The sequence below is a fragment of the Budorcas taxicolor genome, chromosome 8 (assembly GCF_023091745.1).
Source record: "Budorcas taxicolor isolate Tak-1 chromosome 8, Takin1.1, whole genome shotgun sequence".
Classification (NCBI taxonomy): domain Eukaryota; kingdom Metazoa; phylum Chordata; class Mammalia; order Artiodactyla; family Bovidae; genus Budorcas; species Budorcas taxicolor.
The window spans coordinates 70,031,488-70,175,666 of NC_068917.1; the positions used below are offsets into that span (position 1 = coordinate 70,031,488).

At 47.4% G+C, this 144,179-nt stretch overlaps 2 protein-coding genes across 2 annotated transcripts in view; one reads left to right on the plus strand and one right to left on the minus strand.

The window, feature by feature from the left end:
- The window catches only part of ATP6V1B2 (ATPase H+ transporting V1 subunit B2), a 24,937-nt gene extending 24,351 nt beyond the window's left edge, over window positions 1-586 (plus strand). The window contains exon 14 of the mRNA XM_052644583.1: window positions 1-586. This exon is cut by the window's left edge and continues 831 nt beyond it. The gene's annotated coding sequence lies outside the window, so the exon portion shown is untranslated.
- Window positions 587-34,543: 33,957 nt separating this feature from the next.
- Window positions 34,544-100,811, minus strand: LZTS1 (leucine zipper tumor suppressor 1). Its single transcript, XM_052645107.1, has 4 exons — window positions 100,638-100,811; window positions 41,872-42,349; window positions 39,728-40,516; window positions 34,544-36,368 (listed from the first exon to the last, which is right to left on the minus strand). Exons 2-4 carry the CDS (start codon window positions 42,214-42,216, stop codon window positions 35,715-35,717), a joined length of 1,788 nt encoding a protein of 595 aa, XP_052501067.1. The 5' UTR covers window positions 42,217-42,349; window positions 100,638-100,811; the 3' UTR covers window positions 34,544-35,714.
- Between the last annotated feature and the right edge of the window lie 43,368 nt (window positions 100,812-144,179).

Here is a 144,179-nt window from a genome sequence, read left to right on the forward strand (position 1 = left end):
TCCTTACTGGGTTTCCATGCAGAAGAATCATCATTACAATAATTAATAGAACTGTTGCTTGGAAAGAGTTGGGGTACAATTTTTTAAAAGTAAAAAAAAAATCCTTTCTACATTTGGGCATGCCAACAGTGGTTTTAAGTTTGTAGAATGTTGACCAGATACTAAAAAGGCGAGTGGGGAAGAGAAAGCACTTCTGTTTATGGATTTTTGAATTTAATGTATGGATATTTTAAACTCTGTTAGATAGTAGCCTTTGGGAAATCCCCTGTTCGGTCCTGCTTTTCGACCTCTTTGCCTTTTCAGGGTAATCTTGCGGCACAAGTGACAGCAGTAAAAGCTTTAGCCTTTTCGTTCCTCCTCCCTCCTGCTGCGGGCCCTGAGCTGTCCCCTGTGCGCTGCCTTTTCATTCCTCCTCCCTCCTGCTGCGAGCCCTGAGCTGTCTCCTATGCACTTCTGACATGTCTACTGTTGGGTCTCTCTGTGTTCTCTGTTCCTTGGGTGCAATAGCAGCTTCTCCGTGCATTCCATCTTTCTTTCAAGTTGTGTAAAGTTCTTCACTTTTTTCTCTGAAGGTGTAGGGGGTGGGGGTGGGGGAGGTCAGCATGATTATATTTTAATGTAGAAAATGTGACCTGGATATAAAATGAAAATAAATATTAAATTAAATGAAAGTTACCTGCAGTGACTCTGTATCTTCTCATCAAAAAGGTAGTAGCAACGAGCAAGTATATAATAATAATGCACCTCTTTGATTCACAGTTTTGAGCATCATAACCAATGTAGTGAACCAGGTCCTCTTACAGGGGAACCGTGTTTTGTATACCCGTCTGCGTTGTAGGTTGCCCTTTCAAGCTCTTTTCTATAATACCTCTTCCGCTGTATTATAGTTTGATTCAGGGTCGGGAGTCCCTAAGGTTATTGTAGCATTGTTTGTTGCAAACATTCTCCAGATTTTGAGGGCCTGCCTGCCACGAATGAAAGAGGGTAATAAATAGAAAGTGAAAGACATACTGAAGCAAACTGAAACTTATTTCCAATAAAATCTGAAACAGATGTCCAGTATATAAAGAAAACATAGTGGTTAAAGCACAAGAATGTGGTATCATGGTAGCCTCCCACTTCTTTCCCCTCCTCAAGTCAAAGCAGCATTCAGATGTGGAGGAAAGGCTCCGTCATGGCAAGAATAGGGAGACCTGGGTTCCGAGTCTGGTGCTGCCTAAGCATGTGACCTTGCTAAGTCACTTAACAGATCTGTGTTCCTTTTAGGGTTATTATATGGACTTGAGGTTTTGTATGCGAAACACTAAAACAGTGCCAGGTCCATGTCAGGCACTCTTATAGTAGGCCACTTTTAATAACAAACTTTATTAAGGCAGACTTAACTACTCAAATAATACTTGGGATTAGTTGAGTAGCGCTCTTGTTAGTTTGTTATCTTTTAGTGAAAACATTTTCTTAGTGTACCTTTTTGTGCCAGTGATAAGACTTAATTAAAAGAGCAGCTAAAGTTATGCTTTAATGTGGACTCTCACTACAAGTGAACTTTTTAAAGAGAAAAAGTTTTCTCTGCAGTTGGCTTAGAGTATTTGGGATGTCTCTTCAGAGTTTGGGCTAAGTCATTAAGCATTTACTGCTTGCACTTGACTGTCACTTCAGTCTGTAAGGTTTCATGTAAGTGGGAATATGTTTTCTGGCTAATAAATGCCTCACTGACATGTTTTATTCTGAGCAGCTGTGGACAGTGTCCGATGTCTGGGGTGAACAAAGCATTGTCTGCTTTTGAAATTTTCTCTTATACCAGTAATGGAAAGTTAGCTTAGTCCAGTACTAGGGAACAACAGAAAATAGTTTCCTAGGCCTAACTAAAAATACAGTTTAAAGATGACAAGAAAAACTCAGCAAGGCAATTCTTGAAGGACAGAGAACTTAAGTACAAAGAAATGGGTTTTGGGGACTTCCCTACTGGCTAAGACTCCATCCTTCCAATGAGGGGGGGTCAGGGTTTGATCCCTGGTCAGGGAACTAGATCCCACATGCTGCAGCAGATCCAATACAGTCAAGTAAATAAAGATATATAATTTAAAAAAAAAATTTTTTTTTATGAAAATCATATTCCTTACTCAGTGACCAACTGTAGTTTTATTCCAAACTTTCTCCAGTCTGGAGTTGAATAGCACTAAAGCAAATGATGTGGAGTCCTAGCCTGCATTCGCCCTGCAGTAGCAACAGGGAACCGATGTTGAGAAACAGAAATCTCGCCAGTGACTCATCAGTCACAGAGCTTTGTATCTTCGGCAAGAATGGCAAAACCTGCCCAGAAAATGTGGTAAATACTTTTAGACAGCTGGGCGACTTGGGCATGATTGATCCCCCTCCTGATCAGTCTGCTGCTGCTCCCTGTTGAGGAAGGAACAGCCTCTGCCTGTGGCTGCCCTCTAGGCTAAAGACAGATGACCGTTGTTCAGTGGCTCAGTCGTGTCTGACCCTTTGCCACCCCATGGACTGCAGCATACCAGGCTTCCCTGCCTTTCACCATCTCCCCAAGTCTGTTCATACTCAAGTCCATTGAGTCAGTGATGCCATCCAACCATCTCATCCTCTGTCACCCCCTTCTCCTGCCCTCAATCTTTCCCAGCATCAGGGTCTTCCAGTGAGTCAGCTGTTCGCATCAGGTGGTCAGAGTTTTAGAGCTTCAGCTTCAGCATCCATCCTTCCAATGAATATTCAAGGTTAATTTCCTTTAGGATTGACTGGTTGTCTGGGCTTGGTCAGTCCCCTGGCAGACCTACCTTGAGTGAACACACGGCAGTTTGCTGTGATGAGTAGCAAGAAGTAGTACACATATGACAGACCACTTTCATCCAAACTCTAGAGCATTTTATACATTTAATAAATTTGTGACTCGTTCAGGGTCCTGCAAGAACAGCAGAACAGGAGCTAGAACCAGGATTTCTCCTCCTGCCCTCAATCTTTCCCAGCATTGGGGTCTTTTCAAATGAGTCAGTTCTTCACATCAGGTGGCCAAAGTATTGGAGTTTCAGCTTCAACATCAGTCCTTCCAATGACTGTTCAAGACTGATTTCCTTCAGGATGGACTGGTTGGATCTCCTTGCAGTCCATGGGACTCTCAAGAGTCTTCTCCAACACCACAGTTCAAGAGCATCAGTTCTTCGGTTCTCAGCCTTCTTTATAGTCCAACTTTCACATCCATACATGGCTACTGGAAAAATCGTAGCTTTGACTAGACAGACCTTTGTTGGCAATGTAATGTCTCTACTTTTTAATATGCTGTCTAGGTTGGTCCTAACTTTTCAAGCAGTTGTACTCTCCATTCCCTCTAGAGGGCAGCAGCTCCTGAACAGTCAGGTACATGCAGACACTCCTTGAAGCAGAAGGGCAATCAGGGTTCACTGAATCACGTGGTATTTTTTTGGAGCTGCATGTTAGCCTGGGTGCCATAATGGAACACATTCTAATAAAAATAAACCAAAACAAACCAAAACTTGTACAAAGAGGCTTACATTGTAGAATCAGATCTAGAAGTATCTAGGAGTATTTCTTCTCCAACCCTCCTGATAACTAAGTCCTTTTAAGCCTCTGCAGTGATAAGATCCAGCTTCTGGTGAGTCTGGAACTATCTCAGGAGGCAGTCCACTCATGGTTGAAATCTTCCTGCATCAGGTAAAACTTGTCTCTGTAAGCCTTCCCAGATGGCACTAGTGATAAAGAACCCACCTGCCAATGTAGGTAGATGTAAGAGACATAAGTATGATCCCTTGGTTGGGAGGATCCCCTGAGGAGAGCACAGCAACCCACTCCAGAATTCTTGCCTGGAGAATCCTATGGACAGAGGACCTGGCAGGCTGCAGTCCGTGGGGTTGCAAAGAGGCGGACACGACTGAAGCTACATAGCACACATGCATCAGGCCACATAGCGGTGTCCTTGACCTTCTTCCCAGGGCTCTTCCATGTGAAAACACACCACCGCTCTCAGCATAGTTGCCATTTCCATATCTTCAGTCTAAATATTTCTAGATCCCTCAACCGTCTTTCACTTCATGGGTGATAGGATTACAAACCTAGAAAACATTAAAAAGCAGAGACATCACTTTGCCTACATAGGTCTGTATAGTCAAAGCTGTGGTTTTTCCAGTAGTCATGTATGGAGGTGAGAGTTGGACCATAAAGAAGGCTGAGCAGGGAAGAACCAATGCTTTCAAACTGTGGTGTTGGAGAAGACTCATGAGAGTCCCTTGAATAGCAAGGAGATCAAACCAGTCAACCCTAAAGGAACTCAGCCCTGAATATTCATTGGAAGGACTGATGCTGAAGCTGAGACTCCAACATTTTGGCCACCTGATTCGAAGAGCTGACTCACTGGAAAAGACCCTGATGCTGGAAAAGATTGAAGGTGGGAGGGGAGGAGGGTGACCGAGGATGGAATGATTGGATGACATTATCGATTCAATGGACATGAGTTTGAGCAAGCTTCAGGAGATGGTGAAGGACAGGGAAGCCTGGTGCGCTGCAGTCCATGGGATCACAGAGACATAACTGAGCAACAACAATGAGGATTATTTATCCCTTCAGTAGCTGACCCAGATCTAATATAGAAAAGGAATCTTTGTACTTCAGTTTTAGCTTTATGTTGCAGCTTTATGTCTGTAGATGGTCTCCAAAATGTAGAGGCTTAACCCATGGAAATCAAGTTCTCTCCTAAGCGAGGAGTTGTAGTTGATCTTCAGGACCAATTCTCACTGAGGCTAAGGTTCCTGAAAACCTCAGTATGCTCAAAGCTAAAACATTTTAATCTCTGGTTCTATTATACTTTCCCCCATGATCTGCCACTCAGCAGCAATCCCAAACAAAGGATGTTTCTTTAAGTTTACCTAATAAATATATTACTCACTGTACAGAAAAGACTCAAGTACAGATAAGTACAAAGACATAAGAATCCTGTAAACCTATCAGAAAAACTATGAACATTTTGTGCTACAGAATCCTTAACAGTCATGCCTTTGGCAACTGTGGCCTATCCCCACCCATCTTTCTAAGCCAAGTGAAAGTGAAGTCACTCAGTCGTGTCCGGCTCTTTGCAACCCCATGGGCTGTAGCCTACCAGGCTCCTCTGTCCATGGGATTTTCCAGGCAATAGTCCTGGAGTGGATTGCCATTTCCTTCTCCAGGGGATCTCCCCAACCCAGGGATCGAACCCGGGTCTCCCGCATTGTAGACAGATGCTTTACCGCCTGAGCCACCAGGGAAGTCGACTTCTAAGCCAAAGCCCTTGGCAGTTATGGCTTCTTTCTCCCACTGACTGGGTATACTGACGGTGGGACTTGTGTCAAGAAGAGATGTGTTTAAGCTATAAATTCTCAGTGTGCTGTGCTCAGTCACTTCAGTCATGTCCAACTCTTTGTGACCCTAGGGACTGTAGCCCACCAGACTCCTCTGTCCTTGGGATTCTCCAGGCAAGAATCCTGGAGTGGGTTGCTGTGCCCTCCTCCAGGGGATCTTCCCAACCAAGGGACTGAACCCTCATCTCTTGCTTCTCCAGCATTGGCAGGCGGGTTCTTTTCCACTAGCACCACCTGGGAAGCCCCTTAAATTCTCAGTACATACATTCACAAAACAGTGAGCCGCATGGTTTAATCAGAGTGCCATCAGAGTTAAGGCAACACAGATCATGGATTTCTCCAACCTCCTTGAAGGGAATCATGGTCCCCTAGCACCACTACTCGGGCTTCCTAAGGGCTTCAACAACCTGTGAAAACATCAGGCAGTTATTTGCGTTTTTGCCAAGGATTCTGAGAGATACAAGAACACGAATGTGAAAGATGTTCTAAGCCAGTAAGGGCTGGCATGAAGGAATGTAATCACAGGAGTTCTCTGGTGGCCTAGTAGTTAGGATTCTGGGCTCACTGCCATGGCCTGGGTTCCACCCCTGGTTAGGGAACTGAGATTCTGCAAGCCAAGTGGTGAAGCAAAAAAAAAAAGATGTAATTACAGCTTCCTTCTGCATACGTGCTTTCCAGGAGAATCTGACAAATCATTACCTGAAGCAGGAACACTGAAGGTCTGGCAGAAGAGTGGTTATGACTGTGTGCATTTTTCTAAAAATAGCAACTTTATTGAGATATTATTCACATACCATACAATTCATCCATTTAAAGTATGCCTTTCATTTTTTTTTTTTTAGTATAGTTATAGAGTTGTGTAACTGGCCCTACAATCAATTTTAAAACATTTTGATATTCACACTCTCACCCCCAAAAAACAAATCCTATACCCATCAGAAGTTATTCCCTATTTCCCCCAACCCTGTTAGTCCTAGGCAACCACTAACTTCTCTGTCCCTGTGGTTGTGCCTATTCTGGCCGTTTCATATAGATGGAATCGTATATGCGGTCCTCTACTGACTGCTTCTTTCACTTAGCCTAATGTTTTCAAGCCTTATCCACAGGGCAGTGTACATACGTCAGTGCTACTCTCTAATTCATCCCACCCTCTCCTTCCCCTCTGCCAACCGCCCATGTTCTCAAGTCTGTTCTTTACATCTTCATCTCTGTTCTTGCCCTGGAAATAGGTTAATCTGTACTACTGGACTTCCCAGGTAGCTCTAGTGGTAAAGAACCCAGCTGCCAATGCAGGAAACATAAGACATGCGGGTTTGATCCCTGGGTCAGGAAGATCCCCTGGAGAAGGGCACAACAACCCATTCCAGTATTCTTGCCTGGAGAATCCCATGGACAGAGGATCCTTTCAGGCTACAGTCCATAGGATCGCACAGCGAAGGACACGACTGAAGTGACTTAGAACACACGCGCGTACCATTGTTAAATCAAGTTATCACAAAATTCCTAACCTTTTCCACCGTTTGTTTCTTTTGATAATCCAGGGCCTGTGCTTTGCAAAGGTAGCTTTATTTCCAGGTCCCCACCTGGTGGGAAAAGAGAGAACCACATGATATCTAATCCCAAGGGCTCAGACTTGACCTCAGCTGTGTGCTGTGCTTATATGCCCAGCATCCCTCTTAAGACTTCCTACCCGTCTTGCTTATGAAATGATGGGCGTTTGTTTGCCCTTCATACATTATCAGACAAAACTCTAGAGGATGCCCTTCTAGGATTTTATGACAGCAACAGAATTTTCACACAATGGATGAACCGTTTTACTCAAGGAAAGACCACTGTTAAACCCACAGTTCTGCTTCCAGATCAGTTTTTCTACTGGAAATGATCTTTTCTAGAACAAGAGCAAGTTCATTAGGAATCCACTGCTCTTTCCCGCACATACCTGGCAGAAGCCTAGAATGAAGGAGCTCTTGTTTTTCCGGGGCTGGGAACTACAGGACTTTTTTTTTTCAGCCTGCCTGGTCAGCTCTGTTCTCTGGTCTTCCCTTTACATCACAACCTGAAAACTTACACATGGGAAGAGATGGCATCACAGATTCAGGTGATGAGAGCTTTTGGGGAGCACGTGGTTCTCTGCTGCTGCCACTTGAAGAGAAGGGATGTGAAACAGGATTTTACTGAGTCTCTTGGAAGATTCCAACTATATTGCTATTTTCAGCCCCTGCCCCTCGACCTCGCCTCAACCCACCGTATTATATTGTTTACAACCATCCCAAGTTAGGCTGAGATAACATTGTTCACCTTCACTGGAGAATCATGGCAGCCAAGCAACAGACCCGGATTTGGTGGCAGAATTGGGATTGGAACTCGGGATCCTGAAGTCAAGTTGAGTGTCCTTCTGTCATTCTGTATCTCTGTTGTGGATAGAAGCCTTCAGATGGTGGCAGCCTAAGTGGAAAATCGTGCGCTTTGGAGCACAACAGACCCAAGCTGAAATCTAGGGTCTATACTAAACTATGAGAATGTAGGCAGGTCATTTACCAACTCTGAATTTTATCATACAATAGAGACAACACCTACTCTAAACTGTTAAGGATTAAGTGAAAACACTACAAAACACCTAGTCGAATACATGGGTTTGAAAAAAAAATCCTCCTTATTTTACTAATGGTAACTGATCACAGCTATGGAGAAATTAAATGCCTGCTTCTCAGTGATTAAGTCATTTAACCTTAACCTTACTTTCTTCAACTATAAAACAAAATGAGCAAGAACCATCCTTATACTGTAGGGTGGTGGTAGAAATCAAAAGTCATTAAGAGGACTTCCCTTGTGGGCCAGTGGTTAAGAATCGGCTGCCAATGCAGGGGACACAGGTTCAGTGCACAATCTGGAAAGATTCCACATGCCTCTGGGCAACTAAGCCCATTTGCCACAACTACTGAAGCCCACACACCCTAGAGGTGTGCTCAGCAACAAGAGAAGCCACCGCAGTGTGAAGACTGAGCACCGCAACTAGAAAGAGCCCACTGGCAGCAACAAAAACCCAGCACAGTCCAAAAAAAAAAAAAAAAAAAGTCATTAAGAACCATCTAAAAACTCATGATCTCAAAACAAGGAGGAATGTTAAGGCTCCATGTTTCTTGAAAGAATTTCTGATCTTAAGATGCTTTAAGGGACTTCCTTGGTGGTCCAGTGGTTCAGTTCAGTTCATTCGCTCAAGTCATGTCCGACTCTTTGCAACCCCATGGACTGCAGCATACCAGGCCTCCCTGTCCATCACCAACTCCTGGAGCTTACTCAAACTCATGTCCATTGAGTCAGTGATGCCATCCAGCCATCTCATCCTCTGTCGTCCCCTTCTCCTCCTGCCTTCAATCTTTCCCAGCATCAGAGTCTTTTCAAATGAGTCAGCTCCTCGTATCAGGTGGCCAAAGTATTGGAGTTTCAGCTTCAGCATCAGTCCTTCCAATGACAATTCAAGACTGATTTCCTTTAGGATGGACTGGTTGGATCTCCTTGCAGTCCAAGGGACTCTCAAAAGTCTTCTCCAATGCCACACTTCAAAAGCATCAATTCTTCAGTGCTCACCTTTTTTTATAGTCCAACTCTCACATGCATACATGACTACTGGAAAAGCCATAGCTTTGACTAGACCTTTGTTGGCAGAGTAATGTCTCTGCTTTTTAATATGCTGTCTAGATTGATCATAACTTTTCCTCCAAGGAGCAACCGTCTTTTAATTTCATGACAGCAGTCACCATCTGCAGTGATTTTGGAGCCCCCAAAATAAAGTCTGTCACTGTCTCCACTGTTTCTCCATCTATTTCCCATGAAGTGATGGGACAAGGTGCCGTGATCTTAATTTTCTGAATATTAAGTTTTAAGCCAACTTTTTCAACTCTCGTCTTTCACTTTCATCAAGAGCCTCTTTAGTTCTTCACTTTCTGCCATAAGTGTGGAGTCATCTGCTTATCTGTAGTGATTGATATTCCTCCCGGCAGTCTTGATTCCAGCTTGTGCTTCATTCAGTCCAGCGTTTCTCATGATGTACTCTGCACATAAGTTAAATAAGCAGGGTGACAATACACAGCCTTGATGTACTCCTTTCCCGATATGGAACCAATCTGTTGTTCCATGTCTAGTTCTAACTGTTGCTTCTTGACATGCATACAGATTTCTCAAGAGGTAGGTCAGGTGGTATGGTATTCCCATCTCTTTAAGGTCCAGTGGTTAAGACTGCAATCCCAATGCAGATCTGGATTCAATCCCTGGTCAGGGAACTAGATCACACATGCAGAAAGTAAAGAGCCTACAAGCCCTGATGAAGATCTAAGATCCTGTATGCTGCAACTAAAACCTGGGGCAAAGTTAAAAAAAACTATCAAAAACAAAAGTCTTAAAAAAAAAATACTTTGTGTATCCAGGGGAAGTTACACTGTACTGTGTCTATTATGTGTATGTTGAGATACTTTCCATTTTGTTACAGTCAATACTGAGGCAAGATACTAAGTAACTTGCCCAAGGTCACAGAGATGGTATGATTGACTTGGCTTTGACTCAAAGACTGTTTTTTTCAGGATATAAAGGTCATGTCCAGGCCCTTAAGTCCTGTTATAGAAAGGAGGCCTCTAGCCATAAAGATGGGTCACACAGAGACTTGGAAGAGCCCCATAGGGCTACTGGAAATATTTGTTGTTCAGTTGCTCAGTCATGTCCAATTCTTTGTGACCCCATGGACTGCAGCATGCCAGGCATCCCTGTCCTTCACTGTCTACCGGAGCTTACTCAAACTCACGTCTGTTGAGTCAGTGATGCCATCCAGCTATCTTACCCTCTGTCATCCCCTTCTCCTTCTGCCCTCAATCTTGCCCAGCATCAGGGTCTTTTTCAGTGAGTCAGCCCTTCGCTTCAGGTAGCTAGTACTGGAGCTTCAGCATCATTCCTTCCAATGAATATTCATGGTTGAGTTCCTTTAGGATGGACTGGTTTGGTCTCCTTGCAGTCCAAGGGAGTCTCGAGTCTTCTCCAACACCACAGTTCAAAAGCATCGATTCTTCAGTGCTCAGTCTTCTTCATGGTCTAACTCTCACATATCCATAAGCAAATCTGAGAGATGATGGGCTCAGGATTGACACCTTTTCCAGAAAGGCAAAACAAAATAACAAAGCCTACTGACCCTGTACTGCCTTCTCTCCTTATCCACCATCACTGCCCCCAAATGGATCAGGAGAGAAGCCTCCAGAGGCCTGGTGCGAGGCTGGTCGCCTGGCATCTGTGGGGCCCCATCCTTCTCGCCCGCCGGGAGTATGTCTCATTTCTGCTGTGTGGTATCCACCCAGGAGTGGATCTCAGAGGACAGGGTGGCCATGATGAGGGAACCCTTGAAGTCTCAGGACAAGACAGGTTCCCGTGCTTCCAAGAAGGCATAACCCTGCAGGCTGAGGAGTCTCAGTGGCACATCCCTGTCCTCTCCAAGAGAAGTTCCCTTGCCCAAGGTGAAGCTCAGGAAGACAGCCCTGGCATCACCCCTAGGCAGCAGCTGAGTGGAGAGAGGCGTCCTGAGACAGGCATATCTGAGAGCTGAAGCGCTCCTGAGCTCAGTGCCCCAAAAGAGGGGAGGGCTTGCCTCTCCTCATCCCAGCCTGACCAGTGTGTTGAGATGTGATTGACATACAGGGCTTCCCTGGTGGCTCAGTGGTAAGGAATCCACCTGCCAGTATAGGAGATGTAGGTTTCATCCCTGCATCAGGAGGATGCCCTGGAGAAGGGAATGGTAACCCACTCCAGTATTCTTGCCTGGAGAATCCCATGGACGATGGAGCCTGGCTAGCTACAGTTCCATGGGGTGGCAAAAGAGACAACTTTGCAGCTGAACAACAATTGACATATAGCATTGTGTAAGTTTAAGGTATAGCAAAGTAAGAATTTATGTATCTATTGTAAAACCATTGCCACAATAAAAGATCCTTCACCTCACAGGGTTATAACTTTTCTTCCTTGTGATGAGAGTTTTGAGGGTTACTCTTTTAGCAACTTTTTGTTTCTTAAGCAACTTTCAAATATGCTGCTGTTGACTACAGTCCTTATGGTGCACGTTGCATCCCCAGGACTTACCCCAAATGGGAGCTCAGACCCTCGGATTGCCTTCCCCCAATTCTCCCTCCCCACCCCTGCTTTTGGCAACAACCTTCTAGTCTCTTGTTTGTAAGAGTTCAGTTTTTTTTTTTTTTTTTATTCATATACAAGTGAGATCATGAAGGAGGAAACAGATAGAACAAGCTCCTTGAAAGCAGGACTCCATCTCCGGCCGGACTGCGGACTTTGAGCTATATGCCCAATATCTATGGAAATGACATACCAACTGGAAAACCAGGCCCCCCGGATGGAAGAGCCCCAGGGCTTGTACCTAGACTCTCTGTTGCCTAAAAGAATACCCTAATTATCTGTGTAACTGAATAGAATCATAAATTCTATTATGCTTATTGGGGTATGACCACAGTCCTATTGGTAATTGTCCACTGTTAACTACCTAGGCTTAAGGCATATGAATCATGGATTAACTTTGATTGTATCTTTCTTTTCCTTTGTTAAGACTAGTTTCAGGGACTTTGGGGAGGTGGGTTTGGACCCGTACACTTAGGGTATATAAGGTTTTCAGAAAAACTGGTCAGGGTCCTTGGCTAAAAGGAGACTCTGCCTTGGGCCCACCGGTGTAATAAGCTGCACTCCACTATCTGCATTGTCCTTCTGAGTGAGTTTGTTTCCCAGAACACGTGGCTACAACAATCACACAGTATTTGTCTTTCTTATTTCAATTAGCATAATGCCCTTCAAGTCCATCTGATGTTGTCAGACAGCTATCTCAGAATTAAATTCCAGCCCTTTTGGCAACAATGCCGATGGACATCATAGCATCCCCGTCCATGTGCATGCTAAGTTGCTTCAGTTGTGCCTGACTCATTGCGACCCCATGGATGGTAGCCTGCCAGGCCCTTCCATCCATGGAATTCTCCAGGCAAGAATATGGGAATGGGTTGTTATGCCCTCCTCCTGGGCATCTTCCTGACCCAGGGATCAAACTGGCATCTCTTACGTCTCCTGCACTGGCGGGCGAGTTCTTTACCACTGGTGCCACGTGGGAAGCCCATAGCACCCCAGGGAATACCAATTCCTTCACAGGTTTTCTAGAAAGGGTCAGATATATCCTTCTCAAGCTGGTCTCTTTTCTCCTGCTCTCTCCTCCCCTCCTGTCTCCTTCTCCCCAATCTACACACTCGTGTCCTCAAACAGTTGCAGTGAGATGTCAGTTCTGACTCCACATTGGAACTGCTTCTTTGACTTGCTTTCCATTGCTTTTGTAACTGCAATCATACATAATGGCCTGCCTCAGAGAATCCTGCCCCTCTGCCTGTTAACGTGCCTTTGTTCAGAACCCTGTCCACCTGTATGCACATGGCAGGAAGAAAGAAATTAACACATCTCCTGGCCTGAGGCTTGTCATTCTAGGAGATATTTGCAAGAATTAAATGGTCTTTTTACTTTGTTTCCTCACCTCCTCCCATCTCTGATCTATAAAACAACTTGGCATCCAGACCTTGACAAGATGGTTATTTTGAGACGTCTGCTCAAAAAGACTGCTCTCCAGTCTTCTCAGTCATCCTGCTTTCTGAATAAGGTCATATTCCTTGCAGCAACACCTGGTCTCAGATTCATTGGTCTGTTGTGTGAGGCGAGCAGACCAAGCTTGGACTCAGTAACAAAATTAACAGCTGTGACCCATACTGCAGGCTTGGGAGTGCCCATTCAGCCAGGGTTTCTTATGCTAGTTGGAGGGCATGAGGCAAGTAAGTTTCCTATCAGGCAGGTAACTGAAACTTCTACTTTAGAAAACTCCCCAGAAAGCACTGACTCTTTTTTTCAAATATATACAGTATTATTATTTCTTAATCTTAGTTTGGCCACGTTCCTTGGCATGTGGTATCTTAGTTCCCCAGCCAGGGACTGAACCTGCACGCTCTGCAGTGGAAGCAAGGAGTCTTAACCACTGGACTGCCACAGAAATCCCAGGAAGCACTGACTCTTTTTCTGAAGCCTGTTCTGGGGCTGGCCTGGCCTGGGATAGTGGGAAGAGGCTCCTCGGCTGCAAACCCATCAAGAACCAAGACTTAAATTCCTCTGCACTTTGAGGTCCATGTAGGTCACTCAGCGAGTTAATTGGGAAAACAGATTAGCCATATGCTATTAGAAGAGGTGTCTGTGAAGCGGTAAAGTTCCTCTAAATCCTGTTACAGAAAGAAAAGCAAACTGGGGGAAAAAAAAAAACCCCTGGTGATTCTTGATGCGTTTCCAGTATCCACCACAGGGTGGCAGTGGGCTACAGGAAAATAAGGGGCTCTTAAGGGCAGATGTGCTTCCCTTGTGGCTCAGCTGGTAAAGAATCCGCCTGCAATGCAGGAGACCTGGGTTTGATCACTGGGTTGGGAAGATCCCCTGGAGAAGGGAAAGGCTACCCTCTCCAGTACTCTGGGCTGGAGAATTCCATGGACTGTATAGTTCAGGGGGTCGCAAAGAGGCGGACATGACTAAGCGACTTTCACTTTCACTTTAGGGGCAGGTATGAAGGCAATGGCACCCCACTCCAGTACTCTTGCCTGGAAAATCCATGGACGGAGGAGCCTGGTAGGCTGCAGTCCATGGGGTCACTGAGAGTTGGACACGACTCAGTGACTTCACTTTTACTTTTCACTTTCATGCATTGGAGAAGGAAATGGCAACCCACTCCAGTGTTCTTGCCTGGAGAATCCCAGGGACGGGGGGGGGGGCCTGGTGGGCTGCCGTTTATGGGGTCGTACAGAGTTGGACACGACTGAAGCGACTTAGCAACATGCTCTGAGCCTATCAGTCTGGATGTTATTGAAGAGCCCTACTGGGCACTCATATCCTGCTCCCCTCCCCTCATGTGGGAGTCATCCTAGGCACCTCCTTTCCCGACCCTCATTCGACCCCTGGGTCTCACCATAGTCCCAACAATCCTACACCCCAAGCTCCCTTCTCTGTGTGTTTTTTTTCGGGTTGTTTTTTTTTTAGGGATTCATCTCCTCCCCTAGGACTGGGTAGCAATGGCTGGAATTTATATATTTACTCTGTGCCAGGCAGAGATCTAAACATTTACCCAATTCATTTAATGATCACAACAACAGTGTGATGCTGGCATGAGTCACCCTGTTAGATGAAGTGGGTGAATGGAGATCAAGAGTGGCTTTCTTGATCACATGGATTAAAAGCCCTGGGTGATTTCCCTGGTCGTCCAGTGGCTAAGACTCCATGCTCCCAATGCAGAGGGATCGATCCCTAGTCAGGGAACTAGATCCTACATGTTGCAATGAAAGATTCTGCATACTGCAGCTAAAATTGATGATCTTCATGCCACAACTAAACCCTGGAGCAGTCAAACAAATACATATTTTGTAAAAAGCCCCGAACCCAGGCTTTACCAGAAGCTGTTTCCCCAGAGGTGGAGCCCCAGCCACAGAGTAATCCACACCTTCTTTCACAAGCTCTTAAGTCTCTCACAGCAAAACTCCCAGGGGACGAACACAACATTGTAAGGCAACTGTATGCATGCATGCATGCTAAGTCGTTTCAGTCTTGTCCGGCTCTGTGCTACCCCATGGACCATAACCTACAAGACTCCTCTGACCATGGGATTCTCCAGCCAAAGATACTGGACTGGGTTGCCATGCCCCCCTCCAGGGGATCTCCCTGACCCAGGGACCAAACCCACATTTCTTATGTCTCCTGCATTGGCAGGCAGGTTCCTTACCTCACGTGCCACCTGGTAAGCTGCAAAACAACTATACTCCAATAAAAATGAATGAAACAAAACAAAACCCTCCCGGGAATTCAGTTACCATGTAAGAAACCCCAACACAGGCTGGCCTTCCATCCCTCCCCAGGTGGCAGATGGTGGACTTGAGGCAGTGAATCTTCTGGAGGCAGCTCCTTCCTACCTCCTAGGCCCTGGGGCCCCAAGTGTGCTTTGTTTCCCTGCCTTTTCCCAAGTAGGATCCTGCAGGCTCAGACCTTTATCTGGTCAAAATCCTTTTCTACCCTCAACTCCTATCTTGGGATGAACAATGGCCTCTCAAGAATTCATATATTAAAATCCTGACCTCCTGAGCCTCAGAGTGTGACCTTATTTGGGAAATAGGTTCATTGCAGATGTAATCAGTTAGATGAGGTCATAGTGGGATGGGATGGGGGTCAGGGAGGCTGGCCCTAATCTGATATGACTGGTTCTTACAAAAAGAAAGTGAAAGTGTTAGTCCCTCAGTCGTGTCCCACTCTCTGCAACCTAGTGGACTGTAGCCTGCCAGGCCCCGCTGTCCATGGGATTCTCCAGGCAAGACTACTGGAGTGGGCTGCCATGCCCTTCTCCAGGGGATCTTCCTGACCCAGGGATCTATCCCAGGTCTCCCGCATTGCAAGCAGATTTTTTTTTTTTTTTTTTTTTACCATTTGAGCTATCTGGGAAACCCCTCTTACAAAATGAAGGCCATGTGAAAGCAGTGATGTAAAGAGAATGTCTTGTAATGATTATGATGATGTAGCTACAAGCCAAGGGATAGTGAGATGGTCATCAAGCCCCCAGGATCTGGGAGAAATATACTAAACAGATGCTCCTTACAACCTTCAGAAAGAACCTATCCTGCAAATACCTTGATTTGAGGCGTGACTTTAACATGTTAAATTTCGGACCCTCAGAAATGTGAAGCTGTACATATCTGTTCAGATGCACAGCTTGTGGTTCTTTGTTATAGCAGCCTTAGGGAAAGAGTACAAGATTCCAACACTTCCTCTTCAGAGCCTGCAGGCCTGTCCCCTGCTGCGGATCGGGACTGTCCTCCTGGGGGGCCCGAAGGCAAGGGGCAGTTATCAGCTGTAGGAAGCCTTTAATCTGCAGGCTCCAGAGTCTCAATGGCCCAGTCCTGTGCCCTCCCAGAAAGGTGCCCTCCAAGAAGTGGCCTTGGCAGCCTTGGTATCACCCCCAGGTCGCAGCTGGGCATGCCCTTGAGGGGGAACCCCACATCCTGGCTCTGGCTGAGTTTTTAGACCACAGGCCAGCTGCCCCTGCTCATGGCTTGGTCACCAGTGATGTCAAGTGTCCGAGGGCCTACCTTCGGGCTGAGCACTGTGCAAGGACAGTGTCCTGTTAACCTCAGCCAAGATAGATCCAAATTGGGAACCTGAATGAAGCAGGGGACCCTGGGAAGTGCCTGGGGCTGAGAAGGGCAGATCAATGGGATAGGAGGAGGAAGGAAGGGATTCCATCTATATGCATGAATATATGATACTTGTTTTTCTCTCTGACTTACTTCTCTCTGTGTAATAAGTTCTAGGTTCATCCACCTCATTAGAACCAACTCAAATATGGTCCTTTTTATGGCTGAGTAATATTCCATTGTATATTTGTACCACAACTTCTTTATCCATTCATCCTTTGAGGGACATCTGGGTTGATTCATGTTGATAGGTCAGAAACCAACACAACCTTGTAAAAAATTATCTTCCAATTAAAAATAAATAAAAAAATTTTAAAGCGATAAAAATGAAAAAAAAAAAAAAAAGGAAGGGAATGATCAGATTTTACTTGGTCTCAGCACCAAGGATGGCCCTGAGGCTGCTGGGTCTGCAGTTCCAAGTTCCACACTGGCCTGCGTTCCCCAGGGACAGTGCTGTGACTTAACCTTTCTGAGGCCCCTTTAGTCTTAGTGGGGAAAGACCTTGTTTAAAAAAAACACTTAATATTTCTATAAAGAAAGCTGAGCGCCAAAAAATTGATGCTTTTGAACTGTGTTGGAGAAGACTCTTGAGAGTCTCTTGAACTGCAAGGAGATCCAACCAGTCCATCCTAAAGGAAATCGACCCTGAATATTCATTGGAAGGACTGATGCTGAAGCTGAAACTCCAATACTTTGGCCACCTGATGCGAAGAACTGACTTACTGGAAAAGACCTTGATGCTGGGAAAGATTGAAGACAGGAGCAGAATGGGATGACAGAGGATGAGATGGTTGGATGGCATCACTGACTCAATGGACATGAGTTTGAGTAAGCTCCAGGAGTTAGTGATGGACAGGGAAGCCTGGCATACTGCAGTCCATGGGGTCGCAAAGAGTCGGATATGACTGAGGGACTGAACTGAATATTTATTTATTTTAAAATTTTATTTATTTATTTTTGGCTACTCTGAGTCTTTGTTGCTGAGCATGGACTTTCTCTAGATGCAGAGAATGGGGGCTGCGCGTCATTGCAGTGCATGGGCTTCTCATTGCAGTGGCTTCTCTTGTTTCGGAGTATGGGCTCTAAGGCACACAGGTTCAATAGTTGCCGTGCTCAGGCTTAGTTGCCCCACAGCATGTGGACTCTTCCCAGACCAGGGATCAAAACCATGTCCCCTGCATTGCAAGGCAGATTCTTCACCATTGGACCACCAAGGAAACTCCCTGTTAAGTATTATTTATCTGAGATCTACATACACATTCTATGCCCGGCCCTAATGACTGATCCGGGGTGAGGGGTACTGTGACTCCCATTTTACAGATGAGAAAACTGAGACTTGCATTCCTTAACTTGACCACAGTCTCATGGGGGCTGGGTTGACACTATCACCCTGTCTGTTCTATGACTCCCAAGCCCTGGATTTTGGAGCAGAACCCACCCTCTCCGCGTGTTGGCTGCAGGCTGTGGCCTTGATTTGTCTTCTTTTTAGCTGCACTGAGTTTTCATTGCTGCAGCGGGCTTCCTCTAGTTGCAGTGCTCAGGCCTCTCATTGCGGTGGCTTCTCTTGATGTGGAGCACAGGCTCTAGGCACCCTAGGCCCTTGGGCTTCAGCAGTTGCAGCAAGCAGGTTCAGGAGTTGCTACTCCTGGGCTCTAGGGCACTCGGGCTTTAGTTGTGGAGGCGCTTGGACTCAGTAGCTGTGGTTCCCAGTCTCTAAAGCACAGGCTCAGTAGCTGTGGTGCACGGGCTTAGTCAATCCACAGCACGGGAGATCATCCGGGACTGGGGATCAAACTGGTGTCTCCTGCATTGGCAGGCAGATTCTTTACCACTGAGCCACCAGGGAAGCCCTGTGGCCCTGGGACTTGAGGTGGAGTCACACAGTGTCACTGGACAGCCAGGTGGGACCCCCTTCTGCCACCCCAGTGCTCTGAACCTCCTTATCCCCAAGCTTGCCCAGGGCCACCTGGAAGTCAGCTGCCTTGAAACAAAGGGCCGCCCCGTGCCTTTCCTCCCCTCCCCCGTCACACACACACAGCCCCGCAGAGACAGCAGGTATCAAAGCAAATGGATAACAGGACCGCAGCTGCTGCCGAGCCCAGGCAACACTCAGCTTTCTTAATTCCCTTTCCCGCTAAGTGGTGATTACGAGACAGCCTGGGGCCTGATCCTTCCAGCCACCTGACTTCAGCCAGAGGGGCTGTGGGAGCACTGGAGCAGCTGGCGGGGCGCATTTCCGGCGGCAGGGAGAGTGGCAGCGGCAGATGCCAGGCCCCTATTATCCCCGGAGGGGCCGCATTTGCACTTCAAAGGGGGTCAGGCCCCAGTGCCCCCCTTGTAGGGAGCCAGGTCTATTCTGGGGAAAATCCAGTTGCTTTGAGTAAGTTCCCCACCCGGGTCCACCCCCTTCTTAACAGGAGGGAGGGTTTAAACAACCCAGAGAGTACAGCCCACTCACTGGGCCCTCCCAGGGACCCTCTGTCTGTCAGCTCTCCTTCTAGTGGGGTCTGTTCCAGGCTGAAGGACTCTGGCGTTTAGCTCCCACTGTTTGAACAGCCTTTCATCTCAGTCCTCCCAACTTGCCTCCTTAGGGGATAAATCAGGAGCCCCCTACCCAACCCCCACCCCACCCCTGCAATGTTGACATCCTAACCCTCAGTACCTGGCAACATGAATTTATTTGGAAATAAGATCACAGCAGATATAATTAGTTAAGATGAGACAGACCTCTAATCCAAGATGTCTGGAGTCCTTACAAGAAGAGGAGCGAGACACAGATGGGAATGGCAGGCAAAGACAGAGAGGCGCAGGGAGAACACGGCCAGGGGGAGATGCAGGCAGAGATGGGGGTGATTCTGCCACCAGCCAGGGGACACCCGGGAGGCAGAAGCTGGGAGAGGTGGAGAGCAGGTCCCCTAGTGCCTTCAGAGGGAGTATGGTCTTGCCAACACCTCAGTCTCAGACTTCTAGCTTCCAGAGCCAGACAAGCATGAACTTGCCCAATTCTGTCCCCCACTGCTAAAAAGCCACTGTCTTGGTTAGCCTCTGGGCAATGGGGCTATAACAACCATGCCAAGCTCAGGTGTGAGGGTCTTTGCATGCTGTAAATGCTGTTGTAAGCAGATAAGGATGTGGGGAGGGGGTCCCTAGAGAAAGAAAATCAGACATGTCTCTCTTGACATAAGAAAGGCCATTTTGGGGCTGAGTAATTTTGTAATCCAAGCCTGGCCACAGTGAATGTTGAACCGTTTCAGTCGTGTCTGACTCTTTGTAATCCCGTGGACTGTAGCCCATCAGTCTCCTCTGTCCGTGGGATTTCCCAGGCAAGGAATCTGGAGTGGGTTGCCACTTCCTTCTCTGCGGGATCTTTCCAACCCAGGGATTGAACCCGCATCTCTTACATATCCTGGGTTCTTCACCACTAGTGCTGCCTCGGAAACCCTTGCTGCTGCTGCTGCTGCTAAGTCACTTCAGTCGTGTCCGACTCCGTGCGACCCCATAGACGGCAGCCCACCAGGCTCCCTCATCCCTGGGATTCTCTAGGCAAGAATACTGGAGTGGGTTGCCACTTCCTTCTCCAATGCATGAAAGTGAAGAGTGAAAGTGAAGTTGCTCAGTCGTGTCCGACTCTTAGCGACCCCATGGACTGCAGCCCACCAGGCTCCTCCGCCCATGGGATTTTCCAGGCAAGAGTACTGGAGTGGGGTGCCATTAGGTCTCAGTAATTAGTGATTTTAAGGGAAGTAAGGGAAGGGCAGAACAAAGGGAAAGTAGTCAAAAAGCAACAGTCCAGTGATAAAGCAGAGTCCTAGTTCCTCCTCAAAGAACATATGTATTTTTGAGTTCTGCAGGGACTAAGAGACCCATACCCAGGTAGAGGATGGAATGATGATGCTGACCCTCCCGACTTCCATCAGCTAAAGCCTGGACTCTGTTCATCTTTGCCCCAGGTCTATGCTGAATTCTCTTCTGCTTAAGCCCCTTAGTGAGAATGCATGGATCTTTAGCGTAAGTGTTAGTCACTCAGTTGTGTCTGGCTCTTTGTGATCCCATGGACTGTAGCCCACCAGGCTCCTCTGTGCATGGGATTCTCTAGGCCAGAATACTGGAGTGGGTAGCCATTCCCTTCTCTGGGGGATCTTCCTGACCCAGGGATCAAAACTGGGTCTCCTGTATTGCAGGAGATTTGATTCTTTACCTTTTGAGCCACCCAGAAGAGAAGCAAAATTTCCCCAATTTTGCTGTTCAGGGAGGCGCTGCTTTGAGAAACATGTCCGGTGTTCTCCTGACTTGCAGTTAGAAATGGGGCCTTCCTTTTCCTGCTCCTTGCCTTGGTTGACTTTGGGCTCCACACCCAACAAGAGGCAAACCCCATTTTCAGGTAACACTGTGTCCTGTGAGACCCCAACCTACGCCCAGGAGTGGGTAACCTAGCAGGTGGGGTTGTGTCCCTACCCACAACCCAGGCCCCGCCAGCCATGGCAGAACCGCCCTCCTCCTGGTCCTCCCCCTTCCTGGTCCCCCACTTCCAGAGATGATGGCCATCAGCTTTCCAGGGCAGGGCTAGTCCAGCACACAACCTGCAGAGGTTGCTAACATTTTATATATATATATATTTGTAATTATTTGGCTGCATCTCTTACAGCATGTAGGATCTTCATTGCAACACATGGGCTTCTCATTGTGGTTCCCAGGCTTGCCTGTGGCATGTGGGATCTTAGTTCTTGGACCAGGGATTGAACCCGTGTCTTCTGAATAGGAGGGTGGACTCTTAACCACTGGACTACCAGGAAAATCCCACTGTTAGCATCGTGGCAGGGTAGGGGGAGAGGCTCTAGAGCTAATATTTCTCAAAGTGTCTCTGCTGGCCTCAGAAGGTGCAGAAGGAGAGGTGAGGGGGACCGGTAGACAAGCGGGAACCAAAGGAAAGTGTTGTTCCAACAGTCACTCGCCGCCTGGGTGACTAGCCCTCGTCCAGGGCACCTATGAAGTGGGGACAGCATTCCTCACAGTGCAGGGTCACTGTGCATCCTGGGGGCTGTGGACCTGCAGCTGTACCACCAGCATACTTGCCCAGCAGAGTCTGCAGTCATCGGCCTCTCCCCACCAAGAGAAAGGAGGGCCAGTTGCTGTGCTTGCCTTCATGGGGACACAGAGCAGGAGGACCCTGCCCCAGCTTCTTTGCAGGATACTGCGGCAGCCTTAATGATCTCCGCCTCATCAGGCTGCTGAATGGACATTTGCTGCCCTCCCCAGGCTGGCCTCCCCATTGTCTGGCCATTTGTCCCCTGGCCTTTTCCCTTTCCTCTGTGAACAGTACAATAGCCTGGAAATGGCCACTTCCTCTGTCATTTACTGCCTGGGACAGCCTCACCAGGCAGTCTGAGGATGAGAGCTTCGCCAAGTACCCTCCAGATCACCATGGCCAAGGGGGTGGCGGACCCAGACCCTTGGAGGTTAAGGGGTTTGATCAGGGTCATTTTGAATTGTGGTGCTGGAGAAGACTTTTAAGAGTCCATTGGACAGCAAGGAGATCAAGCTAGTTGATCCTAAAGGAAATCAAACCTGAATATTTATTGGAAGGACTGATGCTGAAGCTGATGTGAAGAGCCAACTCACTGGAAAAGACCCTGATGCTGGGAAAAACTGAGGGAAGGAGGAGAAGGGGGCAACAGAGGATGAGATGGTTAGATATATCACCTACCCAACAGACATGAATCTGAGCAAATTCTGGGAGACAGTGAAGAAGAGGGGAAACAGGTGTGCTGTAGTCCACAGGGTTGAAAAGAATCAGACCAGCTTAGTGACTGAACAACAACAAGGTCATTTAGGGGAACAGGCAATTGAGACCTGTGGGAAGTCTGACCCCCATCCAGAGCCTCCCTCTGAGCCCTTGCTGTGGCCAGAAGTGCCCAGTCAGTTTCAGGGGCCCCTGCCCAGAAGCCACCTACAGCTGACCTGGTGGGCAACCCTCAAAACACATCACATAGCACACCCCAAGCCCCTCCCTTGCAAGCCCCAATTCCTCCCCGTTCCGAAAGTCCCAACCCTGGAGATTTGACTGGGGCATCCCAGGGGTCCTTAAAAGTGCCCATCATCAGGTACGTCAGACATATCCAACCAGTTTTCCTTTTCTTCTCTGTAACAGACCCAAATCTGTAAACGAGTATGGTTCTTGGCAGGCTTCCCAGGTGGTGCTAGTGGTAAAGAACCCATCTGCCAATGTAGGAGAGAAAAAGAGATTCAAGTTCTATCCCTGGGTTGGGAAGATCCCCTGCAAGAGGGTATCTCAACCCATTCCAGTGTTCTTGCCTAGAGAACCCCATGGACAGAGAAGCCTGGTGGGCTACACTCCATGGGGTTGCAAAGAGCCAGACACGACTGAAAAGACTTGGCACACACATGGTTCTCAGCAGTGAGTATTGCTGAGCATCTACAGAGTTGTATTTTGGGTGTGGAAAGAACAGAGTTGTGGGTGTAACCTGCACTTGAGCTTTGCCAGCTCAGGACTGTTGGCTTGATGTTGGTGGCATCCGTGAGGGCTTGGAGGCTGTGGTGGAATAAGCTGGAATGGAGGCCCCTATCCATGAAGCTTTAGTTGGTGGTAGTGGTGTTGGTCCTTCTAGGACCCAAAAGTGGCCTCTTGCCTGACACTTGGAAATGAATTGTCCAAGGAGACACACATGCTGAAAAAACAAGAGACTTTATTGGGAAGGGGCACCCAGGGGGCAAGCAGCAGGGTAAGAAAACCCAGGAAAACTGCTCTACCACGTGGCCCACAGTCTCAGGTCTTATGGTGATGGGATTAGTTTTGGGGTTGTCTCTGGCTAATCACTGTGACCCAGGGTCCTTCCTGGTGGTGCACACATTGCTCAGCCAAGGTGGATTCCAGTGAGGAGGATTCTGGGAGGTTAGTAGGAAAGGTGGCATCTCCTTTTGATCTTTCCTGAACTCTTCTGGTTGGTGGTGGCTTGTTAGTTCTGTGTTCCTTACCAGGACCTCCTGTAGTAAAGTAACACATCCATGGTTACTGTGGTGCCCGGCCAGGGAGGGCTGTTTCAGTCAGTGCTTTCTCTAACACAGGGTTCTGAGGTGAGGGCGGGCCGTGAAGATGCAGAAGGGGATGGGGGAGAGAGAGGAGGGGGATGTGGTGATCTGGTAGCCCAGACCCCTCGCCCCACCCCCCCGCCACAGGAGGAGACACCCCCGCCCTGTCCAGGCTGCTGTGGCTGCCACACTCAGCCAAGTCCTTCTTTGAGTCTTGCCTGTGTCCACAGCTGCAGTGCAGCCCAGGAGTGGGAACAGGAGAAAGGCCCAGCCCTCCTGCTCCACTACACACTAAGATTAGCGGAGGCTCACAGTGAAGTCTCCCTCCATGCCATCCTGCTGGCTTCCTTCGCTGCCATGCAGCCGGGAGATATTCCTCCTCCAGGAAGACCTCCAGGGGAAACTCTGTGTCAAAGGCACTTTTTGGAGGTTGATTTGTGCCCAGATGAGGAGTAAGGGTGAGAGGGGAGAGCTGCAGGGCCACTGGACCACCAGGGAAGTTCTGGGTCTTAACTCACCTTTTAAAAATATTTATTTGTTGATTGGCTGTAGTGGGTCTTTGTTGCTGCGCTCGGGGCTTTCTCTAGTCGTGGCGAGCGGGGGCTGCTCTTCACATGGTTTCTCACTGTGGTGTGTCGGCTTCTCATGCGTTGGCTTCTTTCATTGCCTCTAGGCACGCAGGCTTCAGTAGTCGCAGCTCTTGGGCTCTATAGCTTGGACTCTGTAGTTGTGGCACACGGGCCACACGTGGGATCTTCCTGCACCAGGGATCAAACCAGCGTCCGTTGCATTGCAGGGTGGATTCTTAACCCCTGGACCACCAGGGAAGCCTGTGGGGTCCCAATTTTCAACATCAACTTTAAAACCATCTAGAAACCAGAGAAAAGTAACACTATTTTTTTGCCGCTTTGACCTTCTGCGTGTGTGTATTTGTGTGTGTAAGAAACATAAATTAGCTTAGTAGGCATTTCCTTTTCTTTTTGGGGGGGGCAGTTATAATTAAATTTATTTATTTCTAATTGAAGGTAATTGCTCTACAATATTGTGTTGGTTTCTGCCATACATCAACATGTATCAGCCATAGGTATACCTATGGCTTTTTCTTTTCTCATAGAGGTATGCCCTTTGGGAATCTGTAGAATTCCCTATGAAACAAAGATATTTGAAAGAAGATGGCAGTGTGAAATTGAGCCTGAGAACGTCTGCTTTTCTCGGGTCCAGGAAGAAGGAGGAGAGAAGGGGTAACCAGATTGAGAAAGACAGGCTTTGGGCTGGGTTGGGGGTGGGGGTTGGTTTACTTCAGTTTTCCCGGAGCTGTGTCTCTTTGCAGTGCCAGCTCTCATTTGGAGCTGGCCAGTTGGCATCGCCGTGGCCCCTCCCGCTTTCTAAGTATAGTCTTTGAGGCCCAGCCAGCTGGGAGGCAGAGCCAGAATTTCCCTGGAAAGCATTTGCTTTCACAGGCATGGGTAGGGGAAGCTGGTACAGGAGGCTGGGGGTCTGGATGGTTGGCACAGGTGCTCAGACTCCTCCTGTTTCTTGTTTTCTTGGGTGGGCCTGGTTTCCTTGGGCCCCCTGTCTGTCCAAGAAAGGCTTGGAGGGATGGTCCTGGGGCTCCTTCCAGGCTGGACCTCTGGGTGGGCAGCCCTCTCCTCCCATCTGCATGCTTACTAAGTCACTTCAGTTGCATTCAACTCTTTGTGACCATATGACCACTGCTCTGTCCACGGGATTCTCCAGGCAAGAATACTGGAGTGGGTTGCCCTGCCCTCCTCCAAGGGGTCTTTCTGATCCAGGGACGGAACTCGTGTCTCTTATGTCTTCTGCATTGGCAGGGGGGTTCTTTACCACGAGTGCCACCTGGGAAGCCCCTTCTCCCATCTGATGGTGACCAAAGCAGAGGCCAGGAATGGTCGCACTCTGTGCTGCTCAGACAGGCATTTGCAGGGGCTGGGGCTCGGGTGGCCCCCAAGGGAACCTGAGCCACTCAGATGGGAGTGGGAGAGAAAGGCAAGGTAGCCTTGAGCAGCTGACCCTCTTGCTGAGCCCCTGTCCCATCCGCCCCCCATCCCGACTCTGAAGCCCAGCAGTCTCGCATGACCTCACTCATCTCCAGTTTGGAAAACACTTCAGAAACCAGTTCACTTCCTCTGGGTCCCTCTCCTGGGATATTGATACTTCTGAAAGCTCAGCTAACAGTGGAATTTCAGGAGTCTGTAAGGGACAAGCCTGATTGAGGGGAGGTGGGGAAGAGTAGCTCAGAACACAGCCTTTTATGGCGCTTCCAGATCTGCCTGCCGGTGGAACGAAGGGTGAAAGGAAGAGGCAGGCTCGTGCCAGAGCGAGAGACTGGGCAGTGGCCACAGTCAGGCCTCGTGCATTGGGGCAGAAGGTAGGGGGCTGGCTTCTCTGAAACGCAGCTTGTGTGTGTGTGCTCCGTCATACTCAACTCTTTGCAATCCCGTGGACTGTAGCCCGCCAGGCTCCTCTGTCCATGGGATTCTCCAGGCAAGAACACTGGAGCGGGTTGTCATTTCCTTCTCCAGGGGATCTTCCCGACCCAGGGGTTGGACCCGTGTCTCCTATGACTCCTGCGTTGGCAGGCAGATTCTTTACCACTGTGCCGCCTGGGAAGCCCAAACACAGCTTCTTCATGTATAAAAGGCAGCCTCCAGTGAGGGGCAAACCTCATGTGGATTTGGGAAGTCATCCAGCCCGGCCCAGGAACTGATAACTTCCCTTCTGGGAGTGGACTACACCCACTGGTCCCCACCCCACCGTATGCTTGCTCCATTGTTCTCATCATTCAGCCTGGAAAAACCAATTAAGCCAAGGGAACCCTGGGCCTTGAACCCTCCGTCTACATACTGCCTTGCACTTGGCCCCACAGCCCAGGAGGGTGCCACTGGGTGACGGATGCTGGCAGGCAAATTGTCCTGTTATTTTTGGTGCAAGGAATTTAATTTGCCTCACCTGTCACTGGTTACAAAAGCTGTCGTGAGCCTGCTTACCGCTCAATTAGCTATAATTAAGGCAGTGGAGTTGGGGGCATGGGGAGAGTGGAAGGGAGAATACGATGGGGACTGTGTGTGTGTGTGCATGGGGGCACATGTGCATCAGTGTGTGCAGGGTGGAAAGAGGGGAGGGGCTGTGAGAACAGAGGGGCTGCACTGGGGAAGGTGGTGAACTGCCTTCTAACTGCGTCCCTCCAGGCATGGGGTTTGGCCTTTGTCAGTCTGGCCGGGGCTCAGCCCTGCTCCATCATCACCCCCTCCCCCTTTATCACCACCCCCAACCCCCCGTGCCACCCCAGCAAATCCTTCTTTGTTCCTTTCTTCCCTCAGCTACGCCCTCTGTCCCAGGAGCTTCTCCCCACAAGTCAGCCTTCTGGAGTTTAGAGCTGGTGAGACAAAGCTGCGGGGTGGTAGGGAGACAAAGCTGCGGGGTGGTGGGGAGACAGCTGACCAGAGTAAAGTCAGCTGCTCTCCAAGGCAGGGAGCTTTGCTGGGGCTGCAGGAGCCTGGGCCACCACTGCAGTTTATCACAGCTTGAAGCAGTGACATTATATTAACAAATAATAATAATTATGGTGGGCTTCCCAGGTGGCACCAGTAGTAAAGAGCCTGCCTGCCAATCCAGGAGATGAGTTGGGTTGGGTTGGGTAGATCCCCTGGAGAAGGAAATGACAACCCACTCCAATATTCTTGCTTGGAGAATCCCATGGACAGAGGAGCCTGGTGGACTACAGTCCATAAGGTTGCACAGAGTCAGATATGACTGAAACGACTTTCATGCACACACAAGCATGCAATAATTATGGTAACAATAAAGTATGATAGAAGTATAAAAATAATAGCAATGGTCGAGCTAACTTTTATTGGACATCATCTCACTGCATTGTCAAAACCACCCTCCAAAGCCCAAGGAGGTTAAGTCACTTATCCAACATCACACAGCTCAGTAGCAGCAGAGCCTGGAGGCGAACTCAGCTGGCTCTGAGTCGGCCTTTGACCCTTGCCACGCTGCCTCCCATTGAGGCTCCTTGGCGGGGTCTCAGGGTAGGGCACAGGACTGGGCAGCAAAGTGCGCTTTACTTATGTACTTGTTTACGGCTGTGCTGGGCCTTTCGTTGCTGCACGGACCCTGTCTAGTTGCAGTGAGCAGGGCCTGCTGTCTAATTGTGGTGCACAGGCTTCAGGTTGCAGTGGTTTCTCTTGTTGTGGAACTCGGGCCCTAGGGCACGTGGGGTTCGGTAGTTGTGGCCCGTGGGCTTAGTTGCTCTGAGGCACATGGGATCTTAGTTCCCTGACCAGGCATCGAACCCATGTCCCCTGTGTTGGCAGGCAGATTTTCAACCACTGGACCACCAGGGAAGTCCGAATGGGTTTTTTACTTTTCATAAAGATTTCTTGTGTCTGACAAGAAATGTCTTCATGCTTGTTGAGCTTATGTTGATGGTAGTTGTGATGTTTTAAGGTTCTGCACTTTGACCTGTGGTTAGAGTCAGGTTTGCTGAGATAGATGTTGGAACCATAAAAGGCAGAGACTTAAAGCCAGCTAAGGGGAGCTCAACCTTATCCTGAGGTTTGAGGGGAGCCCCTGAAGGTTCTGAGCAAGTGGGGAACCTGGTGGGAGAAGCACTGGGGGTATAAACCTGAGTGTTGTGTGTCCCTGGATTTAATGGACCAGAGTTGGGAGGGAGAAACCAGTGGGGATGTGGGAGTCATCAAGGTGACTAAGTTCTGTCATTCACTAGCTGTGTGACCTTGAGAAAGCCCTCTTCCCTGTCTGGCTGGCCTCTTTTGCACATTTGTAAAAGTGAGGTGGTTGGAACTAGAAAACGTCTAAGATGTCTTGAGCATTCTGTGATTCTTTGGATGACCTCTGCTGGGTCAGTAGATGTTGGAAGAAAAGAGGACAGGAGGAGGGCTTTAAAGAGGGGGCTCTAGAGGATGTGGGACCTGACTGGATAGACAGGATGATGGAGAAGTGGTGGTGGGGGGATCAGTAATGGCTCCAACCTGCAAGGATGTATTGATGGAATAGGGACATTGTGGGAAAGCAGTTTGGATTATACAATAGGCTGATAAGCTTCTGCTTGCACACCCAGTAAGGCAGACCCCTCCCACCAAAACAAACAGGCCAAAAAATACATAAATACATAGAGAAAGAGATGGCTAAGTTAATTAAAATGGCTACGTTAGTTAAAATTGAACCTTTCTCTATCAAGTTACTTGGAAAGATGCTCTTTTAGCATTCATGTAAGGATTGTGCTATTTCACAAAATGTGGTTTTTAACTTTCACATGTGGAAGAACAGCATTTAATGCTTCAGACTTCTCAAGGGTCTTCATGGAATGTGCTGGGTGGAGTTGTTTTTGAGTGAAAAGACAGGATGACTTTTCCATCATCCTGTCTATCCAGTCAGATCCCACATCCTCCAGAGCCCCCTCTTTAAAGCCCTCCTCCTGTCCTCTTTTCCTCCAACATCTGACCCAGCAGAGGTCATCCAAAGAATCACAGAATGCCCAAGCCATCTTAGACATCTTCTAGTTCCAACCACCTCTCTTTTACAAATGTGCAAGACAGACCAGCCAGATAGGGGAGAGGGCTTTCTCAAGGTCACACAGCTAGTGAATGACAGAACTTAGTCACCTTGTTGACTCTCACATCCCCACTGGTTTCTCCCTCCCAACTCTGGTCCATTAAATCCAGGTTTCAAGGCTCCTCAGGACTGGGGATTTTGGGGGCCAGTAACAAGTGGATGCTAAGATTATGGGAGCGTGGTGAGCCACCTACCAGGAAAAGGTCTGCTGAGACCCTGTGAGAAGGTGAAGTTTCCAAGGGAGGGAAATTGGGGTGAAGAGGAGTCCACATTAGGAAAGGACAATGGTTGGCACAGTCTCCCCAAATGTTGAAATGAGGGGATGATTTGGTTTTCTGATCTTCTTTTCCTGAACCAATTCCCCCCACCCTTCCAGACACAGTACCACCTGGGTCCCACTGGTTCAATCATCCTGTTTACTTCCTTCATCTCATTTCTCAGAAAAATCACTTGATTTATTCATTTAGTTCCAGAGTGTGAACTCCATCAGGAGGAAGAACCTTGACTATGTTTGTTTGTGGCTGTATAATTCTTGGCCTTTAGAACAGGGCTGGGCATAGAGTTGGAGTTCGGTCAATATGTGTTAAATAGATACATGCATGCAGGCTTTCCAGGTGGCGCTAGTGGTAAAGAACCCACCTGTCAATGTAGGAGACATAAGGACGTGGGTTTGATCCCTGGGTCTGGAAGATCCCTTGGAGGAGGGCTAGATCCCTCTAGCATTCTTGCCTGGAGAATTCTGTGGACATAGGAACCTCGCGGGCTATGGTCCATGGGATCACAAAGAGCTGGACACAACTGAAGCAACTGAGCAGAGCACAGCAGATACAGGCACACACACGTGAATAAACGCAGTGGTGATATTTCAGGCCTCAAGAAGCCTGGGCTGGGAGAAATTTAGGGCAGCATGACCTTCCTCATATAACTCAGAAAGCACCTGCTGCGTGGGCTGCTGGGGACCTTCGCTGGTCTGCCTCCCTCCTGATGGGCACAGCACACACAGTCTATCTATAGCTCTGTGAGAAACTCTGAGAAGCTATATATATAGTTCCCCTTTTGTTCTATTTTTTCCTAAAATAATAAGGAGGTTTGAGGTGTGTGTGGGGGTGATCAAGGAAGGCTTACAGCCTTGACAGCACTCCAGAGCAAGTGGAGTGGGGAAAGCCTGTGCCCCCTAGCCCTCACTTGGCTGCCCCACCTGCAGCTGAAGCGGTTTCCCATGGCCCTGTCCCTTTCCAGACACTCGGCTTTTCTGTTAGCCTTTTGGGCTTCCCAGATGGCTCAGTGGTAAAGAATCCACCTGCATTATATATAGGAGATGCAGGAGATACAGGTTCAATCCCTGGGTTGGGAAGATCTCCTATAGGAGGGTATGGCAACTCACTCCAGTATTCCTGCCTGGAAAATCCCATGGACAAAGGAGTCTGGCAGGCTGCAGTCCAAAGGGTGAGAGTCAGATACGACTGAGCACGCACACAAGCCCTGTGGACGGAAAGAGGCTTGCTGGGGTGGTAAGTAAGGGGGTTGCCACAAGGTGTTTGGGTTACCCTTTTCTGTGAAGTGAAAGTGTAATTTTCTTAGTCGTGTCCGACTCTGTGACCCCGTGGACTATAGCCCACCAGGCTCCTCTGTCCATGGGATTTCCCAGGCAAGAACACTGGAGTGGGTAGCCATGCCCTCCTCCAGGGATCTTCCCAACCCAGGGATCTCCTGTACTGCAGGTGAATTCTTTACCATCTGAACCACTAGGGAAGCCCAGCCTTTTCTGCGCCACATGGTAAATCACCCCAGGTTTACTAAGAGGCTTAAAAACAGTGCCATTCCAGGTGCTCTGGTTAAGATTCTAGAAGGGCCGAATGGGAAGTGAACCTCTGCTTCATGAGGGTTAGCTGGGTCCTGATCACTTGCAGGACAACAGGACCTCTCTTGCTCCAGAGGGTCTCCCAGCAGACTTGAAGGGTTTCTCACATGGCAGCTCAGGGGCCCCAACAGTATATGTAAAAGTGATAGCTGCCAAGCTAAGCTGGAACTGGTGGAGCATCACTTCTGCTGACTTGGATTAATTTAAGTGAGTCCCAGCGTCTGCCTGGACTAGAGGGGAGAGGGCTACACAGGGTCATCAGTGGGGGCATATTCCCATGGGTGTCACCAATGCAGTAGCCTGCCAGCCTTGGGCCAGGTCTGGGAGAAGGGGAGGGGTCACCCAGGCCTGACATCTTTGCCCCAATACTGGGGTTCTGGATTTAGATGTGGGCTACTGTCCAGGCTTGGCCAGTTGCCTGACCTTCTTTGCACTTTGATAGCTCACCCCCTACAACCGCCGCCCCTCCCCCTCCGCCCACTGGTGGGAAGGGATATCACCTTTCTTACTTCAAGTGCAAGAGCTCCAGGGAGCTGCCATGACACAGCCAGGGGAAGGAGGGTGGCTTACTTGGGAGGGTGTGACCGCCTCTCCCCGCCTCTCCCCTGCACATCCCCATCTGCCTCGCTGGCCTGTCACCTGCGCAGACAGGCAGGGAGACCACAGCTATGGGAAGGCCACCCTGGGTTGCATTTCTTGTCTTCCCTCTCCTCTCCACTCCTCTAACGTTCCACTCATGCCACGAAAGCCCCCTCCTGCCCATCACCTTCCCGGAGACCCTGATCTTTCCCACCCAGAGGCACTGACATCTACCCAACACGTGCTCCACAGGCTGCCTCGTATTTTTAATTCCCTCTTTACAAGTCCCTTCTGTCTCCTGCCACCTGAGTAGAAAAGCCCTTTGAGTTTCAAATCTGGGCCCAGAGCGGTAGGGATTGCTTGTCAGTGAACAAGGCAGGCTGGCACGGAGAAGGCTGGACAGATGGCCATTGTGGTGACTGCACCTTCCTAGCTGGGAGGCCGGGGGTGGTGACAATAGCCACCCTGGTCTCCAGCCAATGAGGCCATATGTAGTAGGCCGAGGAGCTGGCTGGCAAGGGGAGCGGCTGGAGGGAAGAGGCAGGGAGGTCTGAAGTTGGGGCTGGGGGAAAGGGGGCTCTCTTTCGGAGAACCCTCTGCCTTTGCAGGGGACCACAGCCCTTGGTTTCCTTTCCACCTTCTCAGGTTCTCCCCAAGACCTAGTCATAGATAAGGTCACAGGGTTGGTGAGGGGCAGGGACCAGCTGAAGGTCTGTCTGATGCCACGGCCCCTGCTTTCCTACCAGCCAATACAGGCGATATCAAAGCTGTCCCTCTCCCCCCACCCCAACCCCCACCCCCTGCTGCAAACCAACCCCCCACCACTGGTGGGAAGGGACATCACCTTTCTTACTCCAAATGCAGGAGCTCCAGGGAGCTGCCATGCCACAGCCAGGGGAAGGAGGGTAGCTTGGGAGGGCATGAGAAATGGCATTCTTTATTCATAAATAAAAACATAAAATTACCAGAAATAGTTTACATGGCCAAAAGGGGGCATCAAAAATAAATCAAAGCTGTCAAAAGCAGAGCAAACCAAACAAGACACAACCAAGAGAAAAATAACTCTGTACATGGTCTTCCAAATGCTAGTCCATCCATAGCGAGCCTGGGCCGGAGTTCCCTCTTTGCCTTCAGAGGAAGCACAAGGGTGACCACAGATAAATGAGGAAGGCGGATCACGAAAGCACACAGGTGCATACAGAGATGCGTGCCCTCCTGGCAGGGACAGCTGCGGCTCTGACCGCCCAGCCTGCCTGACCCCTAGGATCTCTCCTAAGAAGTGGCCCAGGCCAGGCCGGGAGTCGAGCAGGAGCAGAGGCTCGGCAGGTGCTTCTCAGGGGAGAGGTACCCCCCAACGCAGTCCCCATGGAACTCGGTGTTCGTGGGGACTGACTGTGTCCAGCAGGGGTTAACCCGAATGCAGAGACCAGAGAATAAATCCAGGGTGGGCCCCACATGAGAGTCTGGTCACTCTAAAGCCCAGAGGCAGAGCCTGCCTCGGCATGGCTGCCTCCTTGCTCACAGCAGAGAGCTTCACCATCCTTTGGCTAGCAGAGCCACAGCTCTGATCCAGTGAGCATGCGTCCTAGCAGTTGCTCTCGGGGAAGGGGCGGTGATCTCCTACTGGCCCTGGGCCAGGCTGCCTGTTCCGAGGCCTGCGTGGCCGACTTCTCCAGTCCTGCTCAGCCTCTGCTGCTCAGAGGCTCCTTCCGGAGACAGGCTGGGTTTGGCAAGGTCCAGGAATAGCACAGAGGTTTTAGCACAGGGAAGGGAAGGGAAACCACACCGCGGCGAGGTCGCTATGTTATAGGACACTTTCATTCTGGTGCAACTGGGCCACCCTGGAGTCTCGGGCTGGTGGCAACCCAGGGAGGGCTCCATGGGTTGGCCTGGTGCAGAGATGCGGACAGGGGTGCAGGGCACTGTCACACTGAGGTGGAGCTGCTGTGCCCCTCAGCGCCCTCCCCTGGGGCTTAGCACCCACCTCTTTGCAGCGAGGTCTTGAGGGTAGAGCAATGGGTTTTTGGCTGCCCTTTGGGAGGGGGGGGGTCTCCAGCCTGAGGAGGGGGCAGCAGCCTCTTTTTCTATCCGTCAGGACAGCCTCTGGGAGGAAAGGACTCAGACAAGGCACAGGCTGGTAGAGACGGAGAAACCAAGAGACAAGGGAAGTCTTTGACTTGGGGAGCAGGGGTGATCTGCCTGTGTCCTGTGCATGGGACTGGCCTCCAGGCAGAGAGGGGGCTCTGGGCCTGTGGATTCCGGGTTTAAGTCTAGCCTATGACTAAGAGTAATGGCTTGAAATTCCAGAGAGGCTCCTCTGTCATGTGAGGGCAGGACAGGCACAGCCTAACTTGGGGAATGGAAGGCAGAGCCAGCATCCGGGAGGGCGGCCCTGCTCTCAGTCCAGGCTCAAGGAGGGACTGTGGGAACCCTGGTAGGATGGGAGGCTGGAGAAGAAGCAGCTCCCCACTACCACCTGGGCCTGAAGGGGTCCACAGTCGGGGACAGAACTGGGGAGCAGTGGCCTGGGGCTGCTGCATACTCAGACATTTGGTTAACCCCCCTCAGCATGCGGGCGTGAGCCCAGGAATCCAGCCGGGGCTGGCTGTCCCAGGAACAGCAGCTGCAGCTCGAGGCAAAAATAGAACATGGAACAGCCTGGCTGCCTGCGAGATCTGGCTTGTGTCTGAAAAGACAAGAAAGGAAAAAGAAGAAAATTCCCTGAACCAAGCAACTGAGAAACAATCTTTTCTCTGCACATCTTTGAAAGGGAAGGCCAGCCTTCTGCAGGCCAGGGGTCCTTGACTACGGGGCTCTGGTGGGGCTAATGCAAGCAGAGGGGGGGGGTGCAGCTGGGGGCCCCAGGGCCTTTCAGAGGCTGTGTTTGAGCCTCTTACTGTCTTTGGACACTGGCACTTTGGGGCTTAGCCCTGGAAGTGACAAGGGACATGCCCGGCAGCAGGATGGAGCTGAAGGGGAAGGGGGAAGGCCTAGCCCAGATGACCCTGTGCCATCTCATTGGACACAGGTTATTCTGAGTTCAAGCAAAGACTTGGTTCTTAGGAATTAAAACCAATGCAAGGTAACTGCTGAGCAACCTGAACAGGAGGGGAAATCCCTATCTCTGTTCTCATGATGAAAAGATCTGGGGGCTCCCCTGGGGACAGCATGGAGTTACACACTCCCTGCATCATCTTTCCTCCTCAGCACCCACACCAGGGCCTTGGGGCTATGGCTTTAAGAAGAGATCAAAGGCCACCAGTCACCCCGAGGCTGCTCACGTCCAGTCAGCAGAGCTAGACGGTCTGGCTGTCACCACCTAGCTTCTCCTTCAGACCCTCTCTGGTCTGGCTGAGTCTCGACACCCCCTGGGTGGCCCCAGCTCTTCCCTCCTTTCTGAGACCAACAGTGTTGGGAAGCTCTGATTTCTGTTCAGCCAGTTTCTCCACATCCCACTCCAAGCCCTGTCCCTCCATGGTCGGGGGAAATAGCTCAGGTATGACCAGGTCAGATTCCAAAGCTTCTGGTCATAAATGCTCGTGTTCTGTTCCCAAGGGGCATCCCAGTGTGTTGGGAGCGGGGATGGGGGGACAAGAAAAGTTGTAGGAAAAGAGGTGGAAGGGAGCTTCCGTCAGTCATCACCCTCTCTGGGAGAGCATTTAGGGAGAGCATTTAGCATTTGAACAAAGACCAAGTTTTAGGAAGCCCTTAACCAAATCTTGATGATCCCAGGACTCCTCTCTTGGCAAAGCTGGAGGTCTGGCTAGCTGCAGGGTTGCTAAGCGCTGGATCTTGGGAAAGGCCAGGAGAGGCCCTGTAGCAACAACTGTCCCCCACTCCCACCCCGCAACCAATCTCCTCGCCTTGAAGTCTGTGCTTCTTCTCTCTGAGGCCTGAGCAGGGTAGCAGGGCAAGGGAGCCCCCATCGACGGACTCAGCACCCCTGCCTCCCAATGCCAGGTCCCGGGCCCTCTCCCAGGAGGCCCCTCAGATCTCAGTGGCGATGATGTCCTCGTAGGGGATGTCAGCCCCTTCAAGGTCGATCTCAAAGGGCTCCCCCGCCCCGTCCCCGCGGGCCAGCTGCTGCAGTGCCTTCTCCAGGCGCTGGTTCCGCTGGTACATGGCCAGGTAGCTCTGCTGCAGCTGCTTCTGGTACTGGATCACTTTCTCCTTCTCCTCCTTCCACACCAGCCGCTCGTGCTGGAACCCGGAGGACATCTGGTCATGCCCCTGCCGCTCCTCCTTGAGCTCTGCGCGCAGCCTCTCCAGCTCGCGCTGAAGGGCGGGCACGTCGTCCGCGGAGGCGGGACCCAGGGCGGCCGCGTCCCTGCTCCGCTGCAGGGCGGCCTGGGCCCGCAGCTCCAGCAGCTCCTGCTCCAGCAGGTTCACCTTCTCCCGCAGGAGCTCCGCCTCGTTCTTCTTGCGCTGCAGCTCGTTTTCGCACACCTCCAGCTCCAGGCCCTTGGTGCGCAGCGCGCTCTCCAAGTCCTGCGTCTTCAGCTCCAAACTCTCCAGGCGGCCCCGCGTGTCCTTCAGCTGAGCCTTCAGGTTGAGGATCTCGCTGGCCTTGGCGTTGATCTCTGTTTGGGACTCCTTCAGCTGCTGCTTCAGGAGGGAGATCTCTCCGGACTTCTGGCACACCTGCCACGGGGCAGGGCAAGGACAAGAGAGAGCCAAGGGGTGAGAGTCCGCACGTACGGGGCATCTGACTGCTTAAAAGCACTTAATTCTACGCGATCCAGTGATTGGGACCCGTGGTTTTCACTGCGGAGGATGCGGGTTCAGTCCCTGATCGGGGAACTAAGCTCCTGAAAGCCACCCAGTGCGGCCAAAAATAAAAAGAACTAAGCTAGTCCTCACACGGTGCCTGGAAAGAGCCCCCAGCATGGTGGTCTGGGCGACCCACGAAGGCCAAGCCCCTCTGTGAGGCTCCTTTCATTCTGAATCTGGCTGGGTCTGTCCACAAGCCTGCCTCACCCCCAATTCAGAGTCTAAATCTCAGTCCATACCCAAACTCATGTCCCTGTTGTTTAGTTGCTAAGTCCTGGCTTTGAGACCTCATGGACTGTAGCCCACCAAGCTCCTCTGTCCATGGGATTCTCCAGGCAAGAATACTGGAGTGCCATTTCCTTTTCCAGGGGATCTTCCTGACCCAGGGATCAAATCTGTGTCTCTTATGTCGACTACTTTGGCAGGTAGTTTTTTTTTTTTTTTTTTTTAACCACTGGGGGAGTCCACCCAAACTTATAGCTATGTATAAATTAAGGGCCAGTGGTTTAATCTGCCCACAGCTGGTAGCTCCACTATCTACTTTAACATCAATGATGTCAATTTGGGGTCTGCCTAACTTCTATCATTTGTGTATATGCTCACACCCTCTGGCCTCACCCCTGCACATACTCTCTCCTTCCTCTTGGGATAAAGACAATATTCATACAATCATGGCTGCACCCCAGCAACCAATTGGGCTCAGAGACAGTGCCCAGCTGGCATCTGCCAAATGATGAGCCACTGTTCTCCCCAGCGCCCTCCACCATTTCTACTTCAGTCTCCATCAAAAGTTGGCTAAGAGCAGCAAACAAAACTAATGACACTAATGACACTGACACAGACCATGTGTCTATGGAGTCCTGGCCACTGGGGGTCACGACTCCAAGGTCAGTCTGGCTGGCTGTGTCACAAGAGCATTTTCTGCCAGCCTGCAGGAAAGATGGCCAGAATGAAGGCCAGGCCTGGGCCTCCACAGAATAGAGTCTTTGAGCAAGACTGGAAGTATTAATATTTCCTCTTTTCTTCTTCAGGTAGAACCACCCCTTTTTCTCATGCACCACCTCTGAAGTGTGCACAGCCCCACCACCATGCTTGGCTGGGACTGAAACAGCCTTCCGAGGGTGAACCTGGATTTGCGTCATGCAGGGGGCAGCAGAGCCGTGGCTGAGGATGGGGCCTCGCTTTGAATCCAGAGTGACCCGGCCAATTCTGCATCCATTAGCACAGTAGCATTATGAACATAAAACTCTGAACTCTGGGACCTGGGATCAGATCCTGGCTCTGGTATCTGTTATGTGGTGACTTTGGCAAGTCATCTAACAAGCTCTTTGCTATTATAATTGTTCTCCGTGCTTCAGTGTCCTTAACTCTAAATTGAGTTTCATAGGGCTGTTGTAAAGGTTAAATAAAAGGACCTGGAACCTGGCATTAATAAACACTCTATGAATTATTGTTATTATAAACATGTTTGTAATATATCTCTATATTTTTGTGAAAATTTACTTCATTTATTGTTTTACTAATAGTCTGACTGGACAACCTGGGAATGAGGTCACAGCCATATCCAGCTTAGTTCTGGATTAGACAAGCAAGAACGGATGCATAATGCTAGCGCTGGCTTATGTTCTGAGATGGGCCAAAGTGTTCTCAAGTCCTGGCTGAGAAACCATGGCTGGGAAAGGGTCTCCTGAACCAACACTGATGAGAAAAAGAAAGGCACTGGTCCCATGGCTGGGGTCCTTTCCTCTTTGGGAAACCTGGCAAACAGACAGTGACACTCCCTGCCCCCCTGTCTAGTGCCTCTATCCATCACTTCCTCAGAAAGGCTCTTTTTCCTTTACCCTTGAGAACACCTGTCATTCTAATTTCCAGAATAAGCACAGGAGATCAGTTCAGACAGATGGCTGCATGGCTGATGGTGTGCCGCCCCCACCTAGGGGTGACGCTGGTCTAACCAGACCCAGTGAGCCCTCAACCCCTTCCCAGGGGAGTCTCTGGGGTGAATGCCATGCGCACACCTCTTCTGGTCCCTGCACCACCTTTAGAGGCCCATCAGGTGAGAAAAGTGAGCAGGATATGGGGGTTAGGCTGTTCTCCAGTGAGACCAGGGGCAGCCACCTAATTTCCAAGTGTGCCTGAGGGTGTGCATGTGTATATGAGTCCTCTTTCTTCCTGCTCTATGCTTCCATCTCAGCCCACCTAACAGAAGCTCCACCTGCACTTCTATGAGGACTGGCCAACTCTGTCCCCGAGACCTGCACAGATGTGACCACTCCCACCAGTGGATGAGGTCCCTTTCCTCAAAAGTCACAGATGAGGGCCTTCCCTGGTGGTCTACTGGTTGAGACTCCATGCTCCCAGTGCAGGGAGCTTGGGTTCAATCCTTGGTCAGGGAACTAAGACCCCACATGCCGTGTTGTAGCCAAAAAGTTAAAAAAAAAATCCCGCAGCTTTGGAACTGTGATGTTTTCGGAGTGCAACAAAAACAACAACAAAAAGATAAAGAAAAAACATCACAAATAGTGCTACGGTCTTTTGTGGCTTTCATGAACCAGAGATGGTTTGTGGTCCTGTAGAGCCTCTGTGAGCAGATGCACTGAGGTGGCCCTCAGACAGCCTGGCTGGGACTTGGTTCCCTTGTTCTAGTTTCTCAGCCAACGACTCAATTAGTAAATTCAGTTCTGGCCATGAGGCATCTGGTTGGGGAGATGAAGAAGCCCAGACTAAGAAAATCTCCAACATGGTTTACTGGGGAGCCCTTTCTTTGGGTCAGGAAGCCAGCACTCCAGCCCAGTTTTCCGGGGCAATTGTGTTCCCACCCCTGTTGCTCCAGTAGTTCAGCTGGTGAAGAATCTGCCTGCAATGCACAAGACCCCAGTTCGATTCCTGGGTTGGGAAGATTCCGTGGAGAAAGGATAGGCTACCCACTCTAGTATTCTTGGGTTTCTCTGATGGCTTAGATGGTAAAGAATCTGCCTGCAATGCAGGAGACCTGGGTTTGATCCCTGGGTTGGAAGATCCCCTGGAGGAGAGCATGGCAGCCTGCTCCAGTATTCTTGCCTGGAGAAGCCTGGCAGGCTACAGTCAATGGGATTGCAAAGAGTCGGACATGACTGAGCGACTTCACACTTCTCCCTGTTGCCTAGAGCCTGGAGGAGACCTGGAGAAAGTGGTGGGGAATGCAGGCACTGAACCCCTGCCCACCCCCCCGCCCATGCCCTCATCCTTACCTCCCACTGCGTCTCCTCCAGTGCAGGGGCAAAGCTGGTCTTCTCCTTCTCGTAAGACCTGAGTTTGGTCTCCAGCAGGTCCTGCTCCTTCATGAGGCTCTCGAGTTCCTGCCGGAGCTGCCGTTTCTCCTGCTGGAGCTGGAGCACCTGGAGATGCAGGACCTGCTGGGCACGCTGGCTCTTCTGTGCGGCCACCTTCATCTTGCCTTTGGCTTCCAGCCCCTCCAGCTCATCCTTGCAGCGCCGCGGCCGCTCCTCATAAGGTTGGCTGGCGGCCAGCTCCTTCTCCTCGAAGCTGCGGTGCAGTCTCTGCAGCTCACCCTCCCTCTCCAGCAGCTGCTTCTCCAGCTCCTGGATGGTGCACTGGTCCGTGGAGATGGGGGAGCGCACAGAGCCCTTGTCCTTGCTTGCGTGGGCCAGCTTGCTGCCCCCGTCGGAGAAAGACAGGGCCTTCAGGCTCATCATGTTGCTGTCTTGGAGGACAATGCCCTGTGTGATGTTGTGGGCTGAGCCCCCAAACCGGCTGGCGGGCCCCACCGGAGTGACCAGCGGGTCCAGCTGGTAGCTGCTGCTGGTACTGTGGGTGGGCAGGCTGGACATGGAGTTCCGGCCAGAGTCGGACAATGCCCCGGAGCACAGGCTGGGCTTCAGCTCCTGCTCCTTGGGCTTGTCCAGAGGTGCGGGATGCAGCTGGTGGCCGGCGCTCTCAGGGGATGAGTGGAGGATGGCGCCTGACCGAGGCAGCACTGGCTTGAAGGCCGTGGGTCTCACAGCACCTTTCTCAGAACCCTGGGGAGGAAAACAGCCATACTGACCCTGTGTCTCCCTGCGATGAGCCCTGAGTCAGGTATGCATGCCAGCCACATGGCAGCTTACTGGTCGGGGGCTGCAGGTGACCTCACCTGTTACTCTGAAAGGTGGTGAACCTCCCTCAAGGAGGAGGAATTCCTCCATGCCTGTCCTTAAAGATCATCAGGCCCTTTGTTTTGGGAACTGCTAACCAGTTTGTCACCAGTTTCTCCAAGATGACAGCCTTTTAGGTTTACTGGCTGAGACCCCCATGCCAGGGTTCTGGGGCTCCGTGTGCTGCAGGTAAGGATGCTGGACACACTGTCCTCAGGGAAGTTCATCCCTGCTTCTTCCCCATTACTCCCAGTTGGCCAGCAGCTGGAACTCTGGCCGTGGCCTCCCCCAGTGGTTGGGAGAACTGCTTGAAATAAGTCTTTTCCCTAAAGCCATCATTTTCATTATTAGAGGACTTCAAAGTTTACAAGCTGTTTACTTTGAAAAGCTTAAAACTCTATCCAACACGTGGGCCATTTCCTAGCATATTAATGCATAGATTCATCCTCCCAGGTGAGGCCAGGGTACTGAATAGGAACAATGCTTCTAGCACCGACTGGCAGGACCCATGAGAACTTAAACTGGGACGAGGGATGGATTTCCGAGCACCTGGGATTCTCTGCCCTCATCCTTGCTAGATTGGTGATGATAACAAACCCGAGGGACTTTCCTGGTGGTCCAGTGTTTAAGACTCCGTGCATCCACTTCAGGGGGTGCGAGTTCTATTCCTGGTGAGGGAACTAAGATCCCGCAAGCCACGCAGCATGGTGAAAAACTAACTACCAAACTCACAGCTCTTATCCCACCAAAGATGCTTTGGGGCTGGTTTCAGTGAGAGCTGCTCTCCCACCAGATCAGCAAAGGAGGAGAAAGCCCACCTCTGTGAGTCCTCTAACAAGAGAGCCTGCCAGATCTCTTCAGGTGGGCTCTCCACCTGCTTTTCCAGATGGTAAGCGAGCCCCTCTCCCTTCCCACGCACTTGAAAACACTGCTATCGGTCCTGTCTTGGCAATCCTGAGTTACAGCCCAGCGAGTTCAGAAAGGCTTGCATTCTCCGATTGCTCTGTGCTAAAAAGCTCACCCAGGACTTTTGCATTATGAGACTGATCAATGTGTCTATTCCTTTGTCCAATCTTGCTCTCTGGTGTGGCTGAGCACTCCTGCCCTCTCTGCATCATTCAGTAATGTAAGCGTTCTCAGTGATGTAAGCATTTAAGACCTTCACCGCCGCCGCTCTCAGCCCCAGGCCTCTTTCCTGACTTTCCAATCCAGCCACCCACACCAGAGACCCCCCCACTTACCATCTCTAGCTGATTGGAGAAGGGCAAGAGCTTCGGGGGGGTGGACGGGTCGAAGTCCACCCCTGCCTGGCCCCCTAGGTCCCCACTGGACAGTGCCGTGTAATCAGGGCGGTGGGAGCCCCGGGCCTTCTGGCTGACCTTGATGTAGAAGAAGTCTTCGCTCTTGCCCATTTTGGAGCTGGACTTGCCATGCCCTGAGTCTTGGGAGAAGCCAAACCTCAGCAGCCCGTCTGAATAGCGGTTGAGCTTCTTGAGGTGGGAAGACTTGCGCAGCTTGTACTGAGAGGCCCGGCAGTGCTTGCTGTGGAAGCCGTGGCCGGAGATGAGGCTGCTGACGCTACCCATGGCGACACGGGGGCCGAGGACAGCTGGGGCAGAGCGGGGACCTGGCGTGGCAGGGGCGGCGAGGGGCAGTCCTGGCTCCGAGAAGAGACTGCAGTCATAGCAGAAGCCTCACAGAGCCTGGGAGAGCTGAGACCTGGAAGGAGACATAAGCAGAAGTCAGCCTGGATGGGCTGGCCATGGCACATCCCCACTGGTGACCAACCTCGAGATCTGGGCAGCAGCAAAATGCGTGTTTTCCCCTAACAGAGGCTCAGCCCTGTCTCTGTCTCAATGGGCTCCCCTCTCATTCTTCCTTTGTCCTCTAATTCAGCAAACATCTGCTAGAAGCCTCCAATGGGATGACTCTCTTCTTCTTTTTTTTTTTTTAATTTTTATTCTTTTTTTTAACACCAAAAACATTCTGTATTAGGGTATAGCTGATTAACAATGTTGTGACAGTTTCAGGTGAATAACAAAGGGACTCAGCCATACATATGCATGTATCCATTCTCCCCTCAAACCCGCCTCCCATCCAGGCTGGCACATAACATTGAATAGAGTTCCATGTGGTATACAAAGGTTTTTGTTGGTTATTCGCTTTAAATATAGCAGTGTGTACATGACCTTCCAAAAGTCCGTAACTATCCCTTCCCCCCCAGCAACTGTGAGTTTGTTTTCTAAGTCTGTTAGGTTTTTCCTGTTTCGTAAGTCAGCTCATTTGTATCATTTCTTTTTAGATCCCACATAAAAGGGATGTCATATATTTCTCCTCTGTCTGACTTACTTCACTCAGTATGATACTCTCTAGATTCATTCATGTTGCTGCAAATGGCCTTATTTCATTCTTTTTAATGAGTAATGTCCCATTGTATGTATGTACCACGTCTTCTTTGAGACGGCTTACTTCTCAGCACTGGGATGCCGGGGTGAACAGTTACAGTCCCTGCACTCAGGGGGCTTGTGTGTGGTGAAGGGTGGACAGGCCATAAACAGATCAATGTGTGTGACCTCAAGTGATCTGTGTGCTTCAGGGGAAATAAAGCCAAGTGAATGGGATGGAATTCTGTTGTTGTACTAGTCGCTCACTCAGACTTCTTGTGACCCCACGGACTATAGCCCGTAAGGCTTCTCTGTCCGTAGACTTTTCCAGGCAAGAATACTGGAATGGGTAGCCATTCCCTTCTCTAGGGGATCTTCCCGATCCAGGAATCGAACCCAGGTCTCCCACACCGCAGGCAGACTCTTTACCGTCTGAGCCACCAGGAAGGGGAAGTGGTTCTTTTATGCAGGGAAAACAGAGGAAACCTCTCTGTTTGGTGTCATTTGAAGAGACCCCAAGAAAATGAAGGAGAAAGCTATGTGGAGATCTGTGGGGAGAAAGAGGAAGCTCAGGGGTAGCCCCAAGTGCAAAGCCCTGAGTCCCTGAGTGGAATGTGTTGGGCATTTGTGAGACCAGCAAGGAGGCCAGTCTGGCTGGAAGGTAGTTAGCAGTGGGGGTTTGGAGGACACAGACGTCAGAGAGCTAGTAGGTGCCAGGCAGAAGGAGCCTGACTGGCCATAGAGGTTTTGGCTTTAGTCTGAGATAAGAAGCCCCCAGATGGCTTTAAGCAGCTGACAACTTGGTCTGACTTGGGTTGTGGAGGGTCACTCTGGCTGCTGTACAGAAAAGAGCCACTGAAGAGCTTGAGTTGGAGGTGCTGGGCCTGTTACCTCAGCTGAGTGACTAACATGGCTAGGCTAGGGTGGTAGCTGTGGGTTCGATTTCTCTTCAATTTTATTTTTATTTACTTAGTCTTGACTGTGCTGGCTCTTCGCGACTTTGCGGGCTTTTCTCTAGTTGTGGTGCACGGGCCTCTCACTGCAGTGGCTTCTCTCGTTGCAGGGCATGGGCTCTGGGTTGCACGGGCTTCAGTAGCTGTGGCAACTAGGCTCAGTAGTTGGGGCTCCTGGGCTCTAGGCCACAGGCTCAATATTTGTGCCAGACAGGCTTAGTTGCTCTACCGCATGTGGGATCTTCCCAGACCAGGAATTGAACCCATGTCTCCTGCACTGGCAAGTGGATTCTTTACCACTGAACGAGCAGGGCAGCCCTGGATTCAATTTCAGATGTAATTTTAAGGTTGAGCTGATGGTACTAGTTAAAAGATTGAATGCAGGGAGGGAAAGAGTGGAATCTAGGATGACTTCAATGTTTTTTATCCAAGTATCCAGAAGAAGTAAGTTGCCATTTATTGAGATGCAAAAGACCACAAAAGGAACCAGTTTAGGATGAAGAGGGGGTGGAAATAGTACTTTGGTTTAAGACATTAAGATTGCAAAGCCCATTAGAGATCCAAGCAGTGATGTGGAGTAGGATGGGTGTGGAGCAGGGCAAGCTGCAGATTTCCCTGTGTGAGCTGTTTGTGCACAGTCTCGGAGCTAGGTCTTAGACTAGATGAAAAAGCAAGGGCAAGAAGGCAAAAGAAATATGAGGACTGGTTCACAGAGGCCAGGAAGATGAGTGGGAATGAGGAAGAGACACTAACGGATCTTTGACAGACATGCAGGAGACCCGTGAAATGTAAGGATGAAGACGGTGTCAAGTGATGCTGAACTAAGATGGCGACTAAGAATTGGTCAATGGATTTGGCTGTGCGGAGGCACCAGTGACCTTGACAAGCGTGGTTTTGGTGGAATGGTGCGAACAAAGGCCTGACTGGAGAGGGCTCACAAGAAGAAGAGAGAAACAACTGTACCCTTGAACAATGAATAGTAACATGGGCGACTTGGTTTGGATTCCCAGTTATGCTCCCTGCCAGCTATGATGTGGAAGGCAAACTCTCTTACATCTTTACCTTCAGTGTCACAAACCAATTCTAAGATACACTTAGAGTTTTTTTTAAATAACAGGACTGCATCTTATCATCAACGCTGAAAACGATAACGGCCTTGCCGGTCACCAGACAGAGGAACGCACTAGAAGGCGGTGCAGACACCCTTGCGGATGTAGGCGAATCGCTCAAGCCTGGGTCACCTGATTTTCAGAGCTTGGAAATGCTGTGTGATTGCCATGCATTGAGAAGGAGTATCTCAGTCAGTCAAAAGACAGATGATTCAATTAAGAAGCGGGGGGAAGGGAGGGACACAGCGAGTTTAATAAAATAGGAAATGCAGAAGGAACCCCGCATTCTTTATTCTGCTCTAAATTACCCTGTCAACTGAAAGGGGCAGAAGACATCCCAGGTCGGTGAGAAGGGGGTATTATGGGCACAGCTGAGTGAGCCACAAGACTCTTCAGACTCTGAAGATGAAGGCTCAGATTCAAATATGCATTGTCATCTTGAAGACTAAAGTAGCTATGACATGAATAAATACATCCTATATTCCAATCATAAGAGCACCACACAACAAAACAGCGTTCCATAAGTGTAATGTATGCTTTTCTATGAAAAGCTTTTATTAAACTGATGCTCTCTTAGAATCAGGGAAACATGATGATACCTCATGGGGCCATTATAAGCAGTTTATTGGCTCTTACCAGAAGCTAATAGGTCTGATACATTTATTTAAAGCCTAGTGTATAGTAGGCACTCAATGAATAGGAGGTATTTTCACTGGTATCTATGATTTATATTATCATTATTGTTCTCTCCAGGCATTCATCAGCCCTGTGTTATCTTCAATGGCCACATCTCATTTTCCAGAACTAGTTCTCTCCTCTCCAAATGCAAGTTTGCTGCATCCCATTCCCTGACAGCACTACGTAGGCGCATGAAGTTCCTCTGCTACTTTAACCGTTGACAATGACAAAATGTGTTTCTCATGCTCCAGGTCATCCATCTCTTGCGTAGTTGAGGCCCCAGGGGGCTATGAAGCAATATTTTACTGCTGTCCATATACTGGGAAGCTATTTTTGGCCTAAAGACTCTTGTGCACTCTGCATGATCTACCAGTTGGACAACTGGTGACTTACTTTTTGCTCATCCAGTTACACATTTGTGAACATCTGCATGGACAGTGTTGTAGAGAAAAGACTGTAGGCTATGGCATCAGAGAGACTGGGATTTGAAAATTAACCTCTCTGGGGTTTCTTTGCCACAAAATGGAAATAATCAGGATTTCACAGGCTCAGTATGGGGATGAAGCAAACTCACAGAAGTCAAGTGCAATGCCTCACACATGGTAGGTGCTGTCCAGGGAGTCCATGATCAACTGAAAGACAGGATTAGGGTGCCTTCCAGAAATGTGTAATAGCTGGAACAGAACTATAATACCAGGAAGACATGTGAAATGAATCTGTTTGCAGCTCATATAATTCAATAACAAAAAATGAACAAACTTAATTGAAGAATGGGCAGAAGATCTAAATAGACATTTTTCCAAAGAAGACATACAGATGGCCAACAGGCACACAAAATGATGCTCATTGCTTATAATCAGAGAAACGCAAATAAAAATTATAATGAGGTACCACCTCACACTGCTCAAAAGGACCATCAGTAAAAAGCCTACAAATAACAAATGCTGTAGTGGGTATGGAGAAAAGGGAATCTTATACTGCTGATGGGAATGTAAACTGGTGCAGCCTCTATGGAAAACAGCATGGAGGTTCCTCAAAAAACGAAAAAGAGAGTTGCCATATGATCCAGCAATCCTGCTACAGGATATCTATCTAAAGAAAACCGTAATTCAAAAGGATACACGCACCCCGGTATTCACTGTGGCACTATTTACAATAGCCAGGGCATGGAAGCAACCTTGATGCCCATCAACAGATAGGGATGGTTAAAGAAGAGGTGGTACATATATATAATAGACTATTACTCAGCCATGAAAAGGAATGAAATAATGTCATTTGCAGTAACATGGATGAACCTAGAGATTATCATCTGAAATGAAGTAAGCCAGACAGAGAAAGACAAATGCCATATGAATACCACTTATGTGTGGAATCTAAAATATGACACAAATAAACGTATCTACAAACAGAAGCAGACTCGCAGACATACAGAACAGACTTGTGGTTGCCAAGAGAGGGTGAGGGAAGGATAGATTGGGAGTTTGGGATTAGCAGATTCAAACTAGTATGTGTAGGATGGATTAACAACAAGTTCCTACTGTATAGCATAGGGAACTATATTCAATATCCTGTGATAAACCACAATGGAAATCAAAAAGAAAATAAATACAGTTAACTGAATCATTTTGCTTTACAGCAGAAATTAAAATTGTGAATCAACTATACTTCAATAAAGTTAAAAAAAAAAAAAAAGAAGAATCTGTTTGCAGCTCTCCTGTTGCACCGCCATCTCCTTTCACTTGGACCCTGAGACAGCCTCCAAATTTATCTTTCCCCCATCTGCTCATCCTAAGCATCTGGAGTGTCAAAGTCCTCCCGCTCACAGGTGAAAACCTTTCAAGTCTTCTGATTGCTCGTAGAGTGAAGCAGGCTCCTCACGAGTTCAGCGGGTTTGGCTGATTGGCCCACCACTCCAGTCTCCTCACCTCAATGACGCCCACATTGGTTTTTTTCTGCTGGTGGAACACACCAAGCCTCTTCTCATCGAGGCGCTTTCGTGCCTGCTGTTGCCTCTGCTGACAACTCTCTTCCCTTAGCTCTTCCTCTTCACACAAATTTCCCTTTCTCATGCTTTAGTTTTCAATTCAAATGTCACCTCCACGGATTTCCTAGTTACTCATAGAAAAATCCATTTCTCCCATTCCTCTCTGTTAGAACCAATCTGTTTATTTCCTTCACAACACTTGATTTAATCATCAGTCAATTCTAAAGAAAAATCAACCTTGAGTATTCATTGGAAAGACCGATGCTGAAGCTGAAGTGGCAGTATTTTTGCCACCTGATGTAAAGAACTGAATTATTGGAAAAGACCCTGATGCTTGGAAAGATTGAGGGCAGGAGGGGAAGGAGGTGGCAGAGGATGAGATGGTTGGATGGCATCCCTGAATCAATGGACATGGATTTGAGTAAACTCTGGGAGATGGTGAAACACAGAGGAGCCTGGCATGCCGAAGTCTGTGGGGTGTCAAAGAACTGGACACTGAACAACAACAAAATCTTTTAAAACAAAACTTTTTATTATATATTGGAGTATAATTGATTAACAATGTGTTAGTTTCAAGTGTACAGCAAAGTGATTCAGTTATACATATATATGTATCTATTTTTTTCAAATTCTTTCCCCATTTAGGTTGTATATAATATTGAGTAGAGTTCCCTGTGTCATACAGTAAGTCACTGCTGCTAACCTATAATAATCTGCTGCTAATTTATAATAATAACCACCAGAATTTCAGCTTTATGAGAGCAGAGACTTTGTCTCTAGACTCCTAGGGTGAAAATGAAGCAAAACTCAGAGGGGTTAGATGACTCGGCCTTTGTCATTCAACTGGCCAGTGACCAAGGTGGGATTTGAACCCAGACCCAAATTCCATGATCTCCACATGAGAGCAGATTGCTGAGGACTATAGGTAGAGGCTCAGAGATAGGGTGCCTAGTCGCTCAGTCATGGCTGACTCTTTGTGACCCCATGGACTGTAAACTGCCTGGCTTCTCTGTCCATGGGATTTTGTAGGCAAGAATACTGGAGTGGGTTGCCATTTCCTATTCCAGAGATCTTCCCAACCAAGGGATCGAACCTGCATCTCCAGCAGCTCCTGCACTGCCCATGGATTCTTTACCACTGTGCCACCTGGGGAGCCCCCAAAGACATTAGGGATCCTATCCTGGAAGGTAGGTCAGTTTCAAGGGTTGACAGAAAGAAAGTCAGGAGGGGAAATTAAGCTCATGGCCTCCAGCCATGGCTTCATTTCCCAACTGGGAAGAAAACAAGGTTCTAGGTATAGGTGAGCTCCTTCACTGACCTGAAGGGCAGCCTAGAAGATGTGCAAAGGGCAAGCACTGTGCTGGGCCCCAGGGGACCGAGAGGGAGAAGATAAATGATGCCGGGGAGCAAAGGCATGGAGCGGGTGAAAGATGCTGGCTCTGATCCTGAAAGCATTTCTGTCCCTTAGCCCTGGAGCCTCTGCTCTCCATTCCCCAGGTCTTAACACACAGAAGAGCTTTGAAGTTTGAGATTCTCCCCCAGATATATTTGAAGCTAACCTAATTACCTTTAAATGTCTAGACTTGTTCGGTTTTCAACTTGGAGAGAGCATCACAGAAAACCTGGCCATGATCCACCCTAGTTCCCAAATCTTGGGTCTTCCCACCCACCCTCTACCAGACTCATTGTCTCTGCCCTCAGGCAGGCAAGGGGAAGGGCACATTTTTCTTCCTGGGAAAGAAATCCTCACTGGCCGACAGTGTGGGATATGGGATGAAAGTGAGCAACCACACAGATCTTGGAGACTGCAGAAGGGGAAAGGAAGAGGCAAGAAGGACTGGAAAGGGAAAGGGAAAGGAGCCACGGCTCCTCAGGCTGGGCTCAATGACGTGAGCTCTGTGACCTGCATGGACGTTACAAAAGAGATCCAGCAAGCATTAGACTTTACGTGCAAAGAGAAGGACAGCCAAGAATAGGTGGCGGTAAAGGAGCCCCTAGGATACATGTCTCAGAATCTGGCCCCAGGGAACTGACGGGACTTGCCTCTAGAAGTGCCAGCACCACTCCCACCCCCCACCCTGCCACGTGACCTTCCCCACCGAGAATGGCTGCTACACCAGGAGCGGCAAGGACCTGGAAGCCCTGGACTCTGAGCTGCTGCTGCTCCCATGGCAGCTGCTCCCTCCCCGTCCATCTTGTACTCTTTTAACCAGGGCTCACGCCAGGGTGACACATTCCTCCCTTTCTGGAATATGGAGCTAGAGACACAAACATGAAAAGGAGTCTGTCAGGACTCAGGAAGGTGAGAAATATTACTGCATCCCCCCCTCATCTCACACCAAGGGGAGAAGCAGCTATGGCCTTTTGTTGTTGTTCAGTTACTATGTTGTGTGGACTCTGTGATCCCACGGACTACAGCTTGCCAGACTTCCCTGTCCTTCACTGTGTCCCAGAGCCTGCTCAAACTCATGTCCACTGAGTCAGTGATGCCATCCAACCTTCTCATTCCCTGTCACCCCTTCTCCTCCTGCCTTCAATCTTTCTCTGCATCAGGGTCTTTTCCAAAGAGTCTATTCTTCACATCAGGTAGCCAAAGTATTGGAGCTTCAGTCCTTCCAATAAATATTCAGGATTGATTTTCTTTAGGATTGACTGCTTTCATCTCCTTGCTATCCAAGGAACTCTCAAGTCTTCTCCAGGACCATAGTTCAAAAGCATCGATTCTTTGGCTATCAACCTTCTTTATGCTCCAACACCCACATCCATAAATGACTCAGGAAAAACCATAGCCTTGACTATATGGATCTTTGTCCACACGAAACCCAGACTTCCTGCCTGGGGAAAGTGAGGATACACAGCTGCCCTCTTGTCTGCCCTCTTTGTCTGCCTCCATCTGGGGCATCCACTGGGCAGTGCTGCTGCTGATGGAGCAGGCGGAGCCCTCACTGAACCCTGAGGAATTCTCCTCCAGCACCTATGGAGAAGGGGAGGGCACCCACACCAGAACACACTCCATGGGGTGTGTCCTCAGTGAGCACCAAGTAATCTCACCTGTGGGCTGAGCTGATGGGGTTCCTGTGTAGGGTTCACTGGGTCACTAATTCAACAAATATTTCTTCCTCATCTGACAAAGGCCAAGTACTATGCAAAGTGCAGGTGGAACAGGGTGAGGAAGGAAGGAGAGGAGAAAATGCATAGAAGGAAACAAAAAAGCGCCAGAGATAAAAGTCAGTTGTGTGTGTGTGAGTGTGTACGTGTGTGTGTGCATGTGTGTGTTCATGTGCGTGTGTGTGTGTTCTCTACTTTAGTTGCAGCATCCAGGGAAGATCTTGGAGAAGATGGTATTCAGGAAGAGCCAGGCTGATGAAGGTTTCGGTAGAATGGTCCCTAGGCTCTGATGCAGGAATGGGCTTAGGGGTTTAGAGCAGAGGGGTCTCCAGGGTGGTGACCTGGCAAGATCTGAAGACAAGACTTCTTTGACTGTCATGACCAGGGGTGCCATGGGCATCTGGTGGCCAGAGCACAGAACTCTTGGAACAAAGAATTATCTGACCTGAACCCTCAATAGTACCAAGGTTGAGAAACCTGGATTTAGAGGAACAGAAAGAAAACATGAGATTTAGAGCCTCAAGTCTGCCACTTTTGTGGTGTGACTTCGAGTTAAGTGGTTTAAGCTCTGTGCCTCCGTTTTCTCACTTGTAAAATGGAAGTAACCACATTTGCCCTGTCACAGAGCTTTATCATGAAAGGAAGTGAGAGCTTAGAATACACCAGAAAAATCACCAACGCTGGTTATTGCTGATTTCTCACAGCAATCCAGGACAGTTCTCTAAGATATTCTATTATACAATAGGGTTTATTTGAGAAGCACCATGGAGCTGCATCCCCAGTACAGACCCTGGCCTGGACACAGAAGTCTCAGCGTGATGGCTTGTCTCGCACAGCACCCATGAAATGGGGTGTAGACAGAGACTGGGCTGCAAGATGTAACAATCCTCCCCTCAGATGGTGCAAAGCTGGGCTCAGTTTCCAACCAGAACACGAGGGGCTGGATTCAGTTCAGCTCTTCTCTGAGATCTGAGAATTTAATCTCCTAAGATCTCCTGAGAGCTATCCACACCCTCCTCACAAAAATGTCACCTCCTACCCCCACTCCCCCACACTCCAACATTTTGACTATCATGTCTTAGAATTCCTTGACCCCAAACACCCCTCGATGGACCTAGTTTAAAAACATGAATACATTCTGTTCTGGGGGATCAAACACAAGCTTTGGAGTTCCAGGTAAAGGGGTAGTTGCTAAGTCATGGCCAACTCTTTGTGACCCTGTGGACTATAGCTCTCCAGGCTCCTCTGTCCATGGAATTCTCCAGGCAAAAATACTGGAGGGGGTTGCCATGCCCTTCTCCAGGGGATCTTCCTGACCCAGGGACTGAACTCAGGTCTCCAGCATTGCAGGCAGATTCTTTATCATCTGAGCCACCAGGGAAGCCAGAATGAATACTTTGCCTTGGATCACTGACTTAACTAATGACTCCCTGCTTCTCTGTGGAAGCAGGGGAGGAAGTGAAATAAAAGGACTGTGTGCCACCTCAGTGCAGCCCCCCACCTCCTACACTCAGGAACCCATGACTTGGACTTATCTCAGACCTACTTCAAAGGAGGTCATAAGGTAAAAGGCTATTTGTAGTGGGCAGCAACCTACCTACCTACCAGGGGATGAATAATGCTCCCTCAGGCAAGATTTTCACCAAAGCTTACTCTAGTTCCTGATGGGCCATTATTAAAGCTTTTTTCTATTCAATTCTAATTGATTTTTAAAATACTGAAATCCTATAAAAATCACCTAAGTAACTCATGCAGAACTGACAACCGTTAAAATGTTGTCCTATCTGTTTCGGAAATAAAACAGCTGCAAGTGGAAATCCCCTTTCCCTGCTCCTTTTTCCTGCACCATCTCTCCCTCCCCAGGGGGAATCCTTATCGTGACTTTTGTGGGTACATTTGTTTATCATCAAATGCATTCTTCACATATGAGAATATGTCTATGTACTGCTTTGACTTTTACTTTATAGAAATATTATCCTGGGACTTAGCTGGTGGTCCAGTGGTTAAGAATCTGCCTTCCAATGCAGGGAGTGAAAGTTCAATCCCTGGTGGTGGAACAAAGATCCCACATGTCACGGAGCAATTAAACCGGTGCACCATGACTACTGAAGCCCAAGTGCCTAGCGAAGCTAAAAGAAATCATATCCTGTTGTGTGTAGCAAGCACTATGTAACCTTGGTTGCTTTATTCAATGCTTTACACTCGGGATCCATTTGTATCTTTCCTTTGGGTTTCTAGGTGGCTCAGATGGTAAAGAATCTGCCTGCAATGCAGGAGACCCGGGTTCGATCTCTGGGTCAGGAAGATCCCCTGGAGAAGGACATGGCAACCTGCTCTCACCTTGCCTGTGGGGGCGGTGATCCTCACATGTCCTTCACCAGTGCTCAGATATTCGCATTTCATTACAAGAACCCTCTGTTAGGTGATTACTTCTCCATATGTGTGGGAATTTTTCTAAGGTTCATTTTTCTCTGAGTCTTGGAAGCTATTTAGTTTTTAAAGCCACTCCCCACCCCCTTAAGTTGAAATCCTGGAGGAGAGGAAGCATCTGAGACCCTTATGGGCCAAAACATCAGAGGAGGGCGCCAGGAGTGGGAGGAGCTGGGAGGAGCGCCTCCAAATCACACTTGGAGTGTTATCCTGGGGTGGGGGAGGGGCACACCCCCTGTTATTAACAAGAGAGTGTCACCAACACAGCAGAGGAGGGAGAGAGGGACCTGGAGGAGACTTGGCCAAATAGACAGGTCCTCCGCTGCTCTTCCTCGCTCAGAAGCAGCCTGGATGCCAAGGGTAGCATCTTCCCTGATCAAATCCCAGACTCTGGAGCCACATGGGACATTTACCCCAATTCCTTCACCGCCCAAAGGTGACATGGAAGTCCCAGAGCAGGGAAGGGACTCGCCCAGGTCACGTCACAACTTCCGGACCTGAAACTAATATCCTTTCCATTCTATCCAGAGCACAGGACCAGTTGGAATCCATTTTCCAGATGAAGGGTGGGCAGTTCCTGCTTTATGTGGGCCACGTGTGTAAGGAGGAGGTATGGAGTGTGTGTGTGTGTGTGTGTGTGTGCGTGCGTGCGCGTATGTAAGACTGCCTGATACAAATGAGATTCTGTCCTGTGGGAGGGTGGCATGCTTCATTCAGAGATGCCCAGCCCGTGGGTTCAGTGCTGGAGAAGGCAGAGGAAGCTGCTGCAGGCTCTGTGTGGGCCCCAGCCGTGGGTGGCAGGGCTGGCTGGCCTCCAGGAATAGCTGGAATAGCTGGTGGCTGCTGGGCTGGGACTGGAGCTCTGCCTGCATCACCAGCCCAGGACAATTGCTAATCTTGGGAACCACACCTTTGCGTTCTTATGTTCAGTTCCATCTGTGGGACTTAGCAAACTTCACACTCACTATTATTCATCCACATGGTCCTCAGGGTACACCACGTGCAAGCATTGGGTGCTGAAAAGGAGGGGACAAGTCCTCTCACAAAGAACTTGAATGTGGTTGTGAAACCTCAGCTTCCTTTTCTTTTTCCTTTAATTTTTTTTTAAGGCTGCAACATGCAGCATGCAGGATCTTAGTTCCCTACCCAAGGATCAAACCCATGCACTCTGCATTAGGAGCATGGAGTCTTCAGCCCTGAACCACCAGGGAAGTCCCAACCTCAGCTTCCTTTGAAAGGAAGACTTGGTTTCCAGACCTGGCTCTTTTCTCTCTACTGTGAGAGGCCCCACTGACCACAGGAAGCCCCCAACTCTGGGCCCAGAGCTGCTACTCAGCTCACTTGGCACTCAGCCTACACAGCCTGCAGACAGCTCTTGCATTACTGAGTTTTTCAGAAGCGAAGGGTCTTTAAACTTCTTTAAAGGCTGGGATGGCACCCCAAAGCTTCCTTGTATCTCACATGGTATGGTGAACAGTGCTGAGAACACAATACATATTTTCAACGAAATCTCACAGAGGGCTCACAGAGAGCTCAGGCTTTACTGGCCAAGCTCAGTGGGGAGGATAGGTGACTTCAGCTGGGGTCCCACATATGCAGACTGGAAGCCAAGTCTATAAAACTAGAATCCAAGTCTGGTTTCAACCCAAACTTCCATATTTTGGACTTCACTGGAGTCAACTGGTCACCTTGGGAAGAAGGAAATTTACTCTCTCTTTGACCTCCCAGTCCTGTTCAAACCTAGGGCCAAAACAAAGAAATACTGGGTTGCCCAAAAAGTTCATCCAGGTTCTTCTGCAATATGAACTTTTTGACCAACCCAAGAAAAAGCAGAGTATCTGTTTTCAATGGTTGAGTTGAAAGAAAGACAGAGACACTTAAAGAGAATTTAAAAGGTAGCACTAGTTTAACTAAAGATGCAAGACAAACCAGCAGGAGTTTGCTGGATTAAAGCCAGCCCTCTGACTCCAGCATATGATAAATTTTAAATTTTTTCTCTTATATAGGAGTGAGATAATTGTCTGCTGTGAATGCTTGCGTGCATGTATGCTAAGTTGCTTCAGTCATGTCCAATTCTTTGTGATCCCATAGACTGCAGCCCACCAGGCTCCTCTATCCATGGGATTGTCCAGGCAAGAATACAGGAGTGGGTTGCCATTTCCTTCTCCAGGGGATCTTCCTGACCCAAGGATCAAACATGGGTCTCTTGCATCTCTTGCATTGGCGGGTGGGTTCTTTACCACTAAAGCCACCTGGGAAGCTCTTATGAATGTCTGAATCCCACTAAAATTCATGTTGAAGCCAAAAGTGATGGTGTTGGGAGGTAATTAGTTTTAGATGAACATGTGGGTGGGGTCTTTATGATGGGATTAGTGCCCTTATAAGAAAAGATGAGAGAGTACCTGTTTTTTGTCTCTTTCCCATCCCCTTGTCCTCCACCACACCCAACGTGAGGACACAGTAAAAAGTCAGCCATCTAAAGAAAAAAAAAAGCCATCTATAAGCTAAGCAGAGAGGTCTCACCAGAGACAGGATCTGCCAATGCCTTCATCTGGGACATTCCAGCCTCCAGAACTATGAGAAGTAAATGTCCATTGTTTAACTCCCCCAGGCTGTGGCTACTTTGTTCTAGCAGTCTGAGCTAAGATGGGCTTCCCGGGTGGCACTAGTGGTAAAGAACCCACTTTCCAATGCGGGAGACATAAGAGATGTGGATTCAATCCCTTTGTGGCAAAGATCCCCTGGAAGAGGACAAGGCAGTCCACTCCGGTAGTTTTGCCTGGAGAATCCCATAGACAGAAGAGCCTGGAGGACTATAGTCACAAAGAGTCAGACAGAACTGAAGTGACTTAGCATCCATGCACAAGCTGAGCTACTGTCCCCCTCCCTACCCTCCAGATACCCTGGCAGAAGATGCTGTCTGAGCTGTCAGGTCACCCCGTTTCTGGCATTGTCCTTTCCTTATATTCTTCCCCCCTGCTTCGCATGGTGCTGGCAGCCTCACAGCCTGCAGACATGCCACGCTCTGTGGGGAGCTCCATAATGGACAGACACTTGCTGAGAAGTCAGGTACTCGGAGCGCTAATCCTGGTTCTGCACTCCACACCCCTCCACCCCATCCCCAGCTCTCAGACACCGGCAACCAGGTCACAGTCTGGCCCCATCTGCTATGACTTGCCTGCCCCTTCGGGTTGTGGGTCCACAGGAGAGAACCTCATATATGATAAATACACATTTATCAGATCCCATCCGTGGAGCCTGTTCTACTTGCATTATTGTGTTAGGCCCTCAACAGAGAATCACAGAGTGATGGGTCTGTTTTGTCTTCTGGCAGAACAGTGAACCTTTCAGCATCTCTATTTCCCTGTTAGATAAGCACAGCTGATTCCCACACCTCACAGAGCAACCGTCAGGATTAAATGAAACCACATTTATGAAAATGCTTGACCACAGTAAAAACAGTACACACAGGATGAATCTAAACCAAGTGCTTGTGGAATTATAAAGCAGTATGGAAAGATGCTAGAACTACATCCTCCTGAATCTTTAAGTTAAAAGGGCAAATCTGTAGGGAAGGGCTACAGCACCCCCCCCTCCTTCCACCTCCCACCCCCACCCCCATCTCCTGCTATCTCCCTGTGGCGACGGGCTGCTGTCCTGGGGAACTGGCAGCCGCCAGACCTGCCTCTCAGCCTCCAGAAGGGCAGCTGGGGCTTGCAAGGATGTGAGAGCAGTCTCGTGGCATCTGCCAGCTGGGGCTGGGAGGTGGCGGGGGCGGGGGGGGGGGGGAGCGGTAGGGGAGGGGGGCGGCAGTTGCTGGCTGCACCAGGCTGGTGGGAGGGCTCCCAGCCAGCTCCCCAGCAGAGGTCTCTAGGGGCTAAATGGGGCACGTGCCCAGGATTAATTGACTCCCCTTTTAAGATGCCTCTCCCCCTGGCCCCTCTGCCCCTCCCCACAGCATGTTGCCTGATTCAGCTTTCCTTATCTGGAATTCCAGTGCTAGTATTCCTGTCCTTGACCTCTCCTCCCATTTGTCACTCCTAAAGGAAGGTCGGGCAGGGGCTGGGGCCAGGGCTGGGGCAGGGGTGAGCCAGGGAGCTGGTTAATCATCTCAGCCCAATCTGCAAACCTCCCAGCACTCACTTGGTTTATTCTTGCCTGGAGGGCTCCATGTGCAAAGCACACTACATTTTTTTTTTTTTTTGAGTGAATGGATGAATGAAAGAGAGGCGAGGATGAAGGAGGGAGGGGGTGGTGAGCGTGGGCAGCGAGACGAGAGGTTGAGGGGGAGCAGGGGCCCACGCAGCTCTCAATTAAGTGTACTCGGGTTCTGTGGAAAGGCAGAGTGAAAGAAAAATCGCTGGCAGGCTGAGTCACACCATCGGGGTGAACAATCGGAAGCAATTCTCCTTCCCACTGCCGGGGAGGAATCAAAAGCCATTCTGCCCCACTGCCTTTTGTATGCAGGCTGGGGCGCTGCAGCTGAGCCTTCCTCCATCCCCGGTGGGCAGCTTGTGTCTTAGCAGTGCTGATTGACGGTTCTCCCCAGGAACCAGATTACCCACCAATCCCAACCTGCCCTTCTCCCTTCCAAAAATAAAGCCACAGTTACATGCAAAGCTCATGCAAATTTAACCCCACAGCTGCTCGCGCCTTGGCTGCTCCCGCATGAGGGAGCAGAAGGCGAGCCTCAGGCACATCCATGACCCGGGTCCCACCGAGCCCCAGGGCCCCATGAGCTGGGCAGTGTGGTTGAGGGGAGCCGCTTTTCCTCTTGGTCAAGGGGGCGGCATGTAAAGAACCAGATCTTAAGTAGAGGAGACATGAGACATCCAGGAGGGCTGGGAATCTGGCTAGACTCCTTCCCGTCCTCTCTGGTCAGAGATTAAAAACCCAGGACCAGTTGGGCTTTGGAGGCCTGAACGCAAGGGACAGATGGGTCCCCCTGTCTGCCAAACCCTTGCCAGCCTAGAGTACAGACCAAGTGGGTACCTCCTAGAAGGGTAAATTTCAAGGTACTAGGTCTGTGTCAGAACCAACAGGGTCTTGGACAGGCATTCAAACTTAGGTTTGACCTATTTATCATCTCCAAAATGTTAGTTGTGTCTGACTCTTTGGGACCCCATGGATTGTAGCCTGCCAGGGTCCTCTGACCATGGGATTCTCCAGGAATGAATATTGGAGTGACATGCCCTCCTCCAGGGGATGTTCCCGACTCGGGGATCGAACCTGAGTCTCTTACGTCTCCTGCATTGCAGGCAGATTCTTTACCGTCTGAGCCACCAGGGAAGCCCTATCTCCCATCTTGGTGGCTGTCTAAAGGATACTGAGGTCAGATTCAGGTTCAGTATGGACAAATCTGTGTTAAATTAGCCACTTGGATCATGGGCTTGGGAAAGGGCAGTGGGGACACACTGTTAGCTACGTGACACCCCTGGTCCATGTGCCAAAGTTGGTACCTGGTTGCTGTTCTTTACTTGCTAAGTTCTGTTCAGTGCTTTTGCAACCCCATGGATTGTAGCTTGCCAGGCTCCTGTTTCCATGGGACTTGCCAGGCAAGAATACTGGAGTAGGTTGCCATTTCCTTCTGGGTATCTTCCCGACTCAGGGATCAAAACTGAGTCTTTTTCATTGCACGTAGTCTCCTGCATTACAGGTGGATTCTTTACCACTGAGCCACCTGGGAAGCCCTGGAACCTGGTTAGTCTTTGGCAAATCAGATGACCCAGCATCTTAAGTTGAGTGGGAGATGTCTCGAGTTCCCTCAGGATCTCTGACACTGTGGAATGCCTTTGTGGCTCCACCTCTCCGGAATCATGACTCTTCCTTCCCCTGGCCCAGCTCCACACTGTGGTCCTCCTTCACTCTCCAGACCAGGTTCCTGGGTTCTGAGGAAATCAGCAAGGGAGTGACCTCACATTCCATTTCATCCCAGGAGCCAGGGAGAGGGAAATGCAGGGAGCCTCTCACTAGAGGCGCCATTTGAGCAGGAAAAGGGCTGGAGGCCCCTTCCGGGGCATCACAGATATACCTACCTAATCACTCCACCTGTGCGTGAGGTCTATCCTAAGGCAGTGGGAGCCCCAGGGAAATTGGTAGGACAAGAAACAAGTTGGTACCAGATCACAGAATGAAGAAAAGCTTTTAGAGACTGGAGGTGTTGCTTCAATGCTTCCCAATAAGAGGCCAGAGTGGTGGGGTGACTTGTCCAAGGAAACACAGCAAGGCAAGTGCAGAGCTGGGGCTAAAAGCCTGGCTTCCTAACTCCCCAGATGGCTTACTTCTCACTTCCAGCTTTCTCTATCAAGAGAAGGAAGGGCAGGAGTGAAAATATCATTCTGTACTGAGAGGTACTGATTTAAAAATATTCAGATTAGGGATTTCCCTGGTAGTCCTGTGGTTAAGAAGCCACCTTCCAGTGCAAGGGATGCAGGTTCAATCCCTGGTCGGGGAACTAGAATCCCACATGTTGCAGGGCAACTAAGCCCACCTCCCGCAACTAGAGAAAGCCTGTGGTGTCACAATGAAGACCCAGCACAAAACAAAAAACAAAAAACTCAGATCAAAGGATCCAAACTAAAGATGAGATGAAGTTCCCCACCCCACATCCCAGCAACCCGCGATGTGTCACCATCAGCCATAAATAGGGGCTGAGGGCAGGTAATAAGTGGTATCTCTCCAAGAAAAAATCAATGGCAAACTGGAACTTGTAAATTTGGCTGGTGCAGCGCTGTGACAAGGACTTCTCCGGGGGCTCAGTGGTAAAGAATCTGCCCTGCCAATGCAGGAGATGTGGGTTCAATTCCTGGGTTGGGAAGATTCCCTGGAGGAGGAAAAGACAATCCACTCCAGTATCCCGCTGGGAAAATCCATAGACAGAGGAGCCTGGTGGGCTACAGTCCATGGAACTGCAAAAGAGTCAGACACAGTCGATCATGCACACACAGAGCAGAAAGCTCTTGACCACTCACAACACCCTCGGAGAGCTCTGCCTCAGGAATAAAAGAGGGAGATCTTACAACAGAAGACGCTGTCTTCCAGAAGGTTGGTAGCTGTGAGAGGAGGATGGAGGGTCGAAGCAGGAGGGGAGCGTTTGTTCTAAAGAAGCTACCCTTCCCTCCTCACCTCTCCCCTCATCCCCACCACTGACTGGCTTTTATACCCACTGAGTGTATTCAGTACACGGGCTTCCCCAGGTGCCGCTAGAGGTAAAGAACCCACTTGCCAATGCAGGAGATGTAAGACACACAGGTTTGATCCCTGGGTTGGGAAGATCCCCTAGAGGAGGCATGGCCACCCACTCTAGCATTCTTGCCTGGAGAATCCCATGGACAGAGGAGCCTGGTGGGTTACAGTCCATGGGGTTGCAAACAGTTGGACATGACTGAAGTGACTTAGCACACACAGCACCGAGTGTATTCAGTATGTGTGAGTTTATGCATGGAGTGGGAGTAGGGGTGGGCATCTGGTAAGTTTCAGAACTCAGAAAGGAATTGGAATTGAGGAAACCTTTGTTCTGGATGCTGGAAATGACCTAGAGGAGCTTGAAGAGTTTAACCTGGTCCTTTAGGGAATGTACCCCTCAGTATTTGGAGTTGTCTGTGGGCATCTGAGTGTTCTTTGTGGGCTCAAAGGAATGGCCTGTCTGTTGAGATCTCTGTGCATAGCAGGGGAACCTCCCCAGACCCTGATCATTTCTGACATTTCTGACGAGTCTCTACAGGTCCTGAGTTAATCCTTTCTTCAGAGCATCTGCTGTCTCTGGCTGGGGAGTTTTGACTTCTGCATGAGCTCTGTCCTGATCTCTCAACCTTCTGCTTCTTCCTCCTCCAGGGCACGTTCCTGGCAGTGAACTAGGAGCCAGAATAGCAGCCTTTGGTGAGCATCAAGCACCCCCCTATCTTCTTGGAGCCCCTGGCCCACACTGGCCCTGACAGTGAGATAGTTAACCTCTCTTCAAAGCCCAGGAATCCCACAAGGCTGGCCCTTGGCCACCCCCTAAGTGGGGGGCAAAGCACCTGGTAAGTGGTCCATTTAGCTGGGACTCTGCTTCCTACCTGCTTCAAGAGGCTCAAGAGGGAGGGGCTATATCTATACTTATAACTGTTTCATTGTTGTACAGTGGAAACCAACACAACATTCTAAAGCAATCATCCTCCAATTAAAAATTTTAAAAATAATCAAATAAAACAGATAACAACAACAAAAATAGTTAACGGGATCACTAGTATTAAATAGACTATGACAACCGACATAAACTAGGATGTGTTTACGTATCAACCATTATTTATTCTCATGAGGGCCAGACCAGGGGTAAGGATGTCAAGCAGGAAGTCTGACATCTCTTGACCTCCTGTCCCCTTCTCTTAGTCACTTGAAGTTTTGTTGACTACATAAGGGACAAGGAAAGGGAAGCAGCTAGGAAGCAGAGTCCCAGGTAAATGGACCACTTACCAGGTGCTTTGCATACAGTGGTCTGTAGGGAGCTATGGCCCCTGATACTTCAAGCTCCTTTGAATTGGGTCCTGATCTCATCTGTCCTTACAACAATCTTGGTGGCTCAGATGGCAAAGAATCTGGCCGCAACGTGGGAGGCCTGGGTTCGATCCCTGGGTTGGGAAGATCTCCTGGAGAAGGGAATGGGAACCCACTCCAGTGTTCTTGCCTGGAGAATCCCATGGACAGGGAAGCCTGGTGGGCGACAGTCCATGGGGGCCAGAGAGTCGGACATAACTGCGTGACTAATACACTCCTTGGTCTCAGCTAGAAGAACTGATTCTAGAAGCCAGGACTGCTGGTCATGGGCCAGAGCTCATCGGCTGCCTCGGACAGCCTTGTCATGGAGCAGGCAAGGTGAAGGCAGGATGGATCCACCCGGTAGGTGCACGACACTTCCCGGCGCTTGTGTCAGCAGATGCTGCGACAGGGGTGAACTGCTGGGAGCACCCGCATCTTTGTTCCACATTCCCAAGTGTTTGGCGAGCACTTATGTGCAGTCATCATCAGGACCCTGTAGATACAGCGATGAGCAGACAGAGTCTGCCTTTACTGACATGGAGAATTGTGTCAGGAAGTGACAAATGTAGTTTGCCTTCAAGGCCCTGTACAATCTCCCTTTTCTCTTCACCTCCCGTTATAGCGCTTCCCAACTGATCAGGGCACAGGGTCATTGACACTCAGGGGTGCATCTGACATTGAGAGTGACCTCCTCGCCAGCATCCCCGATGCCCTCAAAATTTTCCAGCCTCCATGCCTTTGCTCATGGGGCTTCTTCCTATCTGAAGTTCAGATACACACACACACTCTCTCTCTCTCTCTCGGGTCCAGTCCTCCCTGGTTTCTCCTGCTCAGTAGATTTTGTATTTTTGGGCAGTACTTTTGTCAACCAGATAGTAAATGCCTTTTGAGCCCAGATTCTCAGGGACACACCAAAGAATCAAGATCTCCTAGCAAGCCTGGACTGTGACTACTGCCTTTAGAGCCTCTCAAGTTACATCTATTAAAGCTTCTCTACTCTAAGCCCTGTACCCACTTCTGCATTTTACTCCCTGCAGGCAGGTTCATCTCTACAAGCACTGGGAGGAAACTCCATCAGGTTCTTCAACTCCTAAACTTACATGCAATTGACGTGATTCTTGCCTGTCTGTGCCTGTCAGTGAACTTACATCAGGCTAATCCTTCCAGCCCTGCTATGATTTCACCAACTCCAACCATCTCAGAGGTCCGCCTCTAAGAACCATGTCCTTTTCTTCTATTTCTTCACATTCTTGCTTTCTGTTATTCTTAACAAAGAGCACTTGAACATGCAGAAGTCTGCCAACTCCAAAGCAACATCTGAACTCCATTTTCCCTCCCCAAATCATCATCTTTCCTCCTGTGCACAGCCAGCTGCTGCTGCTTCTTTTGTGAAAACATTTATTTCTGTGGTTGCACCAGGTCTTTGTAGCACACAGCATCTTCCATCTTCTATGCAACATGCTAGATCTTTTAGCTGTGGCATGTGGATTCTTTAGCTGCAGCACAAGGGATCTAGTTCCCTGACCAGGGATTGAACCCAGGCCCCTTGCACTGGGAGTGTTGAGTCTTAGCCACTGGACCACAAAGGAGGTCCCCAGCCAAGCTTTTTGAGAAAGAAGGTTATCCTCACTTTTTCCACTTGCTCCTTCCCACTCGGGTTTAGTCCACAAAAGCCTGGCTTCTGTCCCTCCCAATCCACTAGAATTTCTCTCCAGGGATGTTGCTCATCCAGCTGATACTTTTCAATAGTTATCAAACTTGACCTCCCAGTCACTCCATATTGTTTTTTTAACTCCATCCTTTTGGGAGCACGACTTCCTTTACTTGCTGTGCTCAGTCACTCAGATGATATTATATCTCTTGACTTTTCTATCACCTTCAGCTACTCCCTCTGTCTGTCACTTTTATTCCTTTCATCCTGAAAAGCTGATGGCTCTTCAGGGGTCTGCAGTGGACCCTATTCTCTGCTCCTGGTTGGCCTGTCTTTTACATGGTTTCAGCTGCACCCACACCATGATTTCTGGATTCAGGTCTGCAGCCCAAACATCTCTCCCAAGCTCCTGACTTGGAACATCCAACTGCTCACCTTCACTGGGATGGGCCAATGCATCTGAAACTAACGTGTCCAAAATGGAACTTGCCACTCTCTCCTCCCTGCCGTTACCCACCTCCCCACAATAGGTCCCTCCTTCTGAGTTGCTAGGCTTGAAGAATGGTACAACCCAGCCAGACCTCTAATTCTGAGAAATCTGACCAAGACAGGAACCCTTGATCCCTTCTTCTCCTTTCATCTTGTATCTGAGCAGTCACCATGTCTTACCTTATTTTTTTAAAACTTAAAAACATCCAGGTGGGATCTTTAGCTGCGGCATGCAAACATTTAGTTGTGGCATGTTGGATCTAGCTCCCTGACCAGGGACTGAACCCGGGCTCCCTGCATTGGGAGCTCAGGGTCTTAGCCACTGGACCACCAGGGACATCCCAATCCTATCTTTATTATTGATTTTCCTCAAAACCATCATTTCCCTCCAAATCCACAGCATTGTCTTAGTCTGTTTCCATTATATTTCCCTTGGGATATTGGTAGGCCTATATTTTGCACTTTTCCAAGCTTTCCCAAGGATTCCCTATTGCCCAAAGTTAAAATAAAGTCCAAAGTAGTAGAGAAGACCTTTGTGATCAGAACTGTTTATCTTGTATCTTCATATTATATAGCACCAGGCCCTTCCTTCCCTCCCCTCCATCCATTTTCTATGGATTTGAGTTTTGGAAACGGATAGTATTGTCCAATGACCTGCATCCAAGTTTTCCCACACTGCTCCCTATACCCAAGTACCCAGGACTTTGCTGAGATAGGACTTCCGGTCTGAGGCCTTCCTGCACGTCCTCAATGTGTCCATATTCCTATCTCGGCTTCAATCACCCCACAATGCAGGTCCTTTTCATTCATGTCTCTTTCTTAACAGACTTTAAGACTATGTTTCATTCAATGCTATATTCTTAACTCCTAGCATTGTGCCTGATCCAGAGCTTTATAAACATTTTCTGAATGGTTCTCCATTCTAGGGACTTCCCTGGTGGTCCAGTGGTAAGACACTGTGCTCCCAAAGCAGGGGCCAGGGTACGATCCCTGATCATGGAACTAGATCCTGCATGCCTCAGCTAGGAGCCTTCATGCCACAACTGAGACGTGGTGCAGACAAATACATAAATAAAATAAAAACCATATTCTATTTCAGTGCATGGATTCTGTGAGCTGCAACACCACAAAACATTTCACAGTGGTGTTTATAAACATTTTCATCCTAAGCCCGACCCTGAGGGGCTCCCTGGAACACACTAGGGCAGTCTGGAACACAGCTGGGACCATCCTCGCTTGGCCACACTCCAGAGAAGGCTCCTTTGGGTGGCACTAGCATCTCAGTGGCACCACGTCTTGAGTGTCTGGTGGGTACATTGGAGTGTCTTGACCTGCTAGGCCTAAGTGTGTGCGTTACATTCAATGCTCCTGTTGCCATCAGGTTTCTCTAAGTCACCTGCACTCTGAACTCCATTTGTGAAGACTGTGGGACTCACAGAGTGACCACCCAACCTGTTGTGCTTGGAACTTCCCTGGGAGGTCAGACTGCGGCACTAAAACCCGGAAAGTGAAGTCGCTCAGTCGTGTCCGACTCTTTGCGACCCGTGGACTGTAGCCTGCCAGGCTCCTCCATCCATGGGATTCTCCAGGCAAGAATACTGGAGTGGGTTGCCATTTCCTTCTCCAGGGGATCTTCCTGACCCAGGAATCGAACCCAGGTCTCCCACATTGCAGGCAGATGCTTCAACCTCTGAGCCACCAGGGAAGCCGGAAAGTCCCAGTAAAACTGAGATGAGTTGGTGTTCTCATCTAGTCTGGTGGGATTAGTACAAGAGAAGACTGAATTAGTCCCGGCCACACCCTGACCTGCCACTTGGCCTCCCACTGGGTGGCTGCCGTCTGGGGTGATGTGACAGGAAACCAAGGAAGGATAGCTGCCTCAGTGCCTCTCAGGGCTGGGATCTTGGGCTCCTGGAGGGAAGCTTCTATAGGGAGGGCTGAGTCATGAACTGGGGTGGGGACTGGCAAAAAAAAAAAATGTATGTGGACGGGATGGGTGAATTGTTACATTTGAGGGAGAAAGAAAGGGGAGAATTGAGCATGCGGGTTCGCCCTCATGCCCAACATTCCAACAGACCTCAGAGAGACAGGGAAGCAGCAAGTGGAAGAGGGACCTGAGGGAGGAAGAAAGGGCGATGAGGAGGAGGTCCGGAGGATCTGAGAGGGGGAGGGTCCAAAAGGCTGAGGGGAACTCTCAGCAGGGGGAAGAGCGTGGAAAGGAGACGATGGAGAGGGCCGGAGTAAGACGGGGAGTGCCAGCTGGTCCAGGGTGCAGCAGCAGAGGGAGGACCAGACAAAGATGCTGGGTGAAGGTGGGGCCTCATTGTGATGTAAATGCAGTGATGGGGAGGGGGAGGGAGCTGAGGAAGGAGGGTCCACTGCAGAAACAGCAGTGGAGATGAATGCAGAGATTGTATCAGAGCTGCTGCTTATGGAGATCTGATTTCTTTGGTGCAGCTGTCACAGGCCGGGTGAGCTGTTATTAACTAAAAGAAGTCAGGGCTTAGCAGAAAGGAGGCGTGTGGTTGAGAGTATCTTAGCATGGCAGGAGAAACCATGTAGCCTGCAGAAATGAAGCTTTCAGGGACAGGGGCACACTTTAATAGCGAGAGACATCTGAAAAGCTAGCAGCTACGACTCTCTGCCCCACTGCCAAAACCCAAAACATTTAAGAGTAAAAAATAAAGAATAAAGTCAAATGAATCTTTAAAACCCCCCAAATGGAAACAATTTTTAAATTAAAAGATAAAATAAATTATAGAATCCTTGAAGATACTTGTTTTATTTGTTTTAAAACACGAAATGACTTGGACTTCCCCGGAAGTCCAGTGGTTAAGACGTCATGCTTCCAGTGCAGGGGGTGCAGGTTTGATCCTTGGTTGGGAAAGCAAGATCCCACATGCCCCAAGTGGTGTGACCAAAAAGAAAAAAAAAATACAATGACCTGAAGAGTGGATAACTATTAAAGGTACTTCCAATACTGGCCATCAGAAGTGAAGCTAAGTATACCAAAGTGGTGTTTTAACAGGACAAAACCAAGAAAAGAATGGTTTAAGAACAAGGCTTTTACCTGGGGGTTTTATTCTTGAAAGTCATTGGGTCAAAGGGAAGAGGGAAGAGCAATAAAAAAACCCCAGGAGCCTTGGAATGGCAAACTTCTAAAAGCATCATTTTCCTCTTGGGCTTTCCTGGTGGCTCAGAGGGTAAAGCGTCTGCCTACAATGCGGGAGACCTGGGTTCGATCCTTGGGCTGGGAAGATCCCCTGGAGAAGGAAATGGCAGCCCACTCCAGTACTCTTGCCTGGAAAATCACATGGACAGAGGAGCCTGGTAGGCTACAGCCCATAGGATCACAAAGAGTTGGACACGACTGAGCGACTTCAATTCACTTCACTTCACTTCTCCCCACTGAAGAGCCAAGAATCTCACGCAAGGTCCCAAGCAACAGGATGTGTCAGGGCCATCTGTGTCTACTGCTAATCCTGGTTTCGCACAGAGTTTGGAGATTCTGGAGCTGGAGGGAAGAGAGCAGTAAGAGAGCCCCTCCATCAACCAGGAGGGTTCTGCTGCCTTAGCAAAGACGGGTAGAAACAGCCCCACTGACTGTGAGTCTCTTGGAATGTGTCACCACTGTATCATTGAGCACAGTGCCTGGCACACAGGTGGAGCTCAATAAATGTTCAGTGAATACATACATAAAACAGATAACCAACAAATACCTACTGTAGAGCACAGGGAACTATACTCAGTATTTGGTGATAACCTATAAGGGAAAATAGTCTGAAAAAAGAATATATATACATATGACATGATTGAATTACTTTATTGTATACCTGAAACTGACACAAACTTATAAATCAAATATACTTCAATACATTAAAAAAATTTTTTTAATAACATGTTTTCAAAAAGTTCAATGAATGAATGAGCTTCCTACCTTAGAACTCTCTTAGTGCAAATGGATCTTTCCCATTCTAGCAGCTTAAGTTTCATTTCTAAAACACAGACCTGATTGCTTCAGGTTGAAATTCTTTACAGCCTCTCCCCCTTGGCAACAACTGTCCTAATTTCCTTCCTCAGAGACTTGCACTGCCAGGACACTCGTGATTCTACACGACCTATTCCCAGCCCCTGCCTTTCCAGCTCCGTTCCGCCCTTCACCCTCCACTGACTGCTCACCATTTCCTCCAGACACCTCTCAGGACATCCTACACCCAGGGCTTTGCTCAGGCTGTTGGCTCAGCCTAGAAACTCCTTCACCACTTGCCCCTGTGACCCCAGCCTTCAGCCTGTGCTAACCCCCTCTTCAAGGTCCCACTCATATATCACCTCCTCCGGGAAGTGCTCCTGTGTCTCCCTTGCTCCTTTGTGTGTCATTTCACAACGGGGGGCCTGGAGGAAGATGAAGCTCTGCAGGGGTTTCCTTCTTTCTCTTTAAGTCCTTTATTCTTTATTTAAATTGTGCCCTAATCTTTGGGCTTCTTGAAGACTAACACTGTTGTCTTTGTCTCCATAGACTCAGCTATATGACTCTTAAAGAAAAGAGGGAAAGTGAAAGTGTCAGTTGCTCAGTCATGTCTGACTATTTGTTACTCCATAGACTGTAGCCCACCAGGCTCCTCTGTCCATGGAATTCTCCCAGCAAGAATACTGGAGTTGAGTTGCCATTCCCTTCTCCAAGGGATCTTCCAGACCCAGGGATCACACCTGGGGCTCCTGCATTGTAGGCAGATTCTTTACCATCTGAGCCAACAGGGAAGGAGGGAGGGAGCCAAAGAGGCTCAAAGAGGTTGGAAGAAGAAATGTTAATGGGTTGGTGTATAAAATGGCAGATTTCCCAGACTTCTCTAGCGGTCCAGAGAACGATAAGACTCTGCATTCCCAATGCAGGGCCCCGGGTTTGATACTTGGTCAGGGAACTAGATCCCACATGCTGCAACTAAAGATTCCACGTGCCGTAACAAAGATCAAAGATGCCACATGACACCAAGACCTGGTGCAGCCAAATAAGGAAATAAATATTTTGTTTTAGGGACTTCCCAGGTGGTCCAGTAGCTAAGACTCTGCCTTTCCAATGCAAGGGGCTGGGTTTGATCCCTGGTTAGGGAACTAGACACCACAGGCAGCAACTAAGAGTTGACATGCCTCACCTAAAGATCCTGCATGCTGCAAAAAAAGAAAAATAAAATAAAAAATAAACCCCAGGTACTTATTCACCTCTAAAATATATAAATATTTTTTAAAATGGCTAATTCCCTAGCTTTTTGCCTCAGCAATTGCTGTCATAGGCCCTGAACTTCCTTCTCCTGACACAGGTTCCTTCCCAAGATGTACAGTTACTACTGAGGGGAGCTGGAGGAGGCATGGACCACCCTCCTATCAAGGCAACAGTGAAGATGCTCTCATTCCTTTAGGCATCCCACCTCCATTCTGAGTTTCATCAGAGAAAAGATGAGGGTGGATTTCCCTCCTGTTCTCAGTTCTTACTTTGGAAGAATTGGTTGTGATCTTAGAGCATCCTACAGCCGGCCTGTGCCTTTCTTCTTGCTTTAATCTACCCAGTAATAGCGCTAATTGCCAGGACTTGGGCTCTTTCTCCAGTCCTGTTTTGTCAGGCATAAAAGTCCTCTCTGATTTTCTGGTTGTGGACACTGTTCCCGCTGGCACTCTTCCTTGGGAGTTCCATTGTCACTTGGGCCTCATGAAAGGCCCCTTCCAGCTCGCTCATTTACTGAACCTCATTGTCCACATCCATTCATTGACATTCTTTGGGATAATTCCTCCTCCCTGCTGCCACAGGCAGGGAGGCACGTGCACATGTGTTCAGATCCCTGGTCCTATTAGCAGCGGGGACACTTGACGCAAAGGACAGCGCTGCCTGAATGGGGAACAGCCCTCCCCCTCTAATAGCTGAGGAGTCCACTGTGCTCATGTGATTTCAAGAAGTATCAGGAGGATTGGTATCCTCTGCAGAGCAGGCTGGGAGGAAGGGGGAGGCGGGCTCCTAATCTCAAACACTGTCAGCTGCATCACTCTAGACAGACAGCTTTGCACCCTCCCATTCCTCCCAGAACCAGCTAGTTCTGTTAGGAGAAACATTGAAACCGTCCACCTGGGCCAGGCATCATGTAACTTCTCGCCTGAGTTATCTTACAACAGGAGGTTCAGGTAAGGAACATGGAACTAAAAGCTACCACAAACTAGAAGAATTCAGCCAAAAAAGGAGAGAGGAGATGCCAGTCCCTATGTTCTACCAACCTCCCAGAATCCTCCTAGCTGGGATCCATCTTGCCTGAGAGATGCACGCACCACCAGGAAGGACCCTGAGTCAGAGTGATTGACCAGAGATGACCTGGAAACTAACCCCATCACTATAAAATCTGAGACTGTGAGCCATGCGGCAGAGCAGTTCTGGGTTCACTTACTCTGCTGCTCTCTGCCCGGGAGCCCTTTCCCAATAAAATCTCTTGCTTTGTCAGCACATGTGTCTCCCTGGATAATTCATTTCTTAGTGTTAGACAAGAGCCCACTCTTGGGCCTTGGAAGGAGTCCCCCTTCCTGCAACAGTTCCAGAGACTCAATCTTCACCTCCCTCTTGGCTGTCAGCCTGGCATTCAAGGCTCCAGAAGACAGCTCTCAAGTGCCTTCCAGGCTTTTCCTCTGTTTCCTCCCTACACTGAATTCCATTCCAACCAGTCAAGTCTGCTTCTAGGATGTGTGGCTCATACTTGGCTTATGCATTCTCTCCAACCACTGCTTAGGGACCGGGTGGTTGTGATGGCAGAATGGCTGTTCTCAGTAACTCAGCAAAAACAGTCTTTCAACAGTTTTTAAGGTAATGGTTAACAAGATGGTTGTTAGGACTGTGGAGAAAGTCATTAGAGGAAGCAGAGCAAAAGTAAGTCTCTTATATAGGAGATATAAGAGAAAATAATCAGTGGACTGGAAGGGCTTTCATTATGATCTAACTCTATCACCTGCCCATCAAACTACAGGCCCAGCCCCTCCTGACCTGAACCCAGAATCAAGCTTGTTTCTCCCTAATTAGGACAGCAATACTCCCCTGAGTACTGAAATCCCATCACCAGGCCTTCTGGGACCTACTCTAGGCCTGCCCTTCCATGAAAGAGACACACTCTGTTCCCACCAGGGCCTGCAGTCCTTCTGGTGACTGTGGGCTTCATGGCAGTGCCCTCACGCAGCACTCAGAAGGGTCCTGCTTGAGCTGAGTAGGACCCTATGGGGCCTGCCCCAGACAGACCTTCCCCCTTATCCTAGGCTTTAGCTCCTCTGGGTAATACCTAGATAATAGTATTTGATGCACATTTCCTGAGTTGTTTTGCAGATGTGACCTGCTGCCCTCCCCCCCAAACGGAAGAACTGCTTGATAACCATGAGCACATAGCCCCAGGCCTCCTGGAGCCTAAGGACAGAAAATGCTAAGCCCCGTGACATCACCCTCGCAATCAGCCAATCAGAGAACTGTGCACAAGCTGATTGAGCACCCTGTGACTCCCCACCCCACCTCCACCTGGCTTTTAAAAATGATTTGCTGAAACCTTCTGGAAGCTCGAGGCTTTTTAGGGCATGAGCCATCCGTCTCCTTGCATGCATGCATGCGAGCATATACAAATGCTTCAGTCATATCCAACTCTTTGCCACCCCATGGACTGTAGCCCACCAAGCACAGAGGTCCATGGGTTTCTCCAGGCAAGATTACTGGAGTAGGTTGCCATTTCCTTCTCCAGGGGATCTTCCCGACCCAGGGATCGAACCCAGGAGGTCCAGAGATGGATGTGGGTTCAACAGTTTCCTCTAGAAGACTTTTCCAAGAAGACAGCCTGTTTCAGCTTCAATTTCTCCTCCCTACCTGGTTGTTCTGGGGAGACACACGGTCAATTCTAGACAAAGGACCACAGCTCACAAAGAGCTGAATCTGGCAAGAATACTGGAGTGGGCTGTCATTCCCTTCCCTAGGGCATCTTCCTGGTTCTGAATCAAACCCTTTATCTCCTGTATTGCACTCAGATTCTTTAATGCTGAGCCACCAGGGAAGCCTGTCTCCCTGTATAGCCTTGCAATAAACCTTTCTCTGCTCCAGACTCCAACGTCTCAGGTTGTTTGGCTTCTCTGTGCGTCAGGTACACGAACTTGTGTTAACACATGTGCATACATAGCTATTCAGATGACAGCCCTGAAGTCTGGAGGGAAGAGGCAAGGGTTCATAGCTCTGTGATTCCCTAGAGCACCCTGTGGGAAAAGTCTGCACCACAGCAGCTGCTCCCCGGCTCCCCAGCTGGCGGCGCAGATCCGTGTTTGCTTGCCTAGAGAAATGATGACGTTTGTTCTGCCAGGAGATAGGACCTGGTGGGTCACTGCTTTTGAATAGGGGCATTTTGTAGTCAAAAGATCACAGGCTTTCAGATCACACTGATTGTGGACTGTACTGTCCCTGGCCATGGACTACTAGCTGTAAGGCCTTAGGGAAGCTACTTAACTGCTTTGAACCCCGTCTTTTTGTTTTTGAAAATTGCAGTTGAATTTCTCGGGCTAGAGATTCTTTATTATAAGCTGCAGTCCCATGTATTGCAGGAAGTTTAGCAACATCCCTGGCCTCTATTTACCAGATGCCAGTTGTACTTGCTCTCTGCCCCACCTCCCCTGCCCTGGCATGACAATGAAAAATGTCTTAAGGACTTTCCTGATGATCCAGTGGTTGAGAATCCACCTTCCAATACAGGGGAGTAGGGTTCGACCCCTGGCTGGGGAACTAAGATCCCACATGCTTCGGGGTAATTAAACCTGCCTGCTGCAACTAGAGAAGACTGTGTGCCACAACAGAGACCTAGTACAGGAAAAAATTTTAAAAAGGCTTAGAGACTGCTAAATATTTCCCATGGGAGGAAAATGGATCCCAGGAGAAAAGCACTGCTATATACAGCCTAGGGTTGTTCTTAAGTTTGTGCTTAATTGCTCAGTCGTGCCCAGCTCTTTTCCACCCTATGGACTGTAGCCCACCAGGCTGCTCTGTCAATGGATTCTCCAGGCAAGAATACTGGAGTGGGCTGTCATTCCCTTCCCTAGGGCATCTTCCTGGTTCTGAAGATCAGATGATGTGATAGTGGATGTAAAATAAAGTGTCTGCATAGAATAGGTGCTCAATAAACTTTAGTTCCATTTGCCATTGTAAGTAGAATTTGGCATTTCCCTTCCAACCTTTGGGGCTTCAGAAGTGGGTGGAGTGGGGATGGCTCAGCTTGGTGGAGGATGTTTGAGCCCAGGGACCTCCCCCAGAAGCTTCCTAGGTCTCAGATGAGACCTTTTGTGCATGCTCAGGTGTATCTGGAAGTATCTGATGGGAAAGGGGCGGTGGACCCAGAGGTCCAGAGATGGATGTGGTTCAACAGTTTCCTCTAGAAGACTTTTCCAAGGAGACAGCCTGTTTCAGCTTCAATTTCTCCTCCCTACCTGGTTGTTCTGGGGAGACACACGGTCAATTCTAGACAAAGGACCACAGCTCACAAAGAAGCAGTTCATAGCAGGAAGGACTGTGGAAGTACTGCTGAGATGCTACATTGGGTGGGGCACAGGAAGGAAGGACTCAGAGCCTCCTGGCTGTACTGCAGACACCCAGAGGACAGAGTGCCAGCCCGCCTTGGCCTCAGTGCATCTGGCCAGTGCAGCTACCAAGTCCTGCCTGCCCGGCTCCAGGCCTTTCCGTGGAGGCAGGAAGACAGAGGAAGGAGAGAACTCTCTAGAGGCTTCACTTCCTTCTGGGCCAGAATCCATGGAAATCTTTCAAGTTCACAGTTGGGTTCCCGTGGCAGGCAACACTGACCCAATATAGGAAATCTCAGAGTTGCTGGTTATACACACCCCTACTACCCGCTTCCCCTCAACTCCTGTGAGAGTTTTTTGGATCTTTTGTTGATGTTGTTGTTTAATGGTGGAGTAGTAAATATTCATCAGAGGGACTGAAGCTGAAGCTCCAATACTTTGGCCATCTGATGCAAAGAGTGACTCACTGAAAAAGTCCCTGATGCTAGGAAAGATTGAGGGCAGGAGGAGCAGGGGGTGACAAAGGATGAGATGGTTGGATGGCATCATTGACTCAATGGAGATGAGTTTGAGCAAATTCCTGGAGATGGTGAAGTTAGGGAAGCCTGGCATGCTGCAGTCCATGGGGTTGCAAAGAGTCAGACATGACTTAGCAACTGGACAACAACAACAGCAAGTAATGACAATGGCCTAGAGGCTTAAACTTGCTCCCCTGGGCTGTTGATAGTGCAGTCTTGTGTGGTTCTGAGTGAGTAATTCTCTCCGAGTCTCCTCTCCATCCTCTGCTCTTAGGCATCAAGGTCAATAGTCTCTCTGATACAGATACTTTAAGAGAATCTGATGACATCAGAAACCAAAGAGGCTTTGAGTGGAAAGACAGGATTGTTGGTGTATACCCACTGCCAAGTTCAGCTGCATGCTGAGAGAGCACAGCCTGCAGCAGAGCCATTTAAAGAGAGTCCTGGGATGAAAGAACCAAGTTAAAAGAGTGAGCACAGACCACAGCTGGCCGTCTCTGAGAGGCCAGAGCAGACTGTCCTAGGAAGATTAATGAGGTCAGTGTGTTCAGAGGTGGGAGCCCACAGCCTTCTGCTGGGAAAGGGGTCCAGCAGAGCAGTGGGCAAGGTGGGGAGAATTTATTGTGTTTGGTTTGGCTTTTATCATGAGAAGGGCTTTCCAGGTGGTACAATGGTAAAGAATCTGCCTGCCAGTGCAGGAGATACATGAGATGTGGGTTTGATCCCTGGGTTAGGAAGATCCCTTGGAGGGAAAAATGAGAACCCACTCCAGTATTCTTGCCTGGAGAATCCCATGGACAGAGGAGCCTGGTGGGCTACAGTCCATGGGGCCGCAAAGAGTCAGACGCGACTGAGCACAAAACACAGCAACAACAAGAGAAAGGGTAAAAGAAACGGACATTTCACAGGTTTTTCAAAATGGGACATTGAGCTTCAGAAGCCCCAAAGGTATTTTCTTCACGTGGATGGAGTTGTGGACCTGCCTGGGTGGGTAACTGACCCATCCTCTCTCTGTACCCACTCCGCCCTCCCTGAGCACCTGCATCGTCTCTCCCTGGCACGTGGCGTGACCTTTAAGAGGGCCTGCTCAGGGACTTCCCTGGAGGTCCAGCGGTTAAGATCTCATGCTTCCAGGCAAGGGGAAGATCTTAACTGGAAGTCAAGGGCTTCCAGTCAGGTTAGATCTCTGATTGGGGAACTAAGATTCCACATGCCACATGGAAAGGCCAAAATAATAATAATAATAATAATAACTGTTAAAAGGACTTCCCTGGTGGCTCAGTAGTTATGACTCCACACTTCCACTGCAGAGGGTGTCGGTTCAATCCCTAGTTGGTCATGTTCTGTATGCCGTGTGGTGTGGTCGGGGCGGTGGGGGGCGGGTGGGAAGAGAACCTATGTTTCTTTCCTTTAACCCTTCTGAACAAAGGTCTTCAAAACACAGGTTTCAACACTCACATCTTATCTTCCTGATAACCTTTTCCTGCTCCAAGGGCTTATCTCATCAAGACCCACAGCACCATCTGATAGTATCAGCAAACTTCTGCCTTAAGAGGGGAAATCAAGATTTGCACTTGATGCCTGTCTTCCCACTGACTTCCTCATGGACCCAGCTTGGCCAAGAGTCTTAACTCTCTGAGCCCCTTTCTTATCTTTGAGAAGGACAGAAAGATCTTAGTCAGTCCAGTTCAGTCCCTCGGTCCCGTCTGACGCTTTGCGACCCTATGAATCGCAGCACGCCAGGCATCCCTGTCCATCACCAACTCCCGGAGTTCATTCAAACTCATGTCCATCGAGTCAGTGATGCCATCCAGCCATCTCATCCTCTGTCATCCACTTCTCCTCCTGCCCCCAATCCCTCCCAGCATCAGGATCTTTTCCAATGGGTCAACTCTGCATGAGGTGGCCTAAGGATTGGAGTTTAAGCTTCAGCATCAGTCCTGCCAGTGAACACCCAGGACTGATATCCTTTAGGATAGACTGGTTGGATCTCCTTGCAGTCCAAGGGACTCTCAAGAGTCTTCTCCAACACCACAGTTCAAAAGCATAAATTCTTCAGTGCTCAGCTTTCTTCACAGTCTAACTCTCACATCCATACATGACCACTAGAAAAACCATAGCCTTGACTAGATGGACCTTTGTTGGCAAAATAATGCCTCTGCTTTTTAATATGCTATCTAGGTTGGTCATAACTTTCCTTCCAAGGAGTAAGCGGCTTTTAATTTCATGGTTGCAATCACCATCTGCAGTGATTTTGGAGGCCCCAAAAATAAAGTCTGACACTGTTTCCACTGTTTCCCCATCTATTTGCCATTAAGTGATGGGACCAGATGCCATGATCTTCGTTTTCTGAATGTTGAGCTTTAAGCCAACTTTTTCACTCTTCTCTTTCACTTTCCTCAAGAGGCTTTTTAGTTCCTCTTCACTTTCTGCCATAAGGGTGGTGTCATCTGCATATCTGAGGTTATTGATATTTCTCCCGGCAATCTTGATTCCAGCTTGTGTTTCTTCCAGTCCAGCATTTCTCATGATGTACTCTGCATAGAAGTTAAATGAGCAGGGTGACAATATACAGCCTTGACATACTCCTTTTCCTATTTGGAACCAGTCTGTTGTTCCATGTCCAGTTCTAACTGTTGCTTCCTGACCTGCATATAGGTTTCTCAAGAGTCAGATTAGGTGGTCTGGTATTCCCATCTCTTTCAGAATTTTCCCAGTTTATTGTGATCCACACAGTCAAAGGCTTTGGCATAGCCAATAAAGCAGAAATAGCTGTTTTTCTGAACTCTTTTGCTTTTTTGATGATCCAGCATATGTTGGCAATTTGATTTCTGGTTCCTCTGCCTTTTCTAAAACCAGCTTGAACATCAGGAAGTTCACGGTTCACGTATTGCTAAAGCCTGGCTTGGAGAACTTTGAGCATTTACTAGCATGTGAGATGAATGCAATTGTGCGGTAGTTTGAGCATTCTTTGGCATTGCCTTTCTTTGCGATTGGAATGAAAATTGACCTTTTCCAAGTCCTGTGGCCACTGCTGAGTCTTCCAAATTTGCTGACATATTGAGTGCAGCACTTTCACAGCATCATCTTTCAGGATTTGAAATATCAACTCAACTGGAATTTCATCACCTCCACTAGCTTTGTTCGTAGTGATGCTTTCTAAGGCCCACTTGACTTCACATTCCAGGATGTCTGGCTCTAGGTGAGTGATCACACCATCATGATTATCTTGGTCGTGAAGATCTTTTTCGTATAGTTCTTCTGCATATGCTTGCCACCTCTTCTTAATATCTTCTGCTTCTGTTAGGTCCATACCATTTCTGTCCTTTATTGAGCCCGTCTTTGCATGAAATGTTCACTTGGTAGCTCCAATTTTCTTGAAGAGATCTCTAGTCTTTCCCCTTCCATTGTTTTCCTCTATTTCTTTGCATTGGTCAGTGAGGAAGGCTTTCTTATCTCTCCTTGCTATTCTTTGGAACTCTGCATTCACATGCTTATATCTTTCCTTTTCTCCTTTGCTTTTCGCTTCTCTTCTTTTCAAAGCTATTTGTAAAGCCTCCCCAGGCAGCCATTTTGGTTTTTTGCATTTCTTTTCCATGGGGATGGTCTTGATCCCTGTCTCCTGTACAATGTCATGAACCTCCATCCATAGTTCATCAGGCACTCTGTCAGATCTTACATCCGTGAAATTAAAAAGATCTTACATCCATGAAATTAAAAGACACTTGCTCCTTGGAAGAAAAGGTTTGACAAACCTTGACAGCATATTAAAAAGCAGAGTCAACACTTTGCCAACAGAGGTCCACATACTCAAATCTCTAGTTTTTCTAGTAGTCGTGTATGGATATGAGAGTTGGGCCATAAAGAGGTTTGAGCATTGTAGAACTGATGCTTTTGAACTGTAGTGTTGAAGAAGACTCTTGAGAGTCCCTTGGCCTGCAAGTAGATCAAACCAGTCAATCCTAAAGGAAATCAATTTTGAATATTAATTGGAAGCGCTGGAGCTGAAGCTCAAGCTCCAATACTTTGGCTACCTGATCAGAAGAGCTGTCTCACTGGAAAAGACCCTGATACTGAGAAAGAGTGAAGGCAGGAGGAGAAGGGGGCAACAAAGGATGAAATGGTTGGATGGCATCACTGACTCAATGGACATGAGTTTGAGCAAACTCCAGGAGATTGTGAAGAACCGGGAAGTCCAGCATGCTGCAGTCTGTGGGGTCACAAAGAGTTGGACACAACTTAGCAACTGAACAACAACAGAGCTATGCAGTGAGGATCAGTTACACAGTGGATAAAAACTGTAAAGTGCAGTACCAACATTACATCCTACTCAGGTCTCTGGGACCTCTCTCAAGGTCGATTCAAGGTGGTGTTCGGGGCTCTTCTCATGTCTCAGTGGCAACGAATCCACCTAGCAATGCAGGGGACTCAGTTTTGATCCCTGATCCGGGAAGATCCCACAAGCTGCAGAGCAACTAAGCCCATGCACCACAACTACCTCTAGAGACTGGGAGCCTCAGCTGCTGAACCCACATGCCACAACTACTGAAGCCTGAACGTGTTAAAACCTGCACTCTGCAACGAGAGGAGCCATCCCAGTGCAAGGCCTGAGCACCGCTCCTGAGAATAGCCTCAGTTCACCATAACTAGAGAAAAGCTTGCGTGCAGTAACAAAGACCCAGAATAGCCAATAAATAATCAAGAAAAATCACAAGGTAGTTTTCTTATGGTTCTTGCGTTGTTTCTCTCCATATGGATTCACCTTCCTTCAATTGGCCCAGCAAATACTGCCCTCGAGAGCTCACTGCCTTTCCCAACCTGATGGCCTCATCCCCTTACTAAACGTACCCTTAGTAGCGAGTCCCTTACCTGCCTCATCTTTGGCACACAGATAGGAGCTGGCAAGCTCTGACAATGTGCTGGTGGTTTACCCATTATCTCATTCAACCCTTGCAATAAATTTAGAAGTCTCTGGATACAAGGCCAATATATAAAAAACAACTGACTTCTGTCTACTAACAAGAAAGAAAGAAAGAAAAAATTTAAACATTTTAAAAAATGTGTATGCCTGGAAACAACAGAAGGTATACATGACCTCCACAACATAAACTGTAAAGTATTATTGTGATAAATTAAAGAAAATCTGAATGAGTGCATATATATGTCAAATTCATGGATTAGAAGAGTCAATATCCCAAAGATCTGAATTCTTTCCAAACTGACTGATATGATCCCAGTCTAAACCCAGCAGTTATATATCAGAATGCAAAAGACCAAAAATGACCAACACTATCCTGAAAAAGAACAAAGCTGGAGGGTGCATGCAGCCAGATTCAAGATTTATGAAATAACAGTAATTAAGACAATGTAATTGACATAAAGGCAGGTAAATCAATAAATAGAAGAGAGTGGAAACATTCCTGCACATGTACGATTGCTCGATTTATGACAAAGAGGACAACGCAGAGCAACTGAAAAATAAAGCTCATTTTTAAACTTGCTGCTGGATCTGCTTGTATCCATCTATTTAAAAGTGAATCTTGATTCCTACCTCATACTGCACACAAATAATTTCAGATGAACGGTAGATATAAATGCAAAACACCACACACTAAAGCATCTAGAAGGAAGCAGAAGAATAATTTCTTGGCTTTGGATAGGCAAACATTTCTTTACCAGGACAGAAAAAACAGTAACCGTAAAGGAAAATTACTGAAAAATGAAGAATCCATCTTCATCAAAGGTCTCCCTTGACAGTGAAATGGCCAACCAGAGAGTGGAAGAAGGTATTTATAATACACTAAACTGACAAAGAACTCCTATCAAAACACAGCAAAGAACTCTTACATAAATCTCTAATAAAAAAACAGAAGCCAGGGGCTTGCCTGGTGGTCCAGTGGTTAAGACTGTGCCTTCCAATGTAGGGGACACAGTTTCAATCCCTGGTCAGGGAGCTAAGAACCCACCTGGTGTGGAGCAACAAAGCCCACGCACTGCAACTCCTGAGCCCACACACTATAGAGCCTGCACCCCGCAACTGGAGAGAAGCCTGGCACTGCAGACCAGGAGCCCACACTGCAAAAAAGACTCAGCCCCACCAAAAAATAAAAAACAGAAACCAAATTAAAAATTAACACCAAATTTGAATTAGGCACTTGATAAAATAAGATATGGAAATGGCCAAAATGTATACACAGGTGCCCACCATGACTGGTTCAGGAAAATGCAAATTAAAACCATAATTGTGTGTGTTTAGTCACTCAGTTGTGTCTGACTCTTTGTGACCCTTAAAACTGTAGCCCACAAGGCTTTTCTGCCCATGGAAATCTCCAGGCAAGAATACTGGAATGGGTTGCCATTTTCTCCTCCAGGGGAACTTCCGAATCCAGGGACTGACACCTCTCCTGGTGTCTTCTGCTCTGCACATGGATTCTTTACCCATGCATTATAAGTGAAGTGAAGTCGCTCAGTCATGTCCTACTCTTTGCGACCCATGGACTATAGCTCACCAAGCTCCTCCATCCATGGAATTTTCCAGGCAAGAGTACTGGAGTGGGTTTCCATTTCCTTCTCCAGGGGATCTCCCTGACCCAGGGATCGAACCTGGATCTCCTGCATTGCAGGCAGACTCTTTACCATCTGAGCCACCAGGGAAGCCTATAAAGACAAGTGAAAAAGTCCTCCCGACAACATCAAGCATTAGTGATGATGTAAGTGAACTGAAGTGAAGTGAAGTCGCTCAGTTGTGTCCAACTCTTTGCGACCCCATGGACTGTAGCCTACCAGGCTCCTCTGTCCATGGGATTTTCCAGGCAGTAGTCCTGGAGTGGATTGCCATTTCCTCCTCCAGGGTATCTTCCCAAGCAAGGGATCGAACCTGGGTCTCCCGCATTGTAGACAGACACTTTACCGTCTGAGCCACCAGGGAAGCAAGTGACATCTCCTATACCGCTGGAAAAGTGCAGATATGTTTAGCCACACTTGAAAAATACTTGGCAAGGTCTATTCAAGTTGGACATATGCACACCTAATGACCCAGAAATCTCACTTCTAGTTGCACACCCAGTAGACGTGCTCACACGTGTTTCCTAAAAAGTCCTAGCAGCATTGTAAGAGTCCCAAACTGGAAATATCTGGAAACCTACATTCTATCCAAAGTAGAATAAATGAGCCACGACCTATTCTTACAGTAGAATGTTATGGAGCAGTGAGAATGATGGAATTACTGCTATATGGACCTGTCTCTCAGAAATGAATGCACAGGATTTGATTCTATTCATAAGAAGTTTAAAAAGAGGTACCAATTATGGTGCCATGATGAGTGACTGGTAAGGGGACCAGAGGAGTTTCTAGAATACTTCTAATGCTCTTTTAACTTGGTTTATATTTGTATGAAGTTGTTGAAGTTCACCTGGTTGTTCATCCATGGTTTGTGTACACTTCTGTATATAAATTATACTTCAATAAAATTTTCACTTAAAATTATTCTCAAAATAACTTCTCCAAGGTGGTTCTTTCTTTCTAACTCACCAATGAGGAAACGAGACTCGGAGAAAACAAAGAACTGGTCCAATGTCACATGGGGATGAGAGGCAGACGAGGATTCACATCCACCCTGTGTGCATCCCTAAACACTGTGTCCTGACTTTACAGGCAGTGCTGTTCTCTCCCAAGTGTTCCTCCCTGGGGCTTTGTGCCCTCAGAGCCAGGAACCCTCATTTCTACTGGTCTTGTGCTCCAAAGGCTGGACACTACAGCCCAACATACGCCCAGTGCTATGGACTGTTTCTGTCCCCAAAATTCATGCGTTGAAGCCATAACCTCACATGCAGTGGTACTTGGAGGTGGGCCTTTGGAGGTGATCAGATTTAGATGAGCTCATGATGGTGGGGCCCCCATGATGGGATTAGTGCTCTAATAAAGAATAGAAAGATATTAGAGCTTCTTCTCCCTCTACCACTCAAGGACACAGCAAGAAGGTAACCATCTGCAAACCAGGAAGTGAGCCCTCACCAGACACCAGATCTATAGGCTACTTGATATTTGACTTCCTGGCCGCCAGAACTATGAGAAATGAAAGGTCATTTTTTAAGCCATCTACACTATAGTATTTTGTTATAGCAGCCCCAGCTGACTGAGGCACTCAGTGAGAAAGAGAGAAGGCCAGAAGCTAAATCTATAAACCTGGACACCTACTCCTTTTCTCTCCCTCCCTTGTACTCTCCTTTCCTTCCTGGTTCCCCAAAGTGCTCCCGAGCCTTGCCTGGTTCTTGACTTGGCCTCCCTACTTGGCAGAGCGATGTCACCTTTAGGACATGGGAGGCAGGGTGACCTCAGCAGAGCTCCAGAGTTGGAGTGGTGGGGGAGAAGGGGGAGGAGGAATGCTGTCCTGGCTGCCGGCCTCTCCCTCAGGCCACCTGCACCTGAGCCACCACCAGGCAGGGTAGGGTCTTTTCCACTCAGCAGCTCCTGGTGAGGTCCTCAGGGCGAGGGGAGGGGGCTGGACTGGCCTGCTCAGCTCCCCTCTCTGGGCCTCAAGGGCATGGCTCTGCCTCCTCCACCTCCAAGTCAGCTTTCCTCTTCTGCCCAGAGAGAAGAGGGAGTGAAGCTGCTGTCTGTGATGGCAGATCACCAGAGCAAGGATTCCTTCCCTCCAGCTCCCTCCCTCCCCTACACAGTTGGGGGATGTCTGAGTCTCTGCCTCGCTGAACAATCAGGACCTGGATACAGTCAGAAGCCTCCTCTGAACAGGCTGATCACCTGCCTCCCACAGGTTAGGAAGGGGGTCGCTGCCAGGAAAGGCTGGGGGTGGGGGATAGCCGCCTTCTCCTTCCATTTCTTCTGGCCAGAGGAGAACGCTCAGCTGACCTGCAGAGTCTGAGGATGTCAAGCAGGAGGACTGGTTTCCTCTCAAGCTCCCACTGCTGTCTCCTCAGGTCTTGGGCTAAGCACTGTACATACAGGACGGGAGGCAAGCTGCACTCCAAGGTGCCCTGGGAGGGGACTATTATTATCCCCATCTGACAGAGGCAGAAAATGAGGCCTTGGGTTTTATACCTAGCTAGTGGCCATGCCTGACTTTGAACCTGGCTGAGGCCAACAGCGCACTAGTTCTTTATCTCCAATGGCGTCAGGGTCGGGCATGCAGGGCCTGGCTCAGGGCAGACCTCACCGCCAGTCAGGGCAGCCAGCTCCCACCCAGGCCTGCAGGCTCCTCTAGACCTCACCTTAACTATGTTTGCTCTTTCACCAACCCCTGTACCCCGGGTTGGTCTGTAATCCCCTTTAACCCCTTTCATCCCTAGTCTTGGGACCTAGCTCTAAGCTTCTGTTCCTTGCTTGTAAACTGGGGCTGACCTTAGTACCTACTCCATAAGGTTTCTGTATGTACTGAGTGACTTTTTTTTTTTTTTTTTAAAGATCAAATGAGAGTTTGTTACAATGCAGTTGACAAGAAAATTGTTACTTCTGTGTCATACAACATTATAGGATAATAAGAATTACAGTAACATTATACCAGGGCATATCATATTTTCTTAAATTTCATGTAATTTCTAAAATACTTATATTAATAACATTCACCCACACAATATAACCTAAGACTTTTTCCAGGTAATATAAAGTACCAGATAAGCCTAATTAACGTAATATGTCTCTTTCTTTCTTTTGTGATGTTTATTTGCAAATTAGTCAGGATATAATTAAAAGCTTAGTAAATGGCAGCTAGTTTTTGTTTTTGTTTATTCAACATACAAGATTTGGTAAATCAAGATACTATTGGGGTCTAACCCTAGGCTCAAACTCTTGATATGTTTTTCTCCAACTTTCCCTGGGCTCTATTTCTTTTCCTTCATTGTCTAAGGAACTGGGGACACTTCCATTCTGGACCTTTAGAGACTGTGTGTGCTGTGTTCAGTTCCGTCTGACTCTTTGCAACCCCATAGACTGTGGCCCACCAGGCTCCTTTGTCCATGGGATTCTTTAGGTAAGAATACTGGAGTGAGTTGCCATTTCCTCCTCCAGGGGATGTTCCTGACCTAGCAATCCAACCCACATATCCTGTGTCTTCTGCACTGCAGGCAGATACTTTACCTCCGAGCCATTAGATTTCTTTTTTTTAAGGTGAGTAATCAGTATCCATTGTTAGTCAATATTGTTCTTAAAGTGCTTAGAAATCACGAATCTGACCAATAGCTAGTAAACTCCCCAAGGACACTGATATCCCTGGGGACTGCCTTAGAGTCTGCCAGGCAGGAAGAACTCAGCATATTCAAGGAGAGGAGGAGAGAGCCAAAACATGGTTCAGTATGTCCAGCTTCTTGTTAGGGTGATACAGAAGGTCAGAGGTTAGGGTGTAGCTGGAGCCACCTCCTTGTGCCCCCTGTAAGCCCCCCGAGTCCCAGCCAGCTAACACCTGCTCAGGCCCAGCTACGGATGAGATGAGACTTGTCTGTCTCCCCTGGAGGCATTTCTGTGTGTCTCTGGCTTTTATGTTCCTTTGGGCCACCCGTTATCTTTTGCCTCCATGTTCAGCTCAGGTTGTTTTCATCACCACCTCCTTGTTGTTGTTTAGCACTAAGTTGTGTCTGACTCTTTGTGACCCCATGGACTGCAACACACCAGGCTTCCCTGTCCTTTACCACCTTCTGGAGCTTGCTCAAACTCATGTCCATTGAGTTGGTAATGCCATCCAACTATCTCATCCTTTATCACCCCTTCCAATTCCAAAGAAAGGCAATGCCAAAGAATGCTCAAACTACCGCACAATTGCACTCATCTCACACACTACTAGTAAAGTAATGCTCAAAATTCTCCAAGCCAGGCTTCAGCAATACGTGAACCGTGAACTTTCAGATGTTTAAGCTGGTTTTAGAAAAGGCAGAGGAACCAGAGATCAAATTGCCAACATCCGCTGGATCATGGAAAAAGCAAGACAGTTCCAGAAAAACATCTATTTCTGCTTTATTGACTATGCCAAAGCCTTTGACTGTGTGGATCACAATAAACTGTGGAAAATTCTGAGAGAGATGGGAATACCAGACCACCTGACCTGCCTCTTGAGAAATCTGTATGCAGGTCAGGAAGCAACAGTTAGAACTGAACATGGAACAACAGACTGGTTCCAAATAGGAAAAGGAGTATGTCAAGGCTGTATATTGTTACCCTGCTTATTTAACTTTTATGCAGAGTACATCATGAGAAACGCTGGACTGGAAGAAACACAAGCTGGAATCAAGATTGCTGGGAGAAATATCAATAACCTCAGATATGCAGATGACACCACCCTTATGGCAGAAAGTGAAGAGGAGCTAAAAAGCCTCTTGATGAAAGTGAAAGAGGAGAGTGAAAAAGTTGGCCTAAAGCTCAACATTCAGAAAACAAAGATCATGGCATTCGGTTCTATCACTTCATGGGAAATAGATGGGGAAACAGTGGAAACAGTATCAGACTTTATTTTTTTGGGCTCCAGAATCACTGCAGATGGTGACTGCAGCCATGAAATTAAAAGACGCTTACTCCTTGGAAGAAAAGTTATGACCAACCTAGACAGCATATTCAAAAGCAGAGACATTACTTTGCTGACTAAGGTCCGTCTAGTCAAGGCTATGGTTTTTCCTGTGGTCAGGTATGGATGTGAAAGTTGGACTGTGAAGAAGGCTGAGCGCCGAAGAATTGATGCTTTTGAACTGTGGTGTTGGAGAAGACTCTTGCGAGTCCCTTGGACTGCAAGGAGATCCAACCAGTCCATTCTGAAGGAGATCAACCCTGAGATTTCCTTGGAAGGAATGATGCTGAAGCTGATACTCCCGTACTTTGGCCACCTCATGCAAAGAGTTGACTCATTGGAAAAGACTCTGATGCTGGGAGGGATTGTGGGCAGGAGGAGAAGGGGACGACCGAGGATGAGATGGCTGGATGGCATCACGGACTCGATGGACGTGAGTCTGAGTGAACTCCGGGAGATGGTGATGAACAGGGAGGCCTGGCGTGCTGCGATTCATGGGGTCGCAAAGAGTCGAACACGACTGAGCGACTGAACTGAACTGAACTGAGCTGATCTCCCCTTCTCCTTTTGCCCTCAATCTTTCCCAGCATCAGGGTCTTTTCCAATGAGTCAGCTCTTCCCATCAGGTGGCCAAAGTATTGGAGCTTCAGTTTCAGCATCAGTCCTTCCAATAAATATTCAGGGTTGATTTCCTTTAGGATTGACTGGTTTGATCTACTTGCTAACAAGAACCCTTGTGGGTTTCCTTTTCACCTGAGTCCAGGGAGGGGAGAGAGGAGGACAGAGTTAGGAATCCAGGGTACCATCTCCATTTAGTGGCTGAGGGCAGGGCGAGTGATATGGAGCAGTGCCAAGGCTGGTATGCACCCAGCAGCAATACTCAGTTTCCCAAGGGATCTGGTACATGCTGAACACTCTGAGATGAGATTTTCTGGCCAAAGAAACCTTTACAGTTACCACTCTTAGAAACCAGACTCTCCCTCATGGTGGCAACACATTTGTCTGCAAAGATTGAGATCCGAAAAGGCCTTTCTGGTCCTCAGAAGTGGCTGATCACCGGGGTCCCTTTGCTCCTGTGGCCTCAAAAACTCTGAGCAGCGGCCTGTGCAAGGCAGGGAGACAGTGCTGTTGCTTCCAGAAACCCCCATGGCCTCCTTGTCCCTGTCATTTGGCCTTTCCTGGGCCAGGCAATAGAGCACGGTCCTTGTTGCTGGTGGAAAGGATGGCAGGGAAGGGAGTGAGGGGAGAAGGGTTCTGGGCTAGTGTTGTCATCTCTTCATCTTAACTTCCTGTCTTAGGACACATCTCCCTGCAGCCCTGCTGGGTGGAGAATCTTAACATACACCACTATATCCGACTCTTGGCAGACTTCCTTAAAATCACATCATGCCAATGAGACAAGACCTAATTTTGGGTTGCCTCATGTGGCTTTCACAAGCTCTACATCTCAGCTTCTGAATCCAAGAAGCAAGGTCAAGTGGGAGTTTAATAGCTGCCAGCCCGGGATGGTGCATAGGGCAGTCCTTTGAACTGTGTCTCCAAGGTTCAAGGGAGATTCCCACCATCCCTTAATTTAAAGGAGGAGGCAGAGACAGCCTGGAGGCAAGTCCCATGGCTTCCTTTGTTCTGGGAGGCTCACTGAGGTCTCTTCACGTTCTCCAAATCTTAGCCCTTGCTGGCCCCTCAGCTGAGTTAGAATCCCCTCTCCCAAAAGTTCCTAAAAGCCAGGTGCTCTGTCCTCAACAGATCCCAACATGCTAGAATGGAGAAATTGCTGGACTCTGAAGATAAGACCTAATGTCAGATCAGGTAGAGGAAGTTACCTCAATTTTCTGGGTCATGCCATTACCACGGGAAAGTTTTCTTTACTAAACACACACACAGGGACTTTCCTGGTGGTCCAGTGGTTAAGAATCTGCCTTTCAATGCAGGGGACCAGGGTTTGATCCCTGGTCGGGGAACTACAATCCTACAAGCCTCAGAGCAACTAAGCGTGCACCACAACTAGAGAGCCCGGGCACTACAAGGAAAGATCCACAGGACACAGAAAAATCTTCATGACAAAGCTAAGACCCAATGCAGCTAAAAAAATGAATATTTACACACAAACACATACACACAACCACAGAGGAGGAGGAGAAAGAAGGCAATATTGAGCTCTCCTGGAAGGAGCATGAAACACCAGTGTGCTTGTTTCCCTAGAGAGGACTCAGGTATGGGATCCTGGAACTGACTCTGTCTCAAAAAGGAGCCATTTCTCCTGGGTCCCCCCAGGCTGCCTGATCCCACCTTAAGTGCCATTTGAGTGCGTGCATATTCGGTCACTTCAGTCATGTTGGACTCTGCAACTGCATGGACTGTAGCCCACTAGGCTTCTCTATCCATGAATTCTCCAGGTAAGAATATTGAGGTGGGTTGCCATGCCCTTCTCCAGGGGATCTTCCCGACCCGGGGATTGGAACTGCGTTTCCTGCATTGGCAGGCAGTTTCTTTACCTCTGAGCCACCTGGGAAGCCCTAAGTGCCACTGAAGGAGAAAAAATATCCCTCAGAAATGGCAACCCACTTCAATATTCTTGCCTGGAGAATCCCAAGGACGGAGGAGCCTGGTGGGCTGCTGTCCATGGGTCGCACAGAGTCGGACATGACTGAAGCGACTTAGCAGCAGCAGCAGCAGCAGATTCTCCAATGTGGAATTCAACCCCCTCAGCCTTTTGCATCCTCTTACGGGAGTCTCTGCCAGACCTGGGCCGTCTTGCAGCTGTGCATCTCCCACGGACAGAGTGCAGAGACAGAGTTTCATTTTATTTGTTTTTCTTTCTTCCCCCTTTTCTAACCATACAGTGCTACCTAATCCAGAAAACATCCAGATCGTAAAGACATTGCCTTTGAAGCCAGAGGCAGGAGAAAGAAAGGGATGCAGCCTAAACCGCTTCTCTCCAGCCATTCACCCTGGGGAGAAATCTTCCTCTCCTAAACTCTGCCCCTCACACGTGCACAAGATGGCTTTGTGGGGTCTTCCTGAGACAGGAGAAAACCATAAGGTCTCTGAGTACCCCCCTCTCCGTTCATCCTCCTCTGCACACACATTTGGCACAAGCCAACGTGAAGCACCAGGGCTTACCTGGTGGCTCACAAGGAAAAGAATCTGCTTGCAATGCAGAAGAACTGGGTTTGATCCCTGGGTGGGGAAGATCCCCTGGAGAAGGGCATGGCAACTCACTCCAGTATTGTTGCCTGGGAAATCCCATGGACAGAGGTGCCTGAGGGCTATAGTCCATGGGGTCTCAAAGAGCCAGATGCTATTAAAGCGATTTAGCACAATGTGAGCAAGAGATTCAGTTTCAGTGCTGAGCCTTGATGTCGGAGCAGTCAAAGATGTCCTGCTCATCTGTTCTACACAATTTTATAAGTCAATTTTAATTTAGTCAATTTGACAACAGCGATGGAGATCCAGAGTGACAGAGGTGGTAGGGATTCCCTCCCATCTGTTTTCAGTTACAATTACCCTTCTTTGCCAGAGTGAGCAGACAAGAGGGAAGCTATCATAGGTATCATTGCCTGACCCCTTGGCCATGTACCTGGACCAAGGGCTCATGACCCTTCTGCATAGACAACTCAGCCTCCTGCTGGGTTTTCTGCCCTTGGAACTGATGGAAAGGGGATGAGACTGACATAAATTGAGCTCCTACTATGTTTCACATGCTTTGACTTATACTCGCTCTTGCAATTTTCATAAAAATTCTATGTGGGACACAAAACATTTTACAGATGAGACAACTGAGGCTCAGAGAGGCTAAGTGACTTGCCCAATATCACACACAACTCTTACGTAGCAGAGCTGAGATGTGAACACTGGTCTGATTCCCAAAGATACATTCTTTCTGCTGTCCCCTCCCAGACTCATCCATAGTACTGGCAAGCATGAAAAAAATCTATGCTTTACCTCTATTAGGATTTACCTACTCTCTCTACCAGAGCTGAAGGTTGCCATCCAGGTGAGAGAACTGCTCTGTGAGCCTAAGAGCATGTGGCATGGGCTGGAGTGTTTGGGGAGAAAGAATCTGTCTCCAGGTGACAGCTCACTGGAGACTTCACAGGACACTGCCACAGCCTTGCCCCTCCCTAGGCTAGCCAGGTTTTAGCAGGTAAGAGGTAGCTCTTGGGTAGGTATCTTGCTTGAGGAACCTTCCAGAGGAAGATGGGGAATGGTGTTCCAAGAGCTTCAGAGATAAGGGCAGGGGACCCCTGGCACCCTGTCCTTCTGAAACTGAAGGAGGTCCCTGATTGATGAGACCGGCCTCTCCAGGCCCTGGAACGCACACCTACCTCCTGTCCAGGAATCTCTCCTGATGTGGCATCAAACATGCTGGGTGGCTACAGTGACTGGTGGCACCTGCAATCTTCCCATTTAAACGTCCCAAGCTGAAACTGAGCTCCAATCCTTTGGACACCTAATTCGAAGAGCTGACTCATTAGAAAAGACCCTGATGCTGGGAAAGACTGAAGGCAAAAGGAGAAGGAGGCAACAGAGAATGAGATGGTTGGATGGCATCACCAACTCAATGCACATGAGTCTGAGGAAACTCTGGGAGATAGTAAAGGACATAGGAGCCTGGCGCGCTGCAGTCCATGGGGTTGCAGAGTCAGACACGACTTAGCAACTGAATAGCAACAACAAATCTTCTCATTTAAACTGAGCACATGTGAGACAGGCAGAGACCTCATTTCTCATTTTTGAAAGACGGAAACTGGTAACTACGGCCAATGGCCTCGTAAACCTCACTCTCATGTTAGCCAGGAGCCCCTCAGAACTTTTAGGACATAGGAACCATCAGACAAAGAGAAGGAAATAAAGCATCTGAAGCATTCAGAGAAAAAGACAAAAGAGAAAAATGGAGACTGTGGGTATCAGCTGTCTCTGGCATACAAGGAGAAAGCCTCAAAGACTGAGAGCATCCCACTACTGACAAGCTCTCAGACGTGCCCTTGGGCAAACCTTCCTGACACCCCAGGTTGGAGGACCTGATGCATCCTACTGGGCCCCAGTCCTTGTCTACAATTAGCAGTGGGTGAATGAAAGGAGTCTGAAGTGGGAGCACCAGTCCTGGTTCTACACAAACTAGCTGTGGGACCCTGACCAAGTAAGTCCCTCTCCTGCCTAAGCCTCTGTCTCCATCCATTAAAAAACAACACAACAAAAAGCCCTGAGCTTCCCTGTGGTTAAGAATTCATCTTGCAATGCAAGGGACACTGGTTCGATTCCTGGTCTGGGAAGATACCACGTACTGCGGAGCAACCAAGCCTAAGGGTTGCAACTACTGAAGCCTATGCACAGAGCCTGTGCACTGGAAGAGAAGCCACTGAAATGAGAAGTTCGCACACTACAATGAAGAGCAGTCACTGCTCGTCCAACTAGAGAAAGCCCTCATGTAGCAATGAAGACCCATCACAGCCAAAAAATCCCTCCCTCCCCCTCCTCGATTTCTTCCAGGTCCAAAGCTATGAGGTGTTCCCTATGTCTTCTGTCATAAATAACGCCTAGACCCTGCACACTGACCTCTGACCTTTGAGCCTGGACTAGGAACTCCTCTCTCCTTGAAGCCTCAGCCACACTGTTTCCAGACTGTGTGGGATCTCTGGGAACATGTGCCATCAACTGGGACATGAGAGGAGCCTAGAAAGGCATTCTAATAAATAATGTTATTTCTAGAAAGAAGCCGCTCTGCCTCAAATCCATCCTACACTCCGCTGCTAGATGAACTTCTCAAAACCAAGGTCTGTTCAACGCCACTCTTCTCCCTGGGACTTCAGTGGCTCCATGCTACCTGCCAAACTCTGAGCCAGATACACAAGACCATCCTTGATCTAACTCAACCTGCCTTTGTCTCCCTGCCACTTTGGGTCCCTATCTGTGCCACCCACTCCCCCATCTCTTTGAATCACATCCAACCCACAGGGTCCTTCTCAAATCTGTATCTTCCAAGAAGACATTTTTAGACCAGCTGGGCTTTGTGCTGTGATTTTGTAAAATGTGTCTGTCTCCTGTCCCAATACAGGATGCTCCAGGAGTCAGCAGAGTATTTGACACAAACCTAGCACTCTGTGACTTTAAAAGAATGAAACTAATAGAGAATGAATTGTGTTTCTGGAGTCTGAAACAGCAGACTCCTGTTCTACTCCTGTAGAAAAAAGACTGGAGGAAGGTTTTGATGCAGATAGATTGGGATTTAAGGAGATTCCCTAGTGGTCTATTGGTTAGAACTCTGTGCTTTCACTGCCAAGGGCACAGGTTTGATCCCTGGTCAGGGAACTAAGATCCCTGTAAGCCCTGTGGTGTGGTCAAAAGAAAAAAAAAAATATGTCAGGGTCCTTTCCACCCAGAGACTTTGTGTTTTATGCAAAGTAGGTTGCACTGCTTCCAAGAAGTCTCTCTAGTTTCCTAATAAATCTTGGAACGCTGGCCTTGATGGTCCTGTGACAGCTCTAGCATAGAAGTGAGTCTATCATCTAGAGAAGGTTCTAAGTCAGCAGATGGCTGAGGCACTGCTGGGAGGCCTGGGGACACTGACAGCCCTGCACTCCTGGTTATCCTTGTAGATGAGACATTCGCTCGGGAAAAGCCAAGCATCCTGTCCTTGCCCGACCGCAGCCGGCCCAGAGCCTTTGAGCAGGGCAGCTGCAGGCCCTCTGAGAGGAGGGGCACCAGCAGCTGGGGTGCCTTCCTGGGTCCCTGGGCTGGGGCCCTCCCTTCTCTGTGCAGGTGGAGGGCTGGGGGCTCTGCCCACTGGGTCTTGTTTTCCCCACCTGCCTGCAGTGCGGTTTGCCTGCCGGCGCCAACGAGGCGTAGGGGCTGGGGGAATTTGATCAGCAAGGAGGGGGAGGTTGTCTCCCTGAGATATGAGCACAGTCTAATCCCTCCCTCCCTCCTTCAGGGCAGGCAGGCTTACCGCTAAGATGCTGGGCAGGCGGGGGAGCAGACAAGAGCTGAGGCTGAAGTAGCTGAAGGTTGCCATGGGTCAAGAGGTGCCCTGGGTGCCTAATTGTCCTTCTGAACCTCTGCTGACCTGACCTCTTGACCGCTAAGGTGCTGAGGCAGATGTGGCCCAGGCATCCTCCAGGCGCTGTCTCTGAGCAATTGGTGGAAGGTCAAGGGCAGGTTCAGGGCTCCTTCACCCAGACTCATGCCCTTTGATATTCTCAGCATGGTTCCCTGGTGTCCCTACCTCCCTAGCTGTGCAGAGGCTTCTGTTCACAGGGTTTTCCCATTATCTTCCTTGAGAAAAGGGTGGGAGGGAGAGGAGGCCGGGTCACGGGCCCACCAGGTTTCAAGCCAGCTGGGGTTGGCACTGAGTTCTTCCAACCTCTCCTGAGAGACCAAACAAATGTTATCAGCGACTCAGAGAGCCTCCTGTCAAGGTCACTCTGCTCTGCCTGATGCTGTCTCTGCTGTTTGACATGAGAACTGACTCTGCTGTCCACTGCCCACCAGCTCCAGTGCACTGCCTAGGCACTAGGTGACCTCTCTCCATGACAGTCTTGACCCCTGGCTGGAGATCACGGGGCCTTCCATGCCAGGATGGAGGGCCTCCAGGTTTCTGCTTCCTTAGCTGATCTGTTCTTTTGTGGTATTAACCCTTTCCCTCCCTGAAGCTTCTTCACCCAGATAAGAGACCAAGCCCTGAAAGCTCCCTTGGGATTCCTCCTCTTCTCGTGTGCCTGGGATCCCAGACGCTATGGTCCTAGGGCAGCAGGTCGGGAAGCGTTAGTCTCTCAGTAGCCCCCCATACTCCTCTGTCCATGGAATTCTTCAGGTAAGAATACAGGAATGGGTAGTCATTCCCTTCTCCAGGGGATCTTCCCCACCCAGGGATCAAATCTGGATCTCCAGAATTGCAGGTGGATTCTTTACTGTCTGAGCCACCAGGGAGGGAGACCTGAAATGGCTGGGTAGGAAGGACCACCGTAGCCCTCACTACCCTCGATCTTGACTGTGTGGGGCTCAGCCCTGAGTGTGTCCAGGGCCTGGTGCTAGGCACAGGGGGCATGACATATTTTCCTTTTCAAGTTTATCACTGAGAATTCCTAGGAAGTTCAGTGGTTAGGACTCCAAGCTCTCACTGCTTGAGGGTCTGGGTTCAATCCCTGGATGGGAAACTAAGATCCCACCTTTGCAATATTGCTAAAAATAAAATTTTAAAAGTTTATCAACTAGGCAGGGAGGAAGGATATAAGTTACATTTTAATTCACGGGAACAGATGTTCAAGGGAGAAATAAAGGACCAGACTGGGCAGGGCAGCCCCAGTAGTGAGTGTACCGCTCTCACCCTAGAAGGCCTGGGTCTCCTAATAGTCCAGCACTCACTCACTCACCTATGGCCCATTGCCCCACCACCCAGGGTGGCTGGGGTCACAGGGACAGGTGCCGGCAAGCCTGAGCTTTGTTCTCCTGCCTCCTTTGCTTTCTCTTACCTCCTTCCCTCTCCCCTTTCCTTGCATGCCTATGCTCAAATCTCTCTCTCTTCAGCAGGAATATAATGTTCGGCTGCTTTCCACCCACTCTCTGAATGCTGCCAGCGAATAATGACTAAGGTGGTGGGTGGAAGTACAGCAAGTTGAGACCAATTTAGCAGTCCGGGGTGCCAGGAGGAGGGTGATTTAGCAGCAAATAGCTTTGCAAACAGCAAGGAGAGTGAAGATGCCCCCAAAGCCAACAGACCAGTGAGCCAAGTGCACAGCCCTGCCCAGGTGCCTAGGGCAGGGACTGCCTCAGCTGCCTGGCAGCCTGTGCAGGGAGGTTAGGTCATGTGAGGGGCAGGACTTGCCCTGAAATGCCAACTCATTTTCAGAGTCATGCCTACCCCCGATCTCAGTTCTATTTTGGACAACTTTGAGGGGCCCATGTTCCTGTACATCCCTGGGGCTGGCAATTTCACTAGTTAGGTCCTTCTTCTAATGGATGCTGGGGCCTCAGAGGATCTACAGCCCTGAGGGGCTGATGGGAACTGGACAGACTGCTCTGGGCATGGCAGAAACAGAGGTCCTGTAGTTTTGGGGGAGGGGGCTGCCCCCAGCATGCTGTGGACCAGGCCCCGGAGAGATGCCAACCCAGGTGGATACTGGTGTGGGGCTTGCAGGGTGGGCCAACCAGGAGTGTTGAGGACTGGTATTATGGCATGTGACTGTGAGTGTGGTAGGTATCAGAGGAGAGCTTACCTGAGATGAAGAGATGATGAGAATGCATGGGATGTGTGTGTGTGTGTATGTGTGTGTGTGCACATGTCTGCCCACTGTCGTCTTAAAGGCAGTTCTCTTCTTCCACAGTGATTAGCTGACATGGAAGCAAATCTGTGGGTGATCTGGGGAGGGTGGCTCTTTCCTGCCTTTGTTCCAGACGCTGGACAAAACCCACATCACATCTGTTCAGACACCAATTTGGCCTGTCACTTACGAAGAAAAATCACCTCTCTGCTGGACTGATTAGGACAATTAGTTTTGGCTGTTAGGGCACGTATGCACCCACACATAAACACACACACACTCACTCACTCTCTCCTCTGTCTCTTTCACCCTCTCCCCATTCCACCAACTCCCCTGCCTCCCCTACTTGGAGCCCCACTGCACTCTCTTGCCACCAACCCTCCATCCAGTTCTGTCATCTGGGAGGCAGCCTCCGTATGTGACCACCCCTGAAGTCTGGTTTCCACACGCTGCTCACATTACCAAAGAAGAGACCGCTAATCCCATTTTAGTTTAGGACTTTGTTGCATATGGATAAGGTGGGAACACTGAATTAGATTATAGATGAAAACTTGGTATTCCAATGAAACATCGTTAATTCAGACTCTGTGAAGACAAATTCTGCATAATTTCAACGCAGCATGGACTAAACCTTATGAGTTGACTAGCTATAAAGAGAAAGAACCAACATAAAATACATTTCATTCCTTAAAGTGCATCTCAAGTAGAGATGCCATTATGCCAGATACTTCTTATTTCTCGTTTATTGAGCTTAAGCTATATGCATAACAAGTGCTTGGGGATAAGAAGAGGGTGAACAGAAAAAGGGGAGAAAAGTCTAAGACTTTTATCAAGCTTCAATTATAATAAATATGGAAGTAAACGAGTTCTTATAATTTTAAAAATCTTTCCTCTTTCTGTATGTTAAACACTTGACACCAATTCACTGAACCTAAATCTATTTACTTAATTTGGCTGTGTGGTTACTGCTTGGATTGGGAGTCAAGTTGGCCCAGTTCAACCCACAGCATTCCACTTAAAGTCTTGGGTAAAACTCCTTTATTTCTCGTTTAATTTTCTCCTCTGTCAAATTGCAGAAGAAATCTCAGAGTTGTAAATAATAATAATAATCCTTTTGAAGTTAAAAAGTGCTATTAAAATCACTACAATAGGAAAGCCAGGGATGGTCAGGCTGTCTGGTGGGAGCCTGTCATCTGGCAGGAAGTAAGAAAGAGACGTAGGATGGAGATTGCAGATACAGAGGCAACTATGCCAAACAGCAGCAGCTAGAAGCCCAACTCACCCCACCTGACTCTGGCTGACAGAGTCAGCAGGCCGACTTTTCCAGACCCCTGGAAGAGCCCATCCGTCGCTATACACTCGCTCTGCTGGAGGCAGTTGTAAAGAGCAGAGTTACCTCCCACCCGGCATTGCCCAGTTTTGTCTGGTCTGCATGGCTGGTCAAGCCAGTTAAAAGGAGGTAACAGGCTCCCTCCAGGGGCTCCCCTTGGAGAGACAGACACATCTCCTGGACTCTGAACTTGCATCTGGGAGCTATGACCTTGTTGCTGCTATGCTTCCTCTCTATAGGGAAGGTATAAATTCCTTCCTTAGGTTCAACTTCAAAGTCTCGTTCACAGCCACCTCCACCCTAGAGTCTTCTAGCTTACCTCCCTCCTGGGGAACAGCTGCCATGTTCAAAGTTGTCCCGATCTAGTTTTCAACGTACTTGTCACTGACTCATGGGGGCTGGCTCCTCTTCAATCCTCATCACAAGTTTTATTTAGCCAGACCATTATTTAGTCATTTTGTTTATCCCCCATCACCCTGGCACCTTGCATGGATAAGACCTTTAATAATGAAGCAACTTAGGATGCATGCACATACATATAAGGTGCCAGGGAGATGAGGGATAAACTGGGCTTCCCTGGTGGCACAGTGGTAAACAATCTACCTGGTAACACAGGAGATGCGAGTTTGATCCTTGAGTTGGGAAGATTCTCTGGAAAAGAAAATGGCAACCCATTACAGTATTCTTTTTTTTTTTTTTTAAATTTTATTTTTTTTAAATTTTAAAATCTTTACCATTACAGTATTCTTGCCTGGAAAATTCCATGGACAGAGGAGGCTGGTGGGTTACAATCCATGGGGTCACAAAACAGGCAGACACGACTGAGCACATGCATGAAAGAACGCAACACATGAGATTCTCAAACTTGGGTGATGATCTTTGAGGACCCGTGAGAAAGCATGTGAAATCCTGACACGAGGAATAATGGGGTGGTACAAAGGGCATGGGAAAGGAGTCACCAGACTCTGAACCATGTGACCTTGGGCAAATCACAGCCTGATGACCTCCCCAAACATGGGAGAAACTCACACTCCCAGCAGAACCGTGAGAGTGTCCACTCCAGAACAGTGTTTTTTAAACTGCAGCAGCACAAAAATCTATTCAAAAGCCAGCTCAGTGACCCACCATGTAAATCGTCTAAAGATTTCCCAGGCAGTTGGAAAGATTTCCCAGGTTTGTTGGCCAGACCCCAGAAACACCTCATCACTACCCTGGAACCACTGCCCCCTGGGGGTTTCAACTGTAGGATTTTGAAACCTCAAATCTAGATCACACCTATCACCTCCTACTTGTATAATTATACTTCTCGGTTGAAGGACCTGGAGATATAGTGCGTAGGCTGGCAGGGTGGGTGGAGGCTGGGTTTTCTTTAGGCTTCCAAACTACTGGAGGCAGGAATCAGGATATAGGAGCCCCAGTTAGGCAGAAGCCCTGAAACAGCTGGCCCAATAATACAGACAGGAAAATCAGAGGTCATGCCAGTCAAGTGTCCTTCAGCAGAAACCTGCTGCTGGAAAAGTGCTCCCACCAAGTCTCTGATACCTCTTTTCTGTCCAGTTATTTTATTAAACACGCATTTCCTAAGGACTTCCCCCTAAAAGCCAAATACTACTCTGACCTGGGAATTGATGACACAATCTCTGCCTCTAGGAACTTTGGAGGCTCTTTAGGAGCCTGTGGGTAAATGCCAGGAGAGCAAGGAATGACAGGAAGGCAGGTGACCCAGCCTTAAAGAGAGAAGGGACAAGTTGTTGGAGGAGTTGATCCTGTATGGTTAAAACCTGAAGCGCAGATGGGGGCTAGTTGGGTGGAGGTAGAGGAAGAGGGCAAGAATCTTTTGCACAGAAGAAACATGTTCAAAAGTAGCAGAAGAATGTGCAAAGAGCCAGGCTCAGCACTAAGCTGAGCTGAGACCCTTGCTCCTCCACTTCCTATCCTGGCAATGGGATTGAAGTCTCCTCCTCTAATAATCATACATACCCTGTGGGGCTGTGCTGAGAATTAAAGGAGATAATGAGCCAAAAGTACTGGGCACACAGGGTACTTAGTGAAGGGTATTAAATGTTGCTAAATATTTCCCACTACACTAGCCTGTAAGCTGCATAACCACTGGCTTGCCATCATCGGTTTATTCCTCCTTGTAGACTCACTTTCAGGCCCAGAGCCTTGCCTTTTGTAGGCACCGAATGAATATTTTTAAAATGAATGTTGAAAAAGTGCATAGGCGTATACCTATGTTTTCGGGATCAGAAAGCCATTTTTCCATAGCTAGAGCCCATCTATCTCTGTGGCCATATAGGCAGATGCATGGTTTCTCGAAATAGCTCAGCAAATTTTTCCCTCTCATGGTCCCAATGCACTGGCTCTCCCCAAGCCATACTACCCCAGCCGTACCCCTTCAATGGCAACTATCCTGACACATATCCACCGGGACACATGGGCAGACAAGGGGCTCTTCCTATAGACAGACAGGAGCAGAAGCTGAAGTATTAAAACAGGTTCTACCTTGTGAAGCACGGAGGCTGCCATCAACATTCAAAAACCCCACCATCTCAAATGTCCCATCCTCCCTCTTGCTCACATGCTGGAACCTTCAAAGAGACACCCTTCTTTTCCAACCTGAGTTTCTTCTCATCACCAACAGATGAGTGTCCCTGGCTCACATCCACCCAGCCCTGATCCCTTTTGCGTGGACTCCCACTCGTTATGCCTGACTTTGCTCCCATGAACTGTGGACCTCAGTTAAGTCCTGCCGCTCTGTGGCCTCACTTTTTTCACTGTCAGAACCCAGAGAGTCAGCGATGCTCCATGCTCAACTGGTAGTTATGTCTCAAGGGTAAAGGAGATAACAAATGAGATAACGTCTATGATGCACAGAAAACACCTCAAGAAGAAAGGCTCTGGATAAACACAAGGTGTTAAAACCACACCTGATTAGCATGTATGCCTCTGTCCACAGACTTCAACCATAGATTCCACTCTCCTCCACCCCTAAACATAAACACCCTTCCTGCCTGTAATCATTGTCTCTGCTACACATCTTCACATGCGTACATGTACCCACAGACTTTCAGCACCTGTATTTCCCCCAACATGCCCAGGGAAAATTGTTTTTCAACTCAGAGGAAGCTCAGGTTACAAATGCTCCCTTGCCCCTACACACAGGCTCTTTTTCAGGACGCAGAAAGAAGAGCCAAGCAGCCTATCTCTCAAGCAGGGCATTTCAGCTCCCACCATGAGGCTGCAGGAGATCCTTACCTGCCACAGCTCCTGCAAGGGCTTTCCAGGATGAGGTGACTCTTTGCTAGTTTGCCAGCACCCAAGACCAGAACGGAGGGGCCGATGGCAGCGAGAGGATGTGGCTGGAAGGCCAGAGCAAGGACCCAGACACTTCAGATGCTCAGCACCCTAAGTACTCCTCATTCCTGGGAAGTTAGGGCCCCGAAGTCAATGAATCAGGAGCACTTTCCTAGGCATGACACAATCATCGTGGGCAGGCAGACTGCTCAGGTCCTCCCCAGTTTAGTCCTTTCCACTTGGAGCAGCAACCAGAAAGCCTGTAGTGGTTGGTGCCTGTTGCTGCTGAGTTCTATGCTCTAAAGGCTGGAGTTAAGCATGTGGAAGGGTGTTCGTGTGTGTGCGAGTGTGAGAGTGTGTGTGTGTAGGGGAGTGGGGAGAGAGTGAGGGGCTGGCTGCCTGTGGTGGGTGAGAGAAAGAAATGAATGTGATATGTGTGTAGGTGTGAGACTGTGTGTGTGTTGCTTTGGCTGAATGAGTACAGGCAGTGCTAATTTGCTTCACTCGTGTCCAACTCTGTGAGACCCTATGACTGCAGCCCTCCAGGCTCCTCTGTCCATAGGATTCTCCAGGCAAGGATACTCGAGTGGGTTGCCATGCCCTCCTCCAGGGGATCTTCCTAAACTAAGGATCGAACCAGTGTCTCTTACCTCGAACCTGCATTGGCAGGCAGATTCTTTACCACCAGCGCTACCTGGGAATCCCCCAGCAGGCAGGGGGCCACTTAAATATCCAGGCTCATCACCCACCTTCCCTGTGGCCTATCCCTTCGGTGGAACAATCTATACCTCCAACTGCACCCGTGTCCCCGCCACCAGTGCGGACACACACAGCCCATCTCCAAAGTTCCAGACAGCAAAGTTCAGTGGCCCGGCCGCGGCTGTCAGACCCTGCCTGTACATCTCCCGCTTCCTCATTTCTGGACTTCGGTGTCACCCAACACCTCTGCCCCCGCAGATCAGACTCGGGACGGGGAGTAGATAAACCCGGTCTGTAGGAGACAAAGCCGGAAGGACGGGCGCACCCTCCTTTCTTCCAGGCGGGGACCAGACTCGCCGCACGCGCCCGGGCAGAGGGGAGACCCTGACAGTTACATGCGGAGACAAAGACACCTGGACAGACGCCGGCACAGACAGACAAAGACCGACTGACGCGCAGGCACGCCGCGGGGAGCCCAGTTTCCCGGGAGCCCGGCTCCCTCCTTGCGGACTGAGCGAGACCCCTGTCCACCTCACCTTATCTGTCCCTGCGCCTGGGGCTGACTTCAGGGTTTTTTTCTTTTCTTTTCCAGTGTGTTTGGCGATGTGCTCCCGTCTCTCCTCTCGCGCTGGCCGGGCGGGTCCCGAGATTGCTCTCAGCTCCGGCTTGCTAGATGAGGCGAGCAGAGAAACTTTCTACCTCGCCTCCCGCCCGGCGCCGCCCGTCGCCCGCCCGCTCGCTGGCTCCCTGAGCGCCGGCCCCAGCGCGGGTCCGGGAGCCTCGGGCGGGCGGGAGGGCAGGGCGGGGCGGGCGGACCGGGGCGGGGTTGGCGCCGCTCATTGGCCAGGGCGGGGCGGGGCGGGGCGGGGCGGGGCCGGCGCCGACGCCGCTCATTGGTTAGGGCTGCCGGCGGCTCTTCCCAGCGGCTCGGCGGCCTTTGTTCCCAGCTGACAGCTGGGTTTGCCCTCGACCTCCCGCTCGCCTGCATCCGCCTCCCGCGCGGGGTCCCGACTCCCCCAACTCTCCGATCTCACTTTCAGCAGATCCTCCGGATAACCCCGTCTGCTCGATCTTTTTCTCCCCCCTCCTTCTCTTCCCCCCTTCCTTCTTTTTTGTCTTTTTCTTATTTCCCCTTCTTTTCACCCCCTTCTTCTTACATGTTCCATTTTCCCCAGCACCATCTCTCCACTTCAGTCCCCTGGATTTCTAGGTTCAAAGAAGGCACCAGCAGTCTGGTAAGAGGCATTGGCTCGCCAGGATTGCAGGTTGGAGCCTAGACCACTGGCACTCCCACTCCGAAATGTTTCAGGTGAAAGTTGAGGACTGTTTATAGCTAGTAATCTTACCCAGTACCTTTCTAACACTATCATTTTCTCTACCACCCACTTTCAACTTCTAGCATTTGAGGTAGGAGAGGACCCAAGTTTACAAGATTTGGTTGGACAAAGGGTCAGTTTATTGGGTTTCCGGGGGTTGCATGAGGCTGGGGTCCTGAGGATGCATGCCCAGGGAGTATTGAGGTGGGGTGTGGGGAGATTGAAGTGCCTGGCTTCTGATTATAAGTAGAATGATGAAGGAAGATGGCCTGAAAGGGACCACACCATATTGTTTCTGCTGTTTCTCCACCTGAAACCCTGTAGAGGATCCTCACTATCCCCAGTTCTTGACCCTAAAGACTCCATCTTTCAATTCTTGGCTTCCTGGGAGGCAGCAAGGCATGAGGTTTAAGGGGTCAGTCAGACAAGCTCTGCTACTTATCAACTCTATGACCCTGAGTCACTGCTTTAAATTCTTTATATCCCAGTTCCTTCCTTTATAAAATTGGGATAACAATTCCCAGAATGTAAACTCCCTGAGAGCAGGGACTTTCTTTTTTTATTCATGATTGAACAACTTGATTCCTTTTGTTCACATATATCCCCAACACTCAGAACTTGATACATAGTAGGCACTCAATAAATAATTGTTGAATGAATGAATTTCTTATTTATGGATTTGCTGTGAGGATTAAATAAGAATCCCAGTATATGGTAAGTATGGGCTTCCCAGGTGGTACTAGTGGTAAAGAACACACCTGCCAATGCAGGAGACATAAACAGACGTGGGTTTGATCTCTGGGTTGGGAAGATCCCCTCGAGGAGGAAATGGCAACCCACCCCAGTATTCTTTTCATACTGTTCATGAGGTTCTCAAGGCAAGAATACTGAAGTGGTTTGCCATTGCCTTCTCCAGTGGACCACATTTTGTCAGAACTCTCCATTATGACCCATCCGTCTTGGGTGGCCCTACACGGCATGGCTCATAGTTTCACTGGGTTAGACAAGGCTGTGGTCCATGTGCTCAGTTTGATTAGTTTTCTGTGATTGTGGTTTTCATTCTGTCTGGCAATAGTGACCCACTTCAGTACTCTTGCCTGGAAAATGCCATGGGCAGAGGAGCCTGGTAGGCTGCAGTCCATGGAGTCACTAAGAGTCAGACACGACTGAGTGACTCACTTTCACTCTTCACTTTCATGCATTGGAGAAGGAAATGGCAACCCACTCCATTGTTCTTGCCTGGAGAATCCCAGGGACGGAGGAGCCTGGTGGGCTGCCATCTATGGGGTCGCACAGAGTCAGACATGACTGAAGCGACTTAGCAGTAGCAGCAGCCCTCTGATAAGGATAAAAGGGTTATGGAAGCTTCCTGATGAGAGAGACTGACCTTGGGGGAAACTGGGTCTTGTTCAAGTATTCTTGCCTGGAGAATTTCACGGACAGAGGAGCCTGGTGGGCTATAGTCTATAGGGTCAGTTAGCACGCATGCAAGCATGTGGAAAGTACATATGTGTGCATGCTAAGTTGCTTCAGTTGTGTCAGACTCTTTGCGACCCTATGGACTGTAGCCTACCAGACTCCTCTGTCCGTGGAATTCTCCAGGCAAGGATACTTGAACAGGTTGCCATTCTCTTCTCCAGGGGATCTTCCTGACCCAGGGATGGAACCCACATCTCTTATGTCTCTTGCATTGGCAAGGGGTTCTTTACCACTAGCGCCATCTGGGAAGCCCTGAAAGTGCATATACATGGCAGCAATTATAAATCTTGGGGTTGACACAAAGAAATTGTAGCACTGTTTATAATAGCTGCCATGAAAGTACATATACATAACAGCTATTATAAGTAATACTACAATTTCTTTGTGTCAACCCCAAGGCTGGTTACTCAGCTTTCTCAGACAATGCTTCCGACCCACCTTTGTATGTACTCATCCCTCATTGGAAAAGTCATTCTCTATTTGTCAAAATTTGAGACCTAAAATGCATTCCAGGGTTTGAGGTACAGCTCACTTAGAAGGACTGAGTTAGGCAAAGGGTCTGGGCAGAGCAGTGATGTGTGTGAGAGGTGAAATCCAGAAACAGTATGGAAGAATAGAAAAACCCTGTGCAGGGAAGCTTCAGAGATAAAGTGGGGTGTATGGAGAATGAGGGCAGAGTAAGGATGAAGAATGAGAGAGGAGAGCCATGATGCTACAGTGTGTATGCATGTGTGTGGTCATAAAAGCCTCAGGAATGTGGCCTCCTGAAGTACGAGGCCATAATTAGCTTCCTGATTCAGCTGTTGGGTATGGAAATGCAATGCCTGGGTGTGTCTGCCTCTGAAACCTCCGGTGGGATTCTCACTGTGGCTCCTCTCTCATTGTCTAGTGATGGTGTGTTATCTTTCTAGGTCCTGGCTATCCCATTTGGCCCTCTGCCTCTCTCAGGCTCTCCCTTGCTTGAGGTGAGTCTAGAAAACTGGGTCACGAATTACGCTCTTATAAAATATTCCCTGCCATCCTCATCAACTCGTTATCTGAGGTTCAAATGTCTTACTGTTCTAGCTTAGTATTCTGCTACTCAGCTCTAGGACCTCAGATTGGCCACAGAGGACCAAGCCCATGGCCCAGTAACCTGACAGCTGGTCTGAGCTAGAAGCACCTCTGCTTTTTTCAAAGTACTTTCTCCTATCACAATTTAAATAACCGTCTGATTTCTTGTTTGTCTTCAACTCTCCTGTGAGTTTCTTATTCAAAGCCCAACATCTTTCTTATTCGACATTGAATCCCCAGCACATTTTTTGTATGTAACAAGCACTCAAAAAGTACTTAAATAAATTCTGTGGTGGAAGGCAGGTTGATGTTGCAGAGAGTGGAATGAACTCATATACAAAAGATTCACGTCTATTCCTGCTTTTTCAAACTTGTAACCTTGTCGTCACCATATTGAGACTCAGTTTGCTCATCAGTAAAATGGGCCTAGTAATATTTGCCCTGTCTGTGGCACTGATGCAAATATGAAAAGGATTACTGAAATCAAAGTGGTAAGAAAAGTAAAAAATGTTAAATACCAGTTTAATGTTATTTTGAGTCTAAAAATTCAGGGCTTTGTGTTGGGAGGCAAGAAAGGATGACTGTATTTAACTGAGGCTGGGTAATCTCTGAAAGCAGGGGAGAAAATATTATTATACTAGAGCATGTGGTGCTAGTGGTAAAGAACTCATCTGTCAGTGCAGGAGACATAAGAGACATGGGTTCAATCTCAGGATTGGGAAGATCCCCTAGAGAAAGGCATGGCAACCCACTCTAGTATTCTTGCCCGGAGAAGGCCATGGACAGAGGAGCCTGGCAGGCTACAGTCCATGAGGTTGCAAAGAGTTGGACACGACTGAAGTGAGTGAGCATGCAGCAGAGATTGAGAAAAAGATTTAACAGATCAACAGGCTTCCACTACTCCATCTATCTTCCAGCTAGCCTGGGGAAGTAGCGGTAGGTTGATTTTCCTTCAGGCAAAGCCAGTGCCTCCTGATCTTAGAAGATGCCCAACCAATGTCCTGTCTCCCTCTAGGATGTGAAGCTCTTAGAACCAGAATTTACATTTCTTACTTGTACATCTCTGGGCACTTTACATCTCTTATCTCTGGATATCACTAAACTCCTGTGTTTTGAGAGGGCCATCTCTTCCTTGACTTCTCTACCTATTAAGAAAACAAGTTAGATAAAATGCAAATAGTGTTTCTCCTTTCCTAGAAAGTATTACACAACTTCCAGAAATTGTTTAGCATTATTGTTATCACCATCATTATCACTGTGACATTATTATATTATTATTCTGTATTCTTAACCTATATTCCCATTCAGGAGACCAGGGAAGTTGTGGAGGGAACAAACACTCCTCCAGGCCCTGAGGAGAACGTGCTGACCTCAGAATTCCTATCCTGGGATGACTCATCTCCATTAAGATGTTCAAGTCAACTTAGGAAATATGTCCACCCCATCCTTTCATCTAAAGGAAAACTGAGTCAAAGAACAAGATAAGAAATTGGCCCAGCTTCACTGGGACGCCAGGGTCTTAAGGCATGGCTCCTGTGCCTACCTCAGCAACCGTGTGACTGATCCAGTGCCTGATGTGCTTTGGTTTGGGCAGTGGAGACCACAGGCAGGCAGCCTTCCCCTGAGCAGAGACTAGTAAAGCAGTCACCTTAGCTAAAGCAAAGGGTTCAAATGGCGTTCATGCATTTTAAGTTGCTTCAGTCGTGTCCAACTTTTTGTGACCCTATGACTGTAGCCTGCAAGTCTCCTCTGTCCACAGGATTTTTCAAGAAAGAATACTGGAGTGGGTTGCCATGCCCTCCTACAGGGGATCTTACTGACCCAGGGTTCAAACCCACAGCTCTAGCATTGCAGGAGGAGTCTCTACTGCTGAGCCACCGGGGAAGCCCGTTCAAATGACACTAACTAGCTTCAGTGTGAAGAGGTTTTGTCCAGCCACCAGCCAGCAAAACTCACAAGATAACTGTTTAGCAAATGCTTCAGTGTAAATGCAAGACTAAACTAGATTATGGAAAAACTGAGAAGAAAATATTCTGACTTGATTCCTCCTATCCCAGCACCATTTTCAATAGGAGGTGGTTGGTTATTTCTCATTCAGCATCCTCGCTTTGAAAGGTTCTGGGCTATAGCACCTGTTAGGGAATCTGTCTCTTCCAGGGTTTGGACTAGTTTGTCTGAAAGTCTGAAGCAGGCAGATGTTTCCACTTTGTCTCTACTTACAGTATTAGGAAAGCTTGACTTAAACTGGGTTAAACAAAAGGAAAAAGAAAAAACCTGTCATGAATGAATAAGTGAAGAGATCAGCTCCCAGGTTAGTGCATACCATGGATTCACAATATCATCAGAGATCAGGTCTCCATTTCCTGATTTGGTATTTTCAGAGTAAGTGCTTTGTCCCAGAATGATTGTTTAGGAATACAGGCTGGATCTTTCAGTCCCATTGGTACACCCAAAGTCCAACAATAGTCTGAGGATTAAAGTACCTTTGTTTCTGCATCTCTTTCCTAGGATCAAGAAAACCTTTCCTGAAAGGTGAAAAAATCTTTCCTGCTGACACTGAACAAGCTTAGCCACATCAGCAAGCAGGCATTGACAAATCCAATGAGATTATTTTGATTGGCTTTTACCAAGGGATTGGAAGTGGAATAGACATTGGGACATACCTGTATCTGTTGTTTTCAAAGGAGAAGGGGGAAACTGTGGCGAGAACTGACAATCATTGCTTGTCTATTTCATCCCTGTACTTTGCTGGGCATTTTATCTACATTATCTTACTTAGTTATAGAAATCATTATTATTTCTATTTTCCAAGTGAAGAAACTGAAGCTTACAGTGGCTAAGTAATTTGCCCCAAAGTATAAGTAAGTGAAAGTGAAGGTGTTAGTCACTCAGTAGTGTCCAACTCTTTGCGACCTCATGGACTGTAGCCCACCAGGCTCCTCTGTCCATGGGATTTTCCAGGCAAGAATCCTGGAGTGGGTAGCCATTTCCTTCTCCAGGGGATCTTCCCAACCCAGGGATTGAATCTGGGTCTCTTGCATTGCAGGTGGATTATTTACCACCGAGCCACCAAGGAAGCCCTCCACCACCAGGTTTAAACTTCTTTCTTAGCATCTCTACAGTATGCCTCTTTCTTACCTGTGCATTCCTTTTCCTCCCTCCTCCCAAGAGATATGTCTTTTTACTTCCACACAACTTCCCCACCTCCATCAAGGCCACTACCATGCTCTTGCCTTCCTTCAGGGCAGAATGGAAGTGTCTTTCAAGGTCCTCCCCAAGCCCTGACCCTGCCCTCCTGCATGCCCTACTCCCACTCCATGATTGGAAGTCCTATCAAATGTGTCATGTCTGTGTCCTCTTCTTTCCTTCTTGCACACTTTGTGACTTGCGCTTTCTTGTTTTAGGTGAATGCGCCTTATTTTCCCACTAGATTTTTCAGTGGCCAGCTCCATGCTTAGTCCATGAGAGGGCCTTCCACAAATATTTAATGACTAAGCGAGGGCAGCGACCACCTCTTACTTCTCTAGCTCTCTTGTAAACCTCAGTCTGCTGCTGCCTGTGGGTGGTGACTAATGGACTAATTGGCTTTGGGCTGATTCCTCCCCAGGGCTGAGGAACGACAGGCAGACAAAGAAGCTGGCATGACCTTTGTCAGTACTGAGAGAGGCCTTGGGTAAATGGGCCCCATCAAGCCCACATTTGCTTGTAGCCCTCAACTCATTTAAGCAAATAGAGCATATGAGACCGTGACTTCTGGGAAATCATTTAGTTCCCCTATGGAGCATGTTGGCAGGCTCATTTCCTGTGCCTAGGGGGGAGGAAAAAAAAAATAGCAGAGAGGCTTTTGAGACCCTTTGTGCTGAAATAGAATTTACACACTTACTCACCTCTTTCTGAAGAAGCAGTTCAGGGAGCCAGCCCTAGACTGAAAGGCTGGTGCTGTCCCCTAAGAGTTGGTGACATCAAGACCGGTCGTCTGGGACCTGCCCTGGACTTGAGCTTCTGCTGCCTTGCTTGGCTTTCTTTTTTCTTTTCAGGGCGGGGGGATGTGCGTGCTGGATCTTCATTTATTGCTGTCTGTGGGTTTTTCCTTGGGGCATGTGGGGTCTCTAGTTGTGGCACTTAGCTTCAGTGTGGCACGTGGGATCTTAGTTCCTCAACCAGGGATCAAACTCAGGCCCCTGCACTGGAAGATGGAGTTTTAGCCACTGGACTACCAGGGAAGTCCCCTGCCTGGTTTTCTAACTGAATCCTCTAGGTCACTCCACTCCTCAAGTAGCATTGCCATTCTTCCCTCCCATCTTCTGGAACTAACTTCACTGCCTTTACTTTGTGTATTGAATTCTCTAGGTGTTCACCCTGTATTTTGCCTTTATTCTCCGACTCACTGTATTTGCTCCATGCTGACCATTTCTTTTGCTTTCATTCCCAGAATGATTGAGAAGGCCTCCATCTCACCAGCTCCAAAAATAGAGGCCAGAAAGGGGGCAGAGAAGGGAAGGCGGTGGGTGGCTGTACCAGGTGATCTCTGAGGTCGCTTCTGGCATTTTCTGACTCTTTTTACCTAAGGTGGCTGCTGCTGCTAAGTCGCTTCAGTCGTTGGGAGCAGCAAAAAAGGACAGCTGCAGGTGCCACTTGAGCACTTTGGCAAGAGGCTCTTGGTGATCTTGAACTAATTTTTCCTGTGAAAAAGCCTCAGTTTGCTTGAAGTTCCCTATTACACCTGCCTTGCAGAGTCGCCTTGAGTGTTTAATGCATCAACACTTGTGACAAGCTGAGCCCAGCATCCAACCTATAGGAAAACCCTTCAGCTACTCTTCTTCTCTGTGCAACCTCTCCTCCCCCCATCAGAAACCCAGGGCCTTTTCTGCCCTATTTCTTCCAATTAAAAACATTCTCATGATTTGGCCCCAAACCCATTCAGCATGGTGAAGTGGAAAAGCGAACAACATTTTAAAATTTTCATTATTTATTTATTGTTTTTGGCTGTGCTGGATCTTTGTTGCTGCACGCTGGCTTTCTCTAATTGCGGGGACCCAGGGCTACTCCTCATGGTGGGCATGGGCTTCTCATTGCAGTGGCTTCTCTTGTTGCAGAGCAGAGGCTCCAAGGTAAGTGGGCTTCAGTAATTCTGGTGCACAGGCTTAGCTGCTCTGAGGCATTTGGGATCTTCCTGGTTCAGGGATTGAACCTGTGTCCCCTGCATTGCCCGGTGGATTCTTATCCACGGCACCATCAGGGAAGTTCTGAGAACAGCATTTTGAGTCTATTGATTGCAGCTGAAGCCTTGAGTTTGAATCCAACTCTGCCCTCAGTCCCTATGTGATCTCGGCCAAATTTCTTGCTCCCATATCCTCTGCTTCCGGCACTTTTGAGTGATTTTAACACTATAATCTCACAGAGAGGAATGCAAGAAAAAATTACAGATGATTAAAATACTATCTATAGAACTTCCCTGGTGGGCCAATGATTAATATCTGCTTTGGGGTGGGGCGGGTTCGATCCTTGGTCAGGGAAGTGCCATACACCTCAAGGTGCAGCCAAAACAAACAGCTACAATTTTGCGGGTACTGTGATTGTTATTTTTTTTTTTAATTATTTTTTTGATCTTAGTTGAAGCACACAAGGGGCTTCCCAGCTTGGCACTAGTGGTAAAGAACCCACCTGCCAATGCAGAAAATGTAAGAGAGGAGGGTTTGGTCCCTGGGTCAGGAAAATCCTCTGGAGGAGGGCATAGCAACCCACTCCAGTATTCTTGCCTGGAGAATCCCATGGACAGAGGAGCCTGCCGGGCTACAGTCCATGTGGGTCACAAAGACTAGGACAAGACGGAAGTGACTGAGCACACAGCAAGGACACAAGATCTTCTCCATGTCATGTAGGATCTTTCCTTGTGGCACATGGCCTTTCTAGTTGCCAAATCTGGGCTCCAGAGCCTGCAGGCTCAGTTCTGCTTCATGTGGGATCTTAGCTCCCCAACCAGGGATGAAACCCATATCCCCTGCATTGCAAGGTGGATTCTCAACCACTGGACCACTAGGGAAGTCCCCCATGAAATGAAAGAGCCCTTCACACCAGAGTGAATATGACTCGTCCTCCACAGCTTAGGGCTGCTCCCTTTCTGCTCCACTTCGTGCCCACCCTCTGCCCTAAGGTCTGAATTTTATCACAGAAGATAATCAGTCTCAGTGAATGCAGCAGAGGGCACTTCCTGACACAAGCAGTGGGTGGACGACACTCATCTGTCCTTGAGCTCCGTGTAGCGAGGTTCTGAGCAGAGAACTGTAATGCCCAGTGGGAAAGAAGTAGCTGGAAGTTAGGAGGGCAGCCCGGGGAATGAGTCCAAAATGGCAGCTTGGGAGGAAATAGCCGGCTGCCGGTTCTGGAACCTCGCAGAGCAGTGTTTAGAATGTTCTCTCTCATTAATCCTATTTAAAGCCTGGCTGCTGAGAAGGGAGGGGGAATCCTGTTTCAACTAGCAGTGCTGAGGTTCCCCGCCACCCCCTCACCACCACCCCACCCCTCCACCGCCCCCCAGTGGGAGGGGAAAGGGGTTCAATGGGGCCACCCTGCTGGCTCTCACAGCCTCTCAGAAGAGCGTCTCCAGCTTCCCCTCCCCCGAGACCTGCATTTTATTGGTCTGCCCCAGGACCTGATCTGTGTGGAGGGAGCAGCTGCTTGCTAAGAAGGCGGGAGGTGTGGACTGGCAGGCTGCCGTGCTGGTGAGGGTGCTGGAGAAGGTGAGGTGCAGAGGGAGGGACAAAAAATGGGGATTCTTATACAAGAGGGATTTCTGGGAAAGTCCTGCTCCCTCTGACATGGGGAATTCTCTCACTGGTTTAAAAGCTAAGAACAAACATTCCCAGCTTGTCTCTTCGAGATTCTCATGGAAAAGCCAGGTCTAGGGAAAGGGGGCCTCCCTGGCCTTGAAAGGAAAAGTGTGAGTGAACCTACCGTTTATAATGCAGGGTCAGTGGCAGCCTGGATGGGAAGGGAGTTTGGGGCAGAATAGATACACGTTTGCTGTGCTGTGCTCAGTCACTCAGTCATGTCTGACTCTTTAAGACCCCATGGACTACAGTCCACCAGGCTCCTCTGTCCACGGAATTCTCCAGGCAAGGATACTGGAGTGAGTGCCGTTCCCTTCTTCAGGGGATCTTCCCAACCCAGGGATCGAACCCAGATCTATATTGCAAGTACATTCTTTACTGTCTGAGCCACCAGGGAAGCCCCAGATACATGTATATGTATGACTAAGTCCCTTTGCTCCTGCCCAGTCACAATATTGTTAATCAGCTATCCTCCAATATAAAACAAAAAATTAAAAATAAAAAAGTGCAGAGTCAGCCTTTTGCAAAAAGGGAGAATAATGGACAGTGTTTACCTCTGTGGTATTATTCCTGGGAGACCAAAAAGAGCCTTTCCAAATAAATCCTTGTAAATGTGAGTCAATCCTTGAGATTTATTTATGAACTAAACAGCATCTTCTAGTGTTGTTTTCCAAAGGCCAGAGTTCGTGAGTAGCTCTATCTAGCTGCATGACCATGAATATCATTTAACCTCAGCTGATTAGCTGTAAAGTGGAGAGATTCCCCCTCCTCGAACCAACCCCACCCCTCACCCCCATCTGACACACATCTCACTGAGTTATTACCAAGACCAAATCAGGTGACAGCGCGAAAGTGCTTTTGAGTTGAAAGTCACTGTCTACACTTGAAGGGCGTATTTTTTTAACTCAGAGTTTCCTCCAGTCTCAGGCAGACTTTAACCTTGCTGGTGCTTGTTGCCCAGTATTCCGCTCAGCTGTAAGAACCAACACTGAAATTTCACAACAGAGACAAGCCTGCTCTCCTGGTTACTTCCTCTTGTTCTGAGACACTTTCTTTGCTTGGGCCTCTCTTGGGTTGTCTGAGAAGGTGCCATGAAAAAGGTCAGAGCCTTTGCTAGCAAGACTGGTCAGGACTGAAAAGTCTGCATGCCATGATCCCAAGAGTGGATCGGGAGTACAGTCAACCAATGGGAAAGGCAGAGTCATCGAAGCGTGTCTGAAGATGTAAGAGTACTGGGCCAATAGGAAGCCAGATTTGTAGGTCTAGGTCCAGCCTTGCTAGGATCAAGGTAGTGTATTGTTGTTGTTTAGTCTCTAAGTCAGGTCCAACTCTTTTGCAACGCCATGGGCTGTAGCCCACCAGGCTCCTCTGTCCATGGGATTCTCCAGGCAAAAAGACTGGAGTGGGTTGCCATTTCCTTCTCCAGGGGATCTTCTTGGCCCAGGGACCAAACCCAGGTCTCCTGCATTACAGGTGGATTCTTTACCACTGACCCACCAGGGAAGCCCAAGGCACTTTACAAAAGCATTTAATTGTTTTGTACCTTAGTTTTCCCTCTCAATTTAATAGGGATAATAAAACCTATCTTGTGTTCCCATTTAGCTTGCATGAAGGTTACAGGGAATTGTGAATGAAAGGCTGCAAATGTATGGTTATTTGGGATTGTCAGGCTGCCCTTGATAAATGCCCATTTGGCGGTGCTGTTGCTGTCTTGAAGAACAGTCAACTTCACAACGATTTGTTAAACTCCCACCGTGGCAGGCACCATTCTCATTGCCTTGAAAGCAGTAAAGTGGTGGGGTAGAATATGCTATTTTTAGCACTTAAAACTGAAAACCAAAAAAAAAAAAAAAAATCAATGTGCGCATAGAGGGATAATGTAACAGGATTGTGCTCATGAGGGAAGGGAAGACATTATATATTAACTTCTACCCAAGTGGAACTTGACATTTATGTAGCAAGTGAAATCACCACAACTAAAAAAACAAATTAACAGCCCTGTTATCACCAGGCAGGGAGACAGAGAGAAGTGCAAACTATCTCTGAGATGTCTAGGGGGATTTGAGGAAAAACACCCTTGTTTTAGATTGACAGAATCTTGGCCCAGGCATCAGATGTGGGACTTTAAGATTTCCTTTTTCTCAACAGAGCAGAGACTTAATCTATTTGTAGAGCACTTCATACTTTTGAACTTCAAACATTCTCTTGTTTGATCTTTGCCAACCTTGTAACATAGGAAGGATAAGTATTATTTTAAAAAAATATTGAAGTAGAGCTGACTTATAGTCTCATGTTAATTTCTGCTGCTGCGGTTGTGGCTCAGTCACCCAGTTGTGTCCGACTCTTTTCGACCCTATGGACTGCAGCACGCCAGGCTTCCCTTTTCCTTCACCATCTCCCAAAGTTTGCCCAAGTTCATGTCTATTGTATTGGGGATGCTATCCAACCATCTCATCCTCTTGATGCCCCTTTCTCCTTCTGCCCTCAATCAGGGACTTTTCCCAGCAGCAGGGACTTTCCCCAATGAGTCAGTTGTTCGCATCAGGTGACCAAAATACTGGGGTTTCAACTTCAGTGTCACTCCTTCTGCTATACAGCCTAGTAATTCATTTGTACATATATATACATATTCTTTTCATATTCTCTTCCATTCATATTCTTTTCCGTTATGGTTTGTCACAGGATATCAAATATAGTTTCCTGTGCTATATAGTAAAACTCTGTTGTTTATCCATCTTATACATATGAGTTTGCACCTGCTAATCTCAACTCTCAATTCATCCCTCTCCCACCTCCACCCTCCTTGGCAACCATAAGTCTGTCCTCTTATGTTTGTGAGTCTGTTTCTGTTTCATAGTATGTTCATTTGTGTTGTATTTTAGATCCCACATAGAAGTGATATCATATAATATTTGTCTTTCTCTTTCTGACTTACTTCACTTAGTATGATAATCTCTGCATCCATCCATGTTGCTTCACATGGCATTATTTCATTGTTTTTTTTTATGTCAAGTCAGTCATTTCAACAAGGATCCCTGAATCCTTTTATTGGAGAGTGGTAAACCAGCATTTGCTCTAAGCTGCTCATTGTTTTGAAATTGGAATGTCATTGCCTTTAGGCCCTGTCAGTGCTAGAAAGTAAAAAAGAAAAAAAAAAAATTAAGTCATTCAGTTGTGTCCAGCTCTTTGCCACCCCATGGACTGTAGCCTACCGGGCTCCTCTGTCCATGGAATTCTCCAGGCAAGAAAACAGGAGTGGGTAACCATTCCCTTCTCCTAGATGATCTTCTCCACCCAGGGATCAAATCCAGGTCTCCAGCATTGCAGGCAATTCTTTACTGTCTGAGCTAGAGAGTAAAGGTATGTATTAATATATTCAACTTTGTCTCCATACAAGTCTATATTATTTCTACTATTACTCACCAGTTCCTAAGTTAAGCTAAATAAGAATTTCCATTGATGTCACAGACTCTAGTTCAGAACTACATGGTTCGTTTTATTCTTTTCCCCTTATCTGTAACCTCCTACTCCAACTATGAGAAATTTAGCTTCTACCATTCTCTATCCTTTTACGTATTTTTTCAATCCCAGTGTTCAGAACTCAGGGTTCTGACTACCAGTCCAATACTCTAGTTCCTGCCATGCTAATTCTGCTCATTGAGCAACCCAAGTAAACAAATTCCCTTTTCCACATGAAAACCTTGCAGATTTTTAAAAATCAGAATCTGGTCCATTTTGAACTACTCATTTCCAAATTTAACATTCCCATTTTTTTCGCCACCATTTTACTCATGTAATATGATTTTCTTATTTATTCAACAAATATTTCAAGAGAACCAGTCATGCTTTCCACTGTGCTAGGAACAGGGCAGTGAACAAGGCAGACACGTCCTTGTCTTCATGAAACTTACAGCCTTGGTAGGGAATACGGTCATTGAGTAAGTAAAAGAGTAAATGTGATGCTGTAGGAGGTACAGGGAATCCAGGAACTATGTTGAGGACGCTGCCTAATCTATGCCCACTAATCTTCCTTATATCTGTGTGCCACACCTGTCTAATTAGGGTCACCATAGAGTGTGAGGCCTTGAAGAGGTCACATTAATTCAAATAGTTTTATTGGAGTATAATTGCTCTACAGTGTTGTGCCAGTTTCTGCTATACAACGAAGTGAGTCTGCTGTATGCACACATACACGCCCTCCCTCTTGGATCTCCCTCCCACCCACTTCTCATCCCACCCCTCTAGGTCATCACAGAGCCCTGAGCTGAGCTCCCTGCTATACGGTAGGCTCTCTTACACACGGCAGTGCACACGCATCAATCCCGACTTTCCAGTCTACCCCCATCTCCATGACCACGTATCTGTTCTATATGTCTGTGACTCTATTCCTCCCTGCAAATAGGTTCATAGGTACCATTTTTCTAGATTACACATATATGTGTTACTCTTTCTGAGTTACTTTACTGTGTATGACAGACTCTAGGTCCATTCATGTCTCTACAAATGACCCAGTATTGCTCCTTTTTTATCACTGAGTAATAATCCATTTTGTATATGTATCACATCTTCTTTATCCATTCATCTTTGACGGACACTTAGGTTGCTTCCGTATTTTGGTCATTGTAAGTAATGCTGCTGTGAATGTTATGGTACATATTAGTGTCTTTGTATTTTATTTTATTTTATTTTTTTCAGATATATACCTAGGAATGAAATTGCTGGGTTTTATGGTAGTTCGAGTTTCAGTTTTTTGAGAAACCTCCTTACTGTTTTCCACAGTGGTTGTACCAATTTACATTTCCACCAACAGTGTACAAGTGTTTCCTTTTCTCCACATCCTTGCCAACACTTCTTACTTGTGTTCTTTTTGATGATAGCCATTCTGACAGGTGTGAAATGATACCTTATTGTGGCTTTGATTTGCATCTTCCTGATGATTAGTGATGTTGAGCATCTTTTCATGTACTTATTGGCTATCTGCATTCTCTCTTTGAAAAAACGTCCGTTCAGTTTTTCTGCCCATTTTTAAATTGGGTCTTTTTCTGATTGTTGAATTCTATGAGCTGTTTGTATATGATAGATATTAACCACTTATCAGAACTGATATATTTTTATTTTTTATTTTATTTACCAGTTGCAGCATGTGGGATCAGGTTCTTGACCAAGGATCAAATCCTGGCCTCTTGCATTGGGAGCACAGAGTCTTAGCAACTGGACCACCAGGGAAGTCCCCAGACCTGATTAATTTTTAAATGGAAATTAAACCGTTTACAGTTTTCCCACATATTTTTGGTTTGGGCCCAAGATTCTAGTCTGTAACAATTTCTTCTTGTCTCTGCTTCTGTTAACAAAGATGTCTTTGAAAAAAACTAGAAACCTGCTCAGGTTATGTCAACTTATGGGAGCTTACTGTAAAGACAAGAAAAGCTTCTGCAGACCTCGGTCAGGGTTCTCAGAGGAGGAGAGGGAGGGGCCACAGCAGCTGAATAAGGTTGACAACCCTGGGGCCCATCGGCCACTTATGCATCCTCACTCCTCCACCTCTTCTTCCTTCTCTACTTCCTATTCTTTTCCTATTTCTGCCTGTGGTTTCTTTTGATTCTTGTTTGTTTGCTTCTTGTTGCCTTTTCTCTGTGCCTTTCTACTTCTACACTGTTCTGTCAGCTGCACTGGCTGCCTTTGAACATGCAGAAGATAAATCAGCCCTGTCTCTCCCGAATCAAGTGCCCACACGGGCCTGGATTAGGGACTTCCCTGGTGGTCTAGTGGCTAAGATTCTGAGTTCCCATTGCAAGGGGCCCAGGTTCAATCCTTGGTCAGGGAACTAGATCCCACATGCTGCAACTAAGAGTTCACGTGCTGCAGCGATAAGCAAAGATCCTGTGTGTGGCAACTAAGATCTGGCGCAGCCAAATAAAAAAATACAAATAAAATATATTTTTTTAAATGAACACATTCACTTTGCCTCCTCATGTGTGCGCTGACAGCCAGACATGATCCCAACCATTTGTCACTTGAACAAGAGATTTGTTTTCTTCTTCTAAATGATGCCTGTTATAACAGGAATGTCTTAGGCATCAACAAAGATATTATCCAAACTTGCGGTGGAATTGGCAGCCATTCCATTTCTCTTCTTGTCGTTACATCCAGCCTTTGAAGGACAACAGGGAAATGAGACTCAGAGGCTGATTTTCTGAAGGGATGAATGCATCTGTGGCCAACACTGTCTGTAGAACTTGAAGCTGCCATTCAAAATGATACCTGACCAAGTATTCATTGGCTGTTGCCTACCTCAAACATGGGATATGATTTCTCCTTCAGTTGAATGAAGGTGAAGTAGACCGGAGGCTGGCCTTCTTAAATGCTAAGGTTGGTTATAAGACTTTATAGTATATGTTAAAGATTGATAGGGCAAGAGAGGTCCTTTAAGTATGAAATCAAAGTGTTATCCAAGGATAGATGTATCTGTGGGATCAATATCTCATCTTTTGTCCTGTCATTTTCTAAGTGTGGGACCTCATTCAAGATACAGATTATTAGGCACCACCCTCATCTATTGGATCAGAAACTCTGGGGGTGGAGGCCACTAATTTGTGTTTAACAAGTGGTTTTGATTCACACTCAAGTATAAGAACCACTGCTTTCAGTCTAAGAACTGGAGTCATTTTTGCTTTTGCAAATAATACTAACCAAGGTAAGAATCAAAATAGATGGACATTCTAAACATTTATAATGGTGAATAATGAAGCTGTATGTGTGCATGTATGTATGTATTATAGTGTATATATATTTTAAAAATATGTTACATATTATATTTATATATCATATGTTGGAGAAGGAAATGGCAACCTACCCCAGTATTCTTGCATGGGAAATCTCATGGACAGCCTAGAGAACTGCACTCCATGGGGTCCCATAGAATCGAGCACGACTTAGCAGCTGAGTACATCATTTGTATTTCTTAGGTATATTTCATGTATGCCAATATTTACTTTCATATTTTATGAAATTATTTTGCATAATGTATGGAACTATATGAAAAATATAAAATATATTTTATTGATAATATTTATAAATTTCATATTGTATAGTACACATATATATGTGTGTGAATACAAATACGAAATAAGCCTTGTAAACTGCTATGCAATTTGAAGATGGTGTTCTTTTGGGGATTTGAATAGCATCATTCTTTTTTACTTCACACTTACAACCAGTTTTCAATAGGACAAAAAGAAAGTGAATGTGGTTGAGAAATCGATGTACTACCTCTATGCCTAACAAAGAATAGATTGGAAAATGGTGATTGAGTCAGTGGGCAAAGAACCTCTTAATATACCAAGAAACCTTCCTGTGTAGAGATAGAATACTTCACATTTAAGGAAATATCAAGAATGGGGACAAATAGGGAAGGATCAATTGTTGAGACTGGGATTACATATGCATACTAGTCTGTGGCCAGCACAGCAGATAGGGATCGAAAGTGGTCGACACACAGTTTGGGAAAAAGAAACTAGAGACAGAATTAAAGTTTTAAAGATGGGACCAGGGGACTCAAGACCTCTTGGGTCAAGAGCCTTGTTCCTCAGAGTCCCATCACTTTTATTTAGTGTTTTGGCAAGCAGAAAGTATCTGTTGTGTTATAATGAAGTCAGCCTCCTGTGTCCCTGGTCACATCTCCCATTTTCTTGATTACTTTAAACTATCTTTCTTATTTTCTTGTACAAGGCCTATCACCTAGCTGGAGATCATAGACCAGTATATGCTTTGGGAAAACATCTTAGTGTGTGCACAAGCAGTGTTCTACACTTGCGCTTAAAAGTGAAGTCACTCAGTTGTGTCCGACTTGTAGCGACCCCATGGACAGCAGCCTACCAGGCTCCTCCGTCCATGGGATTTTCCAGGCAAGAGTACTGGAGTGGGTTGCCATTTCCTTCTCCAGGGGATCTTCCCGACCCAGGGATCGAACTCAGGTCTCTCGCCATTGTAGACAGATGCTTCACCGTCTGAGCCACCATTTGCGCTTACCTGGTGTTAAAAGGCCCACACTATGTTTTTCCTTAGCTTAGCAGGGCATGACAACCCCAACTGAGCAACCTGATGTACTTTTATTTGGGTTATGCTGTATTGCTATATTTTGTTTTTATTCTTTTCCCATGGTGATTTTCTCATGGCTTAGCCAGAGCAAGGTGACTGACTATTAACCCCTGCACTACTATATATACAATAGAGAACTAATAAGGACTTTCTGAATAGCACAGGAAACTCTATTCAATACTCTGTAATAACCCATATGGGAAAATAATCTAAAAAAGAGTAGATTTGTATATATATGTATATATATATATATATATATATATATATATATATATATATATAACAACTTATTCACTTTGCTAAATAGCAGAAACTAACAAAACATTGTAAATAAACAATTTGTTGTTTGTTTATGTTGAGTCACTGTGTCTTTTTGCGACCGCATTGACTGTAGCCCGCCAGACTCTTCTGTCCATGGAATTCTCCAGGTGAGAATCCTGGAGTGGTTTGCCATTTCCGTCTCTAGGAGACCTTCCCCACCCAGGGATCAAATCTGTGTCTCCTGCATTGGCAGGTGAATTCTTAACCACTGAGGCAACTATCAGTTCAGTTCAGTGCAGTTGCTCTATCATGTCTGACTCTTTGTGATCCCATGGACTATAGCCTACATCAGGTTGCTCACCTGGGGTTGTCATGCCCTGCTAAGCTAAGGAAAAACATAGTGTGGACCTTTTTAACACGCCAGGCCTTCCTGTCCATCTCTAGCTCCCAGAGTTGGAATCAAACTCATGTCCATCAAGTCAGTTATGCCATCCTACCATCCTCTGTCGTCACATTCTCCTCTCGCCTTCAATCTTTCCCAGCTTCAGGGTCTTTTCCAATGAGTCAGTTCTTTGCATCAGGTGGCCAAAGCATTGGAGTTTCAGCTTTAGCATCAGGACTGATTTCCTTTAGGATGGACTGATTGGATCTCCTTGCAGTCCAAGGGACTCTCAAGAGTCTTCTCCAACACCACAGTTCAAAAGCATCAATTCTTCAGTGCTCAGCTTTCTTTATAGTCCAACTCTCATATCCATACATGACTACTGGAAAAACCATAGCTTTGACTAGATGGACCTTTGTTGGCAAAGTAATGTCTCTGCTTTTTAATATGCTGTCTAGGTTGGTCGTAGCTTTTCTTCCAAGGAGTAAGCGTCTTTTAATTTCATGGCTGTAGTAGCCATCTGCAGTGATTTTGGAGCCAAAATAAAAAGTCTGTCACTGTTTCCACTGTTACACATCTACTTGCCATGAAGTGATGGAACCGGATGCCGTGATCTTTGTTTTCTGAATGTTGAGCTTTAAGCCAACGTTTTCCCTCTCCTCTTTCACTTTCATCAGAGGCTCTTTAGTTCTTCTTCACTTTCTGCCATAAGGGTGGTGTCATCTGCATATCTGAGGTTATTGATATTTCTTCCAGCAGTCTTGATTCCAGCTTGTGCTTCATCCAACCCCGTGTTTCTCATGATGTACTCTGCATAGAAGTTAAATAAGCAGGGTGACAATATACAGCCTTGATGTACTCCTTTCCCTATTTGGAACCAGTCTGTTGTTCCATGTCCGGTTCTAACTGTTGCTTCCTGACCTGCATATAGGTTTCTCAAAAGGCAGGTCAGGTGGTCTGGTATTCCCATCTCTTTCAGAATTTTCCACAGTTTATCATGAACCACACAGTCAAAGGCTTTGGCACAGTCAATAAAGCAGAAAGAGATGTTTTTCTGGAACTGTCTTGCTTTTTCCATGATCCAGTGGATGTTGGCAATTTGATCTCTGCTTCCTCTGCCTTTTCTAAAACCAGCTTGAACATCTGGAAGTTCACGGTTCACGTATTGCTGAGGCCTGGCTTGGAGAATTTTGAGCATTACTTTACTAGTAGTGTGTGAGATGAGTGCAATTGTGTGGTAGTTTGAACATTCTTTGGCATTGCCTTTCTTCGGGATTGGAATGAAAACTGACCTTTTCCAGTCCTGTGGCCACTGCTGAGTTTTCCAAATTTGCTGGCATATTGACTGCAGCACTTTCACAACATCATCTTTTGGGATTTGAAATAACTCAACTGGAATTCCATCACCTCCACTAGCTTTGTTCATAGTGATTCTTCCTAAGGCCCTCTTGACTTTGCACTCCAGAATGTCTGGGTCTAGGTGAGTGATCACACCATCATGATTATCTGGGTCATGAAGATCTTTTTTGTATAGTTCTTCTGTGTATTCTTACTACCTCTTCTTAATATCTTCTGCTTCTATTAGGTCCCTACCATTTCTGTCCTTTATTGAGCCCATCTTTGCATGAAATATTCCCTGGGTATCTCTAATTTTCTTGAAGAGTTCTTTAGTCTTTCCTATTCTATTGTTTTCCTCTATTTCTTTGCACTGATCACTGAGGAAGTCTTTCTTATCTCTCCTTGCTATTCTTTGGAACTCTGCATTCAAATAGGCATATCTTTCCTTTTTCCCTTTGCCTTTAGCTTCTCGTCTTGTCTCAGCTATTTGTAAGGCCTCCTCAGATAACCATTTTGCCGTTTCGCATGTTTTTTTTCCCTTGGGGATGGTCTTGATCCCTGTCTCCTATACAATGTCATCCATAGTTCTTCAGGCACTCTGTCTATCAGATCTAATCCCTTGAATCTATTTGTTACTTCCACTGTATAATCGTAAGGGATTTGATTTAGGTCATACCTGAATGGTCTAGTGGTTTTCCCTACGTTCTTCAATTTAAGTTTGAATTTGTCCATAAGGAATTCATCTATTCCAATAAAAATAAAATGAACAGCCCTATATTGTAATAAAAAGAATGGGGACAAGTATTTCTCTCCAGTAACCCTAGATGTTTAACCGTGGAGCTTAACCATTAAGCCAAGAGTCAACCAAGAATATGGTCCTCCCCATCAAGGCTGGGAATCAGCACTAAATTAGGTCAGTGGTGCTTCCTCACTTCAGTCTCTACTTCCCAGGGACCAGCTATGGCTTTTTTGAGAACCTTGCTGGGACTTCTGGGCAGTTTAAAATTTATCCTCGAAAGCTCTGAAATGGATTAGAACAATCCCCTTGTTGTATAAGCACAAGACTCCTCTGTACCTCTGGTTGACAGATGACTCCCTTTCCCATCCTAAATTGTGTCTGACTGTATTTTCTAACAAAGCATATCAGAGGTTCTTTAATATAATTAAATGACCCACTAAGACCTTCCAATTATAAGTTATGTAAAGACAATTCAATAATAAAATGTCAACAATTTAGGACTGCCCCAGATTTGAATATAAATACCCCTCTTTATCAAATTCCCAGGGAGAATTTAAAGTTCAAAAACTAAATTTCCTCGCCAAGTCAAAGTTCAAAGAATCTGATCTCCATAATCAAATTATCTTGCTTTTATAAGTTATAGTTCACAGAAATTAGACTCATTCTCTTCTAGCTCTTGCTCGGCCTAGACTCAGCCAGAGGATGGTTGTGTAAATGAGGAATGCTTTCAGCGGCTGCACCCTGGACTCTCCCTGGATGGTGGAATTCCTGCAGAGCCTCAGGAGTTTTATTAATCCAATGCCAAGCCACAATGATCTCGCTTTTAAAAAGCTTGTTTGCTTAATAAAGCATATAGGTTATCACAGTGGAAGCTCCATGTATCCCCACACCACTGACAAAGGTTGTCTCCTGTTTTTTTTGTTTTTTTTTTTATTGTTTACTTATTTGGCTGCCTCGGGTCTTAGTTGTGGCCCATGGAACCTTTGTTGTGTCATCACCGACAGGTTTCAGCAGTTACTACATGCAGGCTTAGATGCTACGAGGCATGTGGGACATCATAATCAGGGATCAAACCAGGGTTCCCTGCATCACAAGACAGATTCTTAACCATTGGACCACCAGGGAAATCCTCAAAGATTCACTTCTTGACCAGACTTTAATCAGTCTCCTCTGAGCTCTTTCTCAACTAGTCCTGGTCCTTGGCCATGTTCTCAAGAGCCCAATTTTAGCATGAATTTGCTGAGTCAGTTTAGCTGGAATCCCCCATCCTTAATATATGATCACCCTAGCCAGCCTTCAGCAAGAATCCTTAGGATGATTTAACGAAAATCTCCCCTTCCTCCTCATGTTTCATCTTCGTAATTTTCCATTCACTGACACCCCAACCCTCTACCCCTAGTCCTGCTCTTTGGCTATAAATTACCACTTTTCCTTCTTGTATTCAGAGTTGAGCCCAGTCTCTCCCTTACTACAGTAATTCCTATACCCTATTGTGATAGTTCCTCCAAACAAAGTCCGCCTTACCATTCTTTAACAACCAATGTGAATATTTTTGTCTTTAATGTCTCCAATTAAGAAAACCAGTCCAGGGTCTTCCCCGGCAGTCCAGTGGTTAAGACTCCGTGCTTCACTGCAGAAGAGTTCAATCCCTGGTTAGGGAACTATGATCTCGTATGTCTTCTACACTGCAGGCCGATCGTTTACCCGTTGAGCCACCTGGGCATGAATCTCAATAAAGCTGTTAAGGTGCAAACTTGTGTGCTTCATGAAAGCAGAGGCTCATGCTTCTTTGTACAGTGAGTATGAACGAAGGAGTGGGTGTCCTTGATTTTGCCTTCGGTTGCACTCCCACCTGACAAGGCTTGATAGCGTTGAAAACAGTGAAAAGATTCCATTTCTTTTTTCTTTTTTTTTTTCTTGGCCTTGCTCAGTCACTTCAGTCATGTCTGACCCTTTGTGACCCCATGGACTGAAGCCTGCCTGGCTCCTTTGTCCATGGGATTTTCCAGGGAAGAATACTGGAGTGGGTTGTCATTTCCTCCTCCAGGGGATCTTCCAAACCCAGGGATTGAGCTCCAGTCTTCTGCGTCTCCTGCATTGCAGGTAATACACCTGCAATGTTCTGCCTTACCATTCAGCATGTGGGATTTTAGTTTCCCAGCCAGGGATCAAACCCATGCTCCCTGCACTTGAAGCAGGGAGTCTTAACTACTGGACTGCCAGAGAAGTCCCCCAAAAGGTTTCATTTCTTAATGACAGTTCTGAAGACTGCATATCAAAGAAGTAGTGTTCCCTCACAGCCTCATCTTTCTTTTGCAGACTTTTTAATAAAGAATTTTTTGATGTGGATCATTTTTAAAGTCTTTATTGAATTTATTATAATATTGCTTCTGTTGTTTCTGTTCTGGATTTTTGGCCCCAAGGCATTTGGGATCTTAGCTCCTAGGCCAGGGATTGAAACTGCATCCTCCGGAATTGGAAGGCAAAGTCCTAACTACTAGACCACAAGGGAAACCTGCTTTTAGGAGTTTCATTAAGGAGTTTGAGGGAGGCTGGGTCCAGAAATACCAGGAACAAGCACTGGAAGGCCAGCCCCCTCCTGTGCGTGCCCAAGGCTGTTGCACAGTCCATTGCAGTCGAATTGGACCTAGCCCTGACCCTGCTGGTCACTATCATTCACGGTACAGGGGTGCATGATCAGTGCCTCAATTCTGTCTAGACAAGTGAGGGACCCTCTATGCAGCCCAAAGCACGAGCTCTCACAGGGTCTGCTGTTGGCTCTCCATTCCTGGAGAACTTCTGCCCTAAGACTCGTCCACAGACATTCCCCTATCACCTGTACTGAGCACTGACCCTAATGCCACCTCCAGAAAACCAAACCCGAGGCTCTTACCATGTTGAACCCAGAGCATCAGTTCCTTCTCCTTCTGCCTACTTCCACCATCATCCTCTTCCCTTCTCTACCCTCTTCCTAGAGTTTCCAGCTTCTTTTTTTGCAAATGGGATCAGGTATGGAGTGACATAGAATTTGAACTCAGAAAAACCTTAATCAACACCTGCCCTCCTCCTGTTATCTGTGTAAACTCAGTAAAGTTACTTAACCCCTCTGAGCCTTTATTTTCATTATTATTAAGCAGTGATAATTATAGCTTCCTGGGGTAGGGGGCACTGAGTGATGATGGTGTGATGATTAAATGAGATATGTAACTAAGGCATTTAGCATAGTGTCTGGCCCCTGGGAGGTGGTCCAAATTGGTAGCAGCTGTTATTATTTCTGCCTTGGACTTGGGCTGGAAACTCACTCCAGATAGTGGGTGTGGAGGCACCCTAGGGTGCTCAGCCCCACAAACCTCTTTGTGTTGTTTCCAGGGGACTGGGCTTGGAGGATCTTCCTTCCCTTTCTTTTTCTTTTAATACTTATTTATTTGGCTGAGGCATACAGAATCTTCAGTTGCAGCATGTGAACTCTTAGTTGTGGCATGTGGGATCTCGGTCCCTGACCAGGGATCAAACCCAGGCCTCCTGCATTGGGAGTCTGGAATCTTAACCACTGGACCACCAGTAAAATCCCTTCCTTCCCTTTCTTTATGAATTAGCACCCCCTCGCCCCCGCAGTGCTTTGAGAAGGAGAGGCAGCTGGCCCAACCCCCACATACAAAAGAACGCTTTCCCATGTTTGGCATTTCTAGGTTATTCCTGGGATGGGAGCTGGAAGAGAGCAGAAAGGTCTCACAGCTGTCACCCCATATTTCCACTGCCCTGCCTCAGGACACTCATCTATACCCTCCAAATCATTCAAGTTGGAGAAAAGCCAGCTGTTCTTGGGACATGTTTGCATATGCAGGGGCTTCTCTGGTGGTCCAGGGCTAAGACTATGCTCCCAATGGAGGGGGCCTGAGTTCAATCCTTGGTCAGGGAACTAGATCCCACTCCACAACTAAGACTTTGCATGCCGCAACTAAAGCTCTCGCGTGCTGCAATGAAGATTGGAGATCCTGAGTGTGGCAACTAAGACCCGGCACAATCAAATAAATAAATATTTTCAGAAAATGCATTCATGCACTGAGACCCTTTGGTCCTAGGCACTTTCTAGCAACTTCCCATCCCAAGCCCCTCTCCAGCCCCACATCCTCCAATTTGGCCAAAGGTGTTCTTTCCCAGGGCTAATGGGGTCATTGCAAAGTCCCCGAGCAGCTCTGAAGCCCTGGACTTGAGATATTCCTTCTTGTTTCTTCCTACTACACAGTTCTTGGGCTGTGCTCAGTAAATATTTCTGGACTGATTAGTCAGCGTGGGCTACTTTCCTTCCCTTTCCTCCTCTGAGAGCCCAGCTGAGTATGGAATGAAAGGGAAATGAAATAAACATCTCAGGCCCTGCAGCCCACTGGGGTCAGGATATTCACAGTGCTGCTGTGAGTCAGAGCTGACCCTTCTTTTTCATCTACTGAGTCACCAGAACTGAGAGCATAAACAGGCAGAAGAGGAGGAGGGTTTCAGAACAGGGGGATTCGTCCCTGGGTAACACTATATCAAAACCCACAGCTTTCAACAATAAACTTCTAGGAGAAATGCTTTTTAGGCCAGACCAGTTGGCCAGTGAGCTTTTGTACACAGCATCCCATGAAATCTTCATAATGCCTTAGCAAGGGGCAGTTTTGGACAATAATTCAGTCAGAGGCATGATTGTGTTTTGTGCTAAAACTGATTCAGCTGTGTATGACTCTTTGCAACTCTATGGACTGTAGCCTGCCAGGCTCCTCTGTCCATGGGATTCTCCATGCAAGAATACTGGAGTGGGTATTTCTCCAGGGGGTCTTCCTGACCCAGGGATCGAACTTGTGTCTCTTTCATCTCCTGTGATGGCTGGCAAGTTCTTTACCACTAGCGCCATCTGGGATGCCCAGAGCCTATGATCAAGTCCCTCCAATGACTTTCTCCTTTTCAAAGAGTTTCACTGCATTAGAGAGGGAGTTATGTGCTCTGTCTAGTCAGGTATGTGGCCAGGACTTGGGAAAGGGGAACAGATGCTTCACCATTAATTGTTCCTCATTGTCTAGGGGTTCATGATTCAAAGTTAGGCTTTCAGTTTTGTCCATAGGCATTTAATGGAGGCATTTTAGGACCATTTCCTTGGGGGCTTGTAATAAATGTTGTTGAACTGAAAGCTTTTCTTGAATTGAAATCTTTTCTTACCCTTTTTGGTTTACAGATGCCTGTCAGCTAGAGTTAGAAGCATTTAAGTGACTTGCTCAAAACACTACAATAAGTTGTGATGTGATGAAGCTAAGTTGCTTCCATCATGTCCAACTCTTTGTGACACTGTGGACCATAGCCCACCAGGCTCCTCTGTCCATGGGATTTTCCAGGCAAGAATACTGGAGTGGGTTGTGATTTCCTTCTCCAGGGCATCTTCCTAACCCAGGGATTGAACCCACGTCTCTTATGTCTCCTGCACTTGCAGGCAAGTTTTTTTTTTTTTTTACCACTAGTGCCAATAGGGAATTACAATAAATTAGTGTCAGTAGTAAGACCAGGACCAAAATTTTCTGGTTCCCAGTTTGTGACTCTTTTCAACTCATCAAGCTGGTTGCTCCTGAAGTCTGTGCCTCATTTCCCCTTCAAAGACTGTGAGCAGAGACTTGGAATGCTTGCTGGCCTCTCCTTCAAACCTTAGGCTCAGCTAACTGGGTTTAAGGGGAACATAAAAAAGAAGAGTTTAACTCTCCTGCCAAGGTCAGCTTTGAAAAACACAAATTGTGGCAAATGGCTCAGAAATGCAGGGTTCTGTTGATCTGGCTACTGCCAAGTTTCTATAACAAATAATCCCATGCAATAAACGATTCTCTCGGCCCATGTCTATGTAACATCTTACAGTGAAGTAACATATACGTGAATACTTGCATCTGATGAGAGATATATTTGTAGTTAGTCACTAACCTGGTATGGTTAATATTATCTGTATGTTGATTTTGGCTTCCCAATCAGATCATAACTTTCTTAACAGTAAGGACTATTCCTTACATTCCTTCATAAATTCACAATATCTAGCAATGCTGAATGTTATGATTGTCATATTGTTAAGTGCTAGAGTATGTTGCAGTCTTCCCAGGTGGCATAAGTGAGTGGTAAAGAATCCACCTGCCAAGGCAGGAGACGTAAGAAATGTGGGTTTGATCCCTGGGCTGGGAAGATCCCTTGGAGGAGGGCATGGCAACCCACTCCAGTATTCTTGCTTGCAGAATTACATGGAGAATCCCAGGCTCAGAGGAGCCTGGCAAACTACAGCCCATAGTGTTGCAAAGAGTCTGAGCGACTGAGCACACAAGCAGAGTGTGTTGTAGAGTGGATGCTGAACAAACATGAATTAAGTGGGATTATAAACAGAGCTGAGATGAGCTCTCCTGGGTCCACTATCAATTTGTGCCAGTGCTTCTGCTTCCTTGACTCTCACCTCCTCAGACATTGCAAACAGTAGACTAGCCACTTACAGACAACTTTAGAAACCATGAGCTAGGTTGGAGGAGAAAAAAGAAAGTTTTTGACTGCATATGGAGATTTAATAACTGAGAAGATGTTAAAGGTATGAAGACACCATAGGGGTGAACTAGCCTGAAGCTCCTCATTATTTTTCTTCTGATGCCAAAGCAGAATAAACATCTCCCCAAGAATGGTACACACACATTTCTTTGAATTGATGTGCTTTTTATTTTAAAAATCATGTATCTATGCCTGCTGACTTTCTGCACCTTCTGGGCTATAAGGCCCGCCTCCAAGCAAAGTGAGTGAAAGTCGCTCAGTCATGTCTGACTCTTTTGAGTCCCCATAGACTGTACAGTCCATGGAATTCTCCAGGCCAGAATGCTGGAGTGGGCAGCCTTTCCCTTCTCCAGGAGATCTTCCCAACCCAGCAAAGATGAACCCAGGTCTCTTGCATTGCAGGCGGATTCTTTACCAGCTGAACCTCAAGGGAAGCTCAAGAATACTGGAGTATGTAGCCTATCCCTTTGCCAGCGGATCTTGCCGACCCAGGAATCGAATCGGGGTCTCCTGCACTGCAGGTGGATTCTTTACCTACTGAACTATCAGAGAAGCCTCCAAGCAAATTTTTCACTTAACTAATGCATTGGCAGACCCCTTGTCCAAGCCAGGGTATTCAGATTCAGTCTATTGGGGAATTTAGAATTTAAACCAAGACAGACTAGGAGTCTAGAAGGACTTCTGCTGCTGAGGTTTTCATATTTGCCCTGGCTCCTACCCTTACCAATGCCACAGTGTTCAGACAATGAGATTCTCCAATATCTTATCAATACTTACCTTTTGTTCTTGAGCTAGTTTGATTTGAGTGGACATCTGTTCACTTGCAAGTACAAGCTCTTTAACAAATATATGTCTGTTTTATACTCAATTCTGTTCTCACAGACAATTATTTCTGACATTTTAATTTAATTAATGAAATCCTTTGCCCCTGATTTAGATATCCTATGATTTTTACTAGTGTAACACATTTTGCTAAAGAGCAGTTCACAAATAAATAAGAGAGAAAGTATATTGGACTGAATCATATTAAATTGCTGACATGTGAGTATTTTTGAATCTCTAGCAATTCCAAATAGTTAAAACTAATATATTAAATTAACTGGAAAGAATAACAAGGGATGTATGAAAGCATCCAAACAGTCATTCATCCTTTCAATAAACATTTGCTGAGCATCCTTCTATGCAGTTCAGTCCATTAGAAGCTTAAGGATCACAAAAAGGAATGATATATGGACTCTACACTCAAGGTGTTTATATAAGGTAGACAGTGATGTATATGATAAATGAGGTTTAGATTGAGTACTTGAGAGAGGAGAGGAGGATTTTTTGAAGAATATTGAAGTTTTCATGAATGTGATTGTGTTAAAATTGGGCTTTTAAAGATAGGTAATACTTCTGAAAGTGAAAGTGTTGGTTGCTCAGTTTTGTCTGATTTTTTGTGACCCCACAGACTGTAGCCCTCCACCAGGCTTGCCTGGGATTCTCCAGGCAAGAATATTGGAGTGGGTTGCCATTCTCTTCTCCAGGGGATCTTCCCAACACAGGGATCAGACCTGGGTCTCCCCCATTCCAAGCAGATTCTTTACCATCTGAGCCACTAGGAAAGCCCAGGTAATACTTTTACATTTAAATATTTTGGGTAAGAAAAGTATTCCAGAGACAGGAAAGAAAGTATGAGCTGGGAGAGAAAGAAGAAAACTGTAAAATTATGGTTTGTACCCAAGAGCCAGAAATAAATGTCTTGGATAGAACACAGGAAAGGAAAATCATGGTGCAAAACATCAGAAGAGAAGATTGTAGCCAAATCACGGAGAACTTTGTAGCAATGAGAAATTATAAACGTTTTTCAACGACAGCATGCTGTAATTAAAGTCGAATTACAGTAAGTTCCCTGCCGCTGCTGCTGCTAAGTCGCTTCAGTCGTGTCCGACTCTGTGCGACCCCATAGACGGCAACCCACCAGGCTCCCCTGTCCCTGGGATTTTCCAGGCAAGAACACTGGAGTGGGTTGCCATTGCCTTCTCCAGTGCAGGAAAGTGAAAAAAGTGAACTCGCTCAGTCGTGTCCGACTCTTAGCTACATACAAGCAAATTTCTTTCTGAGAGTACATTAATTTGTAAGTCCAAGTTAAGTCCAACAAAGCTTAGCCTAAACTAACTAGCCCAACTAACATAATCAGCTGAGAAGTACTCTACTGTAATAGGTTTATAATACTTTCCACACAAATAATACATGTGAAACAAACACAAAAGATAAAGAAAACATTTTTAATTTTACACTCCAGTACCTTGAAAAGTACAGTAGTACAGTACAACAGCTGGCATATAGGGGCTGGCCCCAGGTGAACAGGGAAGAGTTACTGACTGGAAGAGGGAGAGGAGATGGGAGATGGTAGTGCGAAGGATTGTCAGCAATAGGAGAAGGAGGGCAAGCTGCAATTTCACTCACACCTGACATTGATGGAACACATGCTTGCATTCTGAAAGTTCACAACTTGAAGATTCATATATGGGGACTTACTTTATAGGAAATATTACCAAAAAGCATGAGGAGGTTGGATTGGAGTGGAGGTGACCCATGACAATAGTCCAGGAGCAAGATGATGGGGAAGAGCTAAGGCCACAGCTCTAAGATAGACTCTTGAGACTTTGCCTGGTCTAACTAGACCAAAGGGACCATGCACAGTGTTGATTCTCTTTGATGCTTCAGAAATGAAGATCAGTCATATGGCCTCCAATCTATGAGATTCTTAGAGAAGGGACTTGCCTCCGACAGCCTTCTTGCATTAACCTGAAGTAAGCTGACAGTCAAAAGGACTTGTGTTAAACAAGAAAAAAATACCAATTTGGAGCTCATGTATTATAACTTTAAATACGTATTTAAATGTGCATATATACTTTTTTTATATCTATAAAATAAAAAGTTTGAACTCACAGGGTGCTGTGTGCTCAGTTGTTTCAGTTGTGTCCGATTGTTTTCGACCCTGTGCCCTGGAGCCTGTCAGTCTCCTCAGTCCATGGGATTCTGCAGGCAAGAATACTGGAGTGGGTTGCTATTTCCTTCTCTAGGGGTGAACTCACTAGTGAGGCCTCAATTCACTTCTTTTATTTGCTCTTAGGCAATTGCAATCCAGCGTTTCTCAGAGCTATGAAAACCAATGTACAAAGAATTCTGAAGTTATAGCCAAGAGAAGCTCTCCAGGTGAAACAGGGTGACAATGAAAATAGCTCTGAATGCTCCTCCTGTACTTCATCTTCTTGGAGGTCTCCCACATGTAGCCTGTTGGCAGAGCCACACTGGATGTTTGGATACTGTTCTGGAGCTCTCTGTTGCTCCAACCAAGGAAGGTCTGGTGGCTATAGGCAATTAGAAAACTAGAAAAAAAAAATCTGAGACCATAGTATTTTTACATTGCACAATAGATAGTACAGGACTGCAGTCCAAGAGAAAGGAAAAAAGAAAGTGGTTTTAAGATTGTTCTAGATTCCCGACTAAAGGCACTTTCTGGATATCATCACAGGGAAATAATCCCAAACAGAACACAGTAGTCTTTCTGAGTGGAGCAAACAGAGAACACAATTTGGGAAAGCTAAGTAAGAATTTCTGGAACTATGTGCCAGAAATAAGAAAGCTGCTTGGCAAAATAGACCCGGAAGTCTGTATACTAGTCCCCTTAAAGCTATATCTTAGTGTTAGACTACACGTGCATAGGTTGAAACAAAGACAGGCTTGTCAAAGGATAATTCAGGAAATCACTGACCTTAACAGTCTGGAGGTGTTAGAGTTTGCCCTTGTGGAGAGGAGAGTCCTCACTGAGCACTCAGGGCTTCCTGTGGAAACTCCAGCGATGTCCTGCCTTAATAGTGAGGCCAAACTAATGATAATGTAAGGGTTTCTCTAAACCTGCTCTAATAAAGTTTAAAAACAAGCTTTGAAAGAATCAAACTAACCCACAGTGAACTTAACTGTCAGTCAGAATAAAGTCCAATACTCCCAATACCTTTAAAAAATCCAACACATTAAATATAAAACATGATTTCTAGCATCCAGTTAGAGATTACTAGATATGTGAAGATGCAGAAATATATAACCCATAATCAGGAGAAGAATCAACCAATAGAAATAGACACAGGAACGATGGAAAAATTGGGGTTGGCTGACAAGGACTTTTCAAACAACTAACGCAAATATGCTCAGGAATTCAAAGGAGTACATAAGTAAAAGAAAGAAATCTATCAGAAAAGAAACAAAAGGAATTTCTAGGAATTAAAAACAAAAACATGGATGTAAAAATCCACTCAATGGAATTGACAAAAGTTTAGATTCGCAGGGCAGGGAAGCCTGGCACGTTGCAGTCCATGGCGTCACCAAGAGTCAGACATGACTTAGCAACTGAACAACAAAATAGAGATTGCAAAAGAAAAGATTAGTGAACCTGAAGTGATACAACAATAGCAACTTAGTCAAATAAGCTGACTTCTACTTAAAAAATATAGGGGGAAAAATGAGCAAATCAAACTAAGTACTTAGAAGGGAAAACAAAGAACAGAAACAAGTGAAATACGTAATCAGCAAAAATAAGGAAGAATTTTTTTTAAGCACAGAACAAAGCTTATTCTTTAAAAAGACAAATAAAATGTATTAATCTCTATTTAAACTTATCTCAAATGAAAAGAAGACATCAGTTAATATCAGGAACAAAAGAGAATACATCACTACAGACACTGACAAAACGGGCATATTTCTTTGTTTGATGTGTGGGCAAGATGATATCTGCCCTCATGAAGAAGCAGATTGAGAGGAGAAAGAGGGGACAACAGTGGGAAAGTGTTAGCTCTATTTTGGGTAGCCCTTGCAGGAATCTTAACTTAGTCTAGTCATGGAGCTGTTACATTTAAAGAGTAACAAGGAGGACATCAGCTTCTTACTGGAATCTCCCACAGTTGTTCAAAGGAGTGTAAGTACAGTCTGTTTTGTTTAGTCACTAAGTTGTGTCTGACTCTTTGTGACCCCATGAACTGTAGCCTGCAGGCTCCTCTGTCCATGGGATTCTCCCAGCAAGAATGCTGGAGTGGTTGCCGTTTCCTTCTCCAGGGGGGTCTTCCTGACCCAGGGAAAGAACCTGCATCTCCTGACTACAGGTAGATTCTTTACTGCTGAGCCACCAGGGAAGCCCAGTATGTCGAGTCTCCTGTTATGCAACATCCTCTATCCTCACCTATTCACTAGCATTTAGAAATTCAGGGAAGCCTCTAACTCGCCTACCCTAGAAAATAATCTTACTCTCCAGGCTTTCCTGTCTTTACAATATTGCTCTCTTCAACCATCTTTCTTGATCTATCCAAGTTCTACAGAAATATGTGCTTCAAATACTTGATCCCTCTATTCTGCCATGTAAAACTCCCTCGGGAGTGCATTTCATCTTTTTGACTACTTTTTATTTTTGGAATGAAAATTGTTTGGATTTTGTCCATGTCTTGCTCTTAAAATAGAGGAAAAGATGAAGCCGATGGTGTTGGTGCTGATAGTGGGATAAATTTTTGAATTCCCACACAAAGATTTTTAATTGACATACTTGTAAAGCTTGGTTACTTAGTTCAGTGTTATTTTAGGCATTTATTTTCCCTTTTTATTCTTAAACTTTCAGAAATATTTTGTTGGAAGTTTTATCATTTGTGCTATGAGAAAAAAGAATAAAATTTGTAGATAAAAATTAGCATAGTGTATCCCAAACCTTAAGAATATGCTTTTCTAAGAAAAAAAAAAAATGAAATCATTATGAAGTTGTGCAAATAAACTATCTACAAGAATATTTCTACGATAATGTTTCTAAAAAGTAATGTATTAGAAGAAACCCTGGGACTTCCCGGTGGGCCAGTGGTTAAGAATCTGCCTTCCATCTCTGGTTGGGGAAATAAGATCTCACATACCTCAGCGCAAACCTAAGCCCTGGTGCAGCAACTACTGAGCTCATGGGCTCCAGAGCCTGTGCTCCGCCACAAGAAAAGCCCGTGTGTCTTAAATGAAGACCTAGCACATCCCCAGAAAAAGTCTAAAAAGTAAGAAACTGATGTGGAAAATAGGGGAACCAAGTGGAAAAGGTTAATAAAATAAATTATGATAGGCATCATCTAAAATTATGCTATGGAATACTTCTTGATGGCTAGGTTTTAAAATGATCATAGAACATTATTAAATAACCATGGAAAACAATAAAACATCTCACTCTTTAATTGAAGAATGTAGTTTATTCAGAAAAAAATTGTCATGTGCAACAACATCATAGTAGTTGGGTAACAGATGATTTTTCACCTTTGTGCTTTTCTCTGTCTTGGACAATGTAACATATATGTATATCAGTTAGGAATATTCTTGGATTCCTATAAATTATAGATACCTGACTTTAGTGGCCTACTTAAGTAGATTCTCCTTTCTTTTATTAGAAAGCTGAAATGGATGGCTGCCAGTCCAGGTTCTTGACAGCTGGAGAGGACAATCTTTGAGATTCTTGTGACTTTTTCTTCACATTTGCCATCTGAACCACAAAATGGCTGCTGAAGCTCCAGTGGTCATGCCTGCATTCCAGGCAGAAAGAAAGAAAAAGAGGAACGTGGCTACACAACAGATCATCACTTCAGATTAATTGGCCCGAATTGGAACGTGTGTCCTTTGCTCCTCCTCAGCTCCACTTTAAAGTGAAAGTTGCTCAGTTGTGTCTGACTCTTTGCCACCCCATGGATTGTAGCCTGCTAGGCTCCTCTGTGCATGGAATTCTTTAGGCCAGAATGCTGGAGTGGGTAGCCGTTCCCTTCTCTAGGAGATCTTCCCAACCCAGGGATCAAACCCAGGTCTCCTGCATTGTAGGCAGATTCTAATTGCAGGCAGTTTCTTTACTGTCTGAGCTACCAGGGCAGCACTCAGCATCAGGGGATGCTGGCAAATTCAGTGTTTTAGCTTCTCCAACTTTGTAACTACAGACAAGAGGCAATAGTTCAAGAATGTCTGGTTAAGCCAACTTCTGGTGTTTGTACTATTTTTCATGTGATATGTAAGTCTGTTAGTATGTATTACTTTGATAAAGAGATTAACTTTTAAAGAGTTTACTAAAAATCAAATGGTCATTTTAAATGGAGACAAATAAATAATGTAGAATACAGAATGTGATATCTTTCAATGAGTTGTTTTGTTTATAACATTTGTTATATACTCAGCATTGTGCAAAATGGTGTGAAGGAAAAGGACACAGTGGGAAATTGAAGATTTATAATCTAGCCTAGGAGATATGTCCTACACTCAGAAAATAATCTAGTATGGACTATAGCAGGAAAAATGTGGCAAGCCAATGGTAAAAGCAAGTACCTGAACCTGAATTGTCAGCAAAAAAATGTTAGGTATGACCACTGGAGGAGAGACCCCCTGAGCTGGGTTTTAAAGCATGTAAGAATTCAGAAATGTGGGTATAAAGAAGCAGTCCTTTTTTTAAAAAAAAAAAAATGACCTGACTTCTGGGGATTAAGCAGGTGTATTTTAATTTATTTTATTATTATTTTTTAATCAGGTGTATTTTAATAAATGTTTTTTATTGATTTGACGTAGCACCAGATCTTAGTTGTGGCAGGCGAGATCTTTGATCTGTGTTGACCCATGTGAACTCTTAGGTGCAGCATGTGGGATCTAGTTCCCTGACCAGGAATAGAACCAGGGCTCCCTGCATCAGTAGCTCAGAGTCTTAGCCACTGGACCACCAGGGAAGTCCCAGGAAGACTTCAAGCTCAGCAGCAGCCCCGAGGAAGGCTGGAGGTGTCGATGGAAATGCCACGTGTGAGTCTGCCTGGGAGCTGGGTAAACTTGAAGAGTAAGGAGTGCTACGAGGGACTCAAGTTTTCAAACACATATTAGAATATTTTCATTCCAAGGTGACGGGAAGGCCAGTTTGTGCTCCAGGGAGGCCTGACTGCATTCCCGGGACATCTGTCTTGCTGACTCAGCATCTCTGCAGGTCTTTCCCTGTTGTTTCCAAGGGGCCTCGATGCCAAGAGCTAACGCCTGCCATGAGGCACCAGCCTGCACTTTCTGTCTCCCCAGGGATGGCCCAGCTTTGGCCTATGGCTCCTGGCCTCATGCACCTGCTTTGTCAACTCTGCCAACTCTGGTTTTCTACCACCCACCAGGAAGAGACCAGGCCAAGACTTTGTGAGGCTGCTTCAAGTGCCAGCATCTGGGGTTTATGCTTTATGCTGTGTCACTGGGATCCTTGACAAGATGCTTGAAGAAGGTGATTTTATGCCCTATTGGAAATAAGAGATGAATGATAATGTGTAGTATTGGCCAGAAAAGTGCTCAGTTGCTCTGTTGTGTCCAGCTCTTCGTGACCCCATGGACTGTAGCCTGCCAGGCTCCCCTGTCCACAGAATTTTCCAGGCAAGAATACTGGAGTGGGGTGCCGTTTCCTATTCCGGGGATCTTCCCAATCCAGAGATCGAACTCGCATCTCTTGTTTCTCCTGCATTGGCAGGTGGATTCTTTACCACTGAGCTACCGGGGGAAGCCCTGTATTAGTGTGACTGTATAAATGTGACTAGTTGTGTCTGACTCTTTGCAACCCCATGGACTATACAGTCCATGGAATTCTCCAGGCCAGAATACTGGAGTGGGTAGCATGTCCCTTCTCCAGGGGATCTTCCCAACCCAGGAATCGAACCCAGGTCTCCTGCATTTCAGGTGGATTCTTAACCAGCTGAGCCACCACGGAAGCCCAAGAATACTGGAATGGGTAGCCTAGCCCTTCTCCAGGGGATCTTCCCGACCGAGGAATTGAGCTGGGGTCTCATGCATTGCAGGCTAAGACTCTGAGCCCCTGCTGCAGGGGCTCCAGATCCCACAAGCCGCAACTAAGAGTTCACATGCTGCAACTAAAAGAACCTGCTTGTCGCAACAAAGATGGGAGATTGTTATGCCACAGCTAAGACTGAGTGTGGCCAAATAAATACATAAAAATAAATACTAAAAAAACGACTGCACTTCAAGTTGCTTCCAACCTGAGGAGGCAGACATATACGTTAATACTGCAACACAGTGAGGTTTCAGAGGGTTAAATCAGGGAACTGAGAGCTCCGTGATTCAGGAGAGGTTCCATAGCAGAGATGTCTGAGCTTAGCCTATTGTGAGGAGTAAGTGTTGACAGACAGAGCGGTGATCAAATGTAGGAGACAGTTATTACCTAATAAAGCTGCCAGGGGCACGGATCATTGACCATTAGCTCCTGGAGACTGGCTCTACTCTGCTTCTGTTTTACTAGTTGCTTCTTTCACACATAGGTGAGCAGGCAGAATATGAGACATGGAATTCTCAGCTACTAGTAAGTGATGATGTGATCTGGGCATGCACTCCATCCATCTGCATCACAGTTGCCTCTGCTGTGAAACAGGGGTGGGGGGGTGGGGGCAGGGGGGTTGATGGATGTTGCCATTGAATTTCTTCCTTGGTTGGGAAATCCCCCACCCAAAGACTCTTGGTCAGAATGGAAGCCCACATCTCACTAAAGACAGTAAAAGTATACTTGTTTCCTGTCCTCTGCAGCTGGGGTGGAGACTGGTGACCAAGTCTCTGCTGGTCAGAGTGCACTGGTCAGAGTCTGATCCAAAGAAATAGAGGACAGAGGAGGATCCTCCTGGCAGCAGTGGTCTCACAGACAGGACTGCTTCACCTGGCCACAGCGGCCATAGTGGAAGCTGAGAAGGTCTGGGCCCAGCGAGTGGTCGAGGTTTTCTCATCTGATCTGGATGTTGGGCTTTGGCCCAGGGCTGAGTCTCCAGCTCTCTCAGTCTCTGTCTTTTTTTGTCTTGTTTTTAGTATTTATTTCTTAGGCTGTGCCAGGTCTTAGCTGCCGCACTCAGGGTCTTTTAGTTGCAGTGTGCACGGTCTTTGGGTCTTCCCAGGTGGCACTAGTGGTAAAGAATTTGCCTGCCAGTACAGAAGACGAGAGAGAACATGAGTTCAATCCCTTGGTCAGGAAGATCCCCTGGAGGAGGGTATGGCAACCCACTCCAGTGTCTTGCCTGGAAAAATCCCATAGACATGAGCCTGGTGGACTACAGTCCATAGGGTTAGTCGCAGCCTGTGGGATCTAGTTCTCTGACCTGGGATTGAACCCTTGCATTGGGAGCTCAGAGTCTTAGCCACTGAACCATTAGGGAAGTTTCTATCCATTTTTTGATAGGTAAGAAGTAGATTTATTACTATCCTTCTCAAAGAGGTTGCAGCAAAATCAGTCAGTTCAGTCGCTCAGTCGCGTCTGACGTTTTGTGACCCCATAGACTGTAGCTTCTTTTGCGACTTCCCTGGTGGCTCAGACGGTAACTGCATCTGCCTACAATGCAGGAGACCTGGGTTTGATCCCTGGGTTGGGAAGATCCCCTGGGGAAGGAAATGGAAACCCATTCCAGTTTTCTTGCCTGGAAAATCCCATGGACAGAGGAGCCTGGCAGACTACAGTCCATGGGGTCGCAAAGAGTCAGACACGACTGAGCGACTTCACTTCACTTCATAGACTGTAGCATGCCAGTCTTCCCTGTCCATCACCAGCTCCAGGAACTTGTTCAAACTCATGTCCCTTGAGTCGGTGATGCCATCCAACCATCTCATCCTCTGTCATCCCCTTCTCCTCCTGCCTTCAATCTTTCCCAGCATCAGGGTCTTTTCCAATGAGTCAGTTCTTTGCATCAGGTGGCCAAAGTATTGGAGTTTCAGCTTCAGCATCAGTCCTTCCAAAGAATATTCAGCACTGATTTTCTTTAGGACTGACTGGTTTGATCTCCTTGCATTCCAAGGTATTCTCAAAAGTCTTCTCCAACACCACAGTTCAAAAGCATCAGTTCTTCGGTGCTCAGCTTTCTTTAGAGTCCAACTCTCACATCCATACAGAAGATGTTGATGTTCTAGGTCTTGGGCAAATTCCAGGGACGAGCCACCAAGAGAAAGGTCCTTGGCTTGGAGCAGGAAAAAATTCAAGAGCAAGCCATAGTAAAGTGAAAGCTGGTTTATTGAGAGAGATACACATTCCATAGGCAGAATGCAGTCTGTCTCAAAAAGCGAGTGCAGACCTGGGAGATACATATTACTTAGACAGACTGTCTCCTTATTATCCTTTTTTCAAAGGATTTTTTTTTTCTTTTTTTGATGTGGACCATTTTTAAAGTCTTTATTGAATTTGTTACAGTATTGTTTCTGTTTTATGTTTTGCTTTGTTTTGGCTGTAAGGCATGGAGGACCTTAGATCACCTGGGTTTGGGTCAAGTTCTCTCCAAGGTTCCTTCCAGCTCAGTGTTCTGTGATTCTAGAACTTGTCTTCAGACCAGCAGATGTAGTGCTGGCCCCTTAGTGAATGCGTATTAAACAAGGGACCAAATGGGCACAGGAGCTCAGCCATAGACTTTCCCTTCCTCATGCTTTTCACTATCTCACTCAATGATCTAAATGATACCCACATGCGGGCAACAGGAGTCACATCAGCAAGAAAGAGAAATGCTGAACCACAAAGCCCTGTAATATTAAAAAAAATTTTTTTTTGGCAAATCACTCAACACAGAGACACTGTCTCCTTGCATGGTGCTCATCCCAGGAGGATGCAGAAGAGGTGGGAGGCATGTGGTCTGTCCCCAAAGAGCTAATAATTAGAGAGATGTGTGCATGCTCAGTCAGTCGTGTCTGACTCTTTGTTACCCTACGGACTGTCGCCCACCAGGCTCCTCTGTCCATGGGACTCTACAGGTAAGAACACTGGAGCGGGTTGCCATGCCCTCCTCCAGGGTCTCTTCCCTACTCAGGGATTGAATCAATGTCTCCTGCTTCACAGGTGGATTCTTCACTGCTGAGCCGCCCGGGAAGCCCATTAGGGAGATGAAACTAGCACATTTTAAGTTTATGGTGCTGAACAATGTAAAAGAGACATAAAGACTCAGAGTGGAGAAATCAATGAATGGATAAAGGCATGGAGGAAAGGTCTGAGTAGAGTATGTGAAAGTTTGAGTAGGATTTAGATCACCAAGGGAGCAGCACACGCTCCCTTGGTGGCTCAGAGGATAAAGCGTCTGCTTGCAATGCAGGAGACCTGGGTTCGATCCTTGGGTCAGGAAGATCTCCTGGAGAAGGAAACGGCAACCCACTCCAGTACTCTTGCCTGGAGAATTCTGTGGACGGAGGAGCCTGGTAGGTTACAGTTCACGGGGTCGCAAAGAGTTGAACACGACTGAGCAATTTCACTTCACTTAGATCAGCAGAATGGAGATTGTGTTTGGTGAGGAATGAAGCACCAACTGGGGTGGGTAACCCCCAGAGGCAAGAATGAGTCAGAAAATTATGCAGTTTGCATAATTGTGGGGCAGAGGTGCCCACCCACAATGCAAGGTGGCAGGGATAGAGGTGACGTCTCCGGTATTCTTGCTTGGGAAATCCCATGGACAGAGGAGCCTGGTTTGCTACAGTCCATGGGGCCGCAAAGAGTCGGACACAATTGAATGCGGTACTGCGCTTTCAAGTGCCTTGATCGCTCAATGATTTGGGGGAAAAAACACAGTTTACATATGTTCCTTCCTTCCTTCCTTTACTCTCCTTCTTTCTCTTTCTTTCTTCTTTTCCTCCCTTCCTCCTTCCCTCCCCTCTTTCTTTTTAAATTGAAGTATAGTTGACTTACAATATTATGTTAGTTTCCAGTGTACAGCAAAGTGATTCAGTTATACATATACATATGTATTTCAGATTATTTTCCATTATAGGTTATTTCAAAATATTGAATATTGTTCCCCATGTTTTACAGTAAATCCTTGTAGTTTATTTTATATGTCTTGATGTGTGCTCATACTCCTAATTTATCCCCTCTCCCTTTCTCCTTTGTTAACCATGTTTATTTTCTATATCTGTAGATCTGTTTCTGTTTTGAAAATGAGTTCATTTGTATAATTTTTAAGATTCCACATATAAGTGATAGCATATAATATTTGTCTTTGTCTGACTTCACACAGCATGATAATCTCTCAGTCCATCCATGTTGCTAAAAATGGCAATATTTCATTATTTTTTAAGGCTTAAAAAATTGTGTATGTGTATGTGCATATATATACATACCCACAGGTATATATCACACCTTGTTTATCCATTCGTCTATTGATGGACACTTATGTTGCTTCCATGTCTTAGTTACTCCAAATAGTGCTGCTGGGAACACTGGGGTACAGGTTTCTTTTCAAATTTGAGTTTTCAGCTTTCCTAGGTATATGCTCACATATTGGATTGCTGGATTATATGGTCATTCAATTTTTAGTTTTTTAAGGAAACGTCATATTGTTTTACATAGTGGCTGCACCAGTTGACATTCCCACCAATAGTGCCAGAGTATTCCCTTTACATTGGCCACCTGATGCGAAGAACTGACTCATTGGAAAAGACCCTGCTGCTGGGAAAGATTGAAGGCAAGAGGAGAATGGGACGACAGAGGATGAGATGGTTGGATGGCATCACCAACTCGATAGACAAGAGTTTGAGTAAGCTCTGGGAGTTGGTGATGGACAGGGAAGCTTGGCGTGCTGTGGTCCATAGGGTTGCAAAGAGTTGAACACAACTGAGCGACTAAACTGAACTGACTAACTGATTCCTTTTCTCCACACTCTCTCCAGCACTTATTATTTATAGATTTTTTTGATGGTGGTCATTCTGAGCAGTGTGAGGTGATACTTCATTGTGGTTCTGATTTGCATTTCTCTAATAATTAGCAAAGTTGAGTATCTTTTCATGGAGCACATTTTATTTATGGGTTCAGAAAGCAAATAAACAAATAAAAAATATCAACAACAAAAAAGGAAATCGCTAGAACCAGTTCAGAAGAAAGTTATTCAGAGACTAAGGAGGAGAATTCACTTCAATTCTATAAGCATTTTGCATGCCTACTATGGGTCAGATACTGTTCCAAGCACAGGGGTACAGCCACAAACAAAATGAGTCTATTTTCCTGGAGCTTGTGTTCTATCAGGATCAGATAGATTTCTCTCTCACATACACACTTACATAAGGAAGCCACGCGTGTCTGAAGAAATTAAAGCCATTCTAAGGGTATACTAGAGTGCCACTGTGAGAAGAAGGAGACTTGTATATGTGGCGGTGACTTGTATATGGATTATTTGGATAACTTGTCTGTTCTAGACAGTGGAAACAACAAATGCAAAGGCCCTGAGGCAGGAGCATGCTTGTGTGTTCAAGGAACAGGTAGGAGGCTGGTGTGGCTGAAGCAAAATGAGCCAGGGCTGAATGACGGGAGAAACGCAGAGAAGTAGTGGGGTGGTGCTTGGTGGGGGGAGGGGTTGATCCTAATGGACCTTGGGAAAGCACCCTTGAGGAAAACAGCCCATGCGATGCACCAGGGTGACCCTATCTGCATTTTCCCATCATTGTGTGACGTCTTCCTCAGAACGTCTCATTTCTTTTGCTCTTTTACACCATCAGCAAATCTCAAACCATCAGGCAGGAAGCTGACTTGAGCTTATGCTATCTCTCCTCGTCTTTGACAACAGGAGATGGGAGCTGATTTTCTGCAGGTGACTACAGAACCAACAACTGGTGAAGGTTTCCTCAGGAGTTATGCTTTGGGAATCTGTTTAGACAGTGTCAGCAGTCTCTACCTGGCTGGGGTCCCGTATCTGGTCCACTTCATGCTTCACTGTTTGCTCAGCCGTAACCGATAGCCGTGACTTTGCTCTGCATCAGGGCACAACCACAGCGGCACTTTCGACAGACCTCTGAGTTTCTCTCCACCTCCCTCTCTGTTTTTAACGTATTTGTTTTTATTTGACTGCACTGAGTCTTAGTTGCAGCACTCAGGATCTTCATTCCGTCGTGTGGGATTTTTCATGGCAGCCTGTAGACCGTCTAGCTGTGGCATGCAGGCTCCAGAGCACAGGCTCTCAGTAGTTAAGGTTGCATGGGTTTAGCTGCTCCAGGGCATGTGAAATCTTAGTTCCCCAACCAGGGATCAAACTCGCATCCCTTGCATTGGAAGGCAGATTCCTAACCACTTCCCCGGAGACTTCCTTGGTGGCTCAGATGGTAAAGAATCTGCCTGCAATGCAGGATACCCAGGTTCAATCCCTTGGTAGGAGAGATCCCCTGGAGAAGGAAATGGCACCCCACTCTAGTATTCTTGCCTGGAAAATTCCATGGACAGAGGAGCCTGGTGGGCAGGCCAGTCCAAGGGGTTGCAAAGAGTTGGACACGACTATGCAACTAACACTTTGACTTTCTTTCCTAACCACTGGACCACCAGGGAAGTCCCTCCTCCCTCTCTTTAAGGGGACCCACCAGGGCCTTCGTTCTCTACTGCCCAAGGGGTGGTGGTTCTTTGCCTGAAACACCAGTCTCCTCAACAGTTAATGCTAAGAGGGTCCACCCTTTCCTAGCACCTTCTGAAGATCTCTCCTATCCTCACTAGACTTCCCCCTTTGCTTTTCCATCACTTACTCACAGGACAGAAGAGACAGACTGTGTGGTTGTCACCAGGTGATTTGAAGGTTAGGGGGGAGGTGCCTTTGGGAATTTAACAGTAACAGCAGAGTGGAATTGCACAGAAGTGTAAAGTTCAGGGAATCGGGGTTGGAGCTGTTAGGGATTTCTGTTTTGGAAGCTTGGCTAATCTCAGGAAGGCAGGAAAACCGGACTGCCTCTCAGAAGTTCGATATCTCTGACTCTGAGAGCTCGCAGGAGGGGCTTGGGATGTCCTTATAAGGAGAGGGATGCCTGGAGTGGGAGGGGTGGCTCTGATTGAAGTGCCTGGCACTTTTCAACCACTCCCCCTCACCTGGGCCCTGCAGTCTCTCAGTGACGTCATGCCCTTCCCTCAGTCCTTCCACCCTCAGGTACCCTGTGACTCTGACCTGAGATGCAGTACAGAGAGTGGAACACTTAAACACACAGATGGCCTGGCTTCTGTCTGACTCTATAGCTTACTAGCGTGAGACCTTGGGGAACGACTTACCTCTATGCCTCAGTTGTATTATCTACAA

Coding starts and splice junctions, on each gene's coding strand:
- LZTS1 (XM_052645107.1), bottom strand. CDS start 42,216: ATGGGTAGCGTCAGCAGCCTCATCTCCGGCCACGGCTTCCACAGCAAG. Junction 40,517..41,871: donor TCTCCAATCAGCTAGAGATG/GTAAGTGGGGGG, acceptor TTTCCTCCCCAG/GGTTCTGAGAAAGGTGCTGT. Junction 36,369..39,727: donor TGGAGGAGACGCAGTGGGAG/GTAAGGATGAGG, acceptor GCCCCGTGGCAG/GTGTGCCAGAAGTCCGGAGA.